Genomic DNA, 144,179 nt, shown 5'->3' on the forward strand with positions numbered 1-144,179 from the left:
TGGTTACGTGCTGCCTGATTTCCCCGGTTCTGTTCTACAACACCACATAAGAATGTGCCATCATCGCCTCAAGAAAGTCGGGGAAAAAAGAATAAAAGAAAACAGCGACGTCTATATCAGTGTTTACAAAGGCTGACAACTAGGTAATACACCGGTTGGTGTCTTTTCGCATTTAACACCATGAAACTTACTGTTTTGATCAAACAGCGACAAAATTCAATTTGCAAGCATGTTCTCGCGCTCGGGAGGACGCCGAGAACCGTGCCGGTGTCATTGAAACATCTCGGAAGGGAAAGTTGCGCTCGAGTGAGCGCCTCTGCCCTCGGCACCAACAGTCCTGTTTCCCGCAGGATGATGGGCCGCCATGCAGGTATAGAGAGCTGTCCCACACAGCCATTTCTTGCGCGAAAGAGGGGCAGCGAGTATTACAGAGAAGAGCTCTCGGCTTCCAAGATGCGTCGCGCACCGTCCCCTGGGCAAGACGTTCTTCTCACGATGTCAGCGCCAACAAAACGAAATTGGAGGAAGCGAAGAGGAACACTAATGCGGTGTCTCTTCGTTGACGTGCGCGAGCTAACTAGCACGAAGTGAAGATGAAAAGAAAAGTGACATAGAAAAATGAGAAGCGTCGTTTGGTTTACTTGCTAAGAGCATAAGTTCGTCGCGACACGATAAGGCAGGGCACTAATGAAAATTCTTCACCCGAGGGAATATGCAAGCCGAGCTTGGGTTTCCCGCAAGATCACCGACCACGTAGCTGCGGCTGGAGAAAGCGCCTTACGCTGGAGAGACTATTTCGCCCCATCACGCGCAACAGGATGTAATCCTGGCGCTCGCGGCAAGTCTAGGAATATTAAGCTTCTTTTCATGCGCCGGGCACACTTTGGGTGACTGCATGATCTCTTCCAGTCCTCCACCAGTAAATGACGCGTTTTGAATGCACTAAATTGAGATGCAGAACAGTTTGTGCATTACTTGCATTCCTTACAGCACGGGGCTTCACTAGATCGCCGCTGTGAAAAGTTGCCATTTATTCGTGCCTTCTGTCCGCATTGCCACCAGTAATAACCGTCCTTTGCACCCTGTCCCTTCAAAATATCGCATAGTAGCAGGCTAGATAAATGAATCTCAGGCCCATTTCTCTGCCATTGTATAAATTTCCCTTCTCTTACCTTTCAGTTAGAAAGGAGTGTAACTGCTCCTCTATATAATACAGTCGTCAGAGTGCCATTGCAGACGTACTTGAGCATGGCTGGTAGTGCATAACAAGAAAAAAGAAAGCATGCTATTTGTTCGGAGACTTAAATCCTGCATTGATTTCGTGTGCACTCAGGCTCACTTCATTTTTGCGTCTTGTGGTATACTTCCCCACTTGTTTCTCCCGTCTACAAGGCACGTTGCGATGTCAACCATATTGTCCGCGCCAGTCTGTCGGACATCCGTAGGACCGGCCGCACCAACGCGGTATGATTGTGTAAGATATGCGACAAGTGGCTGAACACTCCGGTGACACAGAACAACATCCCGTTGAAACCCTGAAACGAGAAAATCTATGTAAAACTTTTCCAAAAACGTTTATAAAGAATAGTGTCAAATGAGTAACAATTCCGTTTCAAATAATTTGGCTGTACTGAAACAGCAAATGTTCATTTTCTTTCTGTATTACTATGTATTATTGGTTTTTGGTGACCCCTGTCGACCAGTGCTTCTGGCGCAAACAATGGCCGACCTCCGCAAGCCTCTCTACAGCTATTATGTTATGCTATTACGTTTGGTGTTAGGCTGCTGAGCACGAGGTCGCGGGATCGAATCCCGGCCACGGCGGCCGCATTGCGATGGGGTCGAAATGCGAAAACACCTGTGTACTTAGATTTAGGTGCACGTTAAAGAACCCCAGGTGGTCGAAATTTCCGGAGTCCTTTACTACGGCGTGCCTCATAATCAGGAAGTGGTTTTGGCACGTAAAATCCCATAATTTAATTTTTTTATGCTATTACGTTACTCACTTGAAAGCAGTGCCTTTATCCGACTTCCCTTTATATTTACTTGCGTATTTGTTCGCGCTGTGGCACGTACTTCCCTTCAAATTTTGTCTGAGCTGGCACACGACATTCATTGGCGAAAGGCGTGACTGCAGACAGTTCGTGATCTTGCCTGTTCACACCACTGCATCCCGCGTGCTGTCTCTGGCGGTGACGGTAAATACGAAGCGCTACGCGAGGAAACGTCCCGCTATGTTCGTTCACTGTGGGTAACACGGGCGTTTAGCACCCTGCAAGCAGCAAAATTGGCAGGCTAGAATGTTTCCGTAATGATAATATAGTGGAACGCTGCCTTCTCATATAAATGCTAGGTATGAATACATGGTGTCGCAGGCATGCATTGCGCGACACCCTGTTTCACAGAATCTTCAAAGATTCTGTGAAAATGTTTCGCCTATGTTACTATATTGTGGCCTATAATTCTACCCACAGTACTTTTCATGCGTTGAAACGTACATTTTGTTTGGTCTTACGTATAGGGCGCCTAATTATAGACGAGTAAAAATTCAGTTAATATTGAACGTCTCTGGCACTATCATTCATTCCCATCCTATTCTCGCACTTTCGTAAGGAACCTACAGAAGCAACTGCAGTCAATAACATTCTAATTAAGTTCACCTTATTGCACAGACCACTCCTATAGTTTAAGGACATGCTGGCGCGTCAGCCGAGGTGAGTCGCAAGCTCCGAGAAGAAAAATAACTGCGGTCGTAGCGGTGAAAATTGCTAGAACCTAAGTATTAACACGAGATCATGACGTCACTTCCATTCCCGGCTGTGACGTAATGCTTTTAAAGCGAAGCTTTTTTTGCCCTTTCCTTTGACTTTCCCACTGCTGCTACTGCTGCTGCTGTCCGGCCCACCGCATCGAGGGGTGGTTCAGTGCATGCACATGTATATACAGGGAAGGAGCGTGGCAGAGAGGAAAAGAGACGCGAGATACTCGTTTGGACCGCACCGCGTCCAATGTGCACAATGGCCTCTGGAGCTCCCGTGTCGCCACATTAGCCTCTTGGCCGCTGTAGTTATCCGTGACCCCCGCAGGCGCTTATCTTTCAACGAACGTGCAAGTCCAGAAGGAAGCTAGATAGAATAGAAGAGAGGAGGGGGGAGAGAAGGCAGAAAATGAGTAGAATAGACGCAGTCGCGAAACGAGTCAATAACAGCCTTGTCAGTCTTCACCCGCAATTCCCATACAAATACAAGGGGGGGGGGGGGGCAATGTGCTGGCGCCATCTAGTTTAGGCGCCTGAAACGTGCCCTATACGCACAGTATATTTTACATAAAACTGTTATAATAGCCATCAGATCTTTTTGAAAACTATATTCAGTGAAATTTATACATTGTCCATAAGTACGCACTTCGTGTAAAAGCTTCTTCTTGCACTATACTTTTGAATATATCAAGGGTTATAAAAATTAGAGGTAGCAACATGGCAGCGCCTTTACGGTTGCTGTTTTTTTCGCCCAGCTTTTCCTGTAGGGTTAGTATACTAACTCTGTGGTTTTATACCGGGATCCGCGATTAACTCCCTGAATCAGTATGAGGTAAATGGAGTTGGTGTTGCAGTCGTATGGCCCAGCTTATGCAAGTACAGCAAAGCGCAGGGCGATTTCACACGCTGCTGCATCAGCCAATTGCCGCGGACGAATGACTCGGGTCGGCTCCGCGAAGCGGGGACGGGGGAGACACCCACGCATAGAAAGAAATGCGGCCTAGTGGTTGCGCCGTAGAAGAGCCGCCAAATGCGCACCCTCGCTGTGAACAATGTCAAACGTGTGTTTCGACGCATGGCGTCCTTAAGCCGTGGGTGGCTTCGTGGGAACATTCTCGCAGCTTGCGTGGCAGCTTCTTGCAGGAGATCTTTAGCCCGCGGGCTGGTGCGTAGACAAAGAGGAACGACACGGACAATTTGTGTTTACAAGTGAGAACTCATGCCTGGCCTCCAGTACCGGAGGACATCAAGGCCAACACTAGGAGTCTAACGTAGGGGAGAGTGAGATGACACGTGTCTTTCAGTGCCCCTTGCGTGTTGTAGATTTTGTCACAGTTTTGACCAATTCCGTGTCCGTCACCAAAGTTTCGGTACTATTGGTTGCGAAAGTGTGAATCCGCATATGTGATTGGCTGGTTTGTGATACTTTTGGGTAACTGAAATTTTAAAAAGTCATGTTTTGGTTGTGTGAGGGAGAGCGGAAGTTCGGGCTTGAACCCGAACAGACTTTAGGGCAGACGCCTTGGCGTTTGAATAAAGCGTCTCTTTACTGGACAACGGCTCTTCGTTCACGCTGCCACCATGCACTCGAGTCATCGAGCGGCGCTGACTTCGGACCATAAACACCTTCCATCTATAACTAGTGTTAAAGCTAGCAGAGAATAAAGGGAAAAGAAATTAATTCCCTGTAACGAATGTGATGTCGACGCGAACACGTTAAATAGGCTCTCTTGACAGGGATGGCGCCGCCATCTAGGAGCGGTGAAGTGAAGCATCATGACAGTAACGAGTGCCGACAGTGAGCGCTTCGCTAGTCTCAGCGCAGCGAAGACTCCAACGCAGTGGAGCCTGGTGTAGGTGGTGTAGGCCTTCTGTTGAGGCGACGACGCAGTTACCGCACAAAGTTTGTATTTCGCGTCGCATAGCCTGTACGCCTCGTCTACATCGGAGTGCAGCTTGAACATGCATCAACGGTGCTTACAGGCCACCTACTGCTTCGCTTACACTGGCACAAACTAAGAAAACTGCTACGCTAAGCGGCGGAGAAAGGCAACGATGTCGACGGGCGAATCTCGCTTTGGTCCGGCGAGAGGACACGCCAGCGTGAAGCAGAACGCCTTCGCGCGTTCGCGCGCACGCTGCAAGCTCTTGACACTCGCATTCTTGAATACCAGCGTGTCGCAACTCAACTTGCTGCCCAAGACACTATACGGAGCCGGAGCAAAATGCTCGTACCTTCGCCGAAGCGACTCGGCAGCACCATACTGCTCTGCACCATGATCGCCGACCCGCAAATCATGCGCCTTTCGCTGCAGCGGACTGTGAGTTGACGAAGCGAGTTAGTAACAACCTGTTCGGTTTCGCTTGTACGGTTTGCGAATGTCTGTGGTTTATGACGGATTTGCGCAGTACTCCAGCACGTGCAATGCAGTGTCTCCTGGGGATGTTTCCCGGTGGCGAGTCGTTCGACAACGTTCCCTTGTGTGATTATTGTCGAGGATCCGTGTGCAGTGGTAGGGTGCCGCTGATGGCTACTTGCAAATTTATTGTTCACGTACAATAAACGTGCAACAGCTTATGTGAAGACGCATTTCACTTCCCGTGTTCTAATGATTTCTATGAAAGAGGGAACAACCATATTTGGTTGTTCCAATTGTCCCTACGACGCATCTAAATTCTTGAGGGTTTTGTTCGTAATTCCCTTGGGACCCGGTGCAAATTTGGAATTCTGTTTCATATGTTCTGCTCTTACCTCGGCTTCTATTATGGATCTGTATAAGAAATTATTTTCCTTGCCCTGTACGAACTTAATTCGTCTACGGTTGCATCTCCAACGCATCTCTCCTTTATTTCTTGTACTACAGGTTTTCCCGCTCAGTTTAATCCAAACGCCATTGAAAATAATCCAGGTGCCAGCCAATTTAATCTGAGCGCCAGCATTTTTAATCCCGGTGCCAATAATTTAATCCAGGCGCCACCACATTTAATCCCAGCGCCATCCGAATTAATCTGCGTGCCAACTCATTCAATCCTTGCGCCATCCATTTTAATCCAAGTGCCACACATTTTAATCCCAATGCCAGTCAATTTAATCGTGTTGGAAAATGATTGAGAAACAAATAATTCTTGCAGAAGAGCTCGTAACAGGCGTCATGAATGCCCTATATTCATTGATGTGATCACTATATTGGCGTCAGCACTATAGGAGCACAGTTTCCACGCTACCGGTGTTATCATGGTTTCTTCAGAAACACTTCCGTGTGTTATACCGCTCGCTCATTTCCTCCTTTTCAAGTCGCATTTCCGAGTGACAAGAGACTCACATAAGTGAGGCAGAATCGTGACGGATATTACGCGACTTGGGTTGCGATAATGACATGCAATTTCCTTCACTATCGTCTTGCATATCGATCGACATTGTTCACAAGGGTAAAAACTTGCTCACCATTACTCAGGCACTTGGAATATTCACTAAGTGATTCAATATAGCTCAGTAATCTTGTATTTTGCATGCACTCTTATGCTTCCGTCATGCATACCAAATGAAATGAAAACGCCGTCTGCTGAGTCCTCTGTTTTTGTTTCACCACCATCGCAGGAGAACGGCGTGTGCAATTTCGCCTGTGGTGACGCAGACGATAACTTGTCTGCTTTAGCTTTTCTTGTTCTACTGCTCTATGTCATTCAGAAATACTTCCAGTAATGTAATTCTAAAGAGCACAAACTCTTCTTAGTACTTCCACGGTTTCCCTGTAGTCTGCGGGCGCGTTCGACTTTTCGCTTGAAAAGCAGACGATATCGTGTCGTAACCTAGCGGACTCAGCAGACGGCGTTCACGGCGCTTCTGTAATAGTGGCGGTCTGACCTTTTGTTATGTGCTCCCAGTGCTACAGCTGTGCTTGATCTCTACCTGAGCTGACCGCCATGAAAGGCGGGACTCCTGAAGACGAACAGGTGAGCGTCGTGCGAAAGCGGGGTCCTCCGTTCAAGGATCAAAATAAGCCACGAAGGAAAAACAACAAGGTGTCTGACGTCGACCGATCAAGAATCGTCGATGCCTCAAGGCGCGGCGGAGATTTGAGACAACTCGCCGAGACGCTGGGCATAAATCTAAAAACTGTAAGGTCGATTGCAGCGACAGACCGTGAAGTGTCTCTGAAAATGGGGGGCTCCATCAGAAAGTTTGGTGCCGTCATTGTCGCCGTCGTAACAAGAGCTGTCGATGAGAACTCAGCGTTGACGCTGAAACAGATAAAGCGAACCGCTGAACAAGACATACCTGGCCTCACAATCAGCACCAGTTCTGTTGACCGCTTCCTCGACGCACACACCTACTCCATCAAATCAGCAACCCAAAGGCCGGCGGACCGCAACCGCTGCGACGTGAAGAAAAGGCGAAAAGAGTATGCGCAATGGTTACAAACCAATGGACCCCGGGTTTGCCGCTTTTACGTCGACGAAACGAATTACAATATATGGTGCTCAAGAAAATTTGGCCGCGCAAAAAAGGGTAAGACAGCACTCCAGACAACGACTTCGACGAAAGGCGCGAACATCAACATCATCGCCTGCATGTCGGCAAACGGTGTGCTGCACTGGCGAATTGTCGAAAGAGTCCATTGGATCGTATTCAATGACTTTCTCGCCGACGTTTCTGCCCAGGTTGACTCCGAGGAGCCAGATACAGAGGCCGTCTTCATTTTCGACAACGCTCCCGCTCACAATCGCGCAGAACAGGCAAATATGGACAGCTCGAACCGTTCCATCAAGCGCCTGCCGCCATACAGCAATTTTTTAAATCCCGTTGAGGAAGTTTTCTCCAAGTTTAAATGTCAAGTTAAACAGTACCTCAATGAGCGGCCGGCGCGACGCAGTGCTGGTGACTCCACAAGGAGTCACACAAAAGGAGCACAGGCGCTCGTTGCTTGCAAATGCTGCACAACACGCTACGGCACTTGTTCAACGCGTGGATTGCGCTGCATTTGATAGGCACAACTTTTCTTTTGTTCAGGCTGCGCTTAGAGAGGAGGACATGTAGTTGTTCTCGGTTTGTTTCTATAATCTCATTCAGGAAGTGCCCTGGTATCTTGTGGAATTAAATACCGCATCGAATAAATGACATATTTTCGTTCAAAAGATCTCACAGTATCTTTGTACATATCGTGTCGAGTGAGATGTCTCATAAAATACATCACGACGCTGTTTTTTCGGTTGTACGTCTTGCAGTCGATCCTCGAGCTTTAGGAGAAAAGAATGCGCACTCAATCCCACGCATCCGAGATTCAGCTATTCGTGAATTTTCCACTTATATTTCATTAACGCGAGGCAACCATCAAAGTGTAAGCCTATACAAGGATATTTTCTTTCGAGGTCAATAGCATGACAAGGTTGCTGGCAATATAAGAACCACCGTTCCACAATGACCAATTCATTTGTAAGTAAAAGGTGTGACTCAATTCGCATATTTCGCCTTTTAAAAATATTTTTATATTATTGCAGTACTTAATGAAGAGCGCGTGCTAAATAGTCTTCATAGTGACATCATGTGAGTCACCATCATAACACGGTTTGCGCGTGTCAATGCGTCTCTTCTCTAACACGATATCTTGAGCGAGTTCCTCGGAACAGCGAATTGTAAGTCACTAGTGATCACGCCATGTTAATGAGCGATGGTAAGCAGTTACCTGCCCTTTGAAAACCATTTCTTTTGATATAACTGCCGGCAGGTAAGGGGAGTTGACGCTCACGTGCGAATGTAGTGACGTCACGTGAGTCACTAGTGATCCCGTCATTCTATTTTGTGATAATGAGCAGGTTGTTTCTCTCTAAAAGCCATTTCGTTTGATATGCATGTCGGCAGGTTAGGAGAATGCATGGTTGGGTGAGAGCCATGGTGACGTCACGTCACTTGACTCATTGGTAGGGAGCATATTTTTGAGCTTTGAAAGCGATTTCCTTTGATATGTTAGTAGGCAGGTTAGGAGAGGTGCGACAGCGGTGGCGTCGAGCGAGTCACAAGTGAGCTAATCATGTCACTCAAGGATAAGCTGTTACATTCTCGGAACCATTTCATTTGGTATGCATGACGGAAGCATAAGAGTGCATGCAAAATACAAGATTAGCGAGCTATATTGAATCACTTACTGATTATGCCAAGTGCATGAGTAATGGTGAGCAAGTTTTTACCCTTGCGAACAATGTCGATCGATATGCAAGACGATAGTGATGGAAATTGCATGTCATTATCGCAACCCAAGTCGCGTAATATCCGTCACGATTCTGCCTCACTTATGTGAGTCTCTTGTCACTCGGAAATGCGACTTGAAAAGGAGGAAATGAGCGAGCGGTATAACACACGGAAGTGTTTCTGAAGAAACCTTGATACCACCGGTAGCGTGGAAACTGTGATCCTATAGTGCTGACGCCAATATAGTGATCACAATAATGAATATAGGGCATTCATGACGCCTGTTACGAGCTCTTCTGCAAGAATTATTTGTTTCTCAATCAATTTCCAACACGATTAAATTGACTGGCATTGGGATTAAAATGTGCGGCACTTGGATTAAAATGGCTGGCGCAAGGATTAAATGAGTTGGCACGCAGATTAATTCGGATGGCGCTGGGATTAAATGTAGTGGCGCCTGGATTAAATTATTGGCACGGGGATTAAAAATGCTGGCGCTCAGATTAAATTGGCTGGCACCTGGATTATTTTCAATGGCGTTTGGATTAAACTGAGCGGGAAAACCTGTAGTTCTTCTTCTGTACCTTCGTATTTATGTTTAACTTTATTAAAGTTTTGACTTTGTGCTGTCTTGCTCTTTTCTTAGTCTATCAGACCTTAGGAGGTTCAATGTTCTGGATAAACGCATTTGTTTTTCCATCATATCACACGTTTCCTCCCATTGGGTCTTGAAACGTTCTTTGCATTTCTTATCCTCTGTGAGATGTTCTTTCCCGCAAAGGTAGCACTTCGGATCCCACTTGTGATTGTCAGACGGATCGAGTACTCCACACCCGCGACATTTCTTGCTGTCAAGCTGCGAGCAAACATCTGGCCGATGTACAACTCTTCCACATGTAGTTTGCGCTTCGTGTTGTTTCTTGTATAGGGTACATCTATATTCTGCACCACGGTAATAGGCGAAGCACGGCACAAAAGAACCTTCAAAAAAAATAACCACTGAGTCTGTCCGATACCTCTTGCATGTAGAAAAACCTGGTTTGTCTGGTTCAGCACGCTCGTTTCTTTGTCTTCTGGCTTGTCATGCGCCGCGATTCAGTGTATAACCCCCTTGGGCGTATTTTTCGGCGCTGTTATATACGCGGCCTTTGGGTAGCTCTTTTTCAGTGATTTGGGCCTCCTTGATATTACTGTAATTCTTCGCATTTTCCAGAATGCGCGTGCTCATAATTATTATATTATGTCTCATGTCGATTAGGAGTGTATCTTCTCCAGCATAATCCAGTGTCGACTGCTGATAGCTTGGTGCGCTCTGTTCTCGCCGCTTACTTAGGGTTGAGGAGAGAAGCGTGTCCGCTGTCTTGAAAGCGATATGTGAAACGGGCAGAGTGCGGCGTGTGCCGAGAGCTCCGTGAGCGTTGTGTTCTCGCCGCTTCTATCGCGTTGAAGCGACAGGCAGCACGAAGGCAAAGTCGCTCGCTGCTGCGGGCTCTATCTTGAAAGCGATATCCTTACATCGTGGACGGACGGATGAACAGACGGACGGACGGACAGTTTTCTATTTGGGTAAGCATAGAAATGCTTAGCATTTAAAACGGGGCAATGTTAACGAGAATGGAAAGATTGGTGTGCCAGGCGGTGCCGGGTTGCCCGCGGGACGTTTGTCGCGTAGGCGCGAGCTGACGATATAAATGTAAAGATTCGGTCCCACTGAAACCGCGCAAAGAATAGTCCTTGTGCTGGCCAGGGACCGAAAACAAACACGCAATTTCGGGTTTTGCCTCTCGCATGCACCCTCACACAATAGGCCATGCAGGTTCTCACTTACGTCGAATTTTAATTTTATTTTTGCTTACTTTTAAGAGCTGCTACTTGAAAGGTGTGACAGGACCAATGGAAAGGTGTGACAAGACAAATGGCAAGGTTCAGGAATGGGGCAGTAGAAAATGGCCTTCATCCCAAGATGAATGACATAGAATGCGAAATCAGCACGCAGCAGCCCCTGCAGCCGGGGCTGGCTTCGCGCTCCAAGCGACTAGGACAGCCATGGCAGAAGGTGAGTGACCGGAATAGGGAACTGTGGCGGGTCACGGAAATACAGCGTCTTGGAGGCTGGCGCACCGTAGAGCGGGCTAGCATGGCCCATGGCTACCGGCAAAATAGCTACGGGTCGTGGCTGACCTCGCGTTCGAGCGATGGGGACTGCTGATGAACAGAGCTGATGGAAGCGAGACGCTCGGAGTCCAGTGTTGTGGCCTGGTGTTCAAGACTGGCACACTGGTGCAAAGGGTTGACACGGCCGTATCATGCCTGTAGAGGCTGATGATGACACCTGGAGATCATGAGGTAAAGGACATTCGGTGCCAATATGCAAACAAATGCAGCTCGGTACCTATACACAAGAAAACAACACGATTGAGTCACTCGCACGCAGCAATTATTTAACACAGATATTACGCCTTCTTTTTATATCAAAACGGGGCGAGAAAAGCACACGCCAAACGACCTGGTCTGTGGACAGCGTGGAGTAATTTTGCAGACATGTGTAGCACCGTGCAAAAGAAAGGCGAGGATGGGGGGGCGGGGCGAGGAAGGAGGGCACGACACCCCTGTTCCCCTTGCCGAGCAGTGAGTGGCATCTACGTAGGGTCCCCCGTGCCGCCGTGCGAAACTATAAGAAAAAAGATACATCACGTTTGCGCGCCGGCATGTCGCCGGTACACTCAGGGAGCCATGCCCGTGGAGGACATGCTCGGACTCCACGGAGTCGAAGCGCGACGTCAACGAAGGCGCGATCAAGCACGAGCAAGCAATTGTTCGCTTGCTAGTCATTACGGTTATGACCGTGCGGTTTAAAATTCCCGGCTTGTCGGCCATAGCCGCACCATATATCGCAATGTAGGGGAAGGCTTTTTCAGGCATCCTGCACCAAAAGAAATCAAACCAGAATGTGCAGTCCAGCAGGAGCATTGATCACGTCTTCATTTTACCCACCCACTACAAAAGCACCACCAGGACCATGTCATACTATAGAACACACTGACATCATTGAAAAAGAAACGAAAAAAATACAAACGCCCTACGCGAGGACCTTCTGTCGTTGCTGGCCGGACCAGGGGCACTAGGAGTTACCGTGCCCGCAATTAATTTTTGCAATTAGCCTTTTTACTCCAAAAATATGCGAGTTGGGTATTACTTCAAAACCCTTTCATGTAATCTTAATTGACATTATACCCGTTATTGCACATCAGTAGAAACGGGTTTCCCCACGTTTATTTTTCTTTCCAATGAATTCAGGGGCAACGAGTTTGACAAGGGGCTAGTTGACCTGACCTAACCAGGGCCATGCTAGCGCAAACAGTAAAAGGGAAAAAAATACAAGACAAGCAAGGACGAGCGCTGTTTACAGCTATTTAAAGAGGATGCCAGGCTCAAAATAAACTTCTGAACTGTTGCACAGATAATTCTAAATATCTATTGGTTTCTGTATCATCTGGTTTTAAGTACATATTCTACATTTCACTAATACAGATCAAATAAAAAAGGAGCTATGGCTGTCATACGGACCAATCACGTATGCCCCCCCCTCCCCCCCGCCAACTCAGGAAAACTATAATTCCAGAAATAATGAATACGTACACCAATTATTTTTGTTAGATACCTCCTAGGGGGGAGGGGTCATGCAGCAGTGGCGTAGAGGTAGAACACCCGCCTCGCGTGCAAGAGGTCCGTGGTTCGAATCCCAGGGCCACGCAATTTTCCACCGGATTAAAAAAAATCCGCGTGTTGATAAAATTGCATAAACAGGCCTGGAGTGTGGCCTGATCCCGGTGACCAGAACCGGTAACGCACTCCCTCACCAGAGCACGATTGGCCGCCCGGGTGCAGTACTTGGCCACAACCTCCTATATGAACGACACAATCAAACCCCGGCCCTCAGTCCCCAGCAGCTGTGAAACAAATGACCACGGCGGCGGTCAGACCTGCGACGCAGCAGAGGGTGCTAAGAATCCCTGGCTCCGGACAGGCCGCCATTGGAATATGAACCTGGCAGCGTTTAACGCTAGAACGTTATCTAGTGAGGCGAGTTAGTGCTATTGGAGGAATTGGAGGGCAGTAAATGGGATATAATAGGGCTCAGTGAAGTTAGGAGGACAAAAGAAGCATATACAGTGCTAAAAAGCGGGCACGTCCTGTGCTACGGGGCTTAGCGGAGAGAAGAGAACTAGGAGTCGGAGTCCTGAATAATAAGAATATAGCTGGTAACATACAGGAATTCTATAGCATTAACGAGAAGGTGGTAGGTCTTGTTGTGAAACCTAATAACAGGAACAAAACAAAGGTTGTACAGGTCTACGCTCCTACATCCAGTCATGATGACCAGGAAGTCGAAAGCTTCTATGAAGACGTGGAATCGGCGATGGGTAGAGTGAAAACAAAACACACTATACTGGTGGGTGACTTCAATGCCAAAGTAGGCAAGAAGCAGGCTGGAGACAAGGCAGTGGCGGAATATGGCATAGGCACTAGGAATATCAGGGGGGAGTTATTAGTAGAGTTTGCAGAACAGAATAATATGCGGATAATGAATACCTTTTTCCGCAAGCGGGATAGCCGAAAGTGGACGTGGAGGAGCCGGAACGGCGAGACTAGAAATGAAATAGACCTCATACTCTGCGCTAACCCTGGCATCATACAAGATGTGGACGCGCTCAGCAAGGTGCGCTGCATTGACCATAGGATGGTAAGAACTCGAATTAGCCTAGACTTGGAGGAGGGAATGGAAGAAACTGGTACATAAGAAGCCCACCGATGAGTTAGCGGTAAGAGGGAAAATAGAGGAATTCCAGATCAAGCTACAGAACAGGTATTCGGCTTTAACTCAGGAAGAGGACCTTAGTGTTGAAGCAATGAACGACGATCTTGTGGGCATCATTAGGGAGTGTGCAATAGAAGTCTGTGGTAACTCTGTTAGACAGGATACCAGTAAGTTATCACAGGAGGCGAAAGATCTGATCAAGAAACGCCAATGTGTGAAAGCCTCTAACCCTACACTTGAATAGAACAGGCAGAACTTTCGAAATTAATCAACAAGCATGAGACAGCTGACATAAGGAAGTATAATATGGATAGAATTGAACATGCTCTCAGAAACGGAGGAAGCCTAAAAGCAGTGAAGAAGAAACTAGGAATTGGCAAGAATCAGATGTATGCGTTAAGAGACAAAGCCGGCAATATCATTACTAATATGGATGAGATAGTTCAAGTGGCTGAGGAGTTTTACAGAGGTTTATACAGTACCAGTGGCACCCACGACGATAATGGAAGAGAGAATTGTCTAGAGGAATTTAAAATCCCACAAGTAACGCCGGAAGCAGTAAAGAAAGCCTTGGGAGCTATGCAAAGGGGGAAGGCAGCTGGGGAGGATCAGGTAACAACAGATTTGTTGAAGGATGGTGGGCAGATTGTTCTAGAGAAACTGACCACCCTGTATACGCAATGCCTCATGACCTCCAGCGTACCAGAATCTTGGAAGAACGCTAACATAACCCTAATCCATAAGAAAGGGGACGCCAAAGACTTGAAAAATTATAGACCGATCAGCTTACTGTCCGTTGCCTACAAAGTATTTACTAAGCTAATCGCAAATAGAATCAGGAGCACCTTAGACTTCTGTCAAGCAAAGGACCAGGCAGGATTCCGTAAAGGTTACTCAACAATAGATCATATTCACACTATCAATCAGGTGATAGAGAAATGTGCGGAATATAACCAACCCTTATATATAGCTTTCATTGATTACGAGAAAGCGTTTGATTCTGTGGAAAACTCGGCAGTCATGGAGGCATTACGGAATCAGGGTGTAGACGAGCCGTATGTAAAAATATTGAAAGATATATATAGCGGCTCCACAGCCACCGTAGTCCTCCATAAAGCAAGCAACAAAATCTCAATAAAGAAAGGAGTCACACAGGGAGATACGATATCTCCAATGCTATTCACAGCGTGTTTACAGGAGGTATTCAGAGACCTGGATTCGGAAGAATTGGGGATAAATGTTAATGGAGAATACCTTAGTAACTTGCGATTCACTGATGATATTGCCTTGCTTAGTAACTCAGGGGACCAATTGCAATGCATGCTCACTGACCTGGAGAGGCAAAGCAGAAGAGTGGGTCTCTAAAAATTAATCTGCAGAAAACTAAAGCAATGTTTAACAGCCTCGGAAGAGAACAGCAATTTACAATAGGTAGCGAGGCACTGGAAGTGGCAAGGGAATACATCTACTTAGGGCAGGTAGTGACGGCGGATCCGGTTCATGAGAAGGAAATAATCCGAAGAATAAGAATGGGCTGGGGTGCGTTTCGCAGGCATTCTCAGATCATGAACAGCAGGTTGCCATTATCGCTCAAGAGAAAAGTGTATGATAGCTATGTCTTACCAGTACTCACATACAGGGCAGAAACCTGGAGGCTTACGAAAAGGGCTCTACTTAAATTGAGGACGAAGCAACGAGCTATGGAAATAAGAATGATGGGGGTAACGTTAAGGGATAAGAAAAGAGCAGATTGGGTGAGGGAACAAACGCGAGTTAATGACATCTTAGTTGAAATCAAGAAAAAGAAATGGGCATGGGCAGGACCTGTAATGAGAAGGGAAGATAACCGATGGTTATTAAGGGTTACGGACTGGATTCCAAGGGAAGGGAAGCGTAGCAGGGGGCGGCAGAAAGTTAGGTGGGTGGATGAGATTAAGAAGTTTGCAGGGACGACATGGCCGCGATTAGTACATGACTGGGGTTGTTGGAGAAGTATGGGAGAGGCCTTTGCCCTGCAGTGGGCGTAAGCAGGCTGATGATGAGGGGGGAGGGGGGCTTACGTTATATGGGGGGTGGGGGTATTATCAGCCCAGTTGCATGTTTATCATTACATTTCCGCAACAATGTAATCACATTGAGGCTAAGTTGAATTATCTTCATTGATAATATATATCAAATATGTAAGAACATATTGTGTTAATAAAAATTTTTGAAATATAAAATGTGCCTCATTTTGTTCCTGTCAAAATTCCAGCCCAGAAACTGTATTTAAAGCAGGTTTTGGCGAAGCAGCTTAGACATGATAACTTTCCTGAAGATTTTGTTCGGCCACGAAGTGCTGACGAAAATGAGCTCACAGGTTCCAGAGCACGCTATATTATTTTAAAACCAAAAAATAATTAATCAAAGTGCCCTTCTCCATAGGCTTGACCCTCCTCCTCGATTCGCACCTGCTCTGCGGCCATTACTTCAAGTAGTCTTCACTTTTTTTTTCAGATTTAGAGCATCCCATGAGGCGCCCTTGTCCGCGCTCGCAGACAACGGCGCCGCAGCCAGAATGATGCATTTCGTTGTTACTCTTTACTTTGCGGTCTGCTGTACTCTGTATGGAAGTTCTTCAATGATTAAAACACGCGAAAAACAAACTTTCTAACGCGGGCATTCACTCCGTGTTCAATTTGTTGCCCGCTCTGCGGCCGTGTCTTGAATACGTATCCAGCTTTTTTGGACATCAGAGCTTTAGTTCGCGGGAGTGCCACCACCTGGCGTACTGACCTTAAACGTTTCAAACTTCCCGCGGTGACGTAGTGATGACGGCAACGAAGCAAAAATAAAGCTATCCCTGCGCATTGAACTTCACCACAAAGCATGTGCCGCCGGCGTTATGAGTGTTCTTGATAAAGAGTGGCCGCTCGTCGGTTGGACATTACTTGTCGTCGTAAGAACGTTTAGTCGCGACGAGGCAAACCCAATGGTGATTGATTCCCCGGCTTTCCAGAGGCTTCCCGAATGGCAGACGCGTCTTTTTTTTAATGCTGCGAAATAGACGGGCTAGGATAATTGTGGGAAGCCCATCATGGCAGCTTTAGCTCGGGCCTAACGCGGATGTCGCCTATTCAAATACATGTAAAACGCAAGAACATTTTTCTTAAGTAAGCACTTGGTCGATTTTAATGAAATTTGTTGCATTTGAAAAAGGATGTCAGGTTCTAGTAAATGTAAGAAGCAGGATGTCGAATTGTTTATGCATACTTTAAAATGAATGTTGAAAAATTAGTAAGCTTGAAAAAAGGAATAGAAGCACCAAGTTTACAAATTCGCAGCTCTGCACCTAGAATGAATATCTCAGTTCTTTAAACTACGTCCATCAAAGCACCCAAAGCGGAAAATTTGATTTCTCGTTTTATATCTTACATGAATTCGTTACTTTGTTTACACGGGTTTCGCAAAAGTTCTATTCATAAATTAGTGCTATTTTTTAGAGTCATGTATATATGTTTTGTCCACTTTAGATGTACTTTTCGGTGCTCTGACGAAATTGTGATATCCGTTTGATTGCTCAGTTACGGGTAATTTCGTGTTCGGAAAATACGCGATTTTTGCCAACTTTCACGAAAGAAATTGACGACCTAAATCAAAAATTCACAACCAACACTAAATATATTTCAAATTTTTCCTTTAAATGCAGCAACCCTCATAAAATTCGGTGCTGTGGTTGCTGAGAAAAACGATTCCCCAGTTTCCATCAATTTAGATAGGAGTCCCGAGCTAGAGCTTTCTCAGCTTCGCGCAGCGTATACGAGAGACGCCGTCGCGAACGGTTTTTGATTTTCACCTGTCAGTTTCATAAGGTACCCCCTGTTATTTCCCTAGCAATTTTGCTTTCCGCACTGATGGCCTACCGCAGCAGCTGCAAATCGAGAAAGGATGTGCTTAGGTATTAAGATGGACGCATGAACAAGTTGCTTTTGCACCTTGGGGCAAAAGCTACGACAATAATTGTGCTTTTTTTTTCTAGTCATCATTAGCATGTTATGGCCGAAGCTGCTTACGGGAACGTTGACGCACAGATGTAGGCACATCGCTGTGTCGCCGTTCACTGCTTATTGTGTGCACGTCGTGCGAAGTGAAGATTAGTTGATTTCTGATCGCTGAGGAGATAACTGACCCATAAAAGCAGCTTCCTTGGTCCTAACTGCTTGCCTTTCAGTTCAGGTCCTCCGGTAACGTGTGCACGAACTTGACGGCGGTAGGCGCAACCACCGTCACTCGTTCATGCGGCTAGCAGTGACATAACGAAATACTAAAAGAATAAGTCTTTGTGCGAAAGGACTTCCTGTGGCCTTACCATGAAACGACGACGAAGCAGTAGTGCCAGACGCTGGCAGAAGAACCCAACAACGATTCTCGGGCGCATTTTACAGAACCGCGAGCGCGGCAACGGGACCTGACTAGGCTTCGCACGTGTTGGGTCCTGCCGTCTGTCAAGCTGCCAGTCGAAGCCGCAGCCACATTTTTATTGATGTTCTCTGCCACCCAGCGAAATTGGCGAAGCTCCATTGCTCGGCCGCGAAATGGCTCGAGTGTCCACTATTGTTGTTTACTATGTTATTCTATGGTATTACCACGCTAGTATGCATTCGTTTAAGGTTGAGGAGGCTCGGCATAAATGTACAAAAAACGAGAAGACGTTCATTGAAAAGTATCACTGGCTTAGTAATGAGAAACGCTCTTCGCAGTACATGAACAAATGCAGGAAAACGTGGCGCGGTACAGCACTCGTATAGCAACGCTAATCGCTGATCGTATGCTAAGTATGCGCAATGATGGAAGGCGGCTTTAAAATCATCTTATTGTTCCGGAACAGCAATGATATTTGGTACCTTATCTTCGCTCATACTCTCCTGCGCGCCATATTCACTTTTGTGAGATGAAACAGTAGCAGCGGACGTAGCAAAATATCTGGGCAACGCTATCACAATAATATCAAGCTTTCACGACTTGGAATTTCCTGCTGACTGACAACTAAGTCGTAGATTACGAAAAATTCCGGCAGAATACAATTTGGAATGATTGTATCCGTTATTAGAGAGCCATTCACCGAGCTCGCCAACGTTGTTGAAGTATCATTACAGGCGATTGAGCAGAGCACGACCATGCATCCCTTCGGCTTAGTCGATTTTGCAGCCAAACGCGCCGCGCGTCTCTGGCGACCCGCCTTCCACGCGTGAGCTGCGCGTGTCATTATTAAAGTCCATTGAGTGCAACGTACAAATGCGTACGTTTCGCTGCGTCGCTTTTAAAATCACACCGTGCCCATTTGCAGACCTAACCATGAACAGCACGTGCCGCACTTGCGCGTCGACATCGTGCTAGCACGTCGGCGACGATGCTGAATTGCGCTCTACCATTGCACGTATTCCGCGCCCCTCCACTGTTTTGGCGTGGCGCCGAGGATAGCTACCAGCTAAGCATGCTGCGGGTTCGGGGTCGATTCCTCGCAGGGCATATATATTCTAAATTATTTTGATGCGAAAGCAATACATGACCCATTACACGAAAACACGGTGTTGTATAGTCGGCGGCATGACTGCATGATGGTACCGAAAATGGCCGATGGCAAAGAGTAAAGAACCACATCAAAGAATACTTGAATCGACGTTAACTTTTTCGTGTAGGCTCGAGTAAACAAAGTAAATTAACGTCTTTCAAAATAAAATTAGCTAAGTTTCAGTCTGGTTGGGAACTAAACCCGGGCCTCCGCGGTGTGAGAAGAGCACGCTTCCCCAACGCAACGGCGGCTCCACGGTTCTGGTTGACAAAATAGAGTATTAGAATAGTGTCCGCAAAAGTTTGGGACCCCAAAGCGCTTTTCGGGTGTCAACGTTGGGGCACCCAACAGTGAAGAGTTTAGAAAAGGGCTTTGCGTTTGCGGATAACATGTTGCGCTTGCAGCGCCACTGCGGCGTCGAAAAAAAAAGCTGTTGTAAATAAATAAAATATGGCACTTTACGATAGGAATTGACATCCGTGTTTCCGCGTTAAATTACAATTTGGGGGTTATTCTATTAGCAGCAAGCAATTTTTTTGTTTAGTTTCGAGTAGCCAGCTTTACGTGCCTTCACCAGCCAAGTTAATCCGCGTTAGGCCTACGAGCCATGAAATATCGACAATTGCATTCGGAATCAGCGGCGTCTAATAAATCAACCTTAACACGCGTCAGTTGGGAGAAAGCGATAACCGCAGTCAGTTCTCCTAGCTTGCGAACTTCACGCGTTACCGCGAATGGAGCCCAGTTTGGTGCTAGATTGGAGCCGTCGCTTCGATGGGTGCCGCCATTTTCTTGAGATCAAGCTTCTGGGGCTACCGCTAAATAAGTGAAATAGCGTGTCCGACGCAAAACCCAAATGCGCCTCGCGCATGCCCAGTGGCTTCGACGCTATTTCTTTGGGGCGCCAAACGTTTGCCTTCCCTATTCTAAACCGCCCTAATGGGTAGCTAGTGCGTGCGTCATTGCGCACGTCACGTAGCAGCCAACTGACTTAACGTGTGGCCTAGTGTCCAATTGAATGCCGCTGAGCGGTCCTTCGAGTTGTGAACTCCTCGCGGGCAAGCGAGTGCGTTTAGGCGCTTGATGCCTTTTTATTTGGCCTCAACGAGGCACAGTTAAAACTCAGGCAAGAGCTTGCGCGGTGAAGGAACGCTCAGAAAAAAAAAAAACATTTCGCAAAGCGACTGTAACGCTTTCGCATTCTCATACTTAAGGAGTCGTAAGCGTCTCTGCCGAATTATTTGAGCTGTCATCGTATCGAAGCCAATTAAGAAGGTGAGGTAGGGTACCCAAAGATGCTCTCGCCTTATAAAAATTTTGCTCATTTTATTGGACTTTGTCAGTAATCATATTAAAATCTTTATATTCCATAAAAACTCAAAGCACAATAAAATATTCCTATTTAAAAAGCGTCTCAAGGCAATAAACACAATATATGTGCTGAATGTGCACTAAATGTCCACCCTGAATGTCCTGCAAGACTTGCAGATTTCGCTACAGGTGCCCTCAAGTTTGCAGCAGAGGCCGCTTGGACCGACGTATAAGCGAAGTGGCTCGCGGGAACGTCCTCTTGCGCCACGTGCTGGTATAGGGCGTGCATTGTAGGACGTCGTGAACCTTGATGAACTGTCTAACGTGAAACCAGCACTCCGGTGGCAAGATATCCAAGCGTTCTCGGGGTTCGATGCTCTCGTCCCATGACAAGTCATTCTTGATGACACCCGTGATCTTCATGAAAGATCTCATTTCAAGCAGCCAACGTCTGTTATCTCGTATCATTTCTCTCACTCGATCAGCGCTTGGCTCGGCGGCCAGTTCTTGAACTCTGGTCACTAGTCCGCGGCATTTGGCGACATGTTCGAAGGCCTCCGCGCAGCGTTTGTTTTTCGCGCCGAGAACGAAGTGCGCGGCACGGTCAATAAGAGCTGCGTTGCGTCTGACAAAGTCCTTCACAGCGGTAGAGTGCCTTCTGACCGCGTGGTATTCGCTGATCTCCAGTGACACCAGAGAAGTGTTAGATGGGAGGCACTTGGCAAGGTAAATAAGCAGGAGGCGGCACGAAGCAACGCTGTAAGCTTCGTACTCGAAGTGCCAGATAGTTTCGCTGTTCCCAACGATACTCGCAAGTAATGCCGCACTCTGTTTGTCAAGGGCGCAATGCCTGACGCCTAACTTTTCCAAGGCAGTGTTCCTAGACAGTCCTCGTAGGATGTCTCGCAAAGCACGAGGCCTAACGTAGAATGACATGTGCAATTCTCGTAGAAGTTGGCTTTGTTCTAGGTACATGGAGAGAAGGTGTGCTTCTGCGTTGCCCACTCTCTCATCTATGTTCAAGTTGAGTACGGTCAGGTGTGTGTACAGCGTCAGGACTGTCAAGCATTCTCGTCTGGTCCTCGTGTCATGGGTGTCAATACTGAGCGATATTTTAGTGGCCTCTGCGCAGGACGTCTTTACGCGAGCGAGCTCTCTCCCTCTCACGTTGATTAGGTTAAAGTGCACCCTGTCTGCGGTGCCCGTCTCTCTGATGGCCTCGTGTAGAGTACTCGCGCTTGCGAAGTCCAACCTTTCTACGTTCAATTTCTTGAGAGCAGTATTCGCAGCGACTGCGTAGAGGAGAGTCTTCTGATCGTAAGCGTTAAAGCATCTTAGGTCGAGAGTGATTTCCTCCAAAGAGGATTCTGGTCCGAAAGCACAGACGAGTGGTGCCGTGCGCTTTGCTGGACGATCTGTGTGGCCAACTTCAAGCGTGGTGTACGTATAGGCGGCGACATATTGGTGTGGATGCACTGAAAGGCTCCACCGGCATCCGATGAAATGTACGATCTTCAAATTATGGTTCACATTAATTAAGTCGGCAAAAGACCATGCTTCATCAATGCCTACATTAAACCAAACGAGGTCCATCCGCAGGACGCTCTCATTGTTTGATATGGCCTGAAATACTGGCACCAAGGAGCGCGGAAAGCCAGGTGAAATATTTGTTATCTTAATGTGTTGAAGTGTCGCAGTTCGTACCATGTACTCGCCAAACCAGTCCTGGCTATCTGCATCGAGACAGTCACTTTTAATTGAAAGCTGTACTATGCAGCTATTCATGTGCAGTGCATTCAGAAGTGCTGAAGGATTATCGGGACGACGAAAAGCGTACGCCACCGAAAGCTCTTTCAAAGCAACACTTGATTCGAGGTACTGCCTGAAGTCCTGAGAGGAGAGGTCGAGCGCTTCGCAGCGGAACACTTCGAGGTGTCGCATGCAGATGATGGAATTGACGAGAGACCTAGCTGCGTCGCGACTGCAGCCCCACGCAGACACTTTGAGGGCTCTTACGCTAACACTGCGTTGAAGGGCGTCGCAGTACAGTGGGAAGTAAGCAGAGAAATTGGGGATCACATTGTCGTTTAGTTCAACGCTCGAGACACACCGGTGGGAGGTGAGGAGCCAGTGAAACAAGATGGTCGCGTGGCGCTCTCGCGCTTCCATGCCAGAAGAGCCATAAATGCCATGGATGCACAGTAGAGAAAGCTGACCGGGAGGACCCTCGCGCAGTTCCATGTTGATGAAGACGAGGGCTTCGTTCCATATTGAGATCTGCCCGACGACGTGACAGACGCCGTCAGCAGATGACCCCGAAGCCTGCAAGCAGCCGAACTTGTAGACCAGCCTCCTCGCGGTGAAGGGTGTTGTCGACCACCGCAGGTCGGCGTAGATCTTGGTGACCGGCATCAGCTTGGGACAGAGGTGGTTCAACGAGGAGCAGTAACTCCACAAGCTTGGTGGTTCCGAGCCCATCATGCTAGAAAAGAGCAATGTAAGGACGTTAAGAAACCTGCCTCATTACAGACAGATCAGCAACAAACATTCACGTACGACATTCAATTCACGCTTATAAATTCACCCTATCGTCAATATCATACGAGATGTATCAGTGTGTCATAGCACAAAGAGACCGCTAACGCAGCTTTACACAGTAAAAGTTCGTGTTGGGTGGGGCAGTGACGTTTATTATTGCCCGGTCTGAATTTTCGAGCATCGATATGACACCTAACCATGCATAGCTACCTCGTCGGCGAAAGAGACGCACCGCAGCATCAATTCTAGTCATTTGAGCTTAACAGAACGATCCCACATCTTCACATAACGCCTGCGAATGCATCGCACGCGTAATGCGAAGACGGAAGCTCGTTCATCACCTGCGGCAAGTTGTCTTTTCATCCACTTTCATTGCCATTCCTTTATCATTACTTTAATTCAATTAGTAATTGCAAGTAATTTCCCATATGTTTTCCTTGGTGTCTTTGTTGACTTCTCATGATATGATTAATAAAAATCGGGCCCCTCGGTTAACCCTCTTAATAATCATGGGGTTTTACGTGCCAAAACTACTTTATGAGGCACGCCGTAGTGGACAACTCCGGAAATTTCGACCACCTAGGGTTCTTTAACGTGTACCTAAATCTAAGTACCCACGCATGTTTTCGCATTTCACCTCCATCGAAACGCGGCCGCCGTGGCCGGGATTCGAAACGCGGCCGCCGTGGCCGGGATTCGATCCCGCGACCACGTACTCCGCAGCCGAACACCATAGCCACTGAGCAACTACGGCGGGTTAACCCCCTTTCTTCTCACTCGAAACCAATCATTTAAGAGTAAACCCCTTCAAGCTGGACAAACTGTTTCCAGTTCTATAGATAGATCCCGATATGTTTATTAGCTATCCCACGAATCTCGTACCAACTTAAGTTTGCCAGTAAAGTTAAAATTAATGGAATCAAAAGCTTTCCTGAAATTTAAAGATACACCCAGAGTAAACTTTTTCACTTCAATATTTTCAATAATTACGTCCTTAATGTGGACAAGTGCTTGCTCCGCTGGTTTCCATTCTTGGAAGCCATACTGATATATTGTTGTGACTGTTTTCCCAAGAATCTGTCTGAAATTATTTGCCTAGTCGAAGCTGCTCAAGGTCAGCGTTGTGCGTCACAGAGTCACAAAATCACAGAGTCGGAGTCACAGGTCAGAGATACTCGCGCGTCCCCGTTCGCTCGTTCGCTCTCTCGCCGCCTCCTTGCTCATCTAGCTGGTGCACGCGCCACAAATAGACGTGGCTTGGTAGCGCTAGACGCGCTACGTTGCGCGTAGGCCTGTACTTGCAGACGCAACAATGGGCCATCGGAAGTATCAAGTTGAACAGAAACGTGGGAGTACCGAGGCTCTGCAGTTACGACATATATAGGCATGCGATGTGTACCGAAGCAGTGTGGGTGGCGAGGCAGGTGGCAAAGCGACGGGTCGACGAGGAGCAGCCCCTCGCCAGGCAGCGCGAACGAAAAGAAGCGACGCGCGGCCGAAGATGCGACACCCCAAGCGGCCGTTCGCCGAACAGGCCGCCGAGACCAAGCGGCGCCGACTGTAATGCCCCAACCACTGGCACGCGCTGGAAAGCTTCGGCGCGCGCCGAAGGGTCAAATGCGTCAACGCGTCGGTCGCAAACGCGCTGAAGCGGAACGTCGCGCAGCGATTATGCCTTCTGCCGATGCTTGAAGTTTGCCGACGTGCGGCGAAGCTGCGCCGGCGTGCACCAATGAGAGGCTGCGACGAGTCGCAGGCGTCAACCAATCGGAGGCTGCGGAGACTCCGCTACTAGGCCTGACATGGCCGCCCGTACCTGCCCGTACGAAGGCGACGGCACCAACGATCGTCCGAGTTCCTTGGGCGTACGACGCGCGCGACAGTGTTCCTGAAAAACAGTGTTGTAATAGTATGCCGACGACGACACGACCGACGACCATGGGTTGTGGCAGTGCGACGTGGATCCGAAGCGACTTCGAACGACGCCGACTAATCCAACCTGCCCAATGGGTTCCGCCGGGCTCAGTGCGATCGTCTGCTAAAACAGCCAACCGAATCACGATTGCCGCAACGTCTGTGCTTGTTGTGTGTGCATTTTGTTGTGCTCAAAACGAATGGAAACATGTTTACGAGTTCCGAAGTCTGGATAATCAGCACTCGCATATCGCCGATGTTGTTTACGTTACGCGTAGGCCTAGCGGGTCCATCGAGTTCGTAACTGGCGAGTGAACGAACTCTCCTGAGAAACTCTGTCGAAGGAAATGAATTTTCAGGTCCGTTTGGTGCTGCAGTGATTTAAAATATGGCACTCTTGACTTCGTGTGACCTGTGATGTGGTGAATGAACCGTGTGGAAGTTGGGTTGGTCAACCGCGGCGTGTTTCGTGTGGTGTCGGTTGACTCAAGTTTAACGGGCAAGCTCTGCGCTGTTTCCAGTGGTAAAGATAACTTCCGCCGAACTATTGGAAGTACTTACATAATCAGCCGTGCCGCCTGTTTCAGCTGACACTGCGCTCTTCTATTCGGCATGTGAATCCAGTTCAGTACAAGTTCACTGTACTCATTCACTAACTTCTTTCTAGTGCGTCCGTCTTTTGGGCTAGTTGGGCATAAATCGCTCGTGTAGCAATCAAGAACACTGACGCACTGAAGCATACGTGACAACACAGTCATGTTTGAGTCAGTGTGTCGTTATAGTTGAGCACTGCAAAAAGAAATTATCTGTTTGCAACATGTGCCCTGTGTGCAGTGCATAGCAGGACCTGCATCATGCAAGACCTGTGCATGTAGCAGCGTATATCACGATTGCTTCGATGCCCGCTTCAGAATCAGCAAGTACTGAGTCAATGAAACTGTAATTGATTTTTTATCTCACTTTTTGCTTATGGAAAGTGTAGATGGTGTGAGTGCATTGTGGGGAAGGTGAAAAGGTGTCAGTGTTTTGTGCAGTCAGTATGCTTAAACTGCTGGAATCCCTTCAGCCTCTACTAAAATGTTTCTTGCTGCGATACTATAGATTGTAGTCAGGACAAAGATCTACTCAAAACCAAGTTACTAATGCATCTGCGCAGAATGTGTTTTATTAACAAGTTAACGCTTCCACAACAACAATATGCCGATGCACAGCATGTGTGCTTACAATAAATACATTCCGTAAAGGTGAACGACTGGGCCTACAATATCAAACTTTGTAGTAGCACCGTAAAAAGTGCTGCCATGCATATCAGCCACAACGAAACTGCTGCACGTCCAACCTTCTTCCTTGGAGGCACTTCTATAAAGACTGTTCGGGCCCTTCCCATTCTGGGTGTAGCATTTAGCTGTTCTCTCAACTTTTCCGCATATGTCACCAGCACTGTATGTAAGCACCGGCCCTTTCTTGTGTTTGTGTCCCGTGTCTCCCTTCCCTGATGACCTAAGGTTTTCCGAGCACTCTACACTTCTATCATTCTGTCACGACTTGAGTACTGCTCATCAGTATAGTTCCCGTACCAAACTCGCGACGCTAACAAACTTAAGCTTGTTCAGCGCCGGACAATAGGCACCCTTTACTGCCATCTTTTCGGTTGTCACAAGCTCATACCAGCCTTCGAGGATTGCCTCAAACCCCTCAAGTAGTACACCCTGCAATACCAACGCAACATTGCACTAGTCTATACTGCAGGGTGTTTGATGTCTCTCTGGACAGCACTAATCTTTCTTCAGTTCGTCTGAACAAGTGGTCAGCACAGCCCGAGCCCTCATCACGCCTCTATGGCCCAACACCACAACTCCATGATTATATCTGGCATGCAGAGCTTTCTCTCCACCCCCCTGGCGATTTGGATTCTCCTTCCTTGGAACCAGACTTCATTGGCACTCCTGTGTGTTGTGCACCTGTCAAATGTGTGCGTGTGTGCCGTGCTGTGTTATTGAGCAAGTGTGTGTGCACATGGAGGGGAAGGAAGTCTCTTCTGCATCTTGCAAATTCCTGCTTTAGATGGCTGGTTATCAGATGCTCTAACATACAGGCATCAGCCTTCTTTTTAGTCTAGTGTGCAAAGTTACCACTAAGATTATTATTATTATTATTATTATTATTATTATTATTATTATTATTATTATTATTATTATTATTATTATTATTATTATTATTATTATTATTATTATTATTATTATTATTAGAATCATCACTGTGACCAGATTGATTGTGTTGAAGCCAGTGTGACACATAATTCAAAATATTTCTGGGGCTTTGTGGGCTCTCTTCTAAAAGGAGTGCCAAAGATGTACGTCTTCTTCATGAAAATAGTGGTGTTGTCTCGAACACTGCTGATGCCTTTGCAGAACATTTCTGTTTGCTATATGGTGTGAAATATGCTTCAAGTAACCTTCTTTTCAGTCTGGCGCAGTGTATGCTAACAGTCAATGAAAACCTCGTTTCCAAGTATATGAAGTGCCTTAAACTTTGCCTTAAACTTTCCCTTTCTTGTGGTGTTGATGGTATTTCCTCCACAGAGCTTAACCCTTTGAGACAACGTCTACACAATTGGGCACAGCAGGAGCGTGCATCAATAGCAAAAGCACTGATGAAAGTAATGGTATTTAAAATGTGTTTCATACATTTGAAACACTTATTATTGGAACTGTACTGCAATTTTGAATAATGTGCAGAATGTTTTAACAAAATGAGTGGGAAGGTAGACGGCTGGGTGTTGTTACTCTGTCAGTATGTTGTATGTAGCAGGTTCACTTCTTTCATTGTTTTTTACAATGTCGTGCACCAGGCATAATTGTCAAGTGGCTGGATAAGTGCTTTTCAAGCTTTTCAAAACACAAAATAGTACATGTTTTCATATTTTGTGTTCCTGTAGTGAGTTTTCGCATGGAGTCGAAATTTTGTAAACTTGACAAAACTCGCTAAACAATTGAAAATTCTTAACATTTGCTGCAGCTGTACACTTTCTACGATTCTGAGGATGCAAGAGATGTGGTGAAAGCAACTTTTCAATCAATGGGATAAAGTGGTGTCTGAAAGGGTTAAGACGTATGGAAGCACACTTGTTCCTCGTTCTCACAAGCATCTTCAATAGTTCCCTAAAGTCTAGTACCTTTTCTAGCACTCGAAAGGTAGCATGAACATTGCCCATGCAAAAATAAGGTGCTAGATGTGCAATTACTAACTGCCGACCTATATCTATCCTCTTCAGTGCGTCAGGTGTTTGAATCTATATGGGATTCCTCGTTTTCTGTTAGTGCTAAGAGCATTTTAATAAATGAACAGCATGACTTTGTGTGCCGACATTTCAGACTGTCAACAGTGTTCACCACTGCATCGACTTCCAAAAAGACATTTTTTCACTCTCAAACTGGTGCAGAAGCAATAAGTACTCTTAAATGCTTCCAACACTATGGCATTAAGTTATATGCACAAAACGCACCATGTGAAATTTTGATACACACTACGTGATGCTCCACTTTTTAGGGTCGATGAAATGGAAGATCTTGGTGTGTACTTCGACAAAATGCTAAGCTTCTCTTCACATAGATAATTACACAAGATGCCCTTCACGCTCTTGGAATTGCATGATTTCCACTCACCTGTTGTGTTTCGGAAATTCTGCTGTGTGCCTCCAACTACTAGAGTATGCTTCTGTAGGAGGGGGCTGCAATGAGCAAATCTAATTCTGACCTCATTGAACGCATCCAGAATAAATTGATATCTATCTTAAAGCACCACTTTTGCCATTCTGGCGTCCACAGTTGAGCCTTCTCAAGTATACTTCAACTCACACCTCTAGATTCAAGTCTTAATAAATCACACTTTTTGTTCCTGTATAAGGTGGTCCATGACATTATACATTCCTTAAAGCTCCTTGATCATATACATTTGTTTGTGCCGCAATAGTATACCAGGTAGCATTCCACATTCGTTGCCTGGGCTTGTTACAAGATTGTGCTAATAAGACTCGACTCCAAAACATACTTCAGAGTTCATTTCCTGTGTTTTGTGTATCTGTAGATAATCATGTAGGATTAACTCCCTTTTACTTTTCCGCGTTTCCTTTTTTCCCTATTTGTTTCTCTATCTTCCATTTTTTTGTCTACTACATTCATGTTTTCTGTACATTTTCACTAACCCTCTCCCTCGAAGCCATTCAGAACCGCGCGTGCCGCTTTATTCTATCTAATTACTCTCGTCATGCTAGCGTAACACTCATGAAGCAAACCCTTAACATACCGGTACTTTCAGTACGTCGTGCATACAGTCGCCTCTGCCTTTTCCACAAGATTTACCACAACCCGGTATTAAAAGCAAAACTTCTTACTCGTCCTTCCTACTTTTCATCCCGCAGTGATCACCTTTATAAAGTTTTCGTGCCATCTTGTCGCACGAACGCGTACTATTACTCTTTTTTACCTCGCACCTGCAATGACTGGAACCACCTTCCCGCATCGGTCGCTACTATTATAGACTCATCGGGGTTCAAGACTGCTGTTCTCCAAGCCATCTAACAAATGTTTTATTCATTCATCTGCATTTTTTCTATGTATATGTACCACTCCTTTCTGTAGCGCCTACGGGCCTTGAAAGTATTTAAAATAAATAAATAAATAAATAAATTTTGTCTCACATAGTGCTCGTTAAGTGCACCTGTACAAAGGCTCTCTAGCTGTTCCTGGGCACTACAATAAAAATTTGAATGATTGATTATTATCGTAGTATAAAATTGTGCTGTTTAATTATGTACTAGTATACTATTTCAGTGCAGTAGCTTTTGTGCAATTAAAAAAGGGGCATGAATTAAGAAGAGAGAGAGAAAATGATAAATGAAAGGTAGGGAGGTTAACCAGGACTGAGCCCATTTGGCTACCCTACACTGGGGAAAGGGAAAGGAGGACGGAAAGATTAAAAGAAAAGAAAGTCCACTGGGGATATCAGTCGGTCACTCAGTTTGGATCACAGACGCTGACTCAATCCGATATCTTGCAAATATCGCAGCAGCGCTTTTGTGGCCTTTTGTAGCTGCGACATGCGAGGGCATGGTCCCAAGATCTAGTTCAAGGTGAACGGCTTTCCATCTAGCTGATTGAGAGCTGTGCAGAGGTCTTGCCTTTCATCTTCAAAAGATGGGCAGTAGCACAGTAGGTGTTCTATGGTTTCCTCGACACCGCAGGCATTGCACTCGGCGCTATCAGCCATTCCAATCAAAAATGCATATGCATTGGTGAATGCGACGCCCAAGCGTAAGAGCACAGCACTGTTTCCTCATTTTGCGGGAGACCTGGTAACAGCCGCAGTTGCATAGAGGGATCGGGGAAATGCAATCGATGTTGAGTGAATTCAGGTGTGTGCCACTTTTCCAATGTCAAAAGAGTGCGCTAGCTTGCCTAAGTGTTGGGCTGCGTCGGTCCACGATAAAGGTATAGAAATAAGGGTTGCCCCTTCGCGGGCTTTCCTAGCAGCTTCGTCAGCGAGGTCGTTGCCGGAGATACCGCAATGACCAGGCAGCCACTGAAACACGACGTCGTGTCCTTTCATGATCATGTGATGGTGCATTTCTCGTATCTTCGACACGAGTTGTTCACATGACCCGCGACGAAGAGATGACAGAAGACACTGTAAGGCCGCCTTTGAATCGCAGAATATTGCCCACCGATTAGCCGGTTGGTTATTAATATAATCAACGGCACCTCGGAGGGCAACAAGCTCCGAACCGGTCGATGTTGTCAAGTAAGAAATCTTGTATTGGAAGCTTAGTGATCGTGATGGTATAACCACTGCGCTGGTGGAGCTGGTCTGAGTGCAATAATATGCTATGTGCCTGATCATATGCATTGTGCTATTAATTTCTTCTGAGTTTTAATAATGGCTGGCTACTGTATGTAGTGTTGTGCAATAAAATAATGTGCCACAGCAATTATTGCGTGCCTTGCTGAACAAATTGAATATATATTTCTCAGTCAAAACATCATGGCAGGCTGAAAACAATAAACTGCAATTTTTCTTTTTGTGGTGACGAAGTGTGTAAATTGTGAAAATAACCTGTTTATATATTTCTGATAGTATGCAAATGAGCTGCTCCCATACATTCGAATAAGTGCTTCAATAGTATGACTTGGCAAAGGGCAACGAAAGACTCCTATCAAAACCCTCTAATTCTCAAGCTTGTATTATCTGACGGAATGTCATTTCATTAATGTAAAGAAAGGCAAACTTGATATGTAGAAACCAGTTACAATATAACATGGCCCTTGCACTGTGAAAATGTTTTGTAGCAATACACTCAACGTGAAGGCCTCCGGATGCGGTGTTGATGCATCAAAACAACCTAGAATAATGGAGGTGCTCCATGGGCTAGATTTGGCAGAATCAAGAATTGGGGGGAGACAAGATACGAATTACATACATTTTAGCTATTCTAGTTTTCTTTTTTTTTGTGAGTGCTACAGGTGTTTCAATTTCGCTTTGCTGATTTTCTCAGAACCCACTTTTTCACGTTTCTCTCATGCCCCTACAAGCATAATTATATTGACACGGATGCTTTATCTGTATCCGGTTACCGTATTTCACCGGCTAAAAAATGTTAAACGTTATCGCTCGGTGCAGGATGCGCCTGAACGTATCGCAAGTTTCGCGAATGCTATCGATGGTTCTGTCTGTTGTCGACGAACATTGCTAATCTGATTGCATACGCGACACGAATTGTGTTGTAGTTTCTGGAAGGCGCGCGGGCACCAGCGAATAGGCTGTAACTTTCGACGGCTGACGTATGCAAACCGACGCGCTTGACCCGCAGATGAGATTTTCTACGATTGCCGACATTGCTCGCCGCTATCGTTGCGATTGAGCCGGCACTATCTATTTACCGTCACTACTACGTGGCAATATTTCCAACACACATTTTTTTCAGTTATACATTGCACGCCTAATTCTTACATAGTTGGCTGCGCAATAAGCTACCAAAAAATGAAATGGTACAACAGTTTTTGATATATGGCATCGTCGTGCAGGTGTTTGCAAAGCGATCTTGCAGGCAGACGACGCGCGTGCGCTGATGTCGATATTTTGTACACTATTGTTACTTCAAAAATAAAAACAAACTTGCGGCAGGTGTATATTCATTATTCAAACGTGTTTTTTATACCTAAAAGCACATACAGATCACTAACTTATTGTTTCAAGCTTAGTTTACAGCAGGCTGTTTTAGGCCGGACTTTGACGGATGAAGACGGAATAGTCCAGCAACAGTGCGCCGCAGCCGAGGAGCGAGTTTTGGCGCGCGTCTCCAGTGGTTGCGCGCCCTTTCCCTCCAGCCGAAGCGAAGCGACGCGTTCGCTTGCCAGCGCGCGCCGAAGCTTTCGGCGCGTGCCAGTGGTTGGGGCATAAGATTGGTACTCGCGGGGTGCAGACGCGCGCTTTCAATAGCAGTTGGTCGATGAACGAGGGGCACGGTCCCGCGCATCTCTCGAAGCAACAGCTCTCGCACCCCGAAAGGCCCTCGTACTCGCGGCCCTCAACGAGATCACCGAGCGCCTGGTGTCACCAACAGTCGCATTCGTGCGAGCGAAACGTCGCATGCACAGCAACCATTTGGAATCGTCGGGCAAACTGTCAACGTTGCGGTTGACGGGGAGGGGGTGCTGTGCTCGTTGCCCCGCTACGGGGCACCGCGTCCTCTGGTGCCAACAGCGATGGCAATAGGTTGAGAAGGCGGAAGGCAGTGAAAGTAACGGCGGGCTCCGCGTGGCGGGCCGCTTAAATTCGAAATAAAATGTTCGCCAATAACACATACAGTTGCGTCGTTTATTTTACAAAAATGTTTCGCATTGACTTGGATAATCATCGAATATGGTTTCTGCCATAATATTCTTGAACACAAAGTGTGGCCAGTAAAAGGGTATAATGGACACTGAAACAACACGTTTAGACTTGTAAAGTGCTCCTTCACGAGATTTCATGCATTTCCAGCGTTTTAAAGAAAAAAAAAAGACGAAAGTACAGGTAGGATGCTGTAGCAGCATCCTGCCTCTTTTCTTTCGTCTTCTCTAATTTTTTTCTTATTTCTTTAAAGTGCTGCAAATGCATGAAATGTCGGTATTCCTCCAAGCCCAGTTGTCCGCTTTAAATTCCTTCACAACTGTATTTTCATCAATTTTGCAGTAGGCGGTTTATTACCAGAAGAGAAAGTGAACGACAGCCTTGCAGTTTTTTATTTTTCGCCGAAACGTCAGTGCAGGTACGTCCATCAGGGTTCTTTTTTCTATTTATTCCCATATGCGCCACTGCTACATAGTTGAATCTTTTGAAATCTAAGTACTTTATTTGGCTCTTATTTGTGTATTATTTCATTCAATGTACCCCTGACTCCTGAGGTCATCATCATGGTGTTACGTAAGGACAGTCTCAGCACTATCATGAGAAAATCTAGCTTTCATAGCGACAGAAAAATAAGTTAGTGAAAATTTAATGCCAGAAAACGTATCAGAAGCATTCACGTAGAACACATACACGAAAAAAAATATTGGAAATGATACAAAACGGTTAATTAGAGCCATATCGAAAGGCAGTACAGGTGTTATGAATGCTTATAAGTTCTTGGAATTTAGGTATGTCTGTCTCGATGATGACGTTCGAGGGAAGCTAACTCCAACCTTTCATGGTATGGGCAACATATCAGAAGCTTTATTTTGTTTCGATGGTCTCGGTGTTTTAAGAGCGGCCGGTTGAACGAAATCATGAAGCGATGCGTTATCATAAAGCATGTGAAAGGGCTGTAAGCGCGAAAGTTGGCGCCATATACGGTGATAAACCTTTGACGTCGGCAGGTTGTTTTAACCTTTTAAGACATGCACCGACTTCGTTGAGTTAAAGTTTACATCCATCACATTTCTTACAACTTCAGGATCATAAAAATCGTGCAGCTGCACAATACATTAGGAATTTTCAATTTAGTGAGCTTTGTAAAGTTTAGAGAATGTGGACTCCATGCGAAAACTGGCTGCAGGAACGTCACATATGAGAACAACTATTTTGTCTGTAGCAGGCTTGAAAAGCACCTATCCAGGCACTTGCAAATTATTTCTCGTTCAACACATCGCGAAGAGCAATGAAAGATGTGAACGCGCTACATACGACATACTAAAACCGAACGAAAATACCTATCCATCTACATTTCTACCCGTTGAACTAAAACATTCTGCACATGTTATTGAAGCTTGCAGCACAATTCCAATCAAAAGTGTTTCGAAATATATCTGACATTTTCAATATTGCCTTCATCAGTGCCGTTGCTCTTGATGCACATTTTTGGGCGTGCACAAGTGTGTACACAGCGCCTGAAAAGGTTAACGCTGTTACACTTGCGTGGCGTTAATATTCAGACAAGAAGACGAAGCATTGATAGTGATATCAAAGTATTACACAACTCCGAGAAGTAAGTGTTTTAGTTCTTACAGGGCGTATAAATTGCACTAAACAATCGCTTCGTAATTGAAAAGCACGTTGCACGCGTGCACAGGCAAATGTGAACAGATCTCATGGGAACACTGCCGACATTTGTTGTCACCACGCTGGCGTCATGAAGAGCGGAATCAGCGGCGAGCGAACGCTTCGTGCTGCCTCTTGCTTCAACGAGTATCCAGAACTTTATTACGCGGCCTACAACATGAGCACGCGAGAACACGGTGTGTACGAAGCTACCAGCCATCTCGGCTCGCCAATCTGCCGCAGATTACCTGGCTTGCAGAACACTGGGAGAGCGGAAAGCCGGCGCGCATAAAGCCAACATCCTAATGGTTCATCTTCGCCCGCTTTTCCTCGCACTCGCAGCACACGGCGCGCGTTAGGACCTTGTCACTCTTGTACTTTATACAGAACATCACGCCAACGACGATGACTGCACCAAGTCGCCTGGAGTGTCCCTATGATTGCTACTGAAATAACAAAATCAACGGCCTGTTTATGTTGGAATCCGATATCGTTAATAATGTGTCTTTGCTCCGGGTCGCAAATAACTAATGCCCACTCAATTTTTGGTCGAATGATTTTGCGTCAGCTTTCCAACGTTTATTGGAAGTTGTTTGAAGCTTCGTCTAAGAAAAGACCAGGTGATAATGAGCTAAGGAACCGCGGAGGTTATGATAATTCCATGTTAAATAGGGCCGCAAATGCAGACATTCTATTTCTAGTTATCAGTAAGTTCTGTGGTACTGTTGTTCGGCGTCTAGAAAGTGAGAATTCCATGAGTGTGCTTTGTAAAGGACATTGGTTTTGTTTTACAGTTGTTTAGTGTCAACAGCAAAAGAAGCCCCACGTGGTGACTGCATCTAAGAAAGTTTCGTGGGCTAGTGGCGGCGTACAATGTATTGCGCAGTAGTCTGCGAAAATAAGTGTTCGGGAAGAAACGGTTAGGTGAGATGTAAACTAAGAAGCCTAGAGGGCAGAGCACGCTGCTTTGGGGTATGCCTGAATATACGTTTTCACAAGGACAACAATAGTTATTCATTTGTGAATCGCTTGCGTGACGTTAGCAACTCTTTAGTCAGCGCATGCGCGTTAGGGTCGATGTTAAAATGTTCCAAGATTTCATAGCAGTCCCTACAGTGTGGGACACGATCAAATGTCTTCGAACAGACGAGGTAAATGACATTCAAAGCCGTTGTGAATAGGCGAGGCTAAGTCACTAATAAATCCAGCTAGCAGGCCTTCATAAGAATAACTATTGCGAGAACCATTCTCATGTTTACAAATAATGTTGCGATTTTCAAGAAGGTTTGAATTAGTTTTTAATGAATGATGTACCTTTGAAATTTGCAAATGATTGCTTGTTAAGCAATTCAGTTGATAGTTGAAGTGATGTGCGTTCACCGGGTTTGAACAAAGGCTACACTTTTGCTATGTTCCTGTCTTCAAAGTGAACCCGATTGATAATATTTCGAAAAAAAATTGAGGTTAGTACTTGGTTAGTACATTGAGGTGCGCTCTTCAGAATTTTACTATTAAATATCAGCTGAACCCATAAAGAAGCATTATCAGTCCTATTGATGAGAGAGTAATGGGGGCTTGATTTACCCTATATCCGGCATGACTACAACAAGGGAAGCAGATCAACTCATTTAAAGCAAGGTCATGCGCTGATGTCAGTAGCGCATTGTTTTCCTTAGTTATTTTTATTGCGATAGCAATTATATGGACAGTCCAGGCGCACTTCTGTCGTCGCCGTGATGTTGCCCATAAAGTCCAAGTGCGATGACACCGCCGCCGCGCGTCGTATACTGCACGGGTGAATGAAAGCACGCGAGGGAAGCCGGCGATCGCAGCTCAATCTGGCGCGCGCGAAGGAGAAGGTGGAAGGCTGGGCTAGCGCTTAACGTTGCGTATGATCTGATGCTAGTAAGGAATGACCGCAACTCAAGAAAGCCGGCAGCGCTTATGCAGACGCCTGCTGCACTGCACACATGCAAGACAAGAGCTGCGTTCTTTCCTTATTTGCACCAGATCAACCCCAATGTTCCAATGTTAAGCGCATTCGCGAACGAGCTCAAGGAAGTGGAAGCCGCTTTTTTTCAAGTGAATGTTAGTCACGGTCCTAGACAAAGGTGCACTACTAAGCATAAAGTTCGTGTGGTCTACTGTACTCCGTTAGGGTCCAATAGTGAGCATGTCGGGCAAATCGGACGGTGCATGAACTAACGTCTTCGTGTACACAGATATAATCTTGATAGGGCTGTCAATGGGCTCCTCGGGGTGCATCGTCGCGATTGTGGCTGCCGGCTGCTCTTTGATAACGCACCTGTGATCGCAAATAGAAAAGACAGACTTGCAGATTACGCGAAAAATTGTCGAAACTCAAGATTTCGAAAATGGGTGACACGTGCGTAAGCATTGCATCGCTGCCATTGGAAAGGAAGGGGGGCGAATCCTTATCCCTAAACAAGTGACGCGTGCGCAGGGTTGTCTGTGGCTGATCACGTTTACTTGCCTCCCCTGTATTTTGTGCTTTTCCTGGTCATGCGCTTTATCGCCTGCGGCTCAGGAAAGCAAGCTTCACTTAGTTCAGCTATGTGTGTGTAAACTTTCTCGTCCCCGTCTCATTCGATACGAAACAACTAGAAAACGCCGTAGATTACGCGGACGGATCCACATGGTCAGAGTAGGAATTCCACGCTCTCAACGGAAAGGCCGAGTCCATACTTAGCAATCAAGGATGTTTTTGAAGTGCTGCACCCGTACTACGATTATACGAGCAGCGTTCACGAACTTCTCGATGGCCAAATGCCGGCAGAATCATCCAAGACAGGGGACATCACGAGCGTTCTAAGCGGGTACATTCAGTGTATACATGTGCAAAATGGCGAACAGTCCAGTCGATGGGTTAAATGAGCCGAGAGATCCACTGCCCCCTCCGTTGACATGTGCCGTTCTCTCCGCTGTTCACCATTACCCAGATAGCACCGCTTCTAGTCTGCACGTGAACCATCAGCATTCGTCTTTGAAGTATAAAACAGAAAGTGCCATTCCTGCGTTAAAGGAGTCAAGGGTTTAACGGTGTCGAAAAAAAAAAAACTGAAGCGGCAGATCCGTGAATGAATTGTGAGACTGCTATTTGTGCGTAAGGACTGCAAAAGTGGCTGCGGAAGAATGGTCCAGACGAACCGCTGTCACGCCTTGCTTGCACATGCCTACTTCATCGCCTGTATATGCCACACAACGCAATACTACAGCGGACGTGTTTTTGCAGACGCGTTCCTAGGCGAGGCAGACATACTTTGGGCCTATAACGTGAGCTTCAGAAGGCTAAACACGAAACATTAATTCGCTTTTTTATTGGTGCCTTGGGGGCAGTTTTCCAAATGACAAATTAGGAGGCAGTGACATTTTCATACAGACCCACACTTCAGAACTCTTGAAAGTCGCGCCTAATTCGACATAACCAAATTCCAAAGCTCAATCGAGGCAATATCGAGACTGAGCGTGTCCCGCTGTGCGTTAGACTGCAACGCCCCGTAAAGAATTGTGGGGTGAAATTCGGACGATAGCATGCCGCGGGGCAAATCCTGACCCGGCACAAAACCAGACAGGCTTTGCAAAAACGTGACATATCAGTAGCTGCCATGACTGGCCGAGATGTTCGGGTTCCTGCTTTCTCGTGCTTGTCATGGGACATTTCGGTCTGAGATGATAGCGGGGCCGCCTTTATGCGCTCCCGCGGCGCTCAGTTTCGATATTGTCTGGATTTACCGCTGAAATTTTACGATAGATGTCGAATTAGGTGCGACTTTCATGCTTAAAAAATGGCACATTAAAATGCGACTGCTTTCAGATTCGCCATTTAAAGTGCCCATAAGGCGCCAATAAAAAATGTTTGCTAGTCTTCTGAAGCTCACGTTATCAGAGGCGAAACATGTCCGCCTCGCCTGGGAACCTGACTGCAAAAATGCCACGTTCGCTGCGCTTACAGCCTCTTATAAAAATATGTATTGCCTAAAAAACACAAAAACACCCTGCATTATTCTCCGACATCCTGCCCTTACATATCGGCAGTACAAGCCCTTCAACGTTGCGGCAATATTATTGTCATGCCACCTAACAGACAAGAAAGAAGCGCTTGTGTGGTAGGCAACAGTTGCTCACCAGCCTTGCTGATAATTGCTGCTCCTTGACAGCTGCTAAGTGCGAAGTGGCACTTCAGCGTCGACGCTGCTGCTGCAAGTGCCCCGCAGCGCATTCCCGAACATGGGCTCTGCCCGCCAGAAACTGAAGGGTGCGTACCCGCCCTGCTGCCACGCTCCGTGCCACACTTGCGTGGAATGATCCCTGTCGCGTCTTGGGAAACGGAACAGCGACAGAACGAATATGACGGTCACACCAGATGAACGACAGCGACATAGCTTCGAATTTGTGATTTAATGTTGCTAATCTTGCGATAGGTACGCACAGAGGCACCCAAAGAATGCAGAAATCTACAAATTAATTATTACGTAACTAATGCTATGCAATTATTTGTAGAACTAAAACTTCTGTTCTTTTTTTACTGAATTTGTTTATCTGTTGCACAATTTTTTGCACTGGGTGGCGCAGCTTACTGACCCTACAGGCGGCCTTTTATAGGTTTTGTACTTTCGCCACCATCGCTTTGGGGACTGACTTCCGCGATAGAGCATCCTACAATAATTACTAGGAGGAACTTTGGCGCTGTGATCGTTCAGCAACCATGGGTTCCATTGAGTTTCCTACAATATATGGGGGATTCTGGGGTGGGAATCGTTGAGCCACCATGTGAATGATGGAAAGTAGATGGATATGTCTGATCTCCGTGCCTATAGATTCAGACTATCTTGTAGATTTGTTTATTACGCTTTCTGGGCCTTCATTGTCTCGTAAATTTAAGAGCAATTTAGTTTTCTAAGCGCAGAAGACGTTGCGAACATGCACAATCGCTGCTAATTACAACTGTTCAGCTTGTCCAGGTGGCCAAAACGAAACACGCCAAGCATGTCAAGGCACTGGCTCGCCCGCGATAAATTCATAAGGCCGTTATATGTCACTTGTCGATGCATATGCGTCTGTGCTAGGGGTCTTGTGTTAGAATACTCCCATCGGCCAATTTTAATAATGTTTAATTATTTGCTACCATATCTAGCTTTTCTGGACACAAGTGTTAGTTCGCGTGAGTGCCACCACGTGGCGTACGGACCTTAAGCTTTTCGAACTTCCCGCGGTCACACGGTGATGACGTCCACAAAACAAAGATACCATAATTGAAAGCTATTCCTGCACATTGACCTTCGCCACAATGCTTCTCCCACCGGCCTTATCAGTGTTCCGGATAAAGCGTAGCCGCTCGTCGGCTGGAAATGACTTCTTGCTAGTAACAGCGCAAAATGTAGACAAGAGACGAGACGAGAAGACACCACAAGCGCTGACTTTCAACAACGTTTATTCTGAAAGAAACACGGCTTCTTATAACCATTGCCCACAATGCTGACTTTCAACAACGTTTATTCTGAAAGAAACACAGCTTCTTATAACTATTGCCCACAATGCGTGTGGGCAATGGTTATAAGAAGCCGTGTTTCTTTCAGAATAAACGTTGTTGAAAGTCAGCGCTTGTGGTGTCTTCTTGTCTCGTCTCTTGTCTACATTTTGCGCTGTTACAAGCAGGATGGAAAACCAACAAGCCCAAGCTGCTATTCTATGGAAATGACTTGTCATCCTAGCAGCGTTTAGTCGCGACGAGCGATGATTGATTCTGGGCTTTTGATACGGTTCCTTTTTTTTTCCTTTTCCTTTTTTTCGTTTTGATTCTATGGAGTAAACAAGCTACGCTAACCGTCAGAAGCCCTCCGTGGCAGCATTTCTTCAGTCGGTACACATTCATAACGTCCGAAAATCGCACAGCGTCTACGAGAGACGCCGTCATGGACTGTTTTTGATTTTGACCTATTGATTTCGTTAAGGTGCCCAAAATTATTTCCCCAGTGACTTTGCTAACCGCAATCATGGGCTACCGCACCAGCTACAAGTCGAGATGTGCTTAAGTATTAGGACATATACATGGATATGTTGGTTTTGCACCTTGACACAAAAGTCACGACCCAAGAAGTGAGCAGTCCTTGCCTAGCGACTTTGCCACAGCAGCTGCAAATCGAGATGTGTTGAAGTATTAAGATATAAGGTCGTCAGCTAGCATGCTATGGCCGAAGCGGCTCGCAATATTACTTCATATTTACTGGGCACCGGGCCAGGTGCACCTTTGGGTATGACATATACAGGATCTCCCCGTTAACTTGGACCAAGATTTTAAAAATACCCAAGAGCTCTAGAGAAATCGTACCGACTGCATAGTAGCCGTAATCATACGTATTAAAGGGCAGTATTTTATGCATCACGAAGTATTACTTAAATACTTTTTAAAATTATTGCTTGAATCGCAAACATATCAATTACAAAGTTGTAGGGCACCTCAAGTAACCTCCGAACCAAGCATTTGTTGAGTGCTCAGCTTTGCCTCATTGGTTTTTCCGAGAAAAAACAAAAGCGCACGAAACATCCAAAGTACGAAATAGATACGCGCTCGCGCGCCGCCCCTCAAGCGCTCCCAACAGAATAACCACGGATACACGGTTTTACTAGCGGCGACAGCTCGATACAAGGCTTCACGTTATGTAATGGTCGCACAAAAGTACACGCTGCTCACGCATTGATAAGCGTAGCGGAGCCTTGTACGATGCGGCGATAAGAGAATGCTACCGTACATCTTTCAGTGTTCGCTTGTATAGGCGCTTGGGTAGCGGCGTGCCAGTGTGCATCTATTTCGTATAGCGCAGGCTTTTGTTTTTTCACTTCAGCACGAAATCAATGCTTGATTCGAAGGTTATTTAAGGTGCCCTACAACATTGTAATTATTACGTTTGTGATTCAAGCAATAATTAAAAAGTTCACTAATTAAAAGGAATTAACTAATTAGTACTTCGTGATGAAAAAAATTGTGGCTGCAAGTACATACGACTGCCGCTACTATGCAGCCGGTACGACTTCTCTAGAGCTCTTGAGTTTTTTTTTTTTTTAATCTTGGTACAAGTTAACTGGGACACCCTGCATATTACTTACAGTTAGTTCGCAAAGTAGTCTCCTGTCACGGTTATTCACGTGCCTGAAGGAAGACCGCTATTTAAAATTATTGTGCAGTAATATATGCGGGATTTGGCTGTTCTCCATATTCTCTAGCGTGTTGCCACTTCGCCTTTAAAATATAGCCGCAATGTAGACTAGCAGGCATCGAACGCCGTAAAGTCTACCCACATACTTAAAGACCTCGCGCGCACAACTCCTTACACTTACTTGTTGTATTCAAGAGTTGTGTGACTGCCAAGGACATGCTTAAGGAATGTTAAATGATGAATTGTGGGGTTTTGCGGGTGTAGGGGTTGAAGGACAGACTTCGGGATGAAAACCAAACTTGGGAGTATTTATTTTACATTATATACAGGGAGGTGAGAGACCAGCAACAGTCGTATAGTCATTACGGGCCGGCAGCAACTCGGACGCTGCGGCTCGCGGCAAGAAGTTCGAGAGAGGTCAATCAGGGAATCAGGGAATGCTCTGGTCTCTCTGGAATGCTTCTTATAAACCCTTCGAGCACTGGAAGTCGCGTCATGTTCGACCAATGGGAGAGTCCGCTCAGATGACGCCACTTTCGGCCAATGGCAGGCGCCCGTGCGATGGTGTCATACCCGGCGAAGAGAGTCGCCGCTTGGGCCCCCTTGCTTGATCACTTGATCCCCCTGCGGTCTTGCCTCGCAGAGTTGCAATGCGCTTCTTCCAAGGAGAAGTGGGGGCGCTCATGCTCCATTGTCCGAAGGCCCACCTGCTCCCGGTGCTACGGCCCCGCAGCGGTAGCAAATGTCTTCTTCAAAGGCGAAGGGGGATGATTGGGCTCCATTGTCCCGGCGGTACGAACTTGTTTGCAAGTGTCCTGCCTCAGGAATGTGCTTTCCTGCTTCTGCATTCCTCAATTAGCTGTGCTGCGATTCGAAGTGGTTTGGGGAACTCGAAGTAGCCTCAGGAAACGGCGCCATATCTAACACGGGCCAAAACCGTAATCTGATTATGAGGCACGCCTAGTGGGGGATTCTGGAATAATTTTGACCCTCTTGGGGTTCTTTAACCTGCGCCAAAACCTACGTACACGGATTTCGCACCCATCGCATTTTTTCGCATTTCACCCCCATCGAAATAAGACTGCCGTGGCTGGGATTCGATCCCGCGACCTCGTGCTTAGCAGCCGAACACCATAGCCACTAAGCAACTACGGCGGGTAAGGAATGTTGGCAGTTCAAGGAAGGTGACCATCGGCAAGTGAGACAATTTGTTCCCATCCTCATTGCGCGAGAATCGGAGCAAGCTGTCGAAGAATGACACCGTAGAGTGCACTGTATTTTATGTGATAATATTCGTTAAGTTACCGCAGCGGGCACAGAAGTGTTGATTTGACGTGCGACCGCTTCAGCAGTGTCGCCTTCACCTACGGTGATTAATGTCGGCTTTGCATCTGCACGCCCTACGTCAGATGTCCACATGACACATTTGCGTGTTGTCTATTTTTTAGAAATAGCAGAAACGTACAGTGCCGTGCCTTAAGTTTGCCCGCCACCACTCTCATGTCTGTATAGTAGTAGCGTTTCGTTATCTTCTCACGTCGCCTTTTCCCTGTCCCGTCCTTCACCCCTGTATGGGAACTGTCAGCGAAGAATGGCAAGGCTGTTATTCACTCGTTTAGCGAATACCCTCGTTCTACCCATTCTATGCCTCTTCTCCCTTCCCCCTCTGCACCATTCTATCTACCTCTCTTCAGGTCTTATTTGTTAGCATAAGGGTAAGTGCGTTGACGTTCAATATGGCTATCCTCAAGTACTTCTCGTGGACTTCGCCTCACCGCTTTCTCTCCCAGTGTCATCTATTACATTATTCGCGCTAGCCAGACACAACACAAACACGCAACGACCTTAATCCAGTATCACTTACGCGCTAGTTGACATGCTGTCGATGTACATTTCCGCTGATTATCGGTATAGGAACGTGGCCCTGTCTTTAGCGACATATGAGTCTACAGCCTCGCTCAACAACACCGCTCGTTATTGATCACTTTTTTTTTGTCGACAGGAGCATACTGTATTTCCTCTGAATATACTTTCAGCTTTAGGTATGACCTTGCACGCCCGCTTATTCTGTTACGCTGACGGCGACCATTGTCGTCAGGCCGCCTCCTCATTCTGAGCTTCGCCGTCACCAGAGAGCACAGAAGGCTGTCTTCACAAACAAGCCACTGGGATTTGAACCCGAGTATGTGCAGCATCCGGTATTTGGGAGTTGGGCACGCTAACGATTACCCTAACGCCTCCCCTGCTATTATATTTTTTTCTTGTTTTCCAGGTTTAAACCAAAAGCACTCATTCCTAACTTTAAAGCAGCAACAGTTTCATCATCAGCGACTTGAACGCTCGTTTACACAAATAGCCTTTCTTTAAGAAATGGCAGAAGGGCACCGTGTTTCGAGGTCATGCCACTGCCAATACGGGTCGGCACGACGTATCGACGAAATGGCATCACACTGCCGATGCAGGCGGCAGGTTACTGAATGATGAAAACAGAACATACGATTGTTTTTCAGCTCGCGACCGGAACTTATTATCACACTACGCAAGGCATCCGTCACCATGAGAATTTTTTTTTTTCGGCAACAGCGACATACAACGGCGGAATGATATAATTCTTAAAGGCGTTTAATCTTATCCTTCATCGCAGAACCACAAGCGTAGGGAGCGCCGCGCGTATACCGCGGGCAGGTACTGTAGCCGCACTCTTTTTCCTCTAGCACTATGGCCACCGCCGGCTTCACGCGCTCCCGTAGGCGGCGGCTGGGACTGGCACCTCAGAAGTTTAAGTAAATAACCTCCTTGCATCGAAACGACAGCATGGTTGCTAACAGATTGTTGGCTTGGATATGTTTGGCACGAGGCCCAAGACGGCACCCTGTCTTCTAACGCGTTATTATGTTTGCGTTCGCGTCTCTGTCTTGAAAGGATGCGCACTGTAACATGCTATAAAGGTGCTTGCGCTGAGCGTAAGGCGATAAACGCTGTGCTAAACTGTATATTCTCTAACTTGTAAAGTGAACCCATGTTTATAGTATTTCGGCTATCGCAAGAGTCACGCATACGGCAACCGTAACCGCAAGCGTTACGGTATAGTCGTAATTGTCGCGACAGCGCAGTTGTAATCCACAGAGCCCGCCACTAAGGAAAACGCGACGAGGTATAGCCGATGAATAAGCAATAACCGACCTCTAATATGTGAGCAGCACTTTTCCAAAACACTTGCAAACAATGCAAAAAATCATGTAAAATATAAGTTGCGTTATCACAGTTAGGCGCTTTGCAAGCTCTGACAGATGCAGTTTCTAGAACTGCGATCTCTGTTCTTGGTGCAGAGCTACAACTTTGTAAACTTCGTTCTTCAATTTTTTTCTAACGCATTAATTTCCGAACGCTCCTTTTAAGACATTCGGGCCCTAAATGAAAATTCAGCTTCCAACAAGCACTATAATTTGGTGTTCTCTCTATAATTCAACAAATTTCATTAAAATTGGCCTAATGGTTATCTCGGAAAAGCGCTTCTCCGTTTCACATGTATTTGAATAGGCGGCATCGGAGTTGGGCCCGAGCTAAAGCTTCCTCTTAAAGCTTAAAATTGGCCAGACTTAGAACACAAATTCGAAAAACTGCGACCTTGCTAATTTAGAGTATGGGAATGTCCATTGTTGGTTCTAATTAAGGACCAGGAGATAGCCGCTTCTTTTGACATGTTTATGACGCAATACATAAATTGTTACTAAATGTTCTCCGTGTTTTTCTTGTAAATTGTATTTTATCACGCTATATCCTCGTCTTGTCATTCAATATTAGGTTGGCTCTAATTTATTTCATGTTACTCTAAATGAAGTGACCCATTAATAATTTGTCATAACTAATTTTCTTTTTTCCAGCGCTAACCTTCAAAATAGAGTTGCTTATTCTGAGGAATACTCATCTATGAAAATAGTGTCGTTGCACATTCCATACCCACTATGTGCTTCTCTTATAGTTGGGCAGAAGAGAACAAAGACGCCGGACATGCTCCAGTGGCCATTTGCAGCCAACCTCCTTAGTGGATACGTGCCATAATATAGGAAGAAAGCAAGGTAGCGGTAGTCATGGGTGACTCAAGTTCCACACGTAAATTAGAAATCGCCCTCATAAAATTCAGCTGCCGCATTCCGCCATTCAATATTTATTTACACAAGTTTGGTATGTTTCCGTCCCCTCTATGCCATATCTGCAAAGAACGCGAAAGTATTGATGATTTGTTAAGAATGAGGCGCTGATTCTCAAGACATGGAAAAAAGTACTTCGAAATTCGATTTCGAAAATTAGGCATTCCTGTAAACACAGAAAACATTTTTCTCCTACATTATGTTTTATACACAGTAATGCATGCTTGACCGTCTGCGAATTCCATTGTGACACAAGGAAAATACCTATATACCTATATATATATATATATATATATATATATATATATATATATATATATATATATGATACAAAATTGCAATTTGAAAAACAATAGAAGTTATCACGTGCAAATTTGCTCTCCTTGCATACAGCACACGTTTTCTTGCAGAAAAAAATTACAGCCGGCTTTTAGGCTGGTATACCGTAATGCACGCGCGCCACGATTAGGGGAGAAAGCAAGGAAACCTATAGCTGAAGCCCAACTTGAAGATTGCCACGGCAGACTCGAATGGATCCAAGGAGACCGCAAAGATGGAAATGGCTACACCAGTCGAGACAGCCACTTGAGCTCGTCGAGGAAGAGGAGCTGGAAATCAGCATATCACGCAGCAGGCCGCCGAGTTGTCAGGGCGGGATATCGAATCGGTGCTGACACCTTTGGCTGGCAATTTCGAGAAAGGCAGGCGAGTGCTTAATGATCTGCCGTGGTTGCTTAGTGGCTATGGTGTAGGGCTGCTAGGCACGAGGTCGCGGGATCGAATCCCGGCCACGGCGGCCGCATTTCGTTGGGGGTGAAATGCGAAAACACCCGTGTACTTAGATTTAGGTGCACGTTAACAAACCCCCAGGTGGTCCAAATTTCCGGAGCGCCCCACTACGGCGTGCCTCATAATCAGAAAGCGTTTTTGGCACGTAAAACGCCATAATTCAATTCGAGTGCTTAAGGACATAAAAAGCTTCTGCTGTTTAAGCGGAACATCTTGTAGTCATTCATAGACATTTCTACTACGCAGGCAGCTTGCCTAAACAATTAAAGCTATGGTTTCAATGGCCAAGTGCAGCACGTTTTCCTTTTTTTTTTGCATGTTAGGGCTCCTTCTGGACACAGGCGCCGGTTTATTGTGACAGCCTTTGTACTATTAGTGGATGCCGCCCACCGACGACAATATGCCAATACGAACCAAAAATGTTGTGAGTTATTATGTTATTATGACTGTTATTATGACTCATCATTATTCGTACTCTTTTTCGTGCACACAATTCATGTGTTCCATAATGTAGACAGATTACCGATTTGCCCGCATAATCGTTCATTTAGAGAACGCGCAGTTTTTTTCGCGGAAACGGTGATTCCAGGACTGACACCATTGGCAGCTAAACGAGGTGGTTTTTTAAGCTTTTGTGTCGAAGCTAGGGGCCTCCGCTTGTTCCCCATTTCGGTTAAGAGGCAAACAGTACACCTCAAAAGGTAAACAATGAGTCACCATAACAATACGTAAAGATACACTCATGTGCGTAGTCACATTAATTTGGGGAAATGTCGGAGAGCACGACTGGCTGCCTTCGAGAACGTCAACGTACCCATGTTGATAGTGCGCTGTATCGTCTCTTCTCAGTTTTTGCGCTCAAACTGTACGAAAAGACTAATATTTGAAATTCGTATAGTCAAATATGAACTATAAGAGAAGTTTTTTTCGTCATAATAGCTTAATTATATTCAGGTGAATCGCTGAGGTCCCCCGGTAGAGATCTAAGACGCACGAATTCGGTGACTGATAAGCTTAACCACGGCTGAATGCGAACGACACCGCCTCAAACTGTGCGTCCGGCTGGAGAGTGCCGAAGTTCGTGCAGCCAACAACGCAAGACCACTTGCCACCGATCCAATGGCCGTCCACACAGAACGTAACTTTTCGTCACAGAAACTTCTCACGCTCAACGCTGGGTCACGATCACCGGCTCCTCGACGCTGTCGTCTGCCAGTTATTCCCAGCATGCTCTGCGTATGCTGAATGTTAAGTCTTAACACAATGTTGTCAGTAGCTGAGAAGCAAGCAATGCAGGTAGTTGAAGGGAATTAACCAAATTAATTTGTAAAAAATCTGTGCAACTCACAAATCCGATTTTTGAGGACATGACGGAAGTGTGCAGAGGAACGTAAACAGCGACTTTCATTGATATGCGCTGACATCGAACAATTGCCGGAGTTGCACTTTAATGGCCGTAAGTACTCCCCATTTCCGTCCGGCATCTCTCATTAAAATAATCTGCCTGATGCAGTAATAAAAATAAATAGAGTATTTCACTCTAATGCATCTTTCAGACATAGCCGTGCATATTTTGATTTCATTCGTCATTGGCTCCCATTAAGCGCAACTTGCTTGTTTTCCAGCCGTGGTTCCCGCTGGCCTATGGGCTCTCGCCTCGCCCATGCCTACCGCGAGCAGAAAAAAAAAGAACGAATGCAAACCTCCTTGTTTTACATATATACATGGCTCCAGCGCCTCTTCCTAGGAGAGCGAGAAATCAGCTTCTATTTAGCAAATGGCTCTTAGTCCCGTGACGGTACACGTGATCATAGGTAGCATCTTGGTTGGAGTAGGATTCTTCTCACCAAAGAATGCAGCCTGACGTAAACCAACTAGTGCAATTATCCGCGGTATGAAGGGCGAAAATTTGACTTTTTTTATGGAGGACATTTAGAGAAAGCGTTTACAACTAACGTTTCCACCACCCGCAACACTGACACCTCCCCGCGCCCCCCCCCCCCCAAAAAAAACCCATAAAAATAACAAAAAAAAAGAAAGGACAAGTAGATGCAACTTTTTAGAGTCAAGCTATGCCATCAGTGGTATACTTTTAATACGTGCCACCTGCGAGTCTTTATCGATCTCTGTGAGCCATCCGCAGAGGTCCACAAACAGTGCCTCGTCCTTACGCACAAATCTCCCCTCCTCCTTCCCCCTCCCGCCCTTACAGTTCCTGTTCACCCTTGAGACATGCCGCTCAGGCAACGGTAAAGCTTTACAGAAAACACTGCTAAAATGGTGATAGACTACCACTCTTAACGAAATTAAATTCGTTCATATATAGCCTTTTTTCTTCTTTCTTTGCTTGTTAACGGAATTTAAAAAAAAGAAAGGATCGCCTGTGTCTTATAACACAATTCTACTGATGAAGCTGGGTTACTCTAAAGGGCAGACATTACTTACGCGAAGAATTGTAATTCATATTCGACTAATTCCCTAAGCCTCATTCATTAACCTTTAAACTAATACTTGACAACCTATATTGCAGTTCCCAAATTGTTCGCGAGACTTATCCACGCAGAAAGGGTTGTGCGGAAGACACTAGTTCCGAGATATGCGTTCCTGAAGTGTGCGGCAAAATGCGTTCAAGTTATTTTTTAGCTTAAACGCACAAAAAGTATTTTGTCAGAAAAGTAGGTGGAACAACATTAAGCTTTTACTGCAAGTTTCATAGCGCTCATCTCAAAGCTGGTGCTACCCTATCTGAAAATCCTGTATGCCAGGTTCCGTAATCCTGTTTATACAGGGTGTTTCACGTGAACTTGTGCCAAGGCCCAGGATGTTAAAAAATGGTTAGCCGCAGCTAAATGAAACCAACGGCATACGTTTGCCGTCATGTGGCACTCTTTAGGGTATGTTTTTATATTCCGCTTAATTAGTTAATTAACTAAGACTAATTACACAAACTTTATAATATTCACCTTAGGGCCAAGTGTGTTTCGCTGCTTTGTACAGGGAGTTCAGAAACAACCGATCCAGTATTTTTGTTTCAACGTGCATGCTGCGTGATGTTTTTTTTTTTTCGGCGTTTAAAGAAAACCCTCGAAATATGAACTAAAACCACGTGACTGCGCTCATGCGCTGTAGTATTGATGCGCTCTCATTCGCGGTTCGTGCGAAAAAAGCGTGCGCGCGGACCGTGGTGAAGTGATCGGCTGCGGCTCTAGGCAACGGCTTCACAGTGCCTCGGCATTTTTGGTGATGGCACAGGGAAAGGAAGTGCCGTCCTGCCTCAGAAGCAATAAGCTCGACGCACGGTTGAGGGCGCTGCAATACGATTGCGCACGAACGGAGCCACGCGGTTTTAATTCATATTTCGCGGGCTTTCTTTAAAAGCCGAAAAATATTGCCACGCAGCATGTGCGTTGCAACCAAAACGGGATCGGTCGTTTCTGAACCCCCTCTAGAACACAACGAAACGCCCTTTGCTCTAAAGCGAGTATCAAAAAGTCTGCATAATTCATCTTACTTGACTAATTAAGCAGAATTGAAAAAAAAATATACTCTAAGGAGTTCCACATGACGGTCAACCATATACATTTGGTTTCAGTCATCTGCGGGTGACCATTTCTTTTTAACCCTTTGCACAAGTTACGTGAAACACCCTGCATATAAATCATATAGGAACAAAGAGGACTATAAAACAGGCCATATAAGATTTTCCGATAGGGTACTTTCGAAATTTCTCCAAGTCAACGTCTCTTGCAAAATCTCTGGCTTCAATCCGTAAATTGTAATATGTGAGCTAAAGTTATTAGTTAAAATGTTACTTAGTAAACTTTGTAAATTAGGTCATTATGCACTTGGATTTCTTGTTCAACTAATGTGCGCCGCTTTGAGTAATGAGTAGATTTTTTTTTTTTTGCTCCACTCCGCGCAGACACTTTGTGTGGACGCATAAGCAAGATCCGCCTTTCGATTTAGAAGTCTTTCCGAGGGCCCATAAACCTTGTGTTAATTGGAGACTAAATAATGAAGAATTCGCCACCGCGCTAAGGTTTCATTTTTCACATAACCTTTATACATTACTTGATCGAACGTTTTCTTAGCCCCGTTCGTTGCCGAGAGGTCATTCGCAATGCACTGGGAACCGAAAGTAATTCTTCCGAGTTTTCGAGAATTCTACAAAGATTCTTCGTCCTTTATTCCTTCTTTGTCGAGGCTTGCCTTCGCATTGATTCGGCTTCTTTTTTCCACGTCCCATTGCTATCTGGTCATTCGCTTAAATACAGTCCACTTCCTATTGTATCACAACATTACGCACTTTCTCTTCAAATCACTCAAAAAAGGATGGTGTTCTCGTTAGTGTAATGAGGTGTCCGTTGAATTCGGCGCAGAGAGAACAAATGTTACTTTGATTAAACAGTGGTCGGGATTTGTACCGCAATTCACCCCCGTTGTCATGTCTTGCCTCGCCCTTCTAAAGGGCTACTAAAGGGATACTAAAAATCAATTTAAACAAATCAAGTATTATTTCGTAACTATATTTTTGTTAACTTGACGGTATGTTGATGTTTAGGAGAGAAAATCCTCAAAGTTCAATTTTTTCGAATGTTTTGCAGAAACCCCAGCACCATACATCAGTATGACGTCACGTGTTTCAGAGTATTTTTCTTCTGTGTGGCTCCTTTTGGCTCAGTAAAAGCTCTTGAAACTTGCTAACTTCACTATTTGGCTTCTAGGAATGCAATATACAAGGTGTTTTTTTTTTCGCTGCACCAAGCTTTTTAAAAATTGCCTATGGCAGATAGCACAATTCTAAACCTTAATCTAAATTACTCGGTGAGGCAGCCATTACTTCTACGAGAAATCAAAATGTTCACTTTATTAATACCGTAATTACGCTAATTAACTTTGTAATTATTCACTTTACGATACATATTTCAATCTACGAATTATAGCCGCTGAGTTTGCACGGCGTATCCACTTGGAACGAATTCTCTGGAGAGCCCTAGTTACGAGATACTAAGTTTCAAAGTGTCCATCGAAATGCATTGGTGTTTCAGTTACTTTTATGCTTAAGTTACTTCTGTGCTTCCATCAGTTATTTTTGTGCTTCTTTTTGCCATTAGATTGAGGCATATCTACAAAGTTTTTCCATACGTAAGCGCTCTTTATGAGGGCACTCGGCTGACCGCCGTCGTCAATATTTCCGAAATCCCCGTAAAATGACACCTGTCCTCACGAGCAACCCTGCTGTGTAGATATATTTTTTTCGGAAATACGAGCCCTTTACCATTTCTGCAGCGAATAAATGTTGCTTTGCGGACTAGCAGTCATGAATGCTATAGCTATAGGCACACAGGTATTATTGTTAACAATGGTTTCTTGTTGTTCTAGACATGTACCCGCACTGATTGTTGTTGAAGATTTGTGCATTTGGAATGGGGCGCAACATTTCAGGCAGCCTTGCTATCGTCAACTTGCAAGACAAAAACCATCTGCGTTTATCGTTGGCCGCACAAAAGTTGAGTTCTACTCTGTCCTATTTACCTCGGTTAGTTCATATGTATGTGTTCTACAGCAATAAATAAATAAATAAATAAATAAATCGAACTTACACTGCCCTCAATGATTTGTGTTTCACCGCTTCGCGGTCATTCGTTATGCTCTTGAGCAGATTTGCTGTCGCACTCTAAAACTGCAAAGCTTTAAGCAGCTTGTTTACGCTGTGTGGTCCGAAAATAACGGATCACCTTAAGTTCAATATTGCACACACTGTTGTGCGCATGTATGGCTTGGGCGACTAGCGCCTGCGATCGATACGCACTACTTATGCTTATCTCACTAAATTGGTTATTGTTTGAAAATAAGTGTACCTACGACAGCTTTAGGGCTCTTTCTTTATCTCGCAAATGTAACATTGATTGCACCTATCTTTACAATTCACCAGCTACTGCCAAAACAGTTTCTATACTATCTTGGAATACGAAAGGATGAAATTATGAAGTTTAAAATTATATATCCTTTGTGCGTCACGTAACTTTCACGACATGCGACTCTCGACGACAACCAGTTTTAAAACCATTGGCGCTACACGTCACATTTAGGACAGCAAATTGTCCTAAGGATAAAGCAGGCGTTAAGCACTCCCCATACGTTGGCTGATACCGAAGATAGTGCAATGTCGGGCCGACCTGCGGCGGAGGTGAACCAGGCGTTAAGCACTCCCTAAAGTTGGCCGATCCCGAATATAGTGCAATGCCGGGCCGACCTGCAGTGGAGGTGAAGAAGGCGTTAAGCAGTCCCCATGCGGGGGCCGATCCCGAAGATAGTGCAATACCGGGCCGATCCGCAGCGGAGGTGAAGCAGGCGTTAAGCACTCCCTAAAGTTGGCCGATCCCGAATATAGTGTAATGCCGGGCCGACCTGCGGTGGAGGTGAAGAAGGCGTTAAGCACTCGCCATGCGTGGGCCGATCCCGAAGATAGTGCAATGCCGGGTCCACCCGCGGCGGAGATGCAGTTCGCCATTAAGAGGTCCACATACGCAGCTTCGCTGGTCATCCTTCTTCACATTGCCGAAGGGCACTCTTTCTGTTTTTTTACCATGGCAAGAAAACAATCCATCTTGCATACCTTGAGAAATCTTTCGCACAGCTGCCGCGATCACTGTTTGGTTAGGTCGCTGAGCCGCTGAGCACGAGATCGCGGGTTCGATGCCCAATCGGCGGAATAGAAAAGGTCTCGCATTGCGTGCATTAGCTATAAGGTAAAGAAACCCATGTGGTCGCAATTATTCTGTAGCGTCCAAATGCGGCGTCTGAACGCGCCTTATGAACCTCAAACTTTTGCTAATTAAACTAAACGAATTGGTGAATAATGCCTTTTCTTATTACTGTCATCCTGGCTTGGCTTGTTCATATTCCCTCAATTCGTAAAGGTAATCAGTTAAACTGCAGCGCATGCGAAGAACAAATGCTAATTAAAGGAAATTAGCACTAGGTTATCTTCCACTTTTACGAAGTCATAATTATTTCCCACCGCCTATGCGAGGTCACACGTAGACCGATTCCAGACGGGCACGTTCACAATCATTGGAGCATCACTCAAAATCTACCCGACTAAATGCTGTGATGTAAATTGTACCCGCAGCTAAACTACCGCTACAATGGCCCACCTTTTTGGGGTATGTTCAATAATAACAACGAGCAATTTCTCTAAGGGGAACCCAACCTTCGAAGTTCACGGACCATCAATATTCATATCCAGCTCTTCTGGACACGTACCAACTGACGCTCCAAGCAGCTTCGGCGCCAAGCTAGCGCTTTTTCAACAGAACAAGCGGGTTGCTCGCGAATATTTAACAGTACAGGTCGATTATTGAAAAGGGCAGGTGACAGTGAAGCTCTGGAAGAGAAGCCGCACGCCACAAATGCAGTATTTATGCTGTGGAAAGCCATAATTTTGTTCCCAGAGTGGTCAAATATTCAGCAATGGAAGCCTATGGAAACGACGAAAATATGTACTCGATTTTCGGTAGGAAAACGGTCACCGTGATAAAATTACGCTGTCTGTCGTAATAGCTGGTACACTGCATGTAGTCCAAAGACTAAGCTCTAGCTATTGATGCCTGTTTCGACTTTCCACACATGGCGTAACACTGTTCCCAAAAGCGATTTTTGAAACGCAGTCGTATCAGGTGTTATCTTGATAAACTCAAGCGTATCATTGCTGAACCGTTGAAAGCAGTGTCCGTATCGTTTAATGGCGCACTCCTCTCGTCCCACATTCTGCTGGGGGCGGTTCATTACCGCGATATATATTTCGTTAATGTCACATAGGGCTTAGTTCCAGTCTCCCACCATAGGCCAGATACAGGAAACTCAAGCTTCGGTTTTGCTTTTTCAGTGGTGCTCTTCAAGTACTATTTCGGGTGTTCTTTCTTTTTCTTTAGCTTCATCAAATTATAAAGAAATCACCTGTGGCACGTAGCACATTTGTAACCCTTGAACAAAATTACTCGACGAGGCAGGCATTACTTCCCGAGAAATCAAACGCCCAATTGACAAATTACCAAACTTTCACTAATCAGTTTTATTACTATTTTCAGTCCATATTGCAGTTGATCAATTCTATAGCTAGAGAGCTTACAAGGCATATCTACCTGGAAAGAATTCTAAGGGTGGCACCGGTCTCATTTGCGCCGATAAGATAGAGATATGCGCCGTCTAACTTAGCGTAAAAATTCATTGTCGTTCCTTTTACCTTTTACCTAACTGGAACAACCATGTATTTCATCGCACATTTTAAAACTTATATCAAAACTGGTGCCATCGTGAGAATTTGTTACAAGTGGATACACCTTGCGAACTTGCCGGCTACAATTCGTAAATTTCAATGTGTGCCATAAGCAATTTAAGTAAGGTATAGTGAGTGCAATTTCGTTTATTATTCATTCGAGCATTCTGATTTCTCATAGAAGTATAATGTATGCCTCATAAAGTAACTCATTTCAAGATTTGCAATTCTGCTATCTGCCGCAGGCAGTTTTTAAAAATTGCGAGCAACTAAGAAAATACACCCAACATTTTGTATTTTTGCGCTCCAAAACTTAGCAATGCGTTGTTCATTTGTAAAGTCTTCATCTTTACAACAAGATGGCATTTCTTGGAGTTGGATAAAAAATTTGAGGACGCTTAAGCTTCGCCTTCAATAGTGGAACGCAATAGCGTTATCGCACCCCGTTCGCACCGCCCACTCATTCGCTCGGCATGCTCTTGAGTAACGCAAAGACATAGTTTTCATATAAAACACTTCTAAGTCCACAGCACAACTTTTTTCTGATTATTTGTTCCAGGAGCAACACGCAGACGCATGACTCCTCGCCAGTAGCACGGCACACATCGCAGGGGACGCTTTCCCACCAGACGCGCTACGGCGCAGCGATCACGTCAGAGGCGTCCCGCATCGGACGCTGCACCTAGGAATCGCGCTGTGAGCGGAAAGAGGAGCCGCGTCGCCTAAACACGAGGGTTCGAGTGACGCACGCTGGAAGTTGGAAGGGGAGAGAGCGAGAAAACCTATTAAACGCAAGGGTATTGGGGCATCCTCGCACCGGTCCCCGCACGGCCCCAATGCGCTCAAACGAGACGAAGGGGAGAAGCGGGCGAGTGGTGCGCCACTTGTCGGGGCAGCGCCGTACATAGCGAGGAGGGGGTCCTCTTTGTTTGCCGCAAGATGGCTTTGCGTGTGCGCCAAGCGCAGGAGAAATGTAGCGGAAACGTACTTTGCTACTCGTTTAACTGCGACTTCTGTAATGTACAGGCTCATAATTACGGATATACACTCCAGTATAACTTTCTACGGCGTGTTTCTAAGGCAGCACCGCATTCCCTAGAGGCGCTTTTGTCGCGCTTTGAACCATCGAACTCGTGGCTGAGTGCTGTCGTCTCCGTCTCACACTCCGGAGACCCTGGTTCGATTCCCACCCAGCCCACCTTGCAAGTTCTTTCTATTTATTAATTGCCTTCCGGGATTTTTCACTCACTGCCAACGCCGCCAACACCTGCTTCTCTGCGACACGAGTTCCTTAACGCTATCGCGTTAACAAGGCATGTACAGTGCTCACGGAATGAAACGCGTCAATTTAGGGCTAACTAATGCCCAGACTTTCGTCTGTACCGGCTGTAGTTCGTGTCACATCGACGTAACTGTGGTGCGTACACTTAGAGCGGAGTCAGAGTCACCTTTAGTGACCAGATTCATAGCGACATGACATGGTACTCTCGAGTTCTCTGCACATATGCTGGGTTCTACCAAATACTCGCTGTCGCATTTCATTCCGTGAGCACTGTACGTGTCTTTGTGCTACGTAAAAAAAGGGAAGAAAAACTTTGTGTAATGAGGCATGGAATGCACATAACACGCACAATTTGGGAGAAACTAGAAGAAAGGGGGTTAACCGAGGGGCCCGATTAATATTCGTCATATCATCAGATGCCAACAAACACTGACAACAAGGACAACATAGGGGAAATTATTTGTGCTTAATAAATGAAGTAAAGAAACGATATATTAGTGGAAATTAAAGTGGATGAAAGAACAACTTGCTGCAGGTGGGAACCGAACCCACAACCTTCGCATTTCGCATATGACAGTTTGGGAGGTCACTCAAAGTAATAATATAGTGTTATAACCCTGTTTATATATGCATATATAATGACAGTGCATAAATGAAATATCAAACCTAGGTGTTCTTTTTTTCTTTTTTTGTTTTGAGTAGGAAATGGCAAACGGGGCGAAGGCAAGTTACGTGCAAAAATGACAAATTGGGGCTAGGCTTTTCTTTCTACGCGGAACTCGTTGAATTTCAAAGAGGGTTTGCTGTCTTACAGAGGAACAAACCATTCTGCTCTGCCACTTGAATTATTTGCCACTTCATTTGAAGGCCAACTGCAGTAAAATGTTGGGCCGCGATAATCACCTAGTTTCGAGGGACGCCGTAGTGGAGGAATGCGGAAATTTCGACCACCTGGGGTTTTTTATCGTACATATAAATACACGGTTGTTTTCCCATTTACTCCCCATCGAAATGAGCCCGCCGAGGCCGGGATTCGATCCCGTGACCTCGAGCTCAGCAGTCCAACACCATAGCCACTGAGCAACCACGGCGGGTTACATAAGCACATATTTTCTCTATTTATAGCTGCTGCGGTAGTGCATGAATGCAAAAGGAAAACTGCTTGGGAAATATTTGGGGGCACCTTAACGAAACCGATAAGTCGAAATCAAGAGGCGTCCGCAACGGCGTCTCTCAAAGCCGCTGTGGGACGTTCAGGCGCTAAGTGTTACGAACAAACACAGAATGCGTTCTGACTGAAGAAAAGCTGCCGCGGAGTGCTTCTGACGATTAACCTAGCCCACCATGGTGGCTTAGCGGCAGTGGCGTTACGCTGCTAAGCACGAGGAAGCGGGGACGAATCCCGGCGGCCGCATTTCGATGGGAGCGAAAAGCAAAACCACACGCGTCCCGTGCATTGGGGAAACCTTAAAGATCCCCAGATGGTCGATATTATTCCGGAGTCTCCCACTACGACATCCCTCATAACCAAATCGTGGTTTTGGCAAGTAAAACATTACAGTTCATTCATTTACTGTTGCCCAAGCACGTTTATTTTATAGTGTTAAAAAAAGCCGCAGCTGCCTTTCGGGAAGCCTCTGGAAAGCCCGGACTCACTCAACGCTGTGTTTGCCGTCTCACGACTACACGCATCTAAGGGTGATAATTAATGCCGAAAAAAGATGGTGACCACCCCCCAGCTAAAGGAGCTAAAGCATAAAGCAAAAGCTTACCGCCGCGTAGGCCCCCGCTGCGTTTAATCGCGAGAAGTGTCATAACAAAAAAAATAAAACCAGAATAGACACTGTTTAGTATGGATTGCGGTTTGAAGTAATGGGCTCTATATGCAGACCACGTAACCTTGTCTGAGTTCCTTCCACCTGTGCAATGGGCAGGCCGCGTGCCGTGAAGACTGCGGAAGAACAGCGCGCCAATACGAAGAACACTGTCGTGAACAGAAGCGGGAGTGCGCATGGCGACGACTGGCGGCACGTAACACGCACGAAGATCGTGCCGCGAACGCCAAGCGTGTGCACATTTACTTGGATCACCCTCACGGATCCCATCCCATCGTATTTGAGGGTGATTTCAACATAGACGTGTCGGGGCCAGGCGGAAAGTGATTCACAGCGCTTCTTTTGGAAAGGTTCGGCATTCAATGTTACACAAACATCCATGTGCCCATGACGCGTCATTGGTCGTGTATAGACCTCACATCCGCTAAGAACCTTTCCAGTGTCGCCACAAAGCCACTGGCCGTATACCGTAGCGATCATAAAATGATAGTCACCTTGGTGACCAAACACTGCATCCAAAAAAGCAAACAAAAGAAGTTTAAGGATAAGAAAAAGAATTGAGTAAGCAATTTAATAAAACAAATCGTGAAAAACGACATAAATTGTTGTATGGGTCTCCTAATTTGAATCAACATATTTATCATCACCATATTTATCATATATACAACTCCACTGGTCATCGATCTTAACATTGTGTAATGGCTCTGAATTTTTTTATCATGAACAGTAATAACGCCGGCAGCACAAGCTTCGTGCTGAAGTTCAGTGCGAAGGGATAATTTGAAATTTTTATGTTTCCTTAGTTGACGTCATCACTACGTCACAATGAAAAGTTTGAAAATTTTAAGCTCAGTACGCCACGTGATGGCACCCACGCGCACAGAAAACTGGATATGTATCTGACTGAAAGCTCCCAATAGGTATTCGAAGATGCACTAATCAGTCAAACTAAACATCATGACAAAAAGCCTAGCCCACAAAGGCCGAACACTGCCCGGTAAAAACGGCACCGCAAACTTACCTGCTTTAGGAAATAGGCATTTTTCTGTACCATGCTGATCCTAAGAGACAGCACTTTGTGAATTGCGGGATAAATCTTCAATTACACAGTAGTGGGATTCTGCTGCAAAGGGACAAGGCAGCAATACTTCTCGTTCATCAGTCTCCTTCTCAATATTATGAACCACCGAACCTGCAGCTATGAGCAGCGAAAGCAAGACCGATCACAGGCAAGCGCTGACGGTAAAGTCAGCGCTTGCTTGTGATTGCCTGTGATTTTTTTCGGCGACTTCGGGTTTATCCATGTTTCTGGCTGTTCTCACGGCACGTTGTTCTTCCCCAAAATTATGTGTACTACTGCTGGCAATATGTTTCATATGATAACATCAAAATTTCTTTTGGGAATGGGCATTCTTTTCAACCCTTTGTCAACTAACCGGCTTTAATTATGAAGGACGTCAACTCGCTTGGACAACTTGTCACGTTTACAAGACAAATAGCTTTCATTGGTGGCGTTCGCCCTACATATACGCTGCCTAAACTAGTTTGAGGCAAAAAGTTTGAAGGCAATTCATCGGTTTCTTTATCGCCCTAATTACCTTCCCCGCGGGCGACGCTCTTTCCTCTTAGCCGCGTACTTCCGTAGGAGAGACGAGGACGCTACGGCAGTACAGAATATGTTGGCGCTCTTGCTTGAGAATACCCACGAACTTTCGTGTACCAGGATTCCCGCCTTTATGGTTACACAATTTTGCCGCCGCATGCTCTGTGCACAGGTGTTGATCAGTTCATTGTGCACGACCGAGAAGCGAGACCACGAAGAATATCTGGCGTGTTACTGCATGAAAAAGATGATAGCGAATAGATACAGGAACCGATGCCCCTAGTATGTTGACAAATCACCGTACTTTGGACGCATACCGTGGGAATTTTCTTGTGTCTTACATAAACTATGGCAGAGCTTCTCACCATCGCTGGTTCCCCATTGCCAGAGTTACCTTGCAAGTCGAGGGCGTTTTCGCATTGGCGACAAACTGGCGTCATATTTAAGTTCAGACTACGTTGCATCAACTTGCCCAACTCCTGGCCAAGTTCACTGCGTCACTATTCGCAAAGTGACGTCACGTAACTGAGCATATCACTTTTCTTCGCGCCAATTTCTGGGAACATATCAGCGTTCGCGGCGGCAGCACCACCGCAGAACGCACTGACACACCGAGCGCATCGAAGAAAGAGCAGCACGCTACTTTAGGCATCGAGCGCTTCTTGCTGCAGCGCGTTCACCTTTCAGCGCTCCTCTTCGTGCTCGTGAAGTGCTCATGGAAACGGCAATGCTCGAGAGGAGGGCGTCACCAAGGCGTCTTCTGTGGGCCTCCATTGGCAGGGCTGCAGAGTGCACTCGTTCGCCGTCTTTTAATGATTCTGGCCTCTTGGAGGAAGAAACGGAAAGCCTCCCACCTTACCTTGAGGAACTTCCAGGCTCCCGTTATCACGAGAAGGGCGCAATTACGCCACAAGCACAATCCTCAGGAAACTTCCGGCGGCCGTGCGTCACGTCTGTGCCCAACCTCATCGCCGAACTCGTGACAGCAGCTCACTATAAGCTGTTGCAGGACACCCTGATATGTTGCACATATCAAAATGGAATCGACAGCAGCAATGGGAACGCCGAGACCATCGTCGGCAGCGATGGTCGTCTGTCGGCTAGCGTGGATGCAAGGTATGCTGTTACCTCAAATGGCTGTTTAGCTGTTCCTTTCGCTGTGATATTCCTGCTTAAGTGTTGGGCGTGTTCGGACTACAAAGCTTTCAACCAAGGCTTAATGGATGTAAGGGCGAACGATGCACTACCATTGACTCCAATGTATCAACTCGAAAATGTAATTCCTGCGCTGCTCAGTGGCTCGCTTTGCATTTTGTACAGCGAAACTGTTAGCCTCTCGATAGTCGGCATTTCTTGGCAGCGTCCCTTAGCAAAAAATCTGAAGGATGCTTAAGCTTCGTCTTTAAGAGTGGAGCGTGATAACATTGAAAGATCCCCGACGGCCTCTCACGCTTCCCGGCAAGTGCAGCTTATGTAACCATAATGTTAACCGCAAAACGCTGGCGACGAACGCTGTGTACGAAGGTATTCCGGTATAAACGCGGCTTCTTGCGTGAGCTGATCCCGGAGGTTGTGCGCAGCCGCGCCAAAAAATTGCTCATTTACAGGTTTCTCATATGGTTCCGCACGTTTATTTTGGTCTAAAGATTTAACGTAAAGACTTGCGCTATGTTTCATGAAATTTCCTTGTGGCCTGTCATTCTGAAAATTTCAAGAAACAACTTTGTCAAGAATGAGAAACTTTAGTGGCATAACGTTGTGGCAGTATAACTCGCATATTCCGCATGTCATATCGCAAGGCGTGGCGTATTTATATATGCCTAAATATCTGCGGAAATTCTCGCTCACGGGCGAGTCCGCCGACAGCGGATTTCCTGCAACATGAGGCCCTTAACACTATCGCGCTGAAACACTGGCCTATCCCGGCGGCAGTGCAGGGCAGGAGCAGTGGTTCGTACCCCCGTAACGCAGAAGCTTCAAGCACTCGACGAAGTGAAGCGGAACGTGCATGCATTATATGGGATAACGCATAACACAATTCGTTTCAATAAAGAACAAGTAGAAAATAAGCATCCAGACAACATAATTGATCAGGCGCTCGTGATAAGGACAAGCACGCAGCGCTCCCCGCATGCGTTTCCCTGTAAATATTAGCGTTACGCAAGCTGCCGTGGCGACCGCAGCTTGGGAGCTGCGGAGTGACGTGTCTAGCCTTTCGTGCATAATAGAACCCGCCTAGCAAATGATTTCATTGTTGTTGTAACACCGCTATGGGTACGCAACGTATAGTTAGGACTCCCGAGCAGCAGTGTGAATATGTACCCGCCGTGGTTGCTCAGTGGCTATGGTGTTGGGCTGCTGAGCACGAGGTCGCGGGATCGAATCCCGGCCACGGCGGCCGCATTTCGATGGGGGCGAAATGCGAAAACACCCCGTGTACTTAGAATTCGGTGCACGTTAAAGAACCCCAGGTGGTCGAAATTTCCGGAGTCCTCCATTACGGCGTGCCTCATAATCAGAAAGTGGTTTTGGCACGTAAAACCCCAAATATTATTATTTAGTGTGAATATGAGGAGTGTTAAAGGCAAAAAAAAGGCAGTGCCCCAGCGGTGGCCTGGTGCTAAAATTACAATTACTCAATTACAATTACTACTCTTACTCTAAAGCATTGCGTACCCTCCTCAGCAGTTCTAGTGGTTTTCCGCAGCTTCGCTGGACACCCTTTCGCAGGGCTGGGATGGCGATTAAGTTTAAGTCCCTCTTCGTACTCTCGCCATCTCTTGTTGTTACATTTATTGGTGCCACTGAGGTCTTCGAAGACCAAGGCATTGGTTTCGGAGGGTAAAAATGGCCGCATTACAGCGATGAACCTTCAAATGAAGGGAACAATATACAACAGTACTGAATCCCGCCATTGGTTGGATGCTCGACCGTCGGTTCCCATTAAATGTTCATTTTGGTGAAAGAAAATGCTTTTCTCCCTCGTGCAGTTCCCGCTGCATTCACGTTAAACTTCACGGCATGGAGGGCCTGCAGCGCTACTTCGTCTCCGTGGACATTCAGATTTATGACGAGACAAGTGCCTCGTCTGACGACGTCTGTGAGTTCGAGGGCGCGTCTCATTCCTGTTCAAAATGTTTGTAATATTTTTTTTTAGTCTACGGCCCTAGAACCATTCTGGCAGGAACAAATTTCCTGCAGCAAACGTATATAGTGTCACGTAGTAGTGACGGTGAAGAAGGGAGAAAACCACGGCAAAACTGATAAACGAAACTAGCATTTTATTCGGCGAACTTGTGCCCGCAAACGCAGGCTACGCTCAAAGAATGTTAGCGGCGAACACAGACGGCGATCGTCGAAAATGATGTGCCGGTCAAGTGCCTCGGCTTTTATACACGAGCCATCGAACGTCCTAGGGAAATCGCTGATGCCCGCGTGTCCCCCAGAAAGTTCTGCACCATTCGCGTCGCGTATACATGCCATCAGATTACACATGGTTCGGTGACAAGAGACAGCGCTAGAACCATCGAAAACATTCCAGAAACTTCCGATACATGCAGGCGCGTCTCGCGCTGAGCAATAACATTTGTTAGACGATGAAAACACTCACCCAAAAAATACAAGTTCACGTCTCAACGCCCTCCTCTCAAAAAGCATCGTTCAAATGCTACAAATAACAGAGCGAAGCACAAAAGGACGCTTATCAAAGAAACAGTCCAAAGATAAACAAGTCCGCCTGTCAATAGCGTAAAAAAACGCAAGGTTCGTGCGACAGAGGCTGGTCCACGCCAGTTCGAGCCGGGCGTACAAGCACTGGTGACTTAAGAGCCGTTCAGTCCGACGTAATCGGCGCGCGGGCGAGTCTCTCGACGCCGGGCGCATCAGAGTGCGTTCGCCACGTCAGGTTACGTTGGTTGCGCCAGTGCCTCAAGCCATCGGTCGAACTATAGACGCTTATCTCGCCAGCGTGACGTAACGTGCGCGCGCGCTCACGGTACGTCGGGCTATGTTTAGCCCTTTACTGAGGCACGCTATTACGTCAATATCGTAAAACCTTTGATATACTATGGTTGCGAGCAAGGCTCGAAAGTACGAAAGTACAAGCCCAGCATGGGTGAGGTGTTCAGTTGAAGTGTAAAAGCACTCGCAGGAAGAGGCTGCTGAATGCGCAAGTGGTATAGCTTGGGCACCTCGCATGCGAGTAAGCTTTTGAACGTGGCGCTCAAAAAGAGGGCGGACAAAGCAAGGCCGAGCATGAAGGAGGATGTATAAACCAATGTCTATCAATTTACACGGAACGGTGGGGCAGGGTATAAGCCATAACTGCCGCCAATATGGAATATAATTTGGAGAGGTCGTATGGATTCTGGAGTCAGCCATTTCGGAAGCCGTGCCTATAATTAATGCATTCTGCTAGAAGTGAAGTAACGATTTTCTACTTTCACGAACGCTTTTTTTGCGTCACATGTTCAGAAAACAGTGCGTTTGTTTGAGTAATAGTATCGGTCCCTTATTCTGTTAAACCACGTCCTGCTGATAAGCACAAGGCCGAAGTTTCCATTCCCGGGTCCGGCAGGAGCGTCGCATCCCGAATGGACATTCATGTGCTTCAGTGTTGCAATAGATCCTGACAAGTGAATAAGTTTGAGTAAGTGATGTTATTTAAAGTCGCTGGCTATCAACTGTAGCGAGCGCATTCATGCTTTTCGACAAGTCAGATTGAAGCGGGAGACATGAGTGCCACCGTGGGCGTTTGTTCGTAAAGCTATTCCAAGCTGTTTCTATTGCATTTCTGCAGTCAGTCCTCCGCGATTGCAAAATTTTTTGGGACACCCCACTTCACCTCTTTCATGCGACGTCACCAAGACCGAAAATATTTGATATGACGTTTACACACTGATTATGCGGGAGTAGACGAAACCGAAGAAAAATTATTTGCGTTTTTACACATTTTTTTGCCATTACTCCTCCGCTATTGGTCAAACATTTCCCGGCTGAGCCTACTTATTCTGTCTGAAACGCGATGTCACAAAACTGCCAAAGCTCACCACGTTAAAGTGGCGTGTGCGTATTAGATGCATTTGTATGTTGCATAAAACTGGTTTTGAGAGCGTAGCCCTTAGGCTTCCGATCCTGCGTCGGTGTCGGCGGCGCAACCGAGCTAACGAGCACAGTGAAAGCTGAAATAGGGAACGCGGAGCGAGAGATGAGACGCTAGCCGCGAACGTCGGAGACCAATGTTACCGGCCCCTCGTACTCGCGGAACCTGCCCGACCACTCGATGCGAACTCGTATGTGGTCTCAACCAGACAGCTCGTTTCGTACTATCGTCTGCTTGAGTGAGCTCTAGCTCGCGCTTGTTTCGTTTGCTTGGTTTGGTCTCGTTCGCACTTGTTTCGATTGTCCTGGTTTGCGATTGTTTTTTAGTCTGATTGTACGGCGGACACGCATTGTGCAGTACTTTTTAGGAAGCTACGTGACACCAGCGATTACACTTGAACCTTCGGCGAGTCTTGTATAAACGCCGGGGAGCTTGACTCACAGATCAAATTTTTGACGACTGCCGACTCTGCTACATGTCTCTCTCAAATTCTCTGCCTCAATATATTGCGAAATGAAAACACGTATAGAGCTGCGCTCAAATTTTTCATTTAGGGAGTACCGTAATCGTCGCTGAAATTTTATTTCGGAATAGCTCGAGACTGACCCGTTCCCGAAAGAAAACTGTCTGCCAACAGATCACTCGAAACACTGGCTACTCGGTGCTGCTGGCCAGCGTCAATTTATTTGCGTTTAATGAACATTTTCGTTTAATTGTATAACGTTGTGGAGCTCTTGCTGCACATTCACAGCATCGCTCTGACATGTTTCCTTCGCTGAGGATCCGTTTCCGCTCCATTTTTAACCTTCCATTGCACTCTGCCTCGATTTTCGACCAGACACCACAAGCTATAGACAAGGGGAATCCGGTGAATCAGACGCCAGCACCACCCTCCTCATTCGATTATCTACTTGCACTGCACTAGCTTGGCCCCACCGAAACCTTTTCTACGGCCGCGTGCTCCTCTTCTCTTGTTAGGCAATTAGATGAGGATAGCCGGTCAAGGTAGGCAATGCTATTCATTTTGAAATTAAGCAAAACTGACCTCCTATAAACGAGGAGAGCGTGATTGGTCGTTTCAAACAGCGCTGCGGGTCGCCGCCCCGTGCTTGCGTTGGCGGTTACGTAAATTTGACGTCAGGATATTGGAATAGTTTTACATTATTGGGTTCAGGTTTGACAACGTCACTTTGCGTTCATGCGTTATATACTTAGGCTAACATAGCTTACGTAAGCCACATAAATGCAATGCCCTACAGAGCACGGTGGGGCCGAAATGCGAAAACGCCCGTGGTTCCGTGCATTGGCGTCTGTAAGAGTTTGGGTCGGGCATGAAATAAGTGGTCGCTGGCCTTTGCCGTCGTCCGACTCATCCACGCTAAGGACGTTGTTTAAGGGAGGGACTTACTCTCATCGAGAACGAGGAATACGGGTTTTATGTACAATATTTACATGAAGACAGGAGATACATTTCATCAGGCTAGCATGACTGCAAAATGAAGCACACCGAGAGCCGGAAACGGCCGCTTAAAAACCCTCTGTCCTCCCTAGGTCCCTAGGTGAGGGAAAACTGCCGTTGAACCTTCACCCAATGAGAGCGTCCCAAGGCGTCGGGGACACTCACTTCCTCACTTTGGTTTCACTGAACACACCAAGTGGAGAGGGTCCACGTAGACATGGGTGATCACGCTTGACCCCAGTTGACGCCTCTTGATTAAGAGCTGACTTTGCAGTTAGCCGCCGCGTCTGTAAATCGACTGTGACGATTTCTGGGGCTCGTGTAAAAGCACAGCAAAACACGATTTTCCAGGGTTCTCTTGCTCCAAGTAGACCGTGAAGGCGACAGCGAATCAACTAACAATACTCGGTGGCCACGTTCGGTAACAATACTCGAATGCGGCTAGACTTGCTGGTGCCGTTGGCTGTCCGAAGGTGGCGCATTGTTGGCTTTGCAAAGCGACTCGTCTTAGCGGGCCGGGAAGGGTTCGAAGGTCGCTACCCCCGCAAGTCGAACGGAACAGCTGCAGTAGGCTGGGAAAGGTTTGCAGGTCAGTACCCCTGCAGGTAGATCGTAACACTGCATGTTGGAGAACCGCGGGGGGTCAAATTAATCCGGAGTCCCACACTACTGTGTGCCTCATAATATCGTGATTCAGGCATGTAACACCGCCAAAATAACATTCGTATTTTTAATATTAAACATTTTGGTAGGTTTTGCTGCTGCAAATAGTAAATTTTTTTTGCTGTGGCTGAGTAGGGGACGGCCACGAATGCTAATAGTCTTGAACAAGATGAATAGAACGAGTCAATCGTAAAGAACACTCTTGATGGAAGGTTAGGATCACTTCTGTTTGTGTAATGTATTCGTGTCTTGCATAATAATCAGTACTTTTATTTTCGCCTGCTTTGTTACTAAAGACGAACCCGAGTAATCCATGACTGCTATGACTGCTATGATAGCTTACTTGCAAATAGTGCGTGCCCTCTTATGTGCAGCAGCCAGAACTGGAAAATCTGGTTGGAAAGCAAGGCATATTCCCGGTATTGCTCTCGAAAATATTAATCCTCCTTGGTGATATCTGCCCACTTCTCGGCCAGCTGAGTAGAGCTTCGTCACATGCGTTTCACAAGATAGCAATAACGTGACCTAGAACTCACGCTTTTGAGCCCTGTGCAGTTGTGCGGTGGCGCCAGTCTACGACGACTTATTTTGCTTCTTGAACAATGAGGGAAAGCCCAAAATAGCACTTTTGTTTGGTAAAGGCCTTTTTTCAAACATGCGCGGAATATTTTTGCCGATGGCATATTTTTCTAGATAAGTCATTCGGCAAATAGACCACAGTTCCAGCTTTCATTTTTAATTTTCAATGCTTGCTCCCGGACTTGCCATTTCTTCAGTTTTCGAAGTTTCTTGCTTATTTTTCAGCTTTACTGCTGGCGTTATTATTTACCCCCTATATCCACGAGTGTGAAGTGTTTTGTCTTGCTTAAAATCGATGTCTTCACTTTTCACGCAGCGTCGTATGTAGCACTGCAGCCAAATCGGCTCGATGGTTTCGGTTGGGCCAAGTCAACCCTGCACGTCGACCTGTCTGCGCGTCTCAAGGAAAGCTTGCGAAGATCGTCGGTGAGTGCTGTGGCGCGTATTATTTACACCATAAACTAAGTGAACAGAAAGGTGCGTTTGCGATTTCAATGCACACATTTGTCAAGAAGCTTAGAAGGACATTCACGCTATACGGCTGTCTTAGGCCTCGGAATTAGTGTGCGCAACCCGAATCGTGCTGTAACTGGCTGTGATCAAAGCTGCCTGTGAAGATGCAGGGGCGCTAACATTAGATTTTGTGATCGTAAGGTGCCTTTTATTTTCATGATTCTCCTGTAAGACCACTTGCCATGAGCTGAACGATGAACGCTTCAGTGCACGTGTGTCCGTGCATACTGCGAAGTTCCTTTCTCATCTTTCATTCCTCTTTCCTCCGTCTCATTTGCCGCGGTAGCACAGTAGCTATGGTGTTGCGCTGCTGACCTTGCGGTCGCGGTTTTCATCCCGGAAGTTGAGGCCACAGAAAGCTCCGGGACCGTGTAGTGGGCGGAAATTAAAGAAACCGAGGGGGTCAAAATTAATCCGAAACCCTCCGCTGTTGCGTGTCTTGTAATCACATCGTGGTTGCGGTACGTAAAGCCAAGAATTTAGTAGAATGGAAACTTTGGTGAGCTGGTAATTCATGATTCGAAAGGCTCCTGTGTTGTGTTCTTTGCCTATGATCTCGTCTGTTTAGCGCTGTAGCTTTTTGAAGCCAAGAATTTAGTTTTTGAATTTTACCCCATTTCCCCAGTGCGTGGTAGCCAAGCGGGCTTTATTTGGTTAGACTTGACCTTCTGGCCTCTCGTGTCACTTCCCTCTCTCACCTCAACTAGTCTGGACTGCTTCGCGCACTTGATTACAGGTGTATAAAGTTTATAGCTTGCTCCTGTGACACACCCATTGCCGCCACTGCTGATTGGGGGCCCTACCAGCCGATGATTCAGATTGGAGTGGTGCGCATGCAGATGGGCGAATATGTTTGTGTGATCCTCTAAACTGCAAGTCTCTGGTAACGTTGATGGACGAGATGACGTCATGTTTGATGGCAGTGTTGAGCACGCTTCAGGATAGTTTTGTTATATTAACCCCCTCTACATTGAAATTTTCGCTGAATAACCATCTTTGCGATGCTTCAGAAGCACAATTGTTGTAAGTATTCAGTGCCTTTCTCCGCCGGATTTCTTCGGCGCAGCAGGTGATTGGCTAGCAGCGCTGCATACCGAATGCTGGATGACGTCAAGGAGAGGCTCGCGGCGAGTGAGCAACGCAATGTCATTGCCTTTCTTTCGGCACCGACGAGTTCCATTGGAATGGCCTCCACTTCGTCTGAAACGCATTTATATGCAGCTCTTCCCCGCTGGCATTGCGAAGATTGTGAATATACGAGTATACTCCGCCATTGCGTGTGCTTTTTCGGTGGTACTATCAACTCAGGGTGGTACTATCGCTCGTGGGTACAAGTTACTTCGTAATGGAGTAAAAACGTATGAAATTTGCGCACCACTTGCTATTCCCGGCATATGTGGTAGATTTATTCGTGTTAATGTTGTTGGACATGTGCGAAAGTGGATCCGAGTAGCTTAGGTTACGACTTTGTTCGCGATTAGCTAATCCCGTGGGGTAGCTAGAACGTTCTACCGTCTTTATGATATTAACTCGCATTACAGTAGTGAGCTCATTCTCATTGTTCGTCCGTGTGAGTATACATTTAGGTCACGAAATATGTGCTTTACAGAGCGCCATTCCGTTAGATCATTAGCAGCGATGTAGAAAAAATTACAGGATCTCTTGAGATCGCTCATAAGAGGTTAACGGCCAAAGCCTACTCTTCCTCCTCTTATCACTCGCCTCTTTCTCTTTGCTTATTTCTTTTATTCATTACTGCTCACTACTGAGCATTTTTAGTCGTTTGTCATCAATTGTGGTGTTTAATAGTCATTTCTAGTCATCACAAGTCATTAGTAGTCATTTCTGTCATTATTACTCATTACTAGATATTTCTAGTCATTTCTAATCAATTGTGGTAACTACAAGCCGTCGTTAGACATGTTGGTCGTATCATAGTCATTAGTAGTAATACGTCAGTAGTCATTAGTAGTAATAACAAGTCAGTAGTCATTAGTAGTCATTACTAGTCATTCTTAACTTGTACCAATCTCTATTATAAGGTTATTATTCACTATCAATCATTTTTCATTCTTTAATCAGTCTTTATATGGCATGATGACGCTTCGGCGGACACTCCGGCTTTTGGTCAGGTCTTTTGGTCAGGTCAGGTCAGGTCATTTGGCACCCATAATTTTCTACTCACCGGAAGTGAGCCTCCAACCTGTGGTAGATGCGGGGAGAGGCTGTCCGTACTCCACGTCCTCCTGGAGTGTCGGGAAGCCGAATCTGAGAGAGATATTTTTCCTTAGGATACCGGCAGCACATTCCTCTCCATCCTGCAATGTTTCTTGGTCCAGAACCGCTTTTTAATACACAGTCCTGGGTTTCCTCAGAGATGTGGTCTTACATGTAATTAGTCCCATACATTCGTAGCGCTTCCTCTCTTTAGAGGATGCCGCTGCGATAGTTTTACTGTATAGCACATGCCTCCAGGCCCTTGTGTTTCAAGGGCTCTAGTGAGGCAGTTGTGCTCTAGCTAATTTTTACATCTTACATGTTCTGCATATCATATTCTTCCGCACTGCAGTGTAAGGCTCATAGTACTGATCATTAAACGTCGCCATAATCTTATTGCAGGTAGAATTTACGCATTTTACCGCAAATGTTTTTAGGCCACTTTACAGCCTCGTCATATCAACCTCACAAAACTCGTCATTTCATCGTGAAATCAATAACACTGTCTTGGCGCTGTTTGGCCATATCTGGCCCTTGCGCCACTAAACAACCCATATTCATTCATTCATTCATTCATTCATTCATTCATTCATTCATTCATTCATTCATTCATTCATGTCTGCTCACACAAACCACACCATGAGCCTACAAAGGCTTTAGCATTAAAACGGGCAGCACGTATCGACCAAGACCGCCGTACCTGCCACTCGTAACAGTGCGATTACCTCCCTCGTTTTGTTTTCCGAATAGATGCACTAGAGCGTCTACTCTACATGCGAATGAAGGTGGAAAGCACAATTAAAGTTATTGCTATAAAACTCGCATAACCAAGGATTCGGGACACCAACTACTACTATCGCCTAGCAGCCGTGAGTGATGACAGCCGTGGTTTGTAAGTGCTGCTTTTGGGCGAATTATCATATTGGGTATCTTTTTAGGAACGCCCGGAAGAAAAATACTGCGGGATGAGCTCTCGATCCCATATGAGCAATACTTTATCCCGTGGCAGCAAACACGTCCGAATTTAAATATTCGGAGTCGACGGTAACAGTCAGAATTCCGAGGCAATATTATAGTCGGACGATTTCCGGCTGAATTACAGTGTAGCTTTAAATATTCTAGGGTGTCAAAAAGTCCCGAAGGCTTTACTATTAAGCCGTGCTAACCGCGTCTGGAAACAGCCCGAAATTACAAAATTGCCATCATCGTAATATATACCTGACGCAATCGATGGCAAAGTGATAGATCCGAGCCTGCAGGAAAGTCGCTGCTATTGATCGGGTGGTGGGCGAGCGTTTTAATCGAAGGGAGATCGAACTCGTTGATAAGATTAAACGCTTGTCCACTGCTTCAATTCCGGCACGCATTTTTCTTCACCTCGACCACGCAATCAGATACGGAGAAGCGCCAGCTCCGGCATTGGCCAACGCACTTGCTCTGCGCCCTTGACAATGCAGCGAATCCACTCACCCTCGGCGTGTGCAGCATGTCGCCGCGCTATCTGCCTCAGCTGCTCTCCCGCTTCAGAACAGACCTTCGCAGTTTCTTCCTGTAGCTCAAATAGCACAGACATAAAAGAGAAAACACCCACACAGGCATGCAATTTGCGCTACAGGAAAAAAACTGCAAAATGTTACAGCAACAAGCCCTAATATCTAGACTGACAGACATTCGGTAGTGATTCTCCCATTCTGCCCTCCTGCAGTCTTGTAGCCCTAATTGAACGCGTCTTGTGCCGAAGAAATCTCATACCAGCCAGCTTGAGAAGCGGCTGTTACGTGGCCCCGTAGTAGGCAAGAACTGAGCTGCGTGTCAATGTCCGATTACAAAAAAAAAGAAAAAAAACGCTGCGCATTTTGTTGTTCCATAACTGCTGCAAACTTAAATCGATTGCTTTCATTTTTTATGTAGAAAATACTGCAGTAATCGGTAGTTGAAAAAAGTTATTGAGTGAAGTGTGTTGCCCAGTTAACAAAGCGATTGTTCAATTACAAAATTACGAACAAACGTAATTGATTATAGGTAAATAAATCGAATTCTTCACGTACAAGCCTGATTACATTCTTTTTATACTGCTACTTTTTATATTGTTATTGTGCAAAAAGTAGCCGCCTAAGTAGCCTGGAAGGAAGTAGCCGGGAGACATAAGAAATTATCAAATTTATACTAATTGGGGTTGTGCTCAGTGGTTCCCGAAGGAATAGTACATTTGCAGTTTTCGAGCTAAGGCGTATCCGCGGGTGGACTTTACTGTAGCAAGTTGTGTTCATCGGTTCACTTCCCCGCTTTCATAATCTCATTTCTCTCCACGAAAAATTCAATGAGCATTGGGAGGAACATGCTGCGAAATTCAGTTATTAGGCGCGTGAGGAGCGCCGTAATATATTGCTAAGCGCGTGTGAGGGGCCTTTAAAACTCCTTCGAGCAGTTACTAAATTTTGTAATAGTAACGGTAAGAAAATTGTAGCAAATTTCTACTTAAATGTTCACGCACATGTGCAGGAGACCTTCCCGCAGCTTCTAATTGAGCGAAAAAAGTAGCTTAGTTGCATCGTTAATTTGAGAGCGTTATTTATAAGCGGTTGCCCTTTCAAGAGCACCTGCTCAACGGTTGTGGCTATGCTCGTATGCAGACCCGGGGAAGTGGGTGAATGAGGCTGATGAGAAATTTTTACAGGAACTGGAAAAACTTCTTTGACTGGAAAATGACCGTGCAGGAGCGCCCTGTCTGCCTGTCTGCTTCACATTAATCTGAGCCCCAGTAACACAAGATTACCAAATTAGTTTTATTTTTAATATGATAGAATAATGGGTAGTACATACATGTTTCCCTTTCTGTGAAACCCGTGCCTGTTTTCTTTGCAGCTTTGTGCTACATTCCGCTGGGACACAATGTTTTCTTTCATACGCTATATGCATTGCCTGATGTCTTTTATATAACTTCCTTTGTTGGATCCTGTGGTTTCCGATATTTACGATTTTTTTTTTCGAATTATGTCCATGCGTCCGATATGCGCAGGGCAGCATTTGTTCCTTTGCAGGAGGATATGAAGGCATTGATTCCCTTTAATAAGCAATTGCTGATTCCTACGCATTTGATGATTCTCCACTGCATTAAGGCATATTTGTATAAACCACTGACAAAGTTCCTAAATATTTTCTTCTGACGTGTACGTCACGTTGAAAATCTGTTCTCTTATTAATATGGTCAGTGCTCCAGTAGCAATACTCCTTTTTCATTTGGTCATTCGGGCAGAGGTGATGCAGTTCTGCAAAATTCCATTAGACTGAAAACCATATTTTTCTCCTTGTAAGTTTCTTACCTAATCCGTTCTCAGTTACTTTTTCACTTAATCCGCGTTACTTATTTAAGTATGTGTAAGCCGTATATTAAATAGGGCGAAATTCAAAAAGAGCGCTCATGTACATGGACTTAGAGACGCATTAAAGAGTCCGAGGTGGTCAAAATTCACCCGTAGTCCCATCACTGTGGTGTGCCTTGTAACGAAAACTTGATTCTGGCGCGTAAAACTCCATATATTTTTATGTAAGTTGTGATGGTTGGGGTCGGGCACGAAATAGATGGTAGCTGGCCCATGCCGTCGTCCAACTTATACACGCTGAGAACGTTGTTGAGGGGAGAGACTTGTTCTTGTCGAGAACGAGGAATATGGAATTTATTTACATGAAAATGTTACAGTTCATCAGTCTAACATGACTGAAAGAGGAATGCACACTCAGCAGCCGCGCAACAGCTGCTTATAAACACTGTCCTCCCTAGATCTCTAGGTGAAGGAAAAACGGCCGTTCGACCAAACTGAGCGCTGTGTGTGTCCCTTTGTGTCTTCGCCTGTCCCGTCTTTGAATCGCGCTACCATACTCCCCTTGAAGTGCAGTCATCGTAGCCGACCAACCTTTGAGGGGGAGGGTTTACGCACTCACCTCCACACAGGTTCAACTGACCACACCGAGGTGAGAAGGTTCTCGCAGACACGTGTGCTGCCCCGAGCAGGCTCTTCATCCCAGTGTTGACCCTGCAGACAATGGCCGCCGCGTCTGTCCATGACTTCTAAGCCCCGTGAGACGGCGGCGCGACATCATCTCCCAGGAGTTCCACCGCTTCAAACAAACAGTGGCAGTCACGGCAAATCCACTAACCATACTTGGTCCGCCGACCGCGTTTAGTCATAGTAGCGCCGAGGCGATGTTTACGTGGCACATCATCCTTACAAAATGAGTCGCCGCAGCAGGCGAGGAAGGGTTCCAAGGTCGCTTCTGGGAAGCTCGCCACCTCTGCAGCTGGCTGGGAAAATGTTGCAGGTCGGCACCCTTGCAGGCGGTTCGTAACGTGTCAAATCTTACGAAAGATTAGGTAATCAATACAAAATTTGAAACGCTCTTGTCTTTAGCGGCCCCAGAGTATCTTCAGTTTAATCCCTTCCCGCTGTGGGCTCACACTGAGAGGATATGCTTCTGGTAACTTCCTCGGGTATTTCCCAGTTTTCCTAGTCGTCGGGTTTTTTTACGCTACGCTTACGTTGAGCTTTATCTATTGCTCTCGAGGAAATTTATAGGTGTGGGTCAGTAATCGTTATTATTCGCCTCTAGTTTAGTGTTCGTGCGGCTCCAACACACGCCGACATCCGCTACCAGGCGACGGTGCGCATACTGCAACTGTCGGAGGACTGCTGGCCTGCCGGCGCGAAGCCTGTGTTGATCCACCTCAAAGAGGGCTTCGTTCACGAACTGCTTCCCGACAGCCCCCAGGTGAGACCATAGCTGAGAAGGCAGCCTCCCACCTTTCTAGGCAGAAGTTGTGGCCGCAGCTTTTGTGGCAATGACTAGAGTGAAAGTTGTCGCAAATAGGTTCATAAGTGTCTGGCATATGCGTTACCTATGGAAGAATAGTACCCGCCGCGGTTGCCGAGTGGCCATGGCGTTGTGCTGCTGAGCTCTAGGTCACGGGTTCGACTCCAGCCCAGGTGGTCGCATTTCGATGAGATAAGAATGCAGCAAATGCTCATGTACGTATCTATTTAGGTGCTCGTTACAAAGACAAACCCAGGTGGCCAAAATTAACCCGAGGTTTTGGCACGCAGAACGTCAGAATTTAATTAATGATAGGCAAGTTCGCGTACTGCCGTGACTAAGACACCTTCCCAATGTCAGAATTACTGATCGAGCAAATATTCACTTCCTTAATTTCGTCTTTTTGAGGCAGTGCAATGATGAATATAGGTGTAAGTCACGAAATGGGACTAAATAATGTTGGTCGATCTTCTTTTGCAGACATTGAACCAACCAGTAGTGTTTCCTGGTGGAATGGAGGAAGTCGCATCTCTGGGCGATCGCAAACCGGTCACTCTCACTTCATTTGGACGCTATAGGTTGGTGAAATTACTATCATACTTTAGGAAACGACTGCTCTTTCTTTTTTTTTTGAAAATGAGGTTTCTTTCTTAGCTGACACTGTAGCTTGCTGCAAAACATAGGGGCACTACTGCGCAATTTCGTGACGTGTGTTGAAATTGGCCGATTGATTCTTTAGAGAAACTGAAGTGAGTAGCCTAATCGTCCTTGAGAATGTTTTGATATGTTAACACAACACTAAATAACGACCACCATTTATTGCAATACAACGGCATTTTAACTTTCGAAGGAAACATGGCGATTATAGGTTAGCGTGAAACGAGTGCGATTTCCTGTGCCATAAAGCATCTGTTCCTCCGTTTAAACGGCACAACGATAGAAAGCGTTCTGTCACGTTTCATTAATTCACTAGTCTGGCCACCCATTCGCTTGTGTCTAAAACAGTGGTCAAGTACTGCACTGCGGAGGTAAGACTTGGTGAACAAGGGACGCGCCAGTCTGGACGTAGCGTTTCGAAAGGGGGATTTGCTTTCATCAGAAGCAAGCCTTGGTCCTGATGAGTACAGTCTTCGCAGGAACACTGGCTTGAGGCTGAGACTTACCATGTTCTCCCGCCATTAATTAATGCCCAGTAGAAATAATAATGGCCTTCCTTGTTGCAGCTCCCCGTCGACGTCGTTTCACGACAGCTCTCCGTGGCAGGAAGGTTTCGACGCCCGGGGCACGCACGGACAGAATTTGTCGCAACGTGAGATCCTGGCAGAACCGGTTGCTGTGCGGTTAGGTCACCAGGAAAAAGCACAGCTTCCTCGTTTTCATTGCGTAGTCGGGAAGGGCTTGACGTCTGAAATCGCCTCCTGCGACGATTTCCCTGTGGACAGGGGCCAGGTGACCTTTTTCCGGGACCTGGACAATGAGGCCCTGCTGCGCCTAGTCCATCTGGACCAGCGCCGCGCTCCGACCACGCTGCCTACAGGGAGCCGCTGGCCGCAGTACCGGCGTTGTCCCAACGACGAGAGGCATCCGGCGGTGCGGTTCGGCGCCGGTACCTCCGAGGAAGATGTCTTCCAGGGGCGCGATGCTTGGCCATCGGCTGAGCCAAGGTTTCTTTAGCATTGTCTTACGCAACATTTATTCATTCGTAAATTTCTTTACCAGCCTTTTGCTAGTACAATTATGTTCTCTAGTTTACTTTGTAACGATATATTTTTGTTTGCCATTGCGCCGTTGTGTTCGCGATAAACGCATCGTAGTGGCGTTTTTAATGTCAGTGTCAAATAAAACGCTGGCCCAAGGCCGAAGGTAGTTTTCTCCGAATTATGTAGTGATCTTCGCTGTTTGTCTGCGAGGATGCATGCTCAAGAGGTTTCCAATTGCTTATTTCCTTGCTGTTCGTTTTCTCGTTTTGTCGCTTTAGCGACAAAACGAGACGTCATAAAATGGTCCCAACTATCTATACTGGTGCAGTAGCGCATTGTTTGCAGCCGGTGCAGTTGAGGTGACAGCGCTTGGCATCAAAGAAGACACCGCGATATGTCTCTTAGAAGCGCATCTTCGATTCCTGCAGCCAAAGAGAATATGCATGGCTGTCTCTGAAGGTCACTGGTAGAAGGCGCACTCTACCTTTGGCCATGCGCTCCAGTTTTCGCATTTAGTTTCAAGCCGATATGATTAACTCTTGCTTTTTACATTCTAAGTTGACGCTGTCTGAGGGCATTGACTACTCGGTCCTTCTACAAGAAACCAATAGTCGTTTTTAAATTTGAGCTTGCTACGTTTTCTTGTTTACGTGCGTATCTGAAATAAAATACCCACACGGTATTTTTTATCGTTTATCAAAAAGTGCCATGCGCAAGCGTGCATAGCTGGCTGATGTTGGCCGGCACCACGGTAGTGTGTAAGCGCTTGCTGCTGCTCCTTTTCTCCAACGTAAGGAACGCTTCTCGGCAAGGAAATTCCGGAACCGGAAGATACTACAAAAACCAAGACGGGGACCTGCACATGTGGTTCCCCCGTAGCAGCTCTGTGCCAATAGACAAGCCGAGAGCGCAGATGTCAGAAACTATCGTCGATTTTTGCTGTGCGGTCAAAACGAAGCTCGAAGCAACGCTAAGCGAAGCTGGACAGAAATGTCCGCAAAAATGCCTAGCGGTAGACAGCACAGATTTATTTACGTTTCGAATTGTTTCAATACTTTCTTCCAGTGCACTAATTGTGTGAAAGCGGAGCAGAACGATCTTTTTTCTCAACTTTATCTTTAAATTTCAGTAATTTTCCTACTTGTTATAATGGCTGAATCAATTTTCCTAAAGGTGTACATCTCTGAAATTTTAATCTCTCGGTGGCTGTCGCCACAGCATCATTGCGCGCATCTGTGAAAGCGACAGCAGGCACATACGGGGCGCAGATCATCCTCCTGTTCGAGCAACGACTGCATATCTGCATTGCTACTTATCCACGACTGCATTGCTACTTATCCACATCAACGCTGCTTCAAATGCGCGCACGTACTTCTGAGCCAGCGCTACGTAACTCCCACGAATCTGCTGCGCTTGATCGGTCCCACGGCTCGTACGCACACGAAATGGATACAAAAAGTGGTGGCGAGATATCGATGAGCTCTTTAGCAGCCGCTGCTATTTTGCACAGAACTGAAGGCCTAGAAGGCTGGGCAGGATACTCCGCGAGCATGCGCGTACTATTGCGGCTTTCGAAATGGTGCTCCGTGATAAAGCGCTGATCCGTCGGTCCATACTCCTGCGAGATTATTAATTGGAGAGCAGGGAATCATAGTCGGAAGAAACGCCGATAGTGCTCCAAGAGCGAAATTCTAACGGCATATATCCGAGAAACTAGACTGATCAACGTTACGTGACCTATTCGACACTCACAGATACACAGGCCCAACGAAAACCAATCCCGCATGTATCGACATGACCACTACCATCTTGATAGGAACGTTTGAAATGTTCTTTTCTAAATACGTTTCAGTATGTCTTTATCGAACACATGACGGCTTCTTATTTCCTTGTAATACAGAGAACACGCGTCTAACTCCCATGTGTCGATACTATGAGTCAGCTCTTTTTCATACGACAAAATAGTGCAGGCTTGGCGAAGGAAATTTGGTGAAGCAGTTTCTCTCTGACTGCTCCTTAGCTCATAATGCTCATTCACCAGAACAATCTTCCGGCTCTTTGCATCTAATAACCTCCAGAGACTATAAAAGAATCGTCTCCGTGTAGGCAGGACGTCTTTGCCAATGTTGGCTCGTACCAAGAACAAAATATTGAGCACTCGTTTAAGCACTTGCCTGTCTGTCCAACATATTTACTGCCGCAGAACAAAGAAATCTGGTTAACCACATTCGTTGCGCATGTCACAAAACGTTTTCTGTGCCCGACAGAGCAACAGCTCTGACATGATTAGGCGCCTTTACACGTTTACAGAGCCTTTCCAGCTTTTCCGGGGCTGAGAAAACGACTGATTCCTGCACACTGCCCAATCTTTTTAGCCTATGGGAGACATCATCCACATAAGGCATCAGTGCAAACCCGTGTCTTTCAACCGGCTGGTTCCTTGACTGAGCGAGCTCATCACATTTTGCGCGCCTCAGAAGCTGTTCCGCTATGGGTGAAATTAAGGTCAAAGGTAGCCAGCTCAAGAACGGCGATCAACCTGTGCAGCAAGACTATGTTGCACCTCGTGTGAGCAAGATTTGTTGAGGCTGTTAACAAGGAATAGCTTTATAATACCTCGTTTAACGAGCTTTGAGTGTGCCGACTTAATGGGAAAGAGTGGCTTCTTGCTTCTCGGTTCGATTCACCAGCACACATCTTTGTTAGCAAGGCACATATTAAGATCTAGAAAGCGCAAGGAATTATCAATGGGTACTGCACGCTTAAGTTCTAGAGGCTGTAGCTCTTCCTTAAAGATTTCTAAGACTCCCGAAGCAGCAGGCTCGAAAGCGTGATGAGCGCAATCAATAAGTACCAGGTAGTCGTCCACAAACCTGCACACTTTGACAACAGGAGACGAGTCTAGGTGGCCTTGAATATTGCGATCATGATGAGCTAAATAAATATCACTTAGTGCAAGCGCCAGGCGTGATCCTATACAAACATCATTCTTTAGTATGTAATTTCGTTCATTCCCTGAGGTGAAAGTTGATTTCAAATAGAAGGTTAGGAATTCAAGAAAGCCGCTAACAAAAATACCTGCAGCATTCTGAAAGCCAAATGATCCAAAGTCACCAATGCATTCTTCAACGAACAGTAGCAACTTGTCATGCTGAGCTGAATAGAACAGATCTTTAACATCGACCGAGAACATTTTGAGTCTCTTTTCATTCTCTCTTAAAAAGCTAATAACCTCAGAAGAATCTCTAACAAGGAAAGGATCGTCAATGATTAGAAGGCTTAGTTTATCTTGCAAAAACAAGCCAACAGCTTTCTGCCAAGTCGCTGCTTCAGTTACGATAACCCTCAGAGGACAATCAATCTTATGCGTCTTAGCTGAGAAGAAAATATCTAGGCTTAGCTTTTTATATTTTTCTACCACTTCTGCCAGCTTGTCAAGGCTAAGGGCTTTGTATAGTTTTTTTCTTCTTTTGGTTTCACGTTTTAAAGGGAAACGCTGTCATTACGTTAAAAAACTGGATCAATGGCAAGGGTGGCCTTCGAATTGGTCACCCAAAAACAGGACAGCGAAACCACCTCCTTTGTCAGAGGGTAAAACTAATAACGGGTTCGCTTTCAGAAACGATGTAACATATTTGATCGGCAGTACGTTTGTGGAAGGTTTGCAACGCGTCAAAACATCCACACCTTCTGCAACACACCTTTCAGCTTCGGTATCCGCGGCACGTCCTGCAACCTTCCTGACAAGGGTGAGCAGCTCATGTGGCGTCTTTCGAGGTTCCACAGTGAACTTCGGCCCAAGGGCTAACGCATGTTGCACCCTCTCTGGAAGCGTCACATCTCCAACACGGCGCACATTGTTCCTTAGCAGTGGTGGCTCCTTTGGAGTGACGGCACGTAGTTGTAGAAGCGCATGCTTCCAGAGATATTCAGCCGTTCTGTCGGCGATAGCGACAACTCACTCCACTTTTTTATTTGCCGTAGATGGTCTGTCAGAATGGTGACGTTGAAGAAACAGGACGTCATGGTAGAAGTGGGCCTGGCGTTGCCATTCCGAGCGAAGAATCTTGCAGATCCTCACGCTATACCCACAAGAGGGTTTGAAACCACCACACAAGGCTGCCACTTCTGGAGGTAGGATCTTGACTCGGACGCAGTAAGCGAATGAACGAGCTCGCCACACAGTCGTGCAGACATGACATGGGATGTTTTATAGACATGACGATGGCATTAAATAATGCCTCTTCAAGGCGAGAATACTTAGCCGTAGTCAGCAGCTAAGCATGAATTAAAAAAAACGATTGTACCTAGCCGTAAACGGGACGGAATATCAGTGTCAATGTCGTTGTTGCCCTCTGCGGTACCGCGGACAAGTGCCATGTAACTGCCGCGCCCACCGCCGGATGGAGTGGAGTACCTTAGTTTGATACCGAGTTCTTTTTACTTCTTAAAAATGGGTAGGAAATTAGGCAAAATAACAAGAGCCCGGTGGCGCAACCCACCACCCCGTTTCAAAGAGGACGCTCATAACATCCATCCATCTATCCATCCATCTATGATAGGGTGACTTGCACTTGCTGCGCGCTCGCCTCCGCACACGGTGGTTCGGAGATGTCCGTGTGAGTGCGCATGCGCGCTGTCAGTGTTCAGCTCGCGCAGAGGTGAAAGCGGCGCGGAGGCCCCATTGATATGTACCTCTGAACCACGGTGGAAGAACCGATAAGGTGTTTGAACGGCGCCGTCTGTCTGCAGAGAGAGCTGTTCGGGCTGCATCCTTTCGCCAGCAAGAGCGCTGCAGTGTTGGGGGTGCTAATCATATCCTATTGTCTGCTACCCCAGCAAGTCACGCGAAAATTGTAATGCCTTGTATCTGCACCAAAATGGGTAATTCTTGAAGTTAGGACATTTAATCGTTATAATAGCGTAAATGTAGATGATTAGTAGCTTTATACCGATAAGGAGTAATTGAAACCAAAATCAATATTGGTCAGCGATAGTACCCACAGGGATAATAGGGTTCCATAGAAAATACACGGGGAAGATTATAATATGAGTGGGCCAACTGAAATTGGGGGGTGTGCAACTGAAAGTTGGGGATATGCTTACGCGTACTTAGACAACTCCAATGGAGTTTCAGCATACTTGAACAATTTTTTTTTGGTCTCGAATCGCCATTACATTATTCTAGCTATCGCGTGCGTCATTCAGACAACAATATATATATATATATATATACATATATATATATATATATATATATATATATATATATATATATATATATATGGGGGGGGGAAATGCCTGTATACTCGTGCATTTGTGTTTCTTGAATTTTCTTTCTAGTGTGCCGTGTTAGCATTCAGGACTAAGTCGACAATACTAAGCGTAAATAAAAGGTTAGAATGGAGTAACTTGCAGGATATTCTAGATTAAAATAGCGAATTTGAAATGCATCTTGCGCGGTTAGTAGCAATGTGCATGGTCGGCGTGCATGCTAACCATGAACATCGCTGCAAATAGCAAGCCGTAGTTTCTCGCCTTATGTAAACAACTAGAAAGACTTTGCTCTTTGGAATAGCCGGCCGATTTCGCATTTGTACCAAAGTTGAGCACTAGTAAGCAGGCTGTTTCTACAATGGACTTTCACGAGCTGCTACGCACAGTAAGGTCTGGATGTCATTACTAAGCTTAGATATTTAAGAGGTTATACCTAAGCTTGCTTTCCCAAAGATTCACCAGACGCTTATATTGGTACAAAGGCATATATAGAACAATTTACAAGCGATTCTATCGAGAAGCAGCCGCATGTTTAAGGAGCTCCGCGCGCCGCGCCAGCTGTGATTGTCCCCCTTAATGATTGATGGATGGGTAGATGTATGGATGCTATGAGCGTCCGCTTTGGAACGGGGTGGTGGCTTGCGCTACCAAGCTCTTATTCTATTGCCTAATGTCCTACAAAGCCCAAGAAGAATACCCATCGCCAAATTTTCTCAACACCTATTGGGAACTTTGTTTTTGTGCGCCTCCATTGTTTGTGGTTTGCCTACTTGCCTTCCCCCCCCCCCCCCGATTATTTGCGCCATCTGCCGAGAGACTTCAACCACTACGGAAAAAATCGTCGGCGCCGCAGCCTCCTTCAGACACTTTACTTCCACCGCGCTCCCTACTCTGTGTCCTTGAGGAAGCCCTAGCGCGGCGTGCCGCCGCAGCGCTACTGTATCCGTACGGACGCGCGGCAGAAAGTGGACGCCCATACAGTCTAGCATTTGGTGCGCGCATGCGCTGTGGCAACAGTTCATCGCTGCGTTGCTACGGGCCACGTTCAACGCTCCGAACAATACAGGGTGTGGCTCCTAGTTAGTACAGTAGCCAGTATCCACGCCTGTCACTATACAAGGTGCAAACCTTCGGGGACTGTGGCGTCGCCGGCTTGACGTATCTGACTCGCCCGTCTCCGACGCCCAAATGCGTTATGCGTATCGTACCCGCCAAGAGCCGCAGCGCGTCGAGAAGCGTTTGGGGGCCTTAGGGGACGAGAGCCGCCCAATAGAGACGCGTGGCTGCTGACACGTCGGAAAAATACAACGAGTGTCTCCTACATTGCAAGTCGGCCAAGGAGACCCGATGGGCATCGTCGTAATTTTGTGCGAAATACGATACATTTTTAAGATACGAATTAGGTGAATAATAACATGAAGAATAGACAGAATCGGGACATATAGTCAATGTTTAATCATCGAATAAGTTGAAAAACCATGTGCGTCAACCTTGTGTGCTTTAGCGTCAGTACTTCCACATATACGTCAATACACACATACACATAGGTGTATTTTCTACACCTATGACCACATCAATGACTGCTAGAAGCACAGAATCCAATTTTTCTTTTACAATCAGCTGCCACTTCACTTGCGACAGTAGTAACTTCATCTATCTGCTTGAATATTCAGTGTGTTATATGTAGTATATATCAGTCAGACCGAAACATCTTTTCGTATCAGATTCAACAACCACAAAGCACATGTTAGCAGCTTGCCGCACCTTCCATTATCTAAACATGTTCGACTGCCAGGTCATACGTTTGACAATTAACAGTAATACAATCAGGTTTCAAATCGTACCATGATCGAGAAGTACGAGATTCCTTTCTCATTCATTAATTTAACATGGTGTCATCCGATATCAACGAGAGCATAGGAAAAATGTCGTGCCCTTCTGCCATATCTTCATGTGTATGTTCTTGTACAAAATTGACAAAGCATGCCAAATCAATTTGTTCGTAGTTTTGCCATGTCGCAATTGATATCATTCTGTAACTTCATGTACAATCATCGTGATACCATAATAATATTTCATGCATATCATTTATCGTGCTTAAGTTATACTTACTGCTGCACTTCTTTTCTTTTATTATTTGAAAGTGTACACGTGCATGTACTGCTGATTAGGCCCACGTGCGCATGCCCATAAAAGCGGGTGCGCGCTTGTATCTGCGTTTCTTCTGAGGAAGGCCGTGCCACCGCCAAAATGTTAGAACATTGAAAATGCAACTTTCGTAAGTGTGCGCCCTCGTTTCTTCAAATACCTATGCACCAGACCTACAGAACTTTTCCATGCAATATATATATATATATATATATATATATATATATATATATATATAATGGGTCTGTTATTGCTTAATGAACTTCGCGAGTACTAAGTTTAGGGAAACACTTGCAATGACGAAGCTGTACAACGTTCTTGCAAACATCTAATTCTGCAACTTCTATCATCCTACTTGTTCCGTTATAAATTTGTCTGCGTCCTAAAAGCCAGCAAATATGAAAAAATGCATGCAATATGCCCTTTTGTGCAGCGCAATCGTAGTGCTTTCCTTCGTGCTGCGCATGAATGAACAGTGCGTTTAGCGTGGTGTGCTGCCGCCTAAAATGCGGCCCAACCTTTCGTTGCAGGTTTTACCCTAACGTTATTGCTTGCTAACTTGGTTAAATTATTTTGACTAATTATCAAATAAGTCAAATAGACAAGAAAACAGTGTGATTTAATCCATACAATAGCGAACTACATGCATGAACTCGCATCCGCCTAGAGTACGTGCTTCTGCACCTTTTAAACCTTGGCTAAAGTTAGCTGAAGCAACCCGTAGTCGAGGCTGATGGGCAATTTTAGCGGAGAAGACGCCCAGAAAGTGATACTCTTCACAATACTGGACTCGTATTTCTAACGCTACGAGGTGTCAAACTTTGGTGGCCGTTTCTTCGTTCTATTACACAAAATTGCTTTTAAAGTGCAGCGCTGCTTCTTTCAAACGCACCTAAATTTTATGAACATTCGCATGAAGCTTAGAGGCTGTATAATTACCCCATCTGTATATAGTCATTATAGTCACGCGTAGTGCTACGACACAATCGCGTACGTTACGTGCACTTCTCATGCGGCGATGCATAAACAATTGGATATGCCAGAGTCGAGCAACTATCAAACGGAGTGCGAAAAGAAGCAAGCACAAGCACCGCAGGAAAGATGACGCGTCCTTAAACATCGGCTGGTCAGCAGCTATGACAAAGCCCTCCCTCGCAGCTCCAGACATGAGAGAGGAATGGCCTGCAGCGCTAAGTGATTCCCCTAAGTAGCATCCCCCTACCATCCCCCCTATTTTTTTTTCTTTCCTTCTTCCGCTGGCTGCTTCCTTCCGCCGTGGAAATGGGGCGACAGAAACGACTGAGGGGACGAACAGAGAGAGAGAGAAAGAGAGAGCGGAGAAAGGGTACGCGCACCGGAAACAGGGCTCTTATCAAGCTCAGTCTTTCCCTCGATCCGGTCGATCGTTACAGAGACTTCCTGCTTCGACTAGGCTCTTTTTCCTTTCCACGGTTTTGTTTCGCCCCCGTCTTTCCCCGCGCCGACCCATCAACGCCTGCAGACTTTTTCACCCTTTGCGCCGCTTCCGCAACGGCAGCGATGTTCCACAGCCGCGGCTCCCTGTCGCACCTGCTATGCGCACTTCGGCGCGAAATCGCCATTAATTACCGGCCAGGCTCCATGGCGAAGCCCAAGGTGCTGCCGCGCGTGCCCAAGGCGAAAAGGCACGTTCTTCGCCAACTGCGCGACGGCAAGGAGTTTGAACGAGCTTCCTTTTCCGCTCTTCCGCCAATGCTGCTTCTCTCCCTCTCTCTCTCTCTCCCTCTCTATCATTTAACGGAGCCGGTCGTCGTCTCGGTTGTCAGCTTCCTCCGGTTGGTGACGCTCACGACGCCAGCCTGGCGTTGTCACGCTTCTGTGGCCCACTATGGTATGCTTTACATTTGCAACGCTTTGCTGTTCTTGCTGGCCTACCAGATTTTTTCTCTTCTTTTGTTGAAGCTAGGTAGCTTCGGTAATGACGACTGCAGAGTAGTTGTTGGCATCGACACGTTGTAGGCTTCGTGCTATGCACGGCAAATTTTGTGGCTGCCTATGAATGGAAACAAATGTTCACGCGGGTCCTAGTTCTGTATTGTGATTTCTGCAATTGTATTTCAGCCCCTGTAGTAATACAGTTTTTAAGAATTTTTGATTTCCGCATTCAGAACAACAAGGACAATTTTAGGACCCTTCAACAAATTTGTTGGGTCCCAAAAGTGGGCACTTTCGAATTGTATACGTTAATTATGTTAAACAAACTCTCAAACGTCACCTAGACGTGGAGTGAAAGGATAAATAGGGCAAATATAGAAGATAACTTTATCGATGGCCACGCGAGTCGAATCTTTCTGGTTCGCGTTACACACTAGTATTTTACGCCTCAGCAACCGCAGCATGAACTCTACTCTCGCAAACAAGGGAGTCTTTCCTTGCGACAAACCTTGAACGGGCAATAGTCTCACCTCGAATTCCAAACGAGGTTGGAAAAAACTTAAATAATAATCAAGTGCAATATGTCATGGCATTTTATCAATGTAATTTAAGCCATATTTTTTTTTTATCTGACCTTGGAGAAGGGGAAAAGGTATGCAATGAAGAGAAATTCAGAAAGAAAGAGAGCGAAGGGACTGTTGATGCGGGCGCGCGCTGTCGTAGCAAGGAGTAGCTGCACGTGGGACCCACAATAAAACCCCGCATGGCACGTGCGGTGCACTAATTGAGCTAAGGCAACGACTGGCCGTCAGCGCCTCATTGTTTGCTATTTTTGCACGTCTTCACCTGGCCCTGGGAGGATCAGCAAGACCATGGTGGCGGAAGTTTTCAGCAACAGCAGCAGCTCGCGTCCGAGTTTTCTTTGCCATATGGCGAATATAACGCTTAGAGTGATTGAGTTGGCCGGAAGATGACGGGAGGGGGGGGGAGGAGGGGGGAGGAGGGGGGTACGATAATGACAATGACAAAATGGGCGCGCGGTGCTTAAAACTTTAATATGTGAAGTGTGCTGACACTCGCATATGAATCGAAAAGTCCTTGCCATTCGATTCGGGAATTCACTATTGGAAATTGCCGCATATTTGTTTATATTCGTATATAAGCTACGATGACGCCGATTGGAACATCGAATGAGATGCACCGATGCAAGTGTAAACTGTTCTTGATGGTCCTGTGGCTTGAAAGTTGCGGTTGTCGCGCAGATGCGTCAGTGCCTCGACAAACTCTTGGTTTATTATTATCACCATTACACCGGAAAACAGTGAACACCTTTTTCTCATTCATGTGCTTCTCAGATGATCGGGCGTGCACTTGTGAACTAGCATTGCGTGCGTGTGCGAACTTTTGGAAATAAACCCTCTTTTTTCGAAAGGACTCCACGCAAAATTTATTTTTTACTTTGTAAATGAGAGACTATTCGATTCGGCATTCGATGGTCCTTTAGTTTTTTTTGGTTTTTTTTATGTTGGAATTGCATTCTAAAACCCCTAGGTTGTGTCCGAACACCCCTCGTTTTAAATGCTCTGGCAATAAAATGGCCAACATATTTGACGTCGCAGTGCCGCAGTCAACCTACTCTTGGCTCATCTTTACTTGCCTGGACTTTTAATATATCGTGAAATACACAAATAAAACACACCCGGTTTTGTTCCTCTTTGTGAAAAAACGCACGTGTGGCAGTAAACATGACGTCTGGTTTATAAACGCGTGTCGAAGCTACCAAAATAGACGCTTACGCCGAACACTGAGCGGAAAAAGTAAAACCCAGTAAGCACGCAAACAATAATATCGCGTCTCGTCACAGCGTCTGACTGACGTTGCTGACATTCGGAAACGTAGTTCGTTGATTTGGAACGCTTGCCCACCACGGCGGCTGAGTGGTTATAGGCTGTTGAAATGGTCAGCGCAAGGACGCGGGTTCGATCCCTGGCCGCAGCGGACGCGCATTCCACTGGGCGCGAAATGCAACAAAAGCGATCGTGTACTTAGATTTTAGAGGCAGGTTAAATAAATCCAGGTGGACAAAATAATTCCGGAGCCCACTACTAGGCCTTTCGTAATCCACTGCACAGTTTTGGGACAATTACCCGAGGCAGCCGCAAACACCATTCCACGTAAAAAACGGGTCTGTTCTGTCGGTCAGTCCGTCGGTCGCTGGTCGGGTTCTCGCCGAGTAGATTCAGCCTCGTTTAAAAAAAGCAAAGCGTGTCCGGCGCTTGGATATGAACCTCGGCCCACGAGCGCAACAGCCCGAGGCTCCAAGTCCACTTTTTTTTTAGGTTGTATTTATTACAATGAAATAAATGATATATGTACACAAACTATTTACAATATGATGAGCACCACACGATCATAAGCAATGTCAGATAAACGAGCAGTACACACAAAGACGAAAACGTCGTACAAAGTAGCGCTTTCTATCACAACGACCACAAAAAACTTGAAAGGAGAAGTTAAACACCTAATCAAAAGTGTATACCCATCAGGGGGACATTCATTTTTATCGTAAATTTCCTTCAAACGCCTAATCACGTGAGAGAAATTCAAGCTTCAGGGTAACCGTAATCTTTTCCAGGAATCGCTTGCGGCAAACGCTATGCGCGAAGGCGAGCTTTCTGGTTCTTTTCTTTCCCCCACACGACCGGCTCCGCCGCTGCCGCGGATGCGCGGAGGTGCGCGCCATCTGGTCGTGCTGCAAGGAACCCAGCACCCACGCGGGCCGCGCCTCTCGTTAATCGGCTGTGAGCACCTGACTTTTTGCACCTTCTCCGGGGACGCCGCCGGATTTTCCGCTTCATGAGCCATATAATGCTTTCGCATCAAAAATGCCTCGCACTCGGCAAGAAATCTTCGCTTTAGAAGAAGAGTCGGCTGGATGAACCACATTCGGCGTGGAGTCAGCATCAGAAAACAGCGGATGCAAGCTAGGGAGCACGGCAGCGTGGAAGTCGAATCTGCCCATTTTGGCATAGAGCGCGCTGTCAGCATTCGTAGCGCTGCTCAGTTAACGTGTCTTAGTTCAAGTTACAACGTGGCACGTTCACTTTCCATTTTATCATGTAGGAAGTAGTGTGCTACAGCTTGCAGTTGCAGAGCACTGTCTTTACCCGCTGTGGTTGCTCAGTGACTATGGTGTTGGGCTGCTGAGCACGAGGTTGCGGGATAGAATCCCGGCCACGGCGGCCGCATTTCGATGGGGGCGAAATGCGAAAACGCCCGTGTGCTTAGATTTAGGTGCGTGTTAAAGAACTCCAGGTGGTCGAAATTTCCGGAGTCCTTCACTACGGCGTGCCTCATAATCAGAAAGTGGTTTTGGCACGTAAAACCCAATAACTTAATTTAATTTAGCACTGCATTTACTTTTACAGCGAAGCAGATGAGGGCTACTTTTTTCACTATCGCGTCCGCGTCTAGAAAATAAATCCCCAAGATAGGCCAATGCCTGGGCTACCCGACCCGCGGCGGAGGTGCAGTGCGCCATTAAGGCGCCCACATACACAGCTTCGCCAGTCATATTTCTTCGCACATTTTCCCCTTTTTGTATGGCTTGTACGAACGCACTGTCAAGAATAACATCCCCTTTACACAATGTTGAGGTGCCTGTAAGGTAGTTTAAATAAATAAACATTTTGGATGGCATTTCTACCTTTGGCATTTCTTGCTCGGCCCATTTTCAGATTTATTGATAAATGGAATATGTCGGGAAATATGGGTTGTGCAGTGCTGAAAGCGTGTGGTATTCACCTGCAACTACCAATGAAAACTATTCACATTTTTACAACTAGTATTGTTAGAAAGCCAGCTGTTATAGGGTTAGCTGCTGCCACCTTTTCATATTCTGTGATTGCATGTGCCTTTTTGTCTGTCACAAGTGCTGCCAAATATATAGGTGCAGACAAAAGTAAACAGAGCGTGCTATTCCGTTCTAATTGCAAACAGGCCTTTCCTATTCACATGAAGAAACACTGTTTGCCCATGAGAAGCGCACTAGTGTCCACCAGCAGCCTACACATACCGCAGATGCCACTTTCAATTATTGAACACGTGAAAAATATTAGAAGGGGAAAAGCGTACTCCATTCGCTATTGTCTGCATCCGTACCTATAACATACATATGTCTCAAGAATAATTTTTAGAAGTCGGCAAAGTGTACGAGGGTGCTGTCATCACTGCAAGCAGAAAATGCGATATAAAATGTGTTTAAAGTGGTTGTAAGTAAAAAAATGTTGCCAATACTACACTCTGCTGCTCCTGATCATCTCCTCTTGCGAGGGGACCTTAACGCTTACGATGAAGTGTTTGCAAAGCCTCTCTCGTGCAGCGTAGGCAAGCCTAAACAGAAAACAAATGGAACATTGAAGCGTAAGTGCTCGCTCCAACATGTGGCAATTAACATCACTTTAACTACTAATCATCAAAGCAAGCTATTAGGGGGAATAGTAAGAAAACAGCAGTCCCAGCTTTTTCGCAGATATTTCGCCAACGTGATTACCTCGTTGGGTGATAACCTGTGGCAGGCACAGGAGTCAGTCCGCCATTCTCGTCCGCTCTCCATGTCCCTTCCGTTTGACGAACCCGCCGTGGTTGCTCAGTGGCTATGGTGTTGGACTGCTGAGCACGAGTTCGCGGGATCGAATCCCGGCCACGGTGGCCGCATTTCGATGGGGGCGAAATGCGAAAACACCCGTGTACTTAGATTTAGGTGCACGTTAAAGAACCCCAGGTGGTCGAAATTTCCGGAGTCCTCCGCTACGGCGTGCCACATATACAGAAAGTGGTTTTGACACGTTAAACCTCATAATCTAATCTAATCTAATCGGTTTGACGTCTCTGCCAATCTTCATAATCAGTAGTTCCTGGTGGGCAGTAAACTGCACGAAAGGGAGCTGTTTCTGTCATCAGAAAATTTCGTAAGCATACACACGCTGATATAATGCGTCTGACGTTTTCATCTTTGGCTTTAAATGGCCGGCGCAGGATGCGCCACCTTTGAGCCAGGATGGCAAAGGCGTTTTCGACGACTCGTCGAGCCCTGCTCAGTCTACAGATGAAAATTCTTCTTTCTTGTAGCTGTGAAAACTGACTTGGAGCTCCCTGAACATCTGGTTGCTGAGCTTGCCCATTAACGCAGTTTCCAAACAAAGGGGGTAGACCTGCAGAAGGAGTGCCGCTTCAGTTTCCTTAGAAAGTTGTGTAAATTTGCACGTATGAACTATCCCCAAGTTCTAGCACACTACATGTTTACCGCAACAAATACGCTACAGATGATCACTACCTGTCAGAAATAACTGCGATGGCAACATTTCTAGAGGTTTAGGTCAATGGAGGAAAAGGATCTTTACATGCTTGTATACATTTGCATAAATTTGCAGCACTGGCTGATGACACATATAATGTCGTATTACAAAACCCTTAAAGGTGTGCAAAATCACTCCTCCAGCTATGGTTATAGTACTGTAATGGCCAAGAAACAACGAAGGTAATGGTATTACTTACTCTTCCTTGCATGCGGCCTCATTAGGTCGGTTTTCAGAGGAAACGCTTCGTCTCCTACAAAGAAGTAGGGCGTGCTGCCAATGTCGGCCAAAAGAGAGTCTTCAGGAATCCCTTGCAGGCTTTGTTCAGCTCTCTTGAAAAATGGGCACCGGCCAAAATTACCCCCATCTGATTCACTGCCATTCTGGCCTACTTGTGCAAACAAGAACCTAAAAGTGGAGTGGAAACAAATTTTGTTATATTCATATGGTCTGGTTCAAGGAAACATAGGCAGATTTAACTTGCTGTGGCTGCCATGTCACTCACATGAAAACTCATCATGGCAGTTGGACTGTTGCATGCATCAACATGCAGCTCAAATACCAACTAAATGATACAACTCCAACCTTCATTCTTTGAGGGGGTTTAATAGGTGACAGAGCTAGAAAGGCTCTAGTCCGAATCTGACAAGGTCTAGCCGTAAGTGCCACACAGTGGTTAGTAAAAAGCAAAAAGGGGTTTTAAACATTACTTCAAAGGTGTTTTTGTAAAATAAAGTTGCATGGAGTATATCGCTATGTTTTCATTATAAGTTCTTGCATCCCTTACTGGCTGTTTTCTGAAATTAACACAGATGACTACTTAGAGGCCATATATAATTCTTATGCATCTACCACACGACATCGTGCTCTCTGGGATCGAGACCCACCACTACACACAAAAAAGCTGGCAACTACCAAAAAAAAGAAAATCAGCCAGGCACAGCATATACAACAGCTCCAAGCACTTGTGAGTAAAGCAACTTTACTTGCATACCTGTAGTGTGCATCACTGATCGCAAGCATCGACTTGCTGAAAGCATTTTTATAGTTTCTGTCCACACTGCCTGAATTGTTCGGGCACTCAATATAAACATGCTTTCCATCTATTGCGCCTAGGCAGTGTGGCATGTTCCGAATGCGCTCAAACTCTTCGGAGACCTAAGTTTAGGGCAGAAAAAAAAACTCAATTGATATGTTAAGCACCCTCGAAGATAACCTCGGACGGGGGAGGTGTAACATGCTCCATGTAGAATAGCAGTCCTGGAAGTCGTAGTAGTGATTTGTACCCTCAACAACGGCAACGAAATTATTTATTCTGACAATTATACTTTTATGCAGACTTTTTTGTACTGGTCGCTTTAGTTTCAAGGAGGGTGGTCACGAAGTTTCAGTGCCTAAATTACGCTTCATCGATACTGTCAGTGGCTTACGCTTTATGCAGTAAGTGCAAGGAAATTAGATCAAAGAACCTACCCTCAATCATTCATCCGGAGACGAGGGTGTTATAATGTATATAGGGCCAAGCACTTCCCAAATGGCCAGGCACACCTCTGAAACAAGATGGCGCGTTGTGGACCTGCCAGCCAAAAAATTAATGGCACACGACCGCAGGGTATCGACAACGGCCAGCAATCTGAAAAGAGGAAAAGAAAGGGGACAAACGAATTCAGCTACACTCGCTAAGTAAGTCTTCATGTGTACTGCGGTTCCAAAGCGATAGATCCAATCGCCTCCAGTTCCAGCAGCTGTTTTCACTGGATAAAATGGTAACACCAACCTTAATCCACATGAAGTTCCAGAACTAGCCTATCAGGCGCCGAAATAATGAAAGGAAATGTGTTTTAATTTCCTCGCATTCTTTCGAGTTATGCTGTATCCCTTACGAACTTCACAGTATCCCTGATATGATTAGTAGTCTGTTTTCAGAGCAAAACAAAAAGCAAAAGCATTATTACAGCATGTCTACAACAGGGCGTGCACAACCGCACAAATATGTTCGCATCACCTAATAACTTGCGCCAGGCGGTGGTCTGGAGGTACAGCCTTGCGAAACCGCGTGCTTTTTTTTTTGTACGGTGGCCAAGGAGTTCCATCAGTGTGTGAAAGCTGCTGGGTGACATGCGCAGGAAGCTGCCGGAAGAGAACCGGCAGTGAGAAGAAAGCACATACAACGCCCCTGTTTGCTTGACCATGAGTGCTGCAACGCCAGACATGTACCGCGCAATGTTTCTCTCGTTTAAACCACTCGATTAATGGCGCTTAAATTTGGCGCAGGGATGGCATACAACAGTCTTGCTTTTTCAATACCACGTATGGGTGATGAACTTGCCTGATTCCAACAGAATTACTTAGAAATCGGCCCCTCTGCAGCATCGGCAACCTAGAACAGTCAGCTTACGCAAATCTGATGCCGGTAGCACCATTTCGTGCCTATACATATTGTAGCTTCAAAAGTAAATTGTTCCAGATGCTGCAGGCGACACGGATTTCTGAGCAAGTCTGATCGATTCAGGCAAGTACATCCCCCAAACGTGGTATTTAAAAAGCAAGACTATCGTATGCCATCTCTGAGTCAGCGCGAATAAGCAGCAGTTTAAACCGAGATAGCCATCTGTAGTGCGTTTAGCGCTGCAATAGTCATAGTCAAACTTTGATAAAACACCATGTACAGACACGTATACTTACTCTCTGTAGTACTCGACGTCTCGATCGCGAAGCAGTGGCAAGAGATTGTTCGCCTCTCCCAACCTATGCCGCTCCTGCAAGGACGGGCGGACCCAGCACCGTCGTCGCCGCCGCCGCGATCTTGGTTGCTCAGCCCGTCGCAGCTCTTGAAGCATAGTCATCACTGAGTTGCAGAGAAAAATCGTGACAATTCCTTCTTCTTCCGACATTTTCTCGTCTTTTGAAAAGCTCGCCATCGTGCTGTGCTCAGTATATCGCAGCTGGTAGCCCAGCAATGGCGCAATACAAGCAGACGCAACAAAAGTCCGCGAACAAGAGGCACTCACGTGAACTCTCGTCTGGTTCGCGAAGTCGCGAAACCAAAAAAGAAACTGCCGCGAGATCTCGCTGTCGTCGCGGAAAAGCGAGAAGCGGCGGCGGATCCGCCGATGCGCGCGTCAACAGATGAGAACACGCTCTCTTTTTTCCGGTGAGCGAATCCGCTTCGCTCGCCGAATTTTTGTAGTGGTGGGAACGGGCCTTTAGTTCGTTAATTACAGAGAGCAGTTCCTTTGTAACTTTCTTCAGCAGCCTCAGGTTTATGAGGATATTACGTAAGGAGTTCTTTGTCACGACGAACGCACATGTGTGTGTGTGTGTGTGTGTGTGTGTGTGTGTGTGTGTGTGTGTGTGTGTGTGTGTGTGTGTGTGTGTGTGTGTGTGTGTGTGTGTGTGTGTGTGTGTGTGTGTGTGTGTGTGTGTGTGTGTGTGTGTGTGTGTGTGTGTGTGTGTGTGTGTGTGTGTGTGTGTGTGTGTGTGTGTGTGTGTGTGTGTGTGTGTGTGTGTGTGTGTGTGTGTGTGTGTGTGTGTGTGTGTGTGTGTGTGTGTGTGTGTGTGTGTGTGTGTGTGTGTGTGTGTGTGTGTGTGTGTGTGTGTGTGTGTGTGTGTGTGTGTGTGTGTGTGTGTGTGTGTGTGTGTGTGTGTGTGTGTGTGTGTGTGTGTGTGTGTGTGTGTGTGTGTGTGTGTGTGTGTGTGTGTGTGTGTGTGTGTGTGTGTGTGTGTGTGTGTGTGTGTGTGTGTGTGTGTGTGTGTGTGTGTGTGTGTGTGTGTGTGTGTGTGTGTGTGTGTGTGTGTGTGTGTGTGTGTGTGTGTGTGTGTGTGTGTGTGTGTGTGTGTGTGTGTGTGTGTGTGTGTGTGTGTGTGTGTGTGTGTGTGTGTGTGTGTGTGTGTGTGTGTGTGTGTGTGTGTGTGTGTGTGTGTGTGTGTGTGTGTTTTTATCGAACAAATTCGAAACCGCCGAATCATATAACAAGCACGGCTGCCAGATTCACACAGAAAGCAGTTTGTGCGCGAGGACACTTCGTAGGTTTTGCTGCCGGTCAATCATGACGGGCGAAATGCAACCGCCACAGATGAGCCAGCTGCTCTCAGGGATTAATACGATCACAACAGGCACTAGAAGGAGAGACTTCACAGAAAGCTGAAGATGATAGCCTCACGATGCACATGTGACTCCAGTAAGCCGCCACTCCAGTAAGGACAAGCAGCGTAAATTAAATGGCGCCTTCTGAAGATATTCCATTACTGCAATATCAATGGGTAGTTTGAGTTTATTGATTGCGCGGGGATAAGCCGAACGCAGTGCCTTATTCTACGATAGCTGTTTCACTCATACAAAGATACTAGTTTTTCTTTTAGTCACCTTTTAATGCGAGTAGTTTAGAACGTGCGCCAAGTTCAACGCGGCTTTTGACGTGAAACAGGAAACTAATCAGGTCCCAGAAACCATGGGTGGTTGTCACGTGGCACCGCCCCCATGCACGCTCACCGTGACCGTGCTGCGGAAAGCTCATCTGCACTGAACACTCAGCATCGTCAGCACCTCAATAAAACAATTCACATGCAGTCTAAATTTTAGAGGCGTAGTCCGCTTTACTCAGTGTATTAAGAAGCCTTGTCAATATTGCTAATATGTTGCATATATTGATCACAAAATTATTTCTTTAACGTTTTGCACAAACTTGAATTATGCAAGGCGCTCACTTTTAATTTCTAAATCTCTTTCTGCACTACACACAAAGAAGTTCAATTCTCATACTAGATGATCTGCCTACGTCTAAGTACGGGTCCCTGTAATCACCAGAAAATGACTTCATCGCAAGGGTTACCTATGATACATAATTCTAAACCACCTGCATTCCCCCTGCCCTCCACCCGCTAGCTATTTCCTTCTGAGAAGCCAGAACACATTAAATAATCGCACACTTTCCTGAAAACTATATGTAATACTTTGTAAATACATATGCTTGAGCGAGTGTGCGTGCGTGCGTGCGTGTGTGTGTGCGTGTGTGTGCGTATTAGAGTTGTCGTAGCATCCCGATCTTGCGAGAACGTCGAGGAAACATCTTAGAATAGTCATGCTGGGGGTCATAAACTTTCTTGCTTTTTCTGTGTTTTCTTGCCTCTTTTTTTTCGCTTCCACTAAAAAAAAACAAGAATTGAAATTGCCTCTACCAAAATTATATCTTTTTCTCATTACTGTTGTTTCTTCCTTTTTTTTAACTTTGTCTTAATTTTCATTCGTCTCGGGATCGATATTTGCCAAAAATTTGCTGTTTCATTAAACTAAAACCCGTGGCTGGTATGTTTAAGCGATACTATTTGCATTCTTTTCCTTTTTACGGCTTTTTTTAGTGCTCTGAGCGGCGCACTCCCCCATTACAGGGCGGTTGTGAGCAGTGGGTGATAGCAAAAGAATGCTGGCATTATATGAGCCCCGTTTTCCCGCACCCAGAATATTCACAGAATTATCAAGTACGATGGGCCCACAGTCCTATTACGCCCTTCAAGTGACCGGGTTTCATAGTAAAATAATAGAAACTTTCTGGCGACAGCGTCTATGGTCACCGCCGGTACAATGGCTCTTCCAGCATGAGATTGATTAGTAGTTCATGAATTTGTCTATAAAGTTGGCTCGCGCACCGATGTGTAGCAAATAGGACAAACAGCCAGCCCTGTCCACTGAGGGGAAAAGCTCGTACCGAAGGAGCTTGCCTGAACCCATGGGGCACCTACTATATATTTGCTTGAACGAGTTCCAGACAGCACCGTTTCGTCACTCTATAAACGAGTGTGCTGGGGGCTGTATACTGCAGTGCCCACAATGGTGCATTAACATGTGAGATTATTCGCGAACAAGTTTCCATTCGTGTGTACGCAGTTGCGCTTTGCAAGTTATCCCTGAAGCCCGCATGCAAACACAGCGTACAGGATAAGCGCAATCCCTTCCTTCGGCCGTACAATGTCGCGATTCGATTACCGAGCGGTAACTTCCACCTCGCGATGAGGAAAAACTATCGAACGGGTCTGACGAAACGAAATTTCAGGCTCGATTAACTACGCTGAGTTTACGTACACGTCTGTTCGACTTGGTTAGCTGTGCCATTTCGCAAACTCTTGGGCGCAGTTTTCTAGTTGCTCCGGAGTTTCGCGACGTTATACGTTCAAGAGATATTGTCATTGTTGCACAGTTGTAGGGGCGGTTCTTCAAAAGCTTTGCAGTGCTGTTAAATTTTATCGACACTTGATATATGCTGTTTGCCTGGATTATATATGTTTACTCTAAATGTTAGTCGTCCTGATAAATTTCATTTTTTAGCACGGTTTCCATTCGTAACTCATGCATACTGCCGTAAAAGTTTGAAAAGGAAATAGAATACGAGACTATACTTGCACTTGATTACTTGAGACCGCAATGCGGTATTACTCTCTGTACCCTGTTGCTAACCATAATGTGGTCCTTTATTCTATCTCTCTGATGTAAACTAGAAAAATGGTGACGGGGAGGGCAGCTGTTCGAGTTCGCATGTGATGTTGTTAAATTCAGTTTGAAAATTAAAATAACGAATTTAAATAGCCCGAAAGGTAATTTAGCAAGCCCGAAAACTTGCTACCAAGCCTCAGTCTCACGGTTGTAATAGTGTCGAGCCTGGTAGTCCTAAGAAATCTTGTTCATGTCAGCCTATTGCTTGAATTGAGGCATACTTTGTTACAAAGTTTATAAAAATAAATTCTGTACATCAAAACAAGTGGAAGCTGTACTTTGTAAATAAATTTCTTCTTATCCATTATTATTATTATTATATATTATTATTATTATTATTTTACTACTACTACTACTACTACTACTACTACTTCTTTCATATTATAAATCCTAAATTCTTATGCGACATTCTTCCAATCTCGAAGAGCCCCTTTGTGGCAGCAGCGTTGCATCAACTCAGCTTACAGTCAAGTTCCCATCATAGTTTGCATTTACCTTAATTCCAATTTGATCATGCGCCCGAAACTGGGATATTTAAGTGTCCCATTGGCCGGTCGCCTTCCCTACTTATGTGCCCAACATTGCAACTGGCTGTAATTTCGTCTTATCGTAGCGGGATAACATTTTTTTGTGAATTCAGGCCCAGGTCATCAGGGGGCGAATAGGCATTATATTTTTATTCTACAAATTAGTTCGAGATTAGGCCCACGCGACGATATGTTTACTATCACGAATGTCCGATGGCTATAAGGATCATCCACGCCAAATATTTATTGATGAAGTATTTTCCATGTTAGAGCAGTTCGTCTGAACGCAAATAAAATTTACGTTTCTCTGTCTCAAACCTTTGCAGGCAGCATTTAATAATTATGTTGTAAATGGTCGAATGAGTGACTTGAAAGATTAATGGGATACACGGCAACAGTTGCACCCCTAGTAGACAACGATGGGGTGCCTGCAACAGTTCGTGACCACTGTTGTCTTTACGCACACGTTCGCTAGGTGATTGGTCGCCGCCGCCTAATCGAACTTGGCGGAACACTTTGTATTCGCTGCCACTGGAAGCAATCGAAAGAATAGCAACATTGTGCACTCCTGCATCTAACCTTTGCGACGACACGCTCGGAAACGGATGAGCAAGCGGCCATGGACCATCGAAGGCTGCGGGACCGTAATGATGAAGCGTATAACTCTAATGGAAGCAATATGACACGTCTTTTTTTTCAATTGAAGGTGCAGTGCTTTGTTTCAAGCCAGCGTACGCACAGTTCTTCGTACCCTAAATATGCCCGTGGCTGCAACATTCTCACAATATCTACGTGCATAGAAATCTGTGTACATATATTGGGCATATAACTCTACACCTCCTTCGCAGCGTCCACGTGATCCACGCAGACAGTGATCAAGCAATTCGGTGCAGCGGCTGCGTATATGCAGCTTACAAATTCTATTGGACGTAATAGAAGCAATACTTGCTGCTGAATTCGAGCATTGAAGCTGACGTTCGCTGATACACGCTTTTGCATTAAGGCACCAACTGCATTGAGAAAGTTGCGTCGTTTCTTACATAGAAGCTTTGGTTAGTTGCACAGCCCCGAACGCTCAAAGAAAGGCCCTTATTACCCATTCTGTATGTCCAATAGACGATGAGAGGCCGATAAAGTTCGTTGCCAATTCTTGTTATCAGAGAAAGCAAGCCTCCATCGTTCTCACTTGTTAGTACTTTTGTTTATTTCTTCTCTAATTATCAAATGCCGAGGATTTCCGGACGAGATTTCACAGCTCGTGGTGATTTCTCAAGAGCTTTTCGCAAAACTCTGTCGCAGCATTATGGCAGCGATTTGCCAAGCAATATAGATAATGCAACCACGTTACCGTTCATTTATTTGATTACTCTCGCAGCGTTTTAATGCTGTTGCGAAGCCTTAAATTGCCGATATGAGATTTTACATCAATATGCTACAGATGACCTTCTTATGAAGCATTGTCGAAGTCGAGTTTCGGCTTGTACAGCCCGTACATAAGAAATATTGGCCCTTCATCGACTACCTCACACGTTTTTTGGCTCGAGTCAATTTTCGTCCAGTGAAGTATCTAGTGTTGTTTCCACTGCAATATCTACTTATTATTTACGTTCTTTAGTTAGCTTTGCAGCTCGAATTTACTGCAATTCATGATACGGTGCAAAAGTTCGTGCTAGGCTCTGCAAAATCACAAAACAGTGCGCACAAAGAGAAACAAAATAACATGAATTTGAAGTCACTGCGTCCTCCAGCTGACTAATGAAAGAGTTCAACGAGTTTCATCTTTAGGGAGCGAAGTAAAACACTCACCTATTGTCTGGCAAGGAAAATGTCGCCACTCCTTGATATTGTTGGTTTGAAATTTGAGTTAAACCCTTCATTCAGGACTTACTTCATAAAAAGTTGTTTAACCAACTTTTATGCTCTACGGAAGCATAATTTTAGCCTAGGTTCATCATGCATGCCATTTAGTGACTGAATTTACCTACGCTTTCATGGTCAATGGGATCAGCCAGTTCTTCGTCTCCTTAAAAAGAAACTCAGTGCATTCGGGCTGCCTGCAGACCTACAAAAGAGTACGCGGTACAGCAGACCACTTTGAGAGGACTTCATTTTGGTACTACCACCTTTTCCTAAAGCCAAACTATCTTTGGCTATTTTTCCGGGTTTGTATGGCTGCATGGCTGAGTGCCGAGTTCCCGTGGTGCTGGGTTCAACTGGGTCGGTCTCTATATCGGTGGATATATTTGCGGATATTTTTACAGTGGTTATATGTGCGCCCAATGAAAGTGCCTACGAATGGGCTGGTATGACAGTTGTATAATGAGAAAATATGTGCACCTATATTCTTCGTAAGGAAGAAACTAACTGCCTATATAAAACATAATATGTACCGCCGTTCAACGGGTATCTCTAAAGCAGACCGATGTTTTAAGGGAATGGTGCTTTATGTTTAACGGCTTCATCGGTTTACTTTATCTCCTTTGATTTAGCCACTTAGTATGTGCCATTGGGTGTGAGTCCACTCTTCGCCAGTCGTTCAGAATGGATATGTCACACTGTGACACAAGTGGTAAAAAATCTCTAAATGTTGCTTGATAGGGGTCGTATTTTTCTATGCGTACACCTCTCCTCACCATTCATCGCTCGATAAGCATCGTGCATCGTCTTGGTAATTGTGACATCACTGCGTACACAATTGTCGCACGATGCATGTGTCTGATTTGGAGTTTCTATTAAAATATATCGTAATAGCTTGCCACCGATGTAGTGCACAAACGTAAAAGTGGGATGACAATAAATTTGCGACCTTTGCGTTGAATAAACACGTTGCATAAGATTAACATAAACACATTTGTAAGCATCTCCGTTATTTCTAAAGCATTTAGCTAAACGCTTCATATATAAAAAAAAGAAAGAAAACGTTCGTGCACCATACTTTAGGTTCATGTTAAAGAATCCCAATTGGTCTAAATTAATCCAAAGCTCTCCACCGCGTCGTTCGTCCTAACCCAGAGTGCAGATTCAAGACGTTAATTCACATCATTTCAATTATTGCGCACAAACCGCCATGTGAAAAAAAAATCGCCCGAATGGGGGCTCGAACCCCGGACCGTTAGGTTAAAAGCCTAACGCTCTACCGACTGAGCTATCCGGGCTTTTTTTTTTCCTTATTGCCGGCTTTGACATACACAAACAATACAGAAAAAAGAAAAAAACATGTCAACAAGGATTTGCTGGCACAACATATCAAATTTTTTTCAATGCAGCAAGTTTATCTAGCATGTCAATCCATGTTGGTTGTGCAGGGAGTGCCCGATGGACATCCCTGAACCGTACTACAGATTCAATGAAGTGATCACGTGTACGTCGCGAATTGACATCAGCGTTATTGAACTGTGTTCTAGCTTTCCACAAACTGTGGAGGCCCAGGGGCATTATAGCGTCATACGGAAAGGCCTCCGTTTCTACCGGTAAGAATCTTATTCCATGTGGATCTAAAGGCAACCCTTTCTCTAAAGTCCTTTGTAGCACATCCCAGAAAAAGATGGGATCCCAGCAATCTAGAAACGCATGCTCTATCCTTTCAGGTTTCTTGCATAAGAAGCAGTTAATGGACTACGGGGCAAAAATACCCCTGTTATCCATCCATGTTTTAACTGATAATGTGTTAGTGTGTACTTTAAAGAAAAAAGTTTTTACCGAAGGTTGTACTGGCATTCTTTTAACCCTCTTGAGGACATCTCCTGGGCCTCCACGGTTTGACATACGGTAAATCGGTACAGGGAGCATAGTGTCAATTAGGTCCTTATACAGTTTTGTCCAAGCAATATTGGCGAGATAGTGCACAGAAAACCGCACATGCAACATTCTGTACGCAATCACGACTTCTCGCAGGTAACCTTTAACGGAACCATGCATTGCTTCACATGAGCATACAACAAATCCTGGAAGGTGACGACATAGAGCACTTGCATGATTGTGCGAAGGAACACATCATTCTGATCGCGAAGGTACATAAAGCGCGACACAACTTGTCCCACAAATAAATGTGCCAACCCAAGGCCCCCTTTCTTTACTGGCAAGAACGAGTTTGGGCGGCTGGTCCTTTCCCAAGTTGATGCCCATATGAAAACGGCGAAGATACGGTGGATTTTTTGAATGTTGATCCGCGAAGCACACAGTACATTCATGACATACCATATCTTGGATGTAAGAAATAGGTTGCAGACCGTGGCGCGCGAGAACATTGACCGCTGTCATCCCTGCCACGCGTTAGTCTTTTCCTTTGCTCTCGCCACTTGTTCATTCCAGTACGGCTCGGGGTCGCGATAATAGTCGAGAGGCACGCCTAGGTAGGTTGTTGCAGTGGTTGACCACCGAAGTCGAGCGAAGTAGTCTGGCGTTTTTTCCCAGTCACCACGCCAAAACCCATAACTCTTCTCCCAGTTTATTTGCGCCCCGGTGCACTTTCAGAAGGATTCAACTACCGCCACGACCTCACAAATACTATTTCTATTTGAACAGAATAGTGCGATGTCATCGGCATACGCCAATATTTTCACCTGTGTGGACTGTAACCTGAAGCCAGTTATCCGTTCATTGTTTAGGATGGCCTTGCACAAAGGCTCAAGGTAAGCCGCGAATAGCAGGGGCGACAGCGGACATCCCTGCCTGACAGAAGACAGTACTTGCACGCTGTCTGTCGGGTCCCCGTTTACAATGACCCGAGTTGAGCAGTTAGCATACGCCATCCTGACACCGTCTGTTATTACGCTTCCCACGTTGGAATGATCTAATATGGCGAGGAGAACATCGTGGGAAACACAGTCGAAGTCTTTAGCGAGATCTAGTTGCATCATAGCCACTCGATCACCAAATACCATCGCAACATTCTAGCACACTTCGAGCTACGTGTATGTTCGTGGCGATGCTTCTACCCTTTATACCACAGGTCTGATGCGGTCCAACCAGCCTTGTTATCACACCGTGCAATCGTTCAATACCTTCATAAATATCTTGTAGTCGACGTTGGTAAGGTTTATCGGGCGATAAGACCCCACGAACTGACATTTTTCAGGTGCCTCAGTTTTTGGGATGAGAACTATGTGCGAAGTTGCGAAGGACAGTGGTATGCGTTCTTGCTGATACGATTCGGCGATAACTTTGAGTAGAATCTGGCCTATAATTATTTTGAATGCCGTCAGGGCCGGGTGCCTTGCCAACAGGTAGTGTATCTATTGCATCCTCTATTTCTTTCACGGAAATTGGCTGTTCCAGACGCGCTTTTTCTTCTGCATCCAGCTTTGGCCCTAACGAAATTCCTCTTTAAAGCCCCCTATAATGGTACGCGGTTGACCGAGCAATCCTTTGAAATGATCAGCGACGACTCGTTTGATTACATTGCGGTCCGCCGAAACGTAATTCCCGCTTCTTATGTGCCGTATTTCCTCATTGCAAGCGTATCGTTTTTCGTCCGATAACGCACGTTTTGTGGGCATTTCACCGGCCCACAGCTTCTCGGCCCGTGCACGGATAACTGCCGCTCTGTACTTTTCTGCATCAATTCTCTCTAACTGAATTTTTATGTTTCTTAATTCGTTGGTGTAAGTACCTGGTTGGGAGCATTCTATACCCGTAAGAAATTCAAGTTGCTCACGAAGCAGTGTTTCGTTTCGTTCGTCTTCATAACGCAATGTGGTACTTCTTTCGATGGCTTGCATTTTTACTAATTGCTTAAACTCCTCCCACTCTACACCAATACTTAAAGATTGCACTGCGAGTAGCTTCTTTAGCTTCTCATCTACATCCTTAACGAAACCCTGATCCTCCATCAATTTCGCATTAAGTTTCCAAAATTCCCACTTGAAGTACTTTTTGTTTCCTTTTTTACCAAAGGTTGCAATAACTAGACAATGGTCACTGAAAGACATTGGCTTAACCTCGTACGATGTGCATAGTGGCACAAGTTCAAGCGACACATGCAGCCTGCCCAATCGTGCATGGCTATCGCTTTGAAAATGTGTGAATTGCGGACGCGCACCATTTGTGACAACACTTCCGATATCTTCTAAGTTGTGGTCGTGAACTACAAGGTTCAAGACCTCCGCACTCTTATCTCGCACTGGCAAACCTTTTACACGGTCTACCGAACGCCAAACAGAATTGCAGTCACCCAACAAAACTAGCACTTTTTTACAATCGAGATACATCTGAAAACTAACCACGATGTAAAAAAAAAAAAAAAGAACAGCCCGAACGGGGGCTCGAACCCCGGACCGTTAGGTTAAAAGCCTAACGCTCTACCGACTGAGCTATCCGGGCTAACGACGAGTTTGCTTCTTGTATACAGAGAAGTACATATTTAAACTGTTTATTGCATTGAACTATTTATCCAAGGAGTACTGAACAGCTGTCAAAAGCGCAGCGCTCCATTTAAACATATGTCATGATGACTAGAAGTCAGAAGCCACAAATGCATTCGCATTTGTAAGGCAATAATGTCAGCCACTGAGAGCAGAACAGGTTGCTGTAGAACGATTTTCTTCATTAAAAAAAAACATTGCCAATCGAATCCTTTGAAGGCGGCTGGTCAGCGAAGTTGTAGATACTGTGCACCCAATTTAGTGCAACTTATCAAACACTGATTCCATGATGTGCGCCCATTACGCACATTGCTTTTAAAGGTGATACATGACACAAACACGCGTTTCAATGCAGTTTACAAGACCTTTATTTTATTTATTGCTTTGAAATTACCGCTATAACCGTTTCGTGGTCGCTATGTACAGGCAAATTATTCCGTTCTTATTTAAGAAATGTTTTTTGGCCAAGGTTCAATCGATGTATTTTGTTCCTGGCCCTATAGTCTGCTTCCAGGATCGACCCACTCGGTTTTCTGTCAACTTGATTAACGCGAAAAAATCCGGGCATCCTAGATATAGACAGCTTACATTTCCTATATCTTAGATATAGACGACACAGACGCTCTTATTCCAGCCAGTTTCGGTTTCAGGAGCCTGCCATGGGGAATTGTTCACGTAGCTCCCACATGAAATCCGCTATACAAAATTTAAACGTCGCGATAGGTAGTGTCGAGGACAGGCCTCAGAGTACTCATTTGCTGTAGCCACTTATTGTTGACAACTGGAAAGTTAATTACCGCAACTTCGCTAATTATGCACGTAATGGCGTAAATTGCTCGGTATCTAGGGGCTGGCTATCCGTACACTCAAATTGTAAGCATAACGTTACCGTGATTTGTATTTTTCTAAATTTAAAGATTTGGCGGAGCTAAAAAAAAAGAACACCCCGTATTTCCTGGTGTGCAGCCGATAGCGCAGCTTTGTTTTTCAATAAGCGACCTCGTGACAACGGAGAGCTCTTCCAATTAGCGCTAATTTCGAAGAGCGCGCATACTGCAAACACTACTTCAGTAATAAAAAAAAAACATCGATAACATGTTAAATGAGTGAAAGCGAGGGACTTCGGGAAAAGCCGCTGGCGTTCATGCACAATAGGTGATGCCAAATGCAACGTTAAATATGAACAGGAACGACTTCCACTCTTTGTAGTGGCCATGTGTGGTGAAGGAACGTGGGAAACAACATCGAGCAGACATTGTGAAGAAATTAAGTTCACACGGCTGCTCTCTCGTAGACAATTCCTCGAGGCGACCTCCAACGTCTCTCTTCTCATTTATGCATTAGATTGCAGCTTTAGTGTAAATTCATTAGTGCACGTTAAAAAAGCCATATTCGCAAGCCCGTCTTTTACCAGGGCGTGCAGAGTACTTCAGTCCACTTGCGCGAAATTCATGCTTTTCTCCCGTAGAGAACGAACCAGGAGAAATACGAAAAAAGAAGTCTGTGGTTTTACGCGTCAAAGCCATAATATGATTATAAGGCACGCCGTAGGAGAGAACTCGGGATTAATTTTGACCAGTTGGGGTACATTAACCAGCACCCAATGCATGGTATACACGGACGTCATTGCATTTCACCCCCTTCTAAATGAGGCCGACACCTCAGGTGTTTGATCCCGCACCCCCTGGCATAGCCGCCGAACTGGTTATATTACACATTTGATTCAGTTGTCACGACATATTATCGCATTTATTTATTTATTTATTTATTTATTTATTTATTTATTTATTTATTTATTTATTTATTTATTTATAAGCATGCGCCTGCGACACAAATCATTATGTCCATTAAATCCACCTACGCAACATGATGCCACAAAATTGGATGCCTTGGACACGAAAGATCAATTCAGCCGAATCATTTTGGTGAATTCCCGTTGCATTGTTTTTCACTGAAACGTCACGGACTCTCTCGAAAAAAGTCTATTGGGATTTTTGCTTCCGCTGATTGGTTAGATTAGGTGCATGGAAAACTCGAACATGGTCCCCATCGGCCCACGAGGCTGTGAAAGCAAGCTTGTGCTTCTAGGTGGGGAGGAGGAGGGGAGGGGGACAGACTGAGCTGTGCGAAGGCCTTTGGCAGCGTTGCACCGTCTGCGCGCATGCACGCATTCACTGTGTTTTTAGTCATCTCTTTCACTCAGGTTTACATTTCCCTTGTTCTTGCACCTGCGTAGAAGCCATCCAGATGCTTTTTTAGTTGTTGTTGTTGTTCATCCCTGCCTTTCCCCTTCCTTTTCATCTTTCTCTTTCCGTTTTCAAACAGTAAACAACTGTAATAAAGGTATGCGGACCCCATGCAGTGTGGGGAATTCTTTAGGCAAAGCCTTCATTGGTGTTTGGGCAATACGCTGCTATTCTTTAGTGACATATGCAAGTACAAAGCACATGACCAAGTTGGACACATTTAACCGGTAAATGACGGCGATGGAACGAAGGCAACTGCGTGGTAGTGGTGCGACATCGACAGAGTGGCGACCATGGGTGACGACGGTCTACGGCGAATGACGCGCGACGGAATGAAGACGGCGGCATAGTGAAGTGTTGGCAACGAAGTCGACGCGTTTGTATTGCACCTTAAAGGCCAACTGCAACGAAATTTTCGACCGCGTAAAAAGCCCAGTTTCAGGTAATTTGGACATGCATCCTCCGTGCAAAATCTTACGCTTGAAATACAGGTCTGTGGGTAAAGCTCGCAGTAATCAATGTCTTTCATAAAGAACTTGAAAAACTCAGTGCCCTTCCACTCTGTGAAGAAGGATGACCAGCGGAGCTGTGTATGTGAGCCCCTTAATGGCGAACTGCACCTCCGCCGCCGGTCGGCCCGGCATTTCCGTATCTTCGGGATCGGCCCCCGTATGGGAAGTGCCTAACGCCTGCGTCACCTCTGTCGGGGGTGGGCCCGGCATTGCACTATCTTTGGTATTTTTTTTTCTACACGCGGACACGATAGTCGGGAAAGTAGCCCTTAAGAGCTTCGCTGTAAAAAAGCGCCGCCATTATCGCCCTGCGGAAGTGACGTACAGTGAAGAATGTGGAGAACCAGCGCCCGTGCCGTCTGCTTTCCTTGCTTGTATTCCGTTCCGGTGCATCAACGAACAGGTGTCGCACATCTGGAGCCATATAACGTAAAACTATTCCAATCTCTTTTTATTTCAATGTCCTGACGTCAAACTTACGTAACCACCGACGCAAGCATCGGGCGGTAACCCGCAGCTTTTTTTTTAAAAGCGCAATCAAATGAGGTTCTCGTTTATAGGAGGACACTTAATTTACTTTCAAAGCGTATGGCATTGTCTACATTGGGCAATTTTTCTTATGTAATTGGATGACACGAGGCAGCAGCTCAAGCTCAAGCGCAAGATCAAGTGGAGAGGGTTTAGATGGGGCCGAGCCAGCGCAGTGAAAGCACATAACCTGATGAGAAGGGTGGAGACGTCGTCTGCGATTGGTCCGCTTTCCCTTACTAGCTCGCGGTAGCTATTCGAAAATGGCGTCGGCGTGCAACGGGAGGTCAAAAATGCCGCTAAAAGGCATCCTCAGCAAGGAAGAGTTGGCAGAGTGATGCGTATACGTGTCGAAATGGCTCGATAATGTTTTACTGCCACGCAAAACAGTTTATTATACGCAAATAAAGCATGTTCACCAGCAAGTGCGAGTAGCGAGTGCCTGAATGATCGGCGGGCAGGCATATTCCATTTCTTTTAGAACGGGGCACTGTCCCGCTATTTAGAAAAAAAGAATGTTTTGTTCAGCCTATTAATGCGCCTTTAACGCGTACACGTCACTTTCACACGGTGAGTTTCGCGGTTTTATGACGTCGCATGACAGCCAGACGAAGTGAGCGTAGCCCAAAAGCGCTTGACCAATAGTAGAGGGCTAATGGGGGAAAACGCGTCGAATCATAAATAATTGTTTCTTTCGCTTGGTATATACTCAGGCATAATCAGTGCGCTCATACCATACCACGAATGGGACGTTTTCGCCGTTTTCGTGACGTCGCGTGGCAGACAGGCGAAATGGGGGTGGTCCGAAAATTTTTTGACCAATCGTGGAGGGCTGATTGCAGAATCGGAATAGAAAAGTTTGGAATAGCTTTACGTTATACCAACCCTGCTAGCCACAGAGTTAGTGCTTTGTTAGCTGCTTCGTGCGCTGTGACAACGCCGCTGCGAACACGCGCTGTTCTTCTAATGCGAAGTACTCTCCGAGTCCAGGCTCTTTTCTCTATCTGGTTGTCTACATTCAACAGCAGGGCCTCGATGCGTTCTGCCTCTGCTCGAAGAAGAGCGCATTGGGATGGCCAAACAAAAGGCGCGGTATAGTCTGGCTTAACGCGGACGCGGTCCACGCATCGCGCAGTTAGGCTGCATCGGCGAGAATTGGACGTTCTAGTCTAGTGTGGCTGGCGCAGGAATAGAACATGTCCTATTGCACGCCGCAGCAGCTGGAACAGGGTACATCGTGGGCTAGCTTGGCTGACCAGCAGCATGCTGTTAGGTTTCACTGAAGCGAGCGTGCTGCGTTTGCACCTTACACCAGCAAAGAAGCGATCGCTCACCGAGCACTTGTCAGCTATATAGCGTTGTGTTAACAACTGATCGCCGCGCTGCTGCGGGTCAAGTTTGAAGCGCAAGGTAAAATTTGAGCGACCTTAGCATGTCGGGTATAACGGTAGCGACTACACCGGCAGCTGCCTAGCACGCTAGAAACGCCGAAGTCGCCGATCGATCTGACCGATCAGACAACTACCGCCATCTGTAGTAAAAGGTGAGAAGTAGCTGAGGCTTGACACGGTCGGGCTAGAAGGGGCTCGGTGCTAAGTGTGCGTAAATTCGCGGCCATACAGGCCGACCGGACTGCGACCGTGGTAAAACCGTAGAACATGCCGTAGAATAAAGAACCGACCTCGCCTATTCCGCTCTGGTGGCATTGCATTCCTGCATGGCTTGCAGCCGCATACGCCATGGCCGTCGCCTCGCGTTCGCCTTCGTGACAAATGAAGCATGCGGTTCCTGCTGGTTTCTGGCGCTGTGTCAGAAGGAATTTCGTTCGTTTACTTCGCCGCGTCCGATGTAGAGACGTACGAAACATCTTGAGGATAATGAACTGGCGGAAATGATCGCTCGAGATTATCGCCCTTGAATACAACTTTGAACGTGGGACTTCGGTTTTCGTGCGCTTGTCATATAGAAAGCGTTTGTCAAGCAGATCACGATGCACCCATCATGATCTGCTCGACAAACGCTTTCTCGTGGTTACTATTAGTGTGCTAAGTGACTGTGCTGTTGAAATGGAGCTGGTGCAGCTTCGTCAACTGCAGTTTACATACTTTGTTCGCGTTGGCTGGGCCGCGTCGCGCTTGCCTGCTGCGCCGCGGTGCACGTGCTTGCGCTCTGAAAGCAGAGACAAGGAATATGTGTCCCGTCTTTCTCCACCCAGCGTTGTGTACTGCGCAGCCATTGCTCGTGTTCGAGTACGCATGCGAGCATCCGACGGCCACGCAACGCATGGGCATTCTTGCAACCGCTCAAATATACGAGCGCAACAGGGAGAATGCACGCAGAGAGACACGCCCGTCAACTCGCAAATGATGAGCGAGCAATGCGCCTGGCTGCCTAGGCGCAACCTGTCGCAACTGAGAGATCAACGGTTGCGTACGGTTCTTCAATATGCGCCATACCCGCATCGCTACCGCTTTGCCGCCAGGTGCACGCTTCATCTGCATAGGCGCTATTCAATAGCTGCTAATAGCAAAATTAGGCAATTACCAGCGCTGCGGCTTTGCTAAGAATGCCTTCAGTGCGTACGCTAGGCATTTATAGTCATTTTAGCCCTAGTGAAATTTCGTTGCAGTTGGCCTCTAAGTCTGCGCTTACTTATATCACCTAGCGCCCCGGCCCTCTTCCATTGAAATATATATGGTACTACTTTGCGCTGTGCCCGGCACTTACCAAATGTGCAAGACAGCAGGGTTGCTATAACGCAAAGCTATCGCAAGCTGCTTCTATTCCATTTGAACAATCAGCCCTCCACGACTGACAAAAAATATTGCGGGTTACGCCCACTCCGCCCGTCTGTCACACGATGTCACGAAAACCGCAAAAGATCGCCATTTGATATTACGCGTACACGTGATTATGCATGATTATACCGAACGAAAGAAAAAAATAGTTATTTTCGATTCCACACCTATTTCGCCGTAAGCCCACCCCTATGGGGAACCAGCGCTGAATAGGCGGCGCGTCGAAAGAGTGCGTTGCACGCCACCCTGGCGACGAAACGCGGCATATTACAGCCGCTCGACCAGACGACATGTCCACGGCCGTTTCATAGTTCGCATGTTTCCGTTTTCGCGCCGCTTCAAGTGGACAGTTTTCTTAAAGAAGCTAGCGCCATCAAGTGAAGAAATGACGAAAGAAAATTTTCAAGCTTTATATGTTTTTCACAGTGTATCGTGGCGAGCACGTGCGTTTATTTAACGGTTGCACCGTGTGCCGTTCCCATGCTTGTGTGGCAGCCTGCCTCGCAAATCTAGCAGCTACGGCGCTGGCCTTGCTGCGCTATGGTTTCGGAAGTATTAGTTAGCCTGAAGACATCCCATACATCTCTGACTAGACATAAGAAATTCTGATGTTACTTCGCCACAGCAGTCAATGGAGAGTAAAGCTTTATCGCATCAACTGACTCTAGCAAGCAAAGGTTTGAGTGCTCCGCTGCTTGATCTTTAACAAGCGTGGCTACATTTAGCACCAATTACAAAATTTTACCGGCTGCAACTCAGCGCCGAGTCCTCATCCACATGCGCATATTTAAAAACACATAGGCGGCTTAGTCGCGCGTGCGCCGGCAGCATGCGCACACAACTCGTATTACAAGGCAGCTTCCCTGCCACACAATTCTTGGCAATGAATGGAAACTATTTACTTTGGTATCGTTCGCTTGGTGTGGTGGCATTGTAAGGAGCTTGGCGGTGGTATCGCGAAGGAAAAATGGTTGGTACATATGCCGGATGGTGCATGCTATTGCTCATTTTGTTTCCTACGAAATGCCGACTGACTGCAGATTGTGCTGTTTGGTACTGGCTGCCATGGCTGACCGTCTTCACTGTCGAATAAACCAAGCACATACGCAAAATTCGATTTAGAAACCAGCCCGACACCGCTTGACAGGGCGACAAGACGGGAACTTACTCCACTCGCCTGACTGCTTGGATCCAACGCCGCCTCCGTTCTTGTTGGTAGGGTTTCGATGGAAAGACGCAGATGGATACATCCTCCCTCATCCCGACGTAGTTGTGACACTTGTATACGCAACAGTACCGTGGAAGCCCTTTTGTTTTCCTTTGACTTTCAGCGCACGCAACGCCGCTGCCAGTAGCAATTTTCGTCCGCGGGAGCGGCTCCATTGTGCACGTTCTGACCGCCAGGGTGGCGCTGCAGGCGTCGAGAAAACCTCCAGCCCTGGTTTCCCATTGGTCAAACGTTTTCAGGCTGCGCCCACTTCACCTTTCTAATTACGACGCGACGTCACAAAACCGCGGAAACTCACCAAGTCCTAAATATAGATTAATATGCCAAACAGACATTTTTTTTTAGGAATAGCCGGAGACTACCCCGTTCCGAAAGGAATAGAAGATGTCTGCCCATACATCGCGCTGGCTTTGGCTACTCAGAACTGCCAGGGAGAATGAATTTATTTGCGTATAATAAAAAAAAATTTACGTGACAATATAACGATGTGAAAGGCTTTCAAAACGTATACGACACCGCTCTGCCAACTCTTCTTCACTGAGGATCCGTTTTAGTGGCATTTTTACCCTACCGTTGCACGCCGCCGCGATTGTCGAACAGCCACCGCGAGGTAAGCAAACAGAAGCGAGCCAATCGCAGACGCCGGCACCATCGTCCTAATCCGATTATCTACTTTCACTGCGCTAGCATGGCTCCAAAGACACCTTCCCCCCGTCTGTATGCTCCTCGCCTCTTTTGAGCCAAATATATAAGAACAACTGTCAAGGTAGGCAATGCTATTTGCCTTTGAAGCAAACAAAGTGACCTCCTTTATACGAGGGGAGCGTTTTGATCGGGCGTTTCAAACAACACCGCAAGTCACCGCCCGATGCTTGCGTCGGCGGTTACGTAAATTTGGCCTGGGATGATTGGAATAAAAACAAATTGAAATAGTTTTACGTTATATGGCCCCAGAAGTCATCACCCACAAAGTGGGCGAAAGAAGCAAAGGAAGCTTTCCTTTTAAATGAACACTGTATATGTACACGCTTGTGATAGGTGATGCTCTCGAACGAAAGCCGGCACCTCCATTCTGAAAAACAATGCTTTATATTAAACTGAAATTTCTTTTGGGCAGACCGCCACAACTCTGCGTACGCTGGTCGGTGTGCTGGTCAGTCTCTGGCAGGATTAGTTTGTTGAAATATATTTTAGCATTGACATTTATAAGCACCGCCTGTCGGTCTACAAATTAATGCGGTAAGTGCAGACCTGTGCTGCGCAATCAAACATTATATCAAGACATAAAACCTACAAATATTGTGAACGCACTCGGGTACTTCTTAAGCCCCCACACATTGTAAAAGCGCAATCATAGAAACGCCCAATTGGATTCCTTTTTCAGTTTCCGCAACCCCATTATTAAAACCTCTGTATTGGCCATCAGATACTCACGCTTATAGCACTGGGTATTCATAAACTAAATAGTGCCAGTGAGCGCCCCAACGTTCTGCATTTTCAAACTCTGCTCTACTATATCAACATGCTAAATATAACGTCGGCTCGAGTATTTCAGAAGCGCACTGAAGCACTGAGGATATACATTATACGTATGGAGATGCTTTATTTCGTGGTATATTGTTTAATAACGCAAAGCACAGATGTGCTGACTTCACAGCTTGGTCGATCGACATGAAGTGCGATAATTATAAAAGCCTGTCCTAACATATCTATCCACAAACATAACCTGCAAAACACTTTCTTGTGGTGCACTATAGTAAACCGAAGCTTCTATTTTATGTGTTTACGGTACGTTTGCTCTTGGGGGTGTACATATATGGCCGTTTCGGAAGGACAACGTTCGTCAGTTGACATTACATGGGCGCGAATCCTTCAGGTCACCCACATGTGTTGAATCTCTTTTTTTTTTAGTTTTAGGAGTGGCTGCCGCAGACTCCACCCCTGCTGGCAGTCGTCAGCCCGCAGCGGTCGTCGACGAAGGCAACCACTGTGGCTCGTTCTTCGAGCCCATCACCGCATGCGTCCTCGGCTTGGGCCCGTCGCTTGCGCAAACGGTTTGGTGGCATGCAGTGCGCCACAGTGTTGCCTTAGTGTGGCGTGGTCCTGCTAGCCACGCCGTGGCAGCACAGCTTTGTTTTTCAAGAAGTGATCTCATTACAACGGAGAGCTACTATTTGGTGGTCATTTCGAAGCGCGTGCTCGGCAACGTCGTGCATACTGCAACGTTTCGAAAGCGATGTAGTACGGGAACAGGTGTTGACACTCATGTAGAATAGGTGACGCAAAATGCTCTGTTGAATGTCATTGGGTACCACCTCCGCTCTCAGTGGCGACCGCCTAGGATGGAGGAAAATGGGAAATAAATTTGCGTGCGCAGATGGATGGATGGAAACAACTTTATTCTGAATCCGGCAAATTTGACGACCCGGGCTCAGGTCTCCCATGAGGGGACTTCGAGGCCTTGCCTCGTCGCCGCCTTTCGGGCTTGCTGGACAGCCCACTCTTGTGTCTTGAGGTTGGAGCTGCGCAGAGCGGCGGCCCACTTCGACGCAAGAGCCTCCGGAGCTACAGCCATTGTAGCTGATGTAACCCGACACTCCCACAACATGTGTGGCAGCGTCGCTCTAGTCTCCTGACATAATTTGCAAAGAGCAGTCGGGTATTGGGCGGGGAAAATGTGCTGCAATCGCACCGGACTGGGGAAGGTTTGTGTTTGTGTTTGTGTTTGCGTGCGCAGACACCTCCCATTTTGAATGAACTATGTTTACCGGCTTCATTGATTTACTTGATCTTCTTTGATTTAGCCACTTAGTATTCTCAGGATTGGGGGCTCAATCCCATCGCTCGTAACCCGTTGTCAAGGTTAGACTCGGGCATGAATTAGGAGGTAGCTGGCCCGTGCCGTCGTCCAACTTATCCACGCTGAGGACATTGTTGAAGGGAAGGACTGCTTCTGATCGAGAACGAGGAATATGGGTTTATTTACAGTATCTACATGCAGTTCATTAGTCTAGCATGACTGCGAGAGAAAGTACATCAGTCTAACATGACGTTCCCGCGAGCACTCCCCCGCTCGCGGCAGACCAGGGCAGTGGTGGCGGACTCAGTAACAATAGTTGGTCCACCGATTGCATTCAGTTACAATGGCGACGAGGCTAGAGCGTAGTGGTGGCATTCCAAGAAAGTTGACGCCGCTGTCGCAACTGGCTGGCAAAACTTGCACCTCAGCTGGGCCGTTCTTAACAGGATGTGTCACTGGGTGTGAGCGCGTTCTTGGCCGATCCTCCAGAATGCGTATGTGCCACTGTGGCACAAGTAATACAGAATTTCTAGATGTTGCTTGATACGCCTCACACAGTGAATTCTCCTGATTTGAAGTTTGTATTTCGTAACAGCTTGCCAGCGATGTAGTGCTGAAACGTAAAAGTAGCATGACAATAAATTTGTCACCTTTGCGGTGGATAAACGCGCTGCATATGGGATGAAAGTAAACAGAATAGTACGCATCACCACTACTGGTAAAGCATTTAGTTAACCGCTTCACTAAAAAAAAATGGCTGTGGCTTAGCTAAGGTTAAGCCCAGGATGCGAAGCATACTAGCCTTTATTTTAACGCGACAGCGTTAAGGAGCTCGTGTCGCAGAAAAGCCGGTGTCGTCGCCGTCGGCTCAGGCGTGCGGCGCTTGCTCAGGCGCACATTTCGTTGTCGCGCCGAACGCTGCGTTGCTCGACGCTCACCGCGTCCGATGCGGGGGGCGACGCCGCGAGCGACGGCGCGAGTTGGAGCCTCGTTTCTCCTCTGTCGTGACGTCACGGTGTCACGTGGTATTGAAGGCGACACCGCCGCGCCTGAGGAGCTGGGTTGAGCTCTAGTAATATGCTTCGCATAAAAGAAAACGCTACTGTGCCGTACACTGGGTGCATGTTAAGGAATCCCAGGGCCGTATTCTGTAATGGTTCGCTTTAGAACCGGTTCGTTCTCACGAACGCCATTGGTCGGCGCTTGGTTGTCGTCATCTCCGGTGGGCGTGACTACAAATATTGTCGTCGTCACACAGGTTGTCAATCATCTGGAAGTGAACCCGTCGTCTACTACGAACGGTACCGCGGAGGAGTTCGCTCGAGCAGCGTTAGCTCGAGGGTCGCGCGCGGCCGCGAGCATGATCCCGAGGGTTGCTAGGGCAACCGTGGCCGTCTGCTAGGTTCGCACTGGCCGGCGCGGCGAGGGAGACGCCGATAGCGGCTGCTTTGGTTGCGTTGCGGAAAGGGTTGGCCAAAGACAACGACGTGACGAAGCAACGGCGCGACGGAGAATTCCGAAGGCACTTTAGGCTCTCCAAAAACAGAGTGCGATGAATTTGCGACGAGCTGGAATATCGCAGACCACAAGATTTGGTAGCGTTGGCACTGCGACATAAGTTCTGTGCGTGCTACGTTTTCCTTCTTTTTTTTTCTTTTTTGCCGCGGGTTGTTTTCAGCAGTGTTCCTAAAGTGTAGAAGCTATTGAGTTGTCGCAACCGTCAGTCAGTGTGAACATAAGACAGCTTTATAATAGCGTTTGTTGCCTTACGTACGTTAAACGTAAGCGCCTTTGCGGGATGTTATGGTGCGTGTCCTTTCAAGTCTTTTAGTTTACCTTACGGAAACATAAATGTAAATAAAACGTTGTACAACAGGGCACCGTCTGGCGCCTCGTGCCAAACGTATCCAAGCCAAGACGATCCATTAACGACCATCCTGCTGTTGCTATGTGGAGGCATCTCGTTAGGAGTACGGGCGTCACAATCGCCGAACTTTCTTAGAAAATGGACTCACTATGCGCTCGTAACTAACCTTTCAGGTGAGTTAAGAGAAAGCGAAAGCTCATTACAATAGTTACTGGCGTTCAAGGCGAGTGAGAGCGTAGCCATCACGAGAATTCACGATGAAGCGGGAGCCATGGGTGCCGCCATGTTCGAGAACGCTATTTTTTAGCGTCCGTAAACATTACTGACGTTAACTCGCCAAATAACGGACGTTATCATAGCACACGTAAACCGCAGAAACCCAATAACGTTCCGAACATGCGCAGTGAGGACGACGCTATTTCTTTACGTACGTAATGCATTTACGTTCGGTTGCAAACGCTAAACAAAAAGTCTCTATTACCGTCGTCGCTAGGGTCATTACGGTTGAGGGAAAGGAAAAGGGGTTTGAGATTTCTCTCCACGGTGCCGGAGAAAGCTGCAGTCAAGAACGCTTCCATGACCGCGGCAAGGTTCTTGAATTTCTCGGATGTGTGGACAGAACTCTCATCGCAATAGTCCGCCCTAGGAAGCTCAGACACGACTAAACGAAATCATATTAAAGCCGCAGCCTGCACGCAAAGAAACAATTTGATTGCATAACGTATGGTGCACCACGTCGCCACAGAAAATAAATAAATAAACAACGCGGTTAAAATTAAACCACCAGCTATCCGCGTCGGAAGCTCACATTTATTACTGGAAATTGTATGTGCAAGTGTTGTATACAAACCAATATTTTTTACTATGCAAACAACATCCTTTAATTAATTGCTAATCATGCCCAAAGTACAAACAAAAATGATGACGTGATCTTACGGCAGAACGCCGCTCGTTCATTGGTCTCCCTCGCGCCGCAACGTTCCAGTGTTTCTCCGAGTGACGTAACCCAGACGTAACAGCCAGAGCGAACCCTTACAGAATGCGGCCCCTGGTTTAAAATTACCCCTAGCTCTCCACCACGCCGTTCCTGATAACCCACTGCGCAGCTTCAAGGCGTTAATTGACACGATTTAAATTATCGTTCACAAACCATGATGTAAAAAAAAACTAAAGAAAGAATCGCCCGAACGGGGGCTCGAACACCGGACAGTTAGGTTAAAAACCAAACGCTCGACCGACTGAGCTATCCGGGCTTTCTATTTTCATGTCTTTATTGCCAGCTTTGACATACACAAAAAATGCACAAAAAAAAGCAAACATGTTAACAAGGATTTTGCTGGCACGACATATTAAAATTTTTTCAGTGCTGCAAGCTTATCTAGCATGTCACAGCGTCATTTGGCACAGCGGAGGCAGCACGGACAATCGACATAATCGCTGCACCTGCTATCTTTGCAGCTACCTTGGAATCTTCCCTGGCGAAGCGACTGTATCGTCAAGCGGCGGCTGCTACTGTTGCTGCAGGAAAGGAACGCCGGTGACAGCGCAAGCAAGTTACCGGCATCACATCCGCCAGGGGAAGCAAGCTTAAAAGCCGGTGGTGCTCCAGGACTACGTCACTTGGCACAGCGGAGGCAGCACGGACAATCGACATAATCGCTGCACCTACTATCTTTGCAGCTACCTTGGAATCTTCCCTGGCGAAGCGACTGTATCGTCAAGCGGCGGCTGCTACTGTTGCTGCAGGAAAGGAACGCCGGTGACAGCGCAAGCAAGTTACCGGCATCACATCCGCCAGGGGAAGCAAGCTTAAAAGCCGGTGGTGCTCCAGGACTACGTCACTTGGCACAGCGGAGGCAGCACGGACAATCTACATAATCGCTGCACCTGCTATCTTTGCAGCTACCTTGGAATCTTCCCTGGCGAAGTGACTGTATCGTCAAGCGGCGGCTGCTACTGTTGTTGCAGGAAAGGAACGCCGGTGACAGCGCAAGCAAGTTACCGGCATCACATCCGCCAGGGGAAGCAAGCTTAAAAGCCGGTGGTGCTCCAGGACTACGTCACTTGGCACAGCGGAGGCAGCACGGACAATCGACATAATCGCTGCACCTGCTATCTTTGCAGGTTGGCATTTTTCGTACAGTATTTTTTTCAACGCAAAATATTTCTGTTACGCTGCCTTGACTGCTGCCAAGTTCCTAGCATTTTTTATTTTCTCTTAACCATTTACCTGTGTTGTACCATGGCTGATGCTGCTCGGTTCCAGGAGGAGCTAAGAAAGGAAATGAATGACTTTAAGGCAAGGTTGGAGCGTGAATTACGCAAAGAAATCCGCGAACTTAAGTCAAGTTTCGAATTCTTCAACTTGGAATTTGAGAAAGTAAAGAAGGAACGTGACGAGCTTGTGCAAGAAAACAGATCTCTCAAAAAAACTAATGAAAAGCTTGTTTTGGACTGCGAGGCCCTTGAGGGGCGGGCGTTTCAGCTTGAGCAACGCATGACTGCCTCCGAGCAGTACTCCAGAAAATGTAACCTCGAGGTGAAGGGTTTGCCTTTCACTCAGGGTGAAAGCATTCCTGACACCCTGAGTCAGATTGGTAGACTTGTTGGTGAGCCCATTTCGGAGTCAGATATTGACGTCTGCCACCGTGTTCAAGCGAAAAACTCGAATGTTGCTCCTAACATTGTTGTCCAGTTTAAATGTCGATCTAAGCGTGACACTGTGCTCGAGAAGGCAAGAAAGCTGAAACTTTCGACGCGTGACTTTGGCCATAAGTCTAGCGAACCTGTGTTCGTAAACGAGCACCTTTGCCCTGCTATGAAACAGTTGCTCGGAATGGCAATCGCGCAAAAAAAGGCGAAAAACTGGCGCTTTGCTTGGACACGTGGTGGCAAGGTCTATGCGCGAAAAGAGGAAAAATCTCCTGTCTTGCACATCCGTAGTGCGCATGACGTAGAAAAGATTGCGTAAACTGCTTCGGTTTTCGCGAGCCTAAGCAGTCTATCTTGAATGATGAACAAGTCACCGCGAGATGTCAACAACATAATTCAAATCAACTCAGATGTATGCTTTTCTTGCCTGCACCTTAACATTCGTTCAGCTAGAAACAAAGAAGATGAGTTATCAGTATTTCTAGACGAATTTAGTTTCCAGTTCGACGCTATCATGTTGACTGAAACATCGTATACATGTGGCGAAGAAATTTACAAGCCGGACGGATATCAGAGCTTCTTTGTAAATCGATCCCGTAGGATGGGGGGTGGGCTTGCTATCTTGGTTAAAAATAAGTTCGACTGTGAAGTTCTTTCGGAATTTTCATTTATATGCAACGAAGTTGAATGTTTAACTTTGTTATCACAAAGTTATATTTATTCCGTAGCGTACCGACCCCCAAATGCTGACATAAGTACCTTTATTGAATTTTTAGACCGCCTCTTCAGCTACGTAAGCGACAACAAGTTCAATTTAATTCTTGGGGGCGATTTTAACATTGATCTTCTGAAACGATCTCCTGCGCAGGAAGCTCTTTTACTAACTGTAGAATCGAGTGGTAATTGCATACTGACTCAGACGGCTACACGCGTTACGATGCAGACAGCCACACTTATTGATGTATTTATCTCGAACCTAAATACTAGTAGCTTACTCTCAGGTGTATTACACAGTTCTATTAGCGACCATTATCCCATTTATGTGCTCCTGAAATGTGCCGCAAATAAACAACACAACCTATCAGCGCAGAATACTGTGCAAAATATTACTCCATACACCCTCGCGTCCTTTTTTTCTATTCTTTCAAATCAAAACTGGGATGATGTCTTTTCTTCTGAGACTGTAGATGCGGCGTATGAGGCATTCATCACCTGTTTTAAACGCCTATACCATGATCACTTCCCTGAGAAAACTGTAAAAAAGTCCACTAGAAGTCGTAAGCCATGGATAAATCGAGATTGCCTTAGAATGATTAAAAAGAAAGACCAGTTATACAAGAAATTTATGAGGACCAAGTCTCTTGCTGATCTAGACAAGTTTAAACAATACCGCAATAAAGTAACGTCTTTTCTCAGAAACGAAAAAAGAAACTTTCTGTACAATGAGTTTGACAAGGAGTTCTGTGATGGTAGCGCACAAGTTTGGAAAAAGTTAATAAATTATTAAACCGAGCACAGTCTACGTCAGTAGTTACAGAGCTTTGGTTTGAAGGTGAACGTATTGAGGGTGTTGCACTTGCAGATAAATTTAATACATTTTACAAAGATATTGTAAATACCGGTCTGAGCGCAGATTTCGCTTGCAACACTATACGACGGAATAGCAATAGTATATTTTTGGAACCTACGGATGACACTGAAGTGTGCAGTACTTTTACTTCCTTTAAGAACAACAGGTCTTGTGATATAGATGGCATTCAAATCTCACCTGTAAAATTTGTCCTCACTCTAATAGCACCAGTGTTAACTTATATTTAAAACCTTGCCTTATCAAGCGGGTCCTTTCCAAAGCAGATGCAGAAATCTAAGGTAACAGTATTATATAAAAGCGGTGATAAAAATAGCATGTCAAGTTACCGACCGATTTCCATTTTACCGCTTTTTTCGAAAGGGTTGGAGAAAATCATTGAAAAACGGTTAATGAAATTTTGCAATAGGTTTAAATTGTTATCAACAGCACAACATGGCTTTTTACGAGGTAAATCTACCGAATCAGCTTTATTGTCTCAAAAAGAAATTATTCTTCATGCTTTTGAAAATAAAGAATTGTGCATCGGCATCTTCATAGATTTCTCAAAGGCTTTCGATCGCCTTAATCATAACACCTTACTTAAAAAATTAGACCTTTATGGCATACGTCGCACTCCACTTGAACTACTGAAATCGTACTTGTGTCATCGTGTACAATGCGTTAAAATAGGGCCACATATATCTTCATTTCAAACTATTACTGCTGGTGTCCCACAGGGTAGTATTTTAGGACTTCTACTTTTTATTTTGTATATAAATGACCTTGTTTTGACTATTAGCCAGCCGAAATTTGTAATTTATGCTGACGATGCAAGTTTATTTTTCACAGGTAGTTCCATACAATCTCTGATTTCTGTTACTAACAATGCTCTTGATAAACTTAAGGAATGGTCTGAAGCAAACTCTTTACTCATAAACACGAAAAAAACTAAAGCGGTTCTATTCAGTACAAGACAGTTTCCCACTCAACCTGCTATACATATATACATAGGCGATTCACGTGTCCAGTTTGTAGACACTGTCAAGATTTTAGGGGTAATTTTTAGCAAGACCATGAGCTGGGACGCTGAAGTTCAGTTCATTATGAGTAAACTGGCAACGTGCACCGGAATCCTCGCAAAATTTCGGCATTTTCTGCCCGAACGCATAAAATTATTTACAATGCGCTGTTTGTATCCCACCTAAATTATTGTTTTTTGGTTTGGGGTACTACCACTAAAACAAATATTAATAAAATATGTATGCTTCAAAAGAAAGCTGTACGCTACATTGCAAACGTTGACTACCTTGCTCACACTCGAGAACTGTTTGCTCGTTACCAAATTTTGCCGATTAATACCGTGTACGAATATTACTTAGCATTAAAATATAGGCGTTGTATCCAAAATAATCAGCTTAGTTTTCTTGAATTACCCTGTCTCAGTCAAAATCTTTCAGAATACTCCTTTCGCAAAAAAGAAATTTGGCACATTCCCTTCTCCCGTACAATGTACGGGCAACAGATGCTCCGACATAGCCTGCCCACTGTTTTGAATAAATTATTGTCAAGGGGTATAATTCCTGAAACATGTTCACTTGTTGACATGAGAAATGCATTAATTCACTAATATCTTCTTTTTGAAAGCCGCGTTCATGTATTTTTCTTTTTTTCGTATCTTGCTGCGATGTACCCTGTGTAATTTTATCTTGCTGCTATGCATTTCTGTGTTTTTTTTTACTATTATGCTGTGTTTTTTCTGTTGATGCTTTGTTCAAACTCACGCATATACGAGATATTTTTGCCCTTGTTAAATAGCCAGAGTGTTACTATGACTTTTACACTTTGCGTTTTCGCTGTGTGCCTTGTACAGGGGGGCTCGGGCGTCCCTCAAGTGATTGAGTTCACTTTTTGCCCGGGCCTACCCGCTTCGTTGATTTTTTGGCGATGTAAATAAACTTCAACTTCAACTTCATGTCAATCCATGTTGGTTGTTCAGGGAGTGCCCGATGGACATCCCTGAACCGTACCACAGATTTAATGAAGTGATCACGTGTAGGTCGCAAATTGACACCCGCATTGTTGAACTGCGTTCAACTTTCCACAAACTGTAGAGGCCCAGGAGCATTATAGCGTCATACGGAAAAGCCTCCGTTTCTACCGGTAAGAATCTTATTCCATGTGGATCTAAAGGTAATTCTTTCTTTAAAGTCCTTTGTAGCACGTCCCAGAAACATATGGGGTCCCAGCAATCTAGAAACGCATGCTCTATCGTTTCAGGTTTCTTGCATAAAAAGCAGTTAATGGACAGCGGGACAAAGATACCCCTGTTATACATCCATGTTTTAACTGATAATGTGTTAGTGTGTAGTTTAAATACAAAATGTTTTTTAGCGAAGGGTGTACTGGAATTCTTTTAACCCTTTTGAGGACATCTCCTGGGCCTCCATGGTTTGACATACGGTAAATCGGTACAGGGAGCATAGTGTCAATAAGCTCCTTATACAGTTTTTTCCTGGTAATATTGGCGAGATACTGCACAGAAAACCGCACATGCAACATTCTTTACCCAAGCACGAGTTCTCGCAGGTAACCTTTAACGGCACCGTGCATTGCTTCACGCGAGCATACAACAAATCCTGGAAGGTGACGACATAAAAGCACTTGCATGACTGTGCGAAGGAACACATCATTCTGATCGCGAAGGTACATAAAGCACGACACAACTTGTCGCATAAATAAATGTGCCAACCCAAGGCCCCCTTTCTTTACTGGCAAGAACAAGTTTGGGCGGCTGGTCCTTTCCCAATTTGATGCCCATATGAAAACGGCCAAGATACGGTGAATTTTTTGGATGTTGATCCGCGAAGCACACAGTACATTCATGACATACCATATCTTGGATGTAAGAAATAGGTTGCAGACTGTAGCGCCCGAGAACATTGACAGCTCTCGCCCCTGCTACGTGTTAGCCTTTGCCTTTGCTCTCGCCACTTGTTCATTCCAGTACGGCTCAGGGTCGCGATAATAGTCGAAAGGCACGCCTAGGTAGGTTGTTGCAGTGGTTGACCACCGAAGTCGAGCGAAGTAGTCTTACGTTACTTCCCATTCACCATGCCAAAACCCATAACTCTGCTCCCAGTTTATTTGCGCCCCGGTGCACTTGCAGAAGGATTCAAATACGGCCACGGCCTCACAAATACTGTTTCTATTTGAACAGAATATGGCAATGTCATCGGCATACGCCAATATTTTCACCTGTGTTGACTGTAACCTGAAGCCAGTTATCCGTTCATTGTTTAGGATGGCCTTGCACAAAGGCTCAAGGTAAGTCGCGAATAGCAGGGGCGACAGCGGACATCCCTGCCTGACAGAAGACAGCACTTGCACGCTGTCTGTCAGGTCCTCGTTTACAATCACCCGAGTTGAGCAGTTAGCATACGCCATCCTGACACCGTCTGTTGTTACGCTTCGTACGTTGGAGAGCTCTAATCTGGCGAAGAGAACATCGTGGGAAACACAGTCTAAGTCTTTAGCGAGATCTAGTTGCATCATAGCCACTCGATCACCAAATACCATCGCAACATTCTAGCACACTTCGAGCTACGTGTATGTTCGTGGCGATGCTTCTACCCTTTATACCACAGGTCTGATGCGTGTCAACCAGCCTAGCTATCACACCCTGCAATCGTTTGGCTAACACCTTCATAAATATCTTATAGTCGACGTTGGTAAGGCTTATCGGGCGATAAAACCCCACCAACTGAGGTTTTTCAGGTGCTTCAGTTTTGGGGATGAGAACAATCTGTGAAGTTGTGAAGGACAGTGGTATACGTTTTCGCTTATACGATTCGGCGATAACTTTGAGTAGAATCTGGGCTATAATTGGTTTGAATGCTTTATAATATGCTACTCCTAGGCCGTCAGGGCCGGGTGGTTTTCCAACAGGTAGTGCATCTATTGCATCCTCTATTTCTTTCATGGAAATTGGCTGTTCCAGACGCGTTCTTTCTTCTTCATCTAGCTTTGGCACTAACGACAAAAATTCCGCTTTAAAGCCCCCTATAATGGTGCGCGGTTGACCGAGCAATTCTTTGAAATGATCAGCGACGATGCGTTTCATTACATTGCGGTCCTCCGAAACGTCATTCCCGCTTCTTATTTGCCGTATTTCGTTATTGCAAGCGTATCGTGTTTCGTCCGATAACGCACATTTTGTGGGCGTTTCACCGGGCCACAGCTTTTCGGCCCGTGCACGAATAACCGCCGCTCTGTACTTTTCTGCATCGATTCTCTCCAACTGAATTTTTATGTTCCTTAATTTGTTGGTGTAAGTACCTGGTTGGAAGCATTCTATACCCGTTAGAAATTCAAGTTGCTCATGAAGCAGTATTTCGTTTCGTTTGTCTTCATTACGCAATATGCTACTTATTTCGGTGGCTTTCATTTTTACTAATTGCTTAAACTCCTCCCACTCTACACCGATACTTAAAGATTGCACTGCGAGTAGCTCCTTTAGCTTCTCATCTACATCCTTATCGAAACCCTGATCCTCCATCAATTTCGCATTAAGTTTCCAAAGTTCCCACTTGAAGTACTTTCTGTGTTCTTTTTACCGAAGGTTGCAATAACTAGACAGTGGTCACTGAAAGACACTGGCTTAACATCGTACGATGTGCATAGTGGCACAAGTTCAAGCGACACGTGCAGCCTGCCCAATCGTGCATGGCTATCGCCTTGAAAATGTGTGAACTGTGGACGAGTACTATTTGTTACAACACTTCCGATATCTTCTAGGTTGTGGTCGTGAACCAAAACATCCAAGACCTCCGCACTCTTATCTCGCACTGGCAAACCTTATACACGGTCTACCGAACGACAAACAGAATTGAAGTCACCCAACAAAACTAATACTTTTTTGCAATCCAGATGCATCTGAATATGCTCAAAAAACTGTTTTCTCTCTGCCTCTACATTTGGAGCATAAGCACAAATGACACGAAAATTCAGACCATATTGCAAAAAATCGACAACTAGGAGGCGTCCACTTTGGCACGAAAAGAGCGATTGTATAGATATACCGACACTATTGCGGATGAAAATGGCACAACCACCAGAGGTACCGACAGAATGACACACACAAACATCGTAATGCTGACGGAAAGTGGACACCATTCGATCAGTCGCTTCCTGGCTATCAATGTTCTTTTCTTGGATTGCCATCACGTGCAGATTCTTTTCTAAGAGAAGGCGACTAAGTTGACACTGTCGCCTTCTTGCTCCAAGACCTCGTACATTCAGAGTCGCTACACGTAGTGCTTCAGGAAGGTGGATCGCCATATCGAGAGAAAAGAAACCCTATCTTATGGTGTCTAACCTCACGACAACGTCGCAAGCCCCCAAACCCCATTTCGATATCTACAGCACGAAACTATGGAGGCGGTTTCCCCGCCTGCCGTGATTCGGCCGGAACGTTTGGCCGCAATTTCCAGGACGCTCACCTCATACCTGCTGCTTTAAAAGGAGGCTCATCACCACCTATTTCATCCGGTTGCGACGCCGGCATCATCGTGCGACCGCTTTCCGGCTATGTGGCTAGACTTTTCAGAGGAAAAGTCCACGGGCTCCGCCAGCGGTTTGGTGTCGTTCTCCGAAGCAGCGTCAGGCGTTTGCACTGCGTTCTTTGACGCCGCCTCGGCGTCCTGTGCCGGAGGTAGAAGCGTCTGTCCAGGAGATGCGCGAGCCTTGGGTTGCACGTCCAAATGGTGCACCGGAGGAGCAGCCGACGTGGTCTCCTGCACTGCTGGTCCGCTAGCTTCTTTCGATGCCTCTTCCGTATCGGCCTCATCCATGAGAAGTGTTGACGTCTCATCACTGCTCACTTCCCGGCGACGCTGGCGTACGTCCGTGCGCACTGGCCCTTGTCGTGTCCATAGCGACGACACGAACCACACCGTGGAATTTGGCAGTCACGCCGAATATGACCTGTGCCACGGCAGCGAAGGCACAGGGGTGGCCTGCCCGATACGACAACAAGCGCCAGCTCTCCAGCTACGTTCACCTGGTGCGGCAGGTCGTCGAGCTTCACGCCAGCGTTCAACTTCAAGGTCACCATCCTCGTAGTCGACTCCTTATCAGACATGCCGTGAGCGCGCCACAGCTCTCTTGAGGCGTCCGTCACCTTCCCAAATGGCGAGAAGGCAAGACGCACGTCCTCGTCTGGTACGGTGTGAAGGAACCAGTGCAGCTTCATTCGAACATCCCGGTTTGTAGGGTCGATCACGAGACATCTCGCATTTTTCACTTTCAACTCGCCGATATGGAGAATCTTCTTCGTGGCGTCGGCATCCTCGAATGTAACCGCCCAGACATGACTCATGCGGTAAGCGCCTAAGGCGGTAACATCCGGCAGGAGCGAAAGTGGAGCGGGCGCGTCATGAAAATCTTCCACCCGGTATGGGCGGGCACTGATGTCCCCGTGCAGGAAAACGGTGTTTAAGACAAAAAGACCTGTAGGCAAAGTAGGCAGTACGACCTGGTATTCGTTGTCCGATGCGATAGCCTTGTTTCCGCGACCAGGCATGGCCGCTGTAGCCGCTCCGACGGAGCCCGTCATCGTACGTCAGTCACACGATTTAAGTTATCGTTCACAAACCATGATGTAAAAAAAAAACTTAAAAAATCGCCCGAACGGGGGCTCGAACCCCGGACCGTTAGGTTAAAAGCCTAACGCTCTACCGACTGAGCTATCCGGGCGAACGAGGTTCAAGCGTATGTTATACAAAAACTACACATTTAATTTTTTATTGCATTCGAATATTTATTCAAGGAGTTGTGAACCCCTGTCAAAAGCGTAGCACTCCGTTTAAGCATATCTGAAGATGGCTAAAAGTCAAAAGCTACAAAGGCATTCGCAGCTGCGAGGCAACAATGTCAGTCACTAGGATAAGAGCAGCTAGGTTGCTATCGAACGGATTCCCTGATAAAATATATATATTTATATATATCATCGCCAATCAACTGTGAAGGTAAATTGTTGCAGATACGCTGCGCCTAATGTAGCGCAACTTGTTCATCACTGATCCCATAATGTGCGCCCAATACGCACAGTGCTCTTCAAAGTGATATATGGCACAGCCGCACGTTTCAATGCAGTTTACAAAACCTTTATGTTATTGCTCTGAAATTACTCCTATAACTGCTTTGTGTTTGCTACGATACACACAGTTGTTTTTCGTTTGTATTCGAGAGATATTTTTCGCCAAAGTTAAATCGATGCATTGCTCGTAGCCCTGCACTGGGGCCGGGATCGCCCCACATGGTTTTCTGTCGGCGCAATGGAGACTAAAAAAATCCCGTGATCCTAGCCATAGACAGCTTCGCTGTAAAACGTGTGCCTTGGATTTGCATATTTTTTTGAGGAAACAAATGGTCTTCTCTATGACTGCGGCTTTGTGGGGAGGATGTACGTAGCTGTGCTCTGATGACCGCCACCGTCCCCCAACGCTACATGGGCGCGAATCCTTGAGATCCCCGAGATCTGTTGGTTCCCTGTTTTTTGAAGTTTTACGAGTGGCTGCCGCAGTCTCCACGCCTGCTGATAGTCGGCAGCGTGCAGCGGTAGTCGGCGAAGGCAACCGCTGCGGCTTCTTCTTCTGCTCGTCATGCATCGCCACGAAGGTGCTTACCAGCAGACCAAGCAGTACTACCTCTATATGCTTAAGGTATATTATCGTGGTTGCAAGCAATGATGAAGAGGCGCAAAATAAAAGCACGCGAACTCTATGCGAGCGGACATAACTGCGCCATTTCGATAGAGTGTACTGAAAAAGGGGGAATGGATACACCGCGGGCTCCCCGCTGTGGATTTTTGTATTGAAAAGTCAGTGGCGCCACCATAGTCTTCCCCTGAATGAGCGGTCCCGCAGGCCGCTGGGACGCTTGTCACCTCGGAGACCCCACCGCAGCTGCATGGACCTTTGATAGGTGTTTCACTCTGTTGTATCTAGTTTTGCGTATCCAACTTTTCTGCCCACAATCGTTTATTTCGCGTGAGTGCCACCACGTGGCGTACTGACCTTAAACTTTTCAAACTTCCCCCGGTGACGCGGTGATGACGTCATGAAACCGAAATAAAATAGTTAAAAGCTATCCCTGCGCACTGAACTTCGCCACAATGCTTGCCCCGCCGGCGTTATCAGTGTTCTTGATAAAGCGTAGCCGCTCGTCGGCTGGAAAGGACTTATCATACTAAGAGCGTTTAGCCGCGACGAGCGATGATTGATTTTGGGCTTTTGATACGATTCGCATTCTTTCTTCTTCTTTTTTCCTTTTCTTTTCTTTTTCATGCTACGGAGTAATGGGCTAGGGCTATCGTCAGAAGCACTACATGGCGGCCTTTCTTCAGTCGGAACACATTCTTAATGTCCGAACATAGCACAGCGTCTACGAGAGACGCAGTCGTGGACGGCTTTTGATTTTGACCTATCGATTTCGTTAAGGCGGCCCCAATTATTTCCCTAGCGACATTGCTATCCGCACTCATGGGCTACCGCAGCCGCTGCAAATCGAGACGTGCTTTCGCACATCTCGATTTGCAGCTGCTTTTGCGATTTGGTTTCGCACCTTGAGGCAAAACGAACGACACAAGAATTGTGCGTACTATCTCTTTGTCGTCGTCCGTTAGCATGCTCTGGCTGAAGCAGCTCGCAATCTTGCATCACATATCCACCGCCCCAGGTACACCTTTGCGTATGCATGCATTGTACTTGCAGTAAGTTCCCAAAGTAGTCTCCTGTCACGTTTATGCACGTGCGTAAAGGAAGACCGCTATTAAAAATTATTGTGCAGTAATATATACAAGATTTGTCTATTCTCCATAATGTCTGCCATGTTGCCATTCCGCTTTTATAATATCGCCGCAATGTAGACTAGCAGATACCGGACACCATAAAGTCTACCCACATACTCAAATACCTCGCGCAAAACTCCTGTCACTTGTATTCGAAAGTTCTGTGAGTGCCAAGGACATCCTTAAGGAATGTTGAACAGTAAATTATGGGGTTTTACGTGCCAAAACCGCGATCTGATTATGAGGCACGCCGTAGTGGGGGATTCCGGAATAATGTAGACCACTTGGGGTTCTTTACCGTTATCCTAAACCTAAGTATACAGGTGTTTTCACATTTCACGCCTATCGAAATACAGCTACCGTGGCTCCGATTCGATCCTGCGACCTCGTGCTTAGCAGCCGAACACTATAGGCCCTAAGCAACTCACTGCGCGAGAATCGGTACGAGCCGTCAAAGAATGACCCCGTAGAGTGCATTGTATTTAAGGTGATGGAATCTGCGTCCAAAATTTCAGACCCGAATCACCCTGCAACGACTGACGACCAGGGGCCGCGCTTATACGTGCAGTCGCCTGACAGCTGGCGGGCGCTGGCGTCGGCCACAGGACCTACTTGACCTCCCTTCAACACTCTCCGACATTCTCGCCCTCTTTCACTCCATCGGGTTTCAGTTGAACTGCTTCAACACCCAATTTATTTATCCCGAAATTTGGCCCCGCCGTTAACGTCATGGTTCTTTATTTTGAAGTCATTCATATTTAAGCTAGTGCTGTCCAGAGATTTCCAGCGGTTTCACCTTTCCCACAATGCCCACATTTTTGTCAGCCTCTGTTCATATTTTGGGGGATTTTCAATCGACCTTGAAACCATATATCATGGCCTCCTACCACGCTGCTCAAAAAGTAATTTTATTTTCCTGATGTCCTGTGCAAGCTTCTGCTTCTTGCCATTCATCAACATCCTGATTTCCCTGTCACTTGTACCCTGTTTAGACCACTGTGATATAAAAGAAGTTGGCAATAATATAATGGCCATGGGCTTAAAGCCGTTTAAATCAATTCTGCCGTGGACACTACAGCCACTTTTGCTGAGTGTGAATGAAAATATTGCAGTAATGAGCGCCATTATTAAGCAAATAAATTATGAGTCTAAAAAATTATGCAGATACCACGCACTGTGTGAATCGATGTAAGCGAAGCTTTCTGTGTTTGCTTTGATTGACGTTAATTAGCTGTAATGCTGACTGCGAATGTACTATTTCATCAGCGTTTAGTGCAATACGAGAGTTGTGAGTTGATGGCAAATGTTACCTTGCGTGCACCACTGCTGTTTGTCTGCGTAGTACGCAACATACACCGAGTCGTCTTTGCTTGAGGCGTTGTTGTGCGCCATTATTTGTAACCTTTGAGAGGGTTGAGCATTTCCATTGCTTCACATGGCACATCGCATCGTGGCAGATGTGTTGGCTGAATTATGGGGCTCTACATGCCCAACCACAATTGGATTGTGAGGCACGACGTAGTGGCGTACCCCGGATTAACTTTGATACATTGGTGTTGTTTGACGTGCTCCTAAATCAAAGTGCACGACCGTTTTTGTATTTCGCTCCCGTCGAAATCCGGCTCCCGCTGGAACCCACGGCCTCGAGCAATGCCATAGTCAAGTTACATGCGGTGGGCACTCAAGTGTTTATTTGACGTGCAACCGCTTCAGTAGTGTCGCCCATACCCTACGGTGATTAATTGCGGCTTTGCGTCGGCACGCCCTGCGTCAGTTGTCCAATTGGCAAATTTGCATGGTGTTTTTTTTTTTTTAGAAATAGCTGAAACGTACAGTACGGGTGTCTCCACTTTGCCCGCAATCGCTGTCGTGTCTATATTAAAGGGAAACTGAAGAGTTCGCCAGAAAAAAATGAGTGATGAGCTGAACGTAATAGTTATCAATCCTCCGAATTCGAATATCGCATCGAAATTGAGCGAAAGAAAGTGTAAACAGATTTTATTTCGACGGAAAGTGCAGCGGCAAACTCGGGGCAGCTCGCGCGCCTCGTTTCCGCCTGTGATTCCGGTCGGGCGCCTCGTGACGTCAACAATGGAGTTCGTTCGGACCGACCGCTAAGAAACACTGTGCAAGGTGGTTTGGCGCTGTTGTTTTGCTGAGGTGGTAATGGCAAATTTTGAGAGCTTGCCTTTTTCTGAGAAGTTCGGCATTGCTCCCTATAGATGTACGAGCCGATTGCGAGGAGCCGGCCTCTCCAAGAAGCAAAAGATGCTGGTAGCAAGCAGTGCTTTCGACGGGAACGAAAGCGAACTGTTAGCATCTCCTCGTGTTAGAAATGTTCTTTGATGGGTATGTTTTTTGCAAAGCTGCCTTCAGCGATCCAGTGTGATCGTTTCCGGGCTAACAAATGTACTGTTATGTTCCTGCATGCCTCCTCGTGGAACGGAGCGTAAGCGGGGATGCGATCGTCGGCATTTGAGCGCTGCCCCAAAGCTGTCGGCAATCTACACAGGCGATTTGCATGCGAGAAATGTTTCCCGGCTCCTGTAGCACGTGTGGTGACCTTCATCAGCGCACCATCCGCACGCTACTCGTAACCGGAGCCGTAAAGGCGGCGAATTCGCTCGGCTACGTGAGACGGCCGTTTTATCTCTGTGCGCGAGAGAAGGGGGAGCGCAGCATCCTTTCCCGTCTCCGCTCGCATCGTCAGCGTCAGCAGCAGCGCGCGGCGCTCGACGGGGGGCGGAGCAACAGCGCAATTTTAACCGATGGTTACGTCGCTCCTAGAGAAAAATGCCCCCAAAATTTTACCTGCACGGCTTGTAAGGTTTCCGCATACGTATATGAGCGTCTTATTGAATTCGACAGACTCTTCAGCTTCCCTTTAATAGCGTTTCGTAATCTTCTCACGTCGCCTTTTCTCACGTCGGCAATGCTGTTATTCACTCGTTTCGCGAATACCCCGGCTCTTCCCATTTTCTGCCTCTTGTCCCTGCCCCCTCTTTACCATTCTATCTACCGCTCTTCAGGACTTGCATGTTAGGATAAGGGTAAGCGCTGTAGTTTCTGCAATACATTCGGAGCTTCGCCATCACTAGAGAGCACAGAAAGCTGTTTTCGCAAACAAGCCACCGGCATTCAAGCCCATTTATTTGCAGCATTCTGGATGTGGGAGCTGGGCACGCTAACCATTACGCTACCACCTTCCCCCCCTCCCCCCCCCCCGGCGGCGGCTGAGACTGGCACTCCTAAATGTAAGTATGTAACCTCCTTGCATAGAAACGACAGCATGATGGCTAATCGGTTGTTGGCTTGGGTATGTTCGGCAAGAGGCCCTAAACGGCACCCTGTCTTCTAACGCGTTCTTGTTTGCGTTCACGTCTCTGTCTTGATGTGACGTTCACCGTAACATGCTCCAAACGTGCTTACGTTGACCGTATGTAAGGCTAGAAACGCTGTTGGAAACTGCCTGTTATCTAACTTGTGCTATACGTAAACCCTTGTCTATAGTATTTCCGCAATCACAGGAGTCACGAGCATGACAACCATATCTGCAATCGTCGCGGTATGGTCGTGACTTGTCGCGACAGCGCAGTTGCAATCCACAGAGCCTGCCACTAAGGAAAACGCGACAATTGCCAAGTTTGGTATTCAGTAAACGTTTATTACCAAGAACAGCGGGTGCTTATACTACAGCAAAGGACGTATCCTCGGCCGTGGCTACAATCATTTACTCGCCATACCACACATTTACATTGGGATTCGACCGGTTTCACCAACTCTCGCTTATATTCTCTCGACCCTGAACTGGGACTTTGCCTGCGACCTGGACTCCAGCTTTTCCTCTTTTTGTATTCCGCTCCTTTTCCAATGTGCTAAGACGTGCTTCCACCTATCTTTGCTCCTTCTTTTTCTCAATAAATGAAGACATTCATTCATTCATTCATTCATTCATTCATTCATTCATTCATTCATTCATTCATTCATTCATTCATTCATTCATTCATTCATTCCTAAATTGCTGCAGAAATAGTGTGTCTTCATCTCCGCAACAGCCCTGTCTCTCACCTGAACTCTCCCGTCGCAAACCAATGTTGATGCAAACCAAATGGCTGGGCCTCGCATGTGCAATTTTCTAGGAATGGCCAGCAGCGCAGCGTGCAATTTTCGGTGGGTGACGAAGCAGTATAGAGCACCTTCTCTGCCATTTCCACACTCTGCGCTCTGCTTCGTGAGCTACTTTTAGCCGTTTCGACGGCAGACCACTCTCGGTGAAAAATATCCTGAGAACTTGGCCTAAGCATTATTCTATGCACAAGGCCACAAAACTATGCTTCTTGAAAGCACATGCATTGTGCGTACTGCAGTGTTCAGTATGGCTACCTCTTCACACTTTTGCTTATCTGTATTTTTCCTTATCTCATTGTTTTTCTTTTAATGCGTAGCATTAGGATTGTCAAAGTGGTAAAAAAGTGTAAGCTTGTGAAATTTGGCAAGCTGGCCACGTGGTAGAGGTAGAGAGGGGATCATACCGCATAGGAAAGCGCGTGTATATTTATATGCATGGTGGCTTGCTCCATACTCCCGTCGGTTACACTTCGCTCCTCGAAGAGGCAAGAGGTATGTCGAGCGCGCTCCAGAATAGCACTTTGCAATGTGGTGAACGTGGTATATATCATGGATCCGGGACCTGAAAGAGGTGTGCCCTAATGCCTGCCGCATTTCTCTCGCATTTCCCGCTAAAGTACAGCTAATTGTTTTCCCACCGCATGTGTAGGGTAGCCAAACGGGCACGTCCATGGTTAACCTCCCTGCCTATTCTCTCTTCCATTCTCTGTTTTTTTGTCTATGATGTTGTGCTTTCCTTTGTCGGTGGCCTGCCTGATTCCTTCACCGGGGGCCAAGGACGAAGAACGAAATGAAAGAAACCTAGCTGAGCTGGTTGTGGGCAGCCCTTTTCAGATTCACGATGCGTTGATATATACATTTTTATTTAAGCCTAAATGACAGCGATATAGGCTAGGTGAGTTACGGTAGCTCGTGGGTTTCCACTCTAAGAGGAATCCAGGGGAAAACGGGAGCAACTGGGCAGCTAGTCCTAAAAAGGGCGCTTTTGTCCCTTAAGGGAGTAACTGCATTTTGGAGAGTAAGTGTTTAGTCCTCCCAGCCGATTAATGATCGTTGCCAAGAGAACTGTCGTGCCTGCAGTTATGACCGTTAACAGACCGTCATTTATCACTAACCGTCGTTCACAGCCGCTGCATGTTTTCGAAATATGCGGTGCCGACACGTATATTTAAAGGCATTTCAAACGTTCACATGTGCACATTTTATCCAACGCTTAGTTTTACGATTCGTTCATACCGCAGAGTAACCAGCTGGTTCGTAGCAGCAAATCTTCAAGTGGAGAAAGATTCTAGACGAGCGTCTAGATCAAATTTATTTCGTACAAGGGAATGGATGGCCAATGGCAGCTGGCAGAAGGGCAAGAGTGCTGGTTCTTGGACCCTTGGGAGGCAGAATTCAAAGCAACTGGAGAGGCAACAAGCTATAAGAACAACAAGTTATTCTTATTACACTAATCCCGTCAAGATGACAAACTAGCAGAGTAATTATTCACACATTGCAGACTGTAGTATGACAACGCATTGTTTTTGACCTGTTCATACTACTCGGGTCAATTTGCTTTAACACAGCGCTTATTAAATGTACAGGCATAATTTTACATTGCTCACGTCGACTAAGGCCGATGGACCATGCAAGGTATTGTGAGCGGTAGATGCTGAAGCTATCACAGCTGTGCCATAAGCCGGAGCGCGTGAGGTTTTCACTTACTACAAAACAATGAACAGTAACACATCAGTCAACGTTATATAAAAAATCAGAACGCCGACAAAAAATTTCAAAAAAAAAACAGAGGAGAGAGAAACCAGGGTGCAGTGGGCAAATTGCATTCCCTAATATTTACTCTGTTTTGTAAACACTGTTCTAGAGTCACATAGTCAGAACAATCGTACATGCAACATAGCGAATTGGGCTAGTTGGTAAGTTAACATTCTTGCCGTATGTGTCCAGCGCGACACAGACGCGTCATTAATTCTTTTTCCCCCGTCTGTGTGGCACTGCACATATACTCCAAAATTCGCACAAGTGAACAACCTTTCATGCCAGGCGTACGCGTCTCAGCGTTAACAGAGTCAAGAGAAATGTTACTTTAGTGAAAACAAGGCAAACTGACCTCTGTAAACAAAGCCAACGCATTTCACATATATTGGTCCCTTTCGCAGCCGGCCACTCTTGGCTGATAGGCAGTAGCCATACCAGTCGCCGGTTCACGTATGTCTGTCGGCGCGACACCGCGTAAGAAGCTTCGCTGTCTTCCGTGTACATTGTGCAGTTTGGTGCGCTGCACACTGTCATACTGGAATAGAAGTGTCAATATTATGTAATTAGTATCACTTCACCAAGGTCTTTGACTTAATATCGTCGAATACCGTACCTACAGCACGGAGCCGATGAATGCAACGCATGCTCGACGTTCCGCTCATTGCAGTAACGATGGCACTGACGGGAACGACGAGTCGGCATCGCGCCCGCAAGTTGGCTTAGTAGTGGCGCGGTTGAACATTTGACGTCATTTTGCACCACGTGATAGCGCTCGGCGAATAGCGTTGCGAGCGGTGCCGCAAAAGTTATGCGCAACACTGCTCCCTGCGGGAGCATATACAGGAACAATATTCCGGCGGCGCGGTGGGCAAGCTATGTGCACGACGCCAATTTCGGCGGCAGGAGAATTTCATTTGTTCTAGACGCCCGATTCCCCAGTGTGAACGTGACATTAGTGTATCGCGGGCCTGCTACCCGCGCGATGGCAGCACAGCTCGCTTTCAATAAGCGATCCCGTGACAACAAGGAGCTCCTAGTTGGCGCTCATTTCGTAGAGCGTGCTCGGCAACGCCGTGCATACCGCAACGTTTCGAAAGCTAGGTACTTGGGGAGCAGGTGCGGGCACTCATGCAGAATAGGCGACGCAAGACGCTCTGTTGAATGTCAGTGGGTACGACCTCCGCTCTAGGTGGTGACCATCTAGGATGGAGGAAAATGGGGAATTGCGCGGATAAAGAAGTCCCACTTTGAATGAATTACGTTCTCGCAGAAGATCTCTCGCAGGCAAATCCCCAAGGCGAACTCCAACGTCGCTCGTTCCATATATGTATTAGTTTAAGTATAATTTGTCTGCGTATCTCTTGCAAGAGGCCCATTCACACAAATATGTCGTCTTACAGGGTGCGCACAGCCCTTCCGCCAGGTCTCTCGCGCATATGTGGATGACATGGTAAAACCATGCGACGATCACTTAAGCGTAGGAGTAGGCTATAAAACAGGCAAGAGCATTTTGTCAAAATGGGGCTGCCATTAACTGGACAAAAAAAGAATGCAGGATTGCCGTATACTGAATTGACTGAGGCGCCGCCAAATTATTGCATTCTATAGCAGTGGCACCCAGCCAGATACAGTTAAAACTAGATGTAACGAAACTCGATCTCACAAAACTTGATTTGACGAAGTTCCCGATTTATTATTCATTCCCCGGCAAGTTCCCATAAGGCTCAATGTTGTTATCAACCCAAATTGACGAATCTAGCTGGCATTAAGCCCAATTTAACGAAGCTTTTCCAAAAATGAGTGAGTAAAGAAAGCTGTGATTTCTTTCTAATTATTACGAAGATGGGTTTTTCTTCGAACGTGCACTCTTAACTCTATCGCGTTAAAATATCTAGGCACTCTAGTCACGGCCCTAGCTCTTATTTTGACGAGGCTGCACGCCGCCCCCATGGACGGAACAACGGACTCAGCAGTCACTAGCGTTCTTACGTACCAGATGGCGCTAGGGGCGGTGGTAGTTGGGCCGTCTTCGCGTACTTTTTTTTACACGCGCAGGTGGCTATGGTTAGCGGCCAATATAATGCCGCGGTGCCTTTTGGGTGTCGCTACATTACAATTTTTGATTTCGAAGAACCGAAAAATTCCTCACTCGATTTCCCGAACTTCCCGATTTAACAAAATAATTCGACTGTTGTCATCACTTCGTTAAATCATGTTTCAATTGTAATTTAGTGTACCAACGGAGCCGTACAGAGAGAAAAAGAAAGATTATTGGGGCACGGAGAAAGACAAAATAACCAAGTGGGGCGGGGGTTAATTATGCATGTTCTCGAGGGCAACTGAGCGCAAGTTGTTTATTGTGAGCAAACTGATACACAGTGCAAGTGTTGCATATGGCACGTGTTAATGACCAAAAAGTACATGGATTGTTCAGGATCCTTATTTGGAGCTCGCAACCTGGGAGAAACAGCCGTTTTTTATCTATTTCCACCAGTTTCTAACGGAGAACTCGGTCTTGCGCATTTATTTCTTCATCAAGTGTTGTTAAGATTTTTCTTTTCTTTGGGAGCAGAGAAATAGCTTTGCTAATTTTGTCTTTCTTACTTCTGACAATGTTACTTTCCTTGTTTGTTGTTTTCTCAAGCGGTAACATCTGTGGAAGCGTTAAATGTTACCTACCTGAAGTTGTTAGTGGTCATTTCATACTCAAGACGCGTTTCTCTCTAGGTTATCTCACTACTTTGACGCGGAAAAAGTTGTGATTTCATAGACATATTGTTTGAAGCCCCGCAGTGCAAAACGATAGAGAGTGGCCATTACGTACAACAAGTCTTATACAGAGTGAAAATAATGGCTCTTATACCAGGTGTCATTTTTTTTTTTTTACAAGCTTAGCAATAACCCCGTAGTAAGCAAAAACATGGCTGCACGACAGCAATGCATTTGTTCAGGGGACAACCAACTCGTTATGTAAAAAGGCATGCATTGCTTTAAAGTCCCTTTGCGACGTTAAAATTTTCCTTTTTAACAAATATAAGTGAGAAGAAATGCCGCACGGATGCACTTTCAAGTGCGAGAGCCTCCAATATTCCAGGAAAGCACTTGCATTGCGACAATTATACATATGCACGAAGCGCGCTTTCACCGTCGCCTTCGCCGTGCTTCGCCGATCGATGTGCGGTTCACGCGCGGCGTATTACGAGCTCTCCGCTGATGCGACAGACGCCCAGTGCATTTGGCCGCGAAAGTCACGAAGTGGACGCACCGGATACCGGCTTGTAAATCGGCGCTTCCGCGGAGCCAGAACAGAGAGAGAGAGAGAGACAAAAGGGAAGGAAAGACAGGGAGGTTAGCCAGTGTAAATACCGGCTGGCTACCCTGTGCTGGCGAAAGGGGTAAAGGGAATAAAAGGAGAAGGAAGAGAGAAGAAAAGAAAGAGAAAAGAAATGCACACAGTAACGCGATGTTACGCGTAACAATAGTCAAAGGCGTTCGCACAATTCACTTGTCCTTAAGAACTTGAGCAACGCCCTTAAGGCCTTGAGTGCCGAAACCCGTCTGGACCAGTGTCCTAGAACTTTCTCTTCTGTGAAGGGGCGATTGTCCAGTTTTTCGAGCACGGTCACGAGCACTTTTCTTTGCACATTGTAACGTGCACAGTCGCAGAGGAGGTGCGCGATCGTCTCTTCGCAGCCACAGGTGTCGCAAGCAGGGCTGTCGGCCATTCCAATGCGGAAGGAATAGGAGTTTGTGAATGCCACACCGAGCCATAGGCGGCACAGAAGGGTTGCTTCCGCTCGGGGCAACCCTGGTGGAAGACGGAGTTGCAAACTTGGATCCAATCTGTGAAGACGTGTGTTCGTGAATTCGCTGGTGTTCCACAGAGTTAGCGTAAGCTCGCATGCGAGGGAGCGAAGACTTGTAGCTGCATCTGTTCTTGACAGTGGTATGGGCACAATCTGGGCACCATCATGGGCCGACCGGGCAGCGTCATCCGCACTGTCATTTCCCGTAATTCCGCGGTGACCCGGTATCCACTGGTAGATGATGTTGTGTCCCTTGTCGATTGCGTAATGGTGGAGTAGTCGGATGTCTGCGACTAATTGTACATTTGGTCCGTGGGGGGACAGCAGACACTGGAGAGCTGCCTTTGAATCACAAAAGATGGACCAGGAATGTGGTGAATTGGGACCTATAAACTCCAGAGCAGCACGAATAGCTGCGAGTTCTGCAGCCGTCGATGATGTAACGTGCGACGTCTTGAATTTGATAGTTACAGATTGAACGGGAAGTACCACTGCTCCAGCTGAACTGTTACAGGAGACAGAACCGTCCGTGTAAACGTGAGTGCGGTCGTTGTGGTTTTCATGTAAGAATGAGAGGACGGTTTGTTTGAGGGCGATAGATGACATTTCCGTTTTCTTTTTGATGCCGGGAATAACAAGAAGGGCCTGGAGTGGATGCAGGCACCACAGCGGTAGAGATGGCCGTGCTGCAGGTGTGAAGTTTGACGGTAAACCTCCGTGGTTGGCGGCCAGAACAGAATACCGCCTTGTGCTCTTGGCATGAGCGCTGCGAGCATCCACTTAACGGATAGACACAGCATAACGTTCTAGACGCCGACAGTTTTATGCGCTCTCACCTCGTGCACCACCCAGGTGCGATGCCTGCAACGCCCATACTACCAGTGCGCCCTTTATGCTGTGCTTTCATGTTTTGCGTCGTGCCAGCCCTTTGCATTCGCGTATAACTAGAACACCGTCCGAGAAACGTTCTGCGCCAACGCTGTACAATGCTGTCGCTTTGAATGCTTCGCCCTTCATGCGAAACTGCCTTTCTTTTTCTCTCTCCTGTTTCTTTATTTAAGCGGGGGGGGGGGGGCACACTAACTGGTCCAATTCTCTGTTTTTATGAAGCGGTGTTTGTAATACAAAAAAAAAGAAGAATCAAGGACAAGCAAGAGCCATGACATCTGGTTCCACCGGATGAAGTCGGACAAACTTACTCACACCGGCATGACTTTGAGAGGCAAGTGTTTGTAGTGATAAACGTTTGAAAGGAGCATCTCATCTCGACGGGACGAGACTGGATCCAGGCTTGTACCATCGTCTTCTTGCATGTGTACGTTGTTTCTTGCTAGTTGGTTTGCCTTCAATTACTAGACAGGCGCACACACGACATAGGGGACGTACAGCAACTTAAAAAAAAAAAGGATCAAGATATTTTAGACGTTGTCTACTATAGCAAATAAAAGCAGGAGCAAATGCAAGCAACTTTGCGCCCACTACAATCAGAAAAAATGAATAAAACATCCGTGGCCGAAAAGGCAACGCCTGCTCCGGCACGCGACAAGATACAGTCGGCTAAGGAGAGCCTCGAAGTGTCTTCTGCCTATGCGCCCGATGCCCGCTCACACGTAAAATTGGGAACCTCGAACGGCCGGAAATATCGCTCGGGCGAGTAATAAAGCGCTGAATGTAGGAAAAAAAAAAAGAAGCCAATCAAGAGAGAGCACATCTGTAAAGTTGTTGGAGAACAATTTCGCCACTCATGATTGGGTAGGGCACTGCCGTGACTTCCAGGCCGACAAAGAGGAACCTATAGCGCTCAAAACGACGGGTGGGATTGAGATCGACGCCTATGGGCTCGACGACGCCCGTGTACCGGCCATTGTTGGGACGAGGCGTGTTACTTATACGAATAGCGAACCTGCGGGCGCAACCTATCTCGGGCCATCGGGCCTTTTGTGTGGATGTCTGTTACTAGCGCAAAGAAAAGGGACGGTGGCGTGTGAAAGAGACGTTCCCCCCAAAAAATAAAATAAACGGACGCAAAGGCTCCAAAGGAGTCGCTGAAAGTCACAACCGAAGGACGCGAAGTTGTCCAGATCGTGCACAGTAGGTATGTCGTGCATACGTGCTTCTGTGGAAGGCCCTTGACGGTCGCGTATGCTGAAAGCGTGCTTCTTATAGTGCAGTCCCCGTTTCTTCGCGTTACTTTGAGGTAGCCCAACTTTCTTCCTTCACTGAATACGTGTCTATGTCTGACGAATTGCATTGAAGCTGGAGAAATTGGGTACAGAAGATGTGATACGCGTATCGCCTTTTTTTTTCGATGCCTTTTACTCGGGGAGAAAAAAAAAAGATAGCGCTTCACGCCAATGGCTGAAATGCACGTCCGTTTCAATGGTCAGAGGCTAGAGTGAAGCAGCGAATATGCCGCCGGGAGCCGTGTGTCATGCATTTCAATTGGCAGTAGTGAAAGAGGTCGCTCTACTGCAACTTGCAAAGCGTCACTGCTCTTACCAGGGGTAACAATTTGATGTGACATTGTACTCCCAGCGCCTCACCTTGTTAGGCCTGCCGACATTTGTTACTTCTATTTTCAGCGCCCGAGCTCGGACCGCAGTAAAAGAACCCGCACCACTCACTTCGCATTCTGTTACGCGAGGAAGAAGGAAATATGAATGGAATGTTGCACTGCAGTTTATTTTTTATAAGAGAACTTCCCGTAAATCGGAGTACAGGGCGTCGGATAGGGTCCATGTGTTTTATTTGTTCGAAGCGGCAAGCATAGAGCTAAGCTACATATGTTTTTCCGTCTGCGTTTCGCAAGACCTACTGATTCAAAACTATATGCGCAAAAATACACACGATAGATACATGTTGTTTAAGGAGCAGGACGAGGAAAAGAAGGAATGAAAGGAAGGGACGTCAACCAGACGCACGTCCGGTATGCTAGTCTACACAGGGGAAGAGGTTTAAAAGGAGAGGGAAGGAAGAAGGTACTATCAGTGTGAATACGTGCGGTTGTCCATAAGCTCACGCCTATAATCGGTGACTGAAGCCAGTCGATTTCATGAAATGTAGCAGTGCCCCGGGTCGCTTTGTAAGCCTGCGACGCATGCGGTCATGGTCCGAGAATCTTAGTCTCTGAAAATGGTCTGCAATCTAATACTGTTCAAAGGACCAGAAAAATATTTGTTCTCTGAAGGGAACCGTACAGTAACGTTGTAGAACGAAAGCCGACACTGCGGCCGCAACGCGCGCGCAAACATCGAGCTGCATTAAAAACAAGTAAAATGAAATAAAGAAGAGAAAGAAAGGCATCTATTCTTAAGAGATAAATCTATGTCATATGCAATTATGAACACTTTTTTAGCGGTCTGAACGCATATACCAGCGCGCTAAGTAGTACGAATGATCTCCCGAGAAGTATCGCCACCAGTTTCCAACTGCGCGGCGTTGATGCGGCCCAATCCACTTCGATTGCAGTGCCGCCGCAGCATTTCTCGTCGTCGCACGCCGCACTGCAAAACATGCATCGCCCCTGCCGCTCGTGCCACTCAACCTTATTCTAGTACATTGTTTGGAACGCGCCTTTCTAGAACTTCTGCATCACTCACGGACACTGCGCCATCGAACGTGAAGGAATAGAACTATGTGTTTCTTTTATATACAGTTTGCTTTTTTCCCGCCAGACACTAATGTTTGAACGCGCTCCGAAGTATCGCGATAGTCAAAGTATAAAGCAAAAATGGCCACCTCCAGGAGCGGCGCGCGCGCTTCGAAACATAGATCTCGCGATTCTGCTCGGTCTGTGGCTCATCTTATCGATGGATCCAGCAGCAGCGAGTCTGAGTAGTCTGCCTTTTCGTCGGACGTTTACTCCAAGAGCGACGACGACGCAAACCAGCCCGGAACATCGGCGGCAGCCCGGCATGCCCAACTGTAGTGCTTGCAGTTGAATTTTTGTAGTGCAATACGTGTTCCATGAATTTTTTTTTAATTTTTTTGACGATAGTGTCTATTAGATAATAATACATTTTGTATATCTCATAATTTTTGTTACATTCCTTTTCTTAGCAGATAATAGCGTGTCTTAACAAATTGTTCAAGTTTACCCCATAATCTTGATTCTGGCAATTTATATATCTTTTATCACATACATCTCGTGATTAAAACCTTTATGCGTGAAAAGTGAATTTATTCTACTTTTTTGTTTGTCTATTACATAACATATTGAGCGCTGTAGTTCCCTCAGAAAAAAAAAAGCAATCTGGCGTAACCTACAAAAAACGCCTATTTTCCCCATTGTAGGGAAACAGTTAATCGGTGAACGTCGACTATGCTTCGTTTGACTCCTTTATTCGTTTCGTCAATTTAAACATGTCATGCGGTTATTTATTTCACTAATTAGGAGCCATTCCTTCCATGTTCAATGGTCTATAACTCCAACGCCGCTGTCTAGAGTTTACTCTCCTCACCCCATCCCACGAGCAGCACGCCGCAGAGATCAGAGAGGCTCAGCGTCACGAACTTGACGAGAGACATGAAACAATATTTCACTGCTTACCTACTAACTCCGGTAGTCATGGACGTG

At 46.2% G+C, this 144,179-nt stretch overlaps 2 protein-coding genes and 4 non-coding genes across 7 annotated transcripts; 1 reads left to right on the forward strand and 5 right to left on the reverse strand.

The window, feature by feature from the left end:
- Positions 1-20,616: 20,616 nt before the first annotated feature.
- Positions 20,617-39,031, reverse strand: LOC135907049 (uncharacterized). 2 transcript variants are annotated; one of them, XM_065438721.1, is made up of 2 exons: positions 38,918-39,031; positions 20,617-23,108 (listed from the first exon to the last, which is right to left on the reverse strand). In XM_065438721.1, exon 2 carries the CDS (start codon positions 23,105-23,107, stop codon positions 20,822-20,824), a length of 2,286 nt encoding a protein of 761 aa, XP_065294793.1. In that variant the 5' UTR covers position 23,108; positions 38,918-39,031; the 3' UTR covers positions 20,617-20,821. The 2 variants fall into 2 exon arrangements, with proteins under 2 accessions (XP_065294793.1, XP_065294792.1); XM_065438720.2 differs by having other exon boundaries at positions 38,780-38,995.
- Positions 39,032-59,899: 20,868 nt separating this feature from the next.
- LOC135907047 (uncharacterized) lies at positions 59,900-76,948 on the forward strand. The gene is made up of 6 exons (XM_065438719.2): positions 59,900-60,865; positions 62,740-62,849; positions 67,868-67,977; positions 74,890-75,048; positions 75,571-75,668; positions 76,314-76,948. The coding sequence occupies exons 1-6, from the start codon at positions 60,465-60,467 to the stop codon at positions 76,762-76,764; spliced, it is 1,329 nt and encodes a 442-aa protein (XP_065294791.1). The 5' UTR covers positions 59,900-60,464; the 3' UTR covers positions 76,765-76,948.
- A 24,634-nt stretch (positions 76,949-101,582) lies between these two features.
- TRNAK-UUU (transfer RNA lysine (anticodon UUU)) lies at positions 101,583-101,655 on the reverse strand. The gene has a single exon. It is a non-coding gene; the product is annotated as a tRNA-Lys (tRNA).
- A 3,093-nt stretch (positions 101,656-104,748) lies between these two features.
- On the reverse strand, positions 104,749-104,821 carry TRNAK-UUU (transfer RNA lysine (anticodon UUU)). The gene has a single exon. It is a non-coding gene; the product is annotated as a tRNA-Lys (tRNA).
- A 13,200-nt stretch (positions 104,822-118,021) lies between these two features.
- TRNAK-UUU (transfer RNA lysine (anticodon UUU)) lies at positions 118,022-118,094 on the reverse strand. Its single transcript has one exon. It is a non-coding gene; the product is annotated as a tRNA-Lys (tRNA).
- Positions 118,095-127,743: 9,649 nt separating this feature from the next.
- Positions 127,744-127,816, reverse strand: TRNAK-UUU (transfer RNA lysine (anticodon UUU)). The gene has a single exon. It is a non-coding gene; the product is annotated as a tRNA-Lys (tRNA).
- Positions 127,817-144,179: the final 16,363 nt, after the last annotated feature.

This window comes from Dermacentor albipictus, unplaced genomic scaffold (genome assembly GCF_038994185.2).
Source record: "Dermacentor albipictus isolate Rhodes 1998 colony unplaced genomic scaffold, USDA_Dalb.pri_finalv2 scaffold_14, whole genome shotgun sequence".
Taxonomy (NCBI): Eukaryota; Metazoa; Arthropoda; class Arachnida; order Ixodida; family Ixodidae; genus Dermacentor; species Dermacentor albipictus.

Coding starts and splice junctions, on each gene's coding strand:
- LOC135907049 (XM_065438721.1), bottom strand. CDS start 23,107: ATGATGGGCTCGGAACCACCAAGCTTGTGGAGTTACTGCTCCTCGTTG.
- LOC135907047 (XM_065438719.2), top strand. CDS start 60,465: ATGGAAACGGCAATGCTCGAGAGGAGGGCGTCACCAAGGCGTCTTCTG. Junction 60,866..62,739: donor TCGGCTAGCGTGGATGCAAG/GTATGCTGTTAC, acceptor TCCCTCGTGCAG/TTCCCGCTGCATTCACGTTA. Junction 75,049..75,570: donor TGCTTCCCGACAGCCCCCAG/GTGAGACCATAG, acceptor CTTCTTTTGCAG/ACATTGAACCAACCAGTAGT.